Source organism: Heteronotia binoei, chromosome 8 (assembly GCF_032191835.1).
Source record: "Heteronotia binoei isolate CCM8104 ecotype False Entrance Well chromosome 8, APGP_CSIRO_Hbin_v1, whole genome shotgun sequence".
NCBI lineage: Eukaryota > Metazoa > Chordata > Lepidosauria > Squamata > Gekkonidae > Heteronotia > Heteronotia binoei.
In genome coordinates, this window is record NC_083230.1 from 80,283,954 (window position 1) to 80,402,249 (window position 118,296).

Consider the following 118,296-nt stretch of genomic DNA (forward strand, 5'->3'; position numbering starts at 1 on the left):
AGCAACGAGATAACAGCAATGCCGAGTTCTGGCAGTTGGTTACATTTTATGCCATCAGTAAAGTACAATAAAGCTATCATTCACACGGGTTACAGACAAGTGTCTCTATTCCCAGGCTTCGTTATCAGAAGGGAGGATGCTTCCCTGTGGTGAAGGCCAAACGGCCTGTCTTCAAAAGGGCACCTGTGGATGTTGAACAGAGACTATCTGTCGCCCGTCTTGCTGCCCTAAATATTTGGAATAGCTACGAGGGCAGGGTTAATTGCTCAGGCCAGGGATTCTGTGTTAGTGTTAAGTTACAGCATGGAGTCGGTTTGGCCAAGGCAGACAGAGGAAAAGTTACAAGTTCTGACATACTGCCCCCCCTTAGCTCTTCGCCTTGGGCTTGTGTGGGTACAGTAGGTGAAACCTTTTAAGCAGCTGCGGAGCGGATACATCGCTAGCCTTTACCCATTCATCACAGCTCGGGGGGAAGTATTTCCACCTGATGAGGTAGTACAACACACCCCGTTGGATTTTGGAATCCAGAATCTCCTGCACCTCATGGTGACTCTGACCCTTCACTAGCGTCGGAGGCGGTTCCGGAGGGCGAGGGTGAAAGGACGTAGCTCCAGGATCTTTGTGAAGCAGGCTGCAATGAAAAACAGGGTGGATCTTACTCAACGATTTGGGTAGCTCGAGCTCTACGGTTACTTTATTGATAACCTTCTTTATTTTAAAGGGCCCCAGATACTTTAGAGCGAGCTTGCGACACCCCTGCGGGAGGGGCAAATTCTTTGTGGATAGAAAGACCGTCTCTCCCTCCTTCAGTTCCCATTGGGGGCGTGTTTTCTGTCAAAATGGCGTTTATACTCCTCTTTCGCCTCCTCTAGGTTCTCTTGGATCACTTTCCACCCCTCCCGTATTCCCTCCCACCATTGCTGGCATGAGGTGGGTTCCGGGGATCCGGACGGTAAAGGGAGGTTGGGGAAGGGTTTCCCTTCATAGCCATTTACTATTTGGAAGGGGGAGGTTTTAGTTGAGCTGTGGAGGCTGTTGTTGTACCCATATTCTGCGAACGGGAGCAATTCCACCCAGTTTGTCTGTTGGTAATTAATGTAGCATCTCAAGTATTGCTCGAGAAGCCTGTTCACCCTCTCCGTCTGTCCGTCCGTTTGTGGATGGTAAGCAGAGCTAAGCCCCTGCTCAATCCCTGCCAATTTGCAAAACTCCCGCCAGAAGTTGGCAACGAACTGCGGCCCGCGGTCACTAATGACCTTGTCGGGGAACGAGTGAAGGCGGACCACGTGATTAAAGAACAGCTGGGCTAGCTTTTTGGCAGTGGGAAGTTTTTGGCATGGGATGAAGTGAGCCTGTTTGGAAAATGTATCTACCACCACCAATATCACAGTTTTCCCTTGGGAAGGAGGGAGCTCTACAATGAAGTCCATTGAAACCACTGCCCAGGGGCGGCTCGCCGTGGGGAGGGGGACCAAGTGGCCCGGTGGCTTCCCCCCTCTGCGCTTGGACATGATGCATGTGGGGCAGGCAAGCACGAATTCAGAAACATCCCTCTTTAGTTTGGGCCACCAAAACTATCGGGTAATTAAATTGAGAGTCTTTACGTACCCGAAGTGACCAGCAAGGCGGCTGGAATGGCTCCGCTCAAGGACTTCTTTTCTTAGAGATTTGGGCACATAAATTTTCCCTTTGTGTAGCCAGAGCCCCCCTTCCCCCTTTTTGAGCCCATCGGGTCGCTCTGGTCCCTCCAGCTCAGCTTCTGTCGCGAAGCGTTCTTTCTGCTGCGGGTCGGGGCCCCCGGTTTGCTTTCCTGAACGGGTGGTCACCCCCCCCCCGCGATGGCAGAGGGGGGAATGAGGGAGTCGATTACTTCCTCCCTCTGGCTCTCGTGCTGGGGCATGCGCGATAGCGCGTCGGCCAAAAAGTTTTTGGTGCCGGGGATGTGCTTTAGCACAAAGTCAAATTTGGTGAAGAATCCCGCCCACCTGATTTGTTTTGCGGTCAGTTTGCGGCGGCCGGTGAGGGCCTCCAGGTTCTTGTGATCGGTCCAAATTTCAAAAGGGACTCGAGCCCCCTCTAGCCAGGATCTCCATGTTTTGAGAGCAAACATGACCGCAAAAGCCTCTTTGTCCCACACTGACCAGTTCCTTTGTTCATTGGAGAATTTGTGGGAGATATAGGCGCAAGGACGAAGTTCCCCCCCGTCATTTCTCTGCATTAATATGGCTCCTACGGCGATGTCGGAGGCGTCACATTGCACCACAAAGGGCTTCAATTCGTTAGGGTGAGCTAGTATCGGTTCGGAGGTGAAAAGCTGCTTGAGCTCCTTGAAAGCTTGGTGGCACTCCGGCGTCCACGTTAGGCGCGCGCCGGGCCTTTTTGCCTCGTCACCTTTTCCCTTTGTTTTGACGAGCTCCGTGAGGGGGAGCATTACCCGGGCGAACCCCTTAATGAACCCGCGGTAAAAATTTGCGAACCCGAGAAATGATTGGAGCTGCCGTCGGGTTCGAGGGGGTTCCCAGTCTAGAACCGCTTGAATTTTCGCGGGGTCCATCGCTAGTCCCTCCCCGGACACCCGGAACCCCAGGTAGTCTAGTTCCGTCTTGTGGAACTCACATTTAGACAATTTAGCATACAATTTGTTTCGGCATAGGGTTGCTAACACTTTTCTCACCAATGGTACATGTGATTCAAGGTCTTTTGAGTAAATAATAATGTCATCCAGGTACACCACCACCCCCTTGTACAGAAATTCCCTCAGCACTTCATTGATAAAATTCATGAACACCCCCGGCGCCCCCTGAAGCCCAAAGGCAGACAGAGGAAAAGTTACAAGTTCTGACAACAATATGAAATATGGTTCAAAATCAAGTGCTGCTTCCATAAAAAGATGGAATTTGATACCCTATTAATCCTCACTTTTATTTATTATTTGTTTAGTAAAATTTTCTGCTGCCTCTCCAGGGAACTGACCAAACTGCAAACTTCCAGCTACAGGCTTCATTCCTTTCACTTATATTAACAGTGTTTTCTCTTTCAGCTGTATTTTGATTTATGTAAATATTGTTCCCCACTTTTTTTCGTTGAAAGACAGAACTACATATACAACACAGAGTCTGTCATATGTAATGCAGCATAATTTGTCTCCATTAGATCACATATTACAATTAATATACATTTCTCAGTAAGTTTTCTTGGCTGCCCAAAAATCAGATCCTGCTTCCCATTCAATCTATGAATGACTGGAAACAACTGCTATCTCCTATACCTTATGGAAAACAACACTATGGTTCACAGACTGGAAATGCACAATCTACATTCAAATTTGTCAAAAAGGAGATACCAAAGATTGCAGCAACTATCACACCAGTGTGTTAACTTCTCAAACATGCAAAGTGATGCTCAAAATTTGAACAAAGACTTTTATCATATATGGAGAGAGAACTGCAGATGTGCAGTGGTTATTGGAGAATGTCAGAAGAAAATCAATTTGTGTTTTATAGATTATAGGAAAGGTTTTTACTATGCAGACCAAGAAAAGCTAAGAATGGTTTTAAAAGAAATGGGTATGCCACAACATCTGATTGTTTTGATGCTCTACTCAGGACAAGAGGCTACTTTTAGGACAACACGTGAAGAAACAGAATGGATTCCAGTTGGCAAAGATATCATCTCCCTGTTTGTTCAGTTTATGTGCAGAACATACCATAAGGAAAACTGGACTAGATTTAATAGATGTGGAGTGAAATTTGGTGGAAGGAACATTAACAATCTGAGATAAGCAAATGACACCACATACTGGCAGAAAATAGTAAAGACCAGTAATGACTACTGATGAAGATTAAAGAACAAAGTGCAAGAACAATTACAGTTGAACATCAAGAAGACAACAGTAATGACTATGAAGGAGTTACACAGTTTAACAGCAACAATGAAGGAACTGTTAAAGATTTTCTATTCCTTGGCTCAATCATCAACCAAAAGGGAGACTGCAATCAAGAAGTCAGATTGAGTCTGGAAGGGCAGCCATGAAGGAACTGGAAAAAATCCTTTAGCATAAGGAAGGGTTTACTGGAGACCAAGATCAAGATAATATTATTATATTCTCCATTATTATGAATGGATGCAAAAATTGGACAGTGAAGAAAGCTGTCAAAGAAAATGGATTTATTTCAAATGTGGTGATAGAGGAGAGTTTTACGGATACCCTGGACCACTTACAAGACAAATAAATGGGTTCCAGATCAAATCAAGCCTGAATTATCCCTAGAAGCTAAAATGACTAAATTGAGGCTATTGTATTTTTGTCACATCATGAAAAGATGAGATTCACTGGGGGATGTTAAGAAATATTGAAGTCAATAGGAAGAGACAAAGATCCCAAATGAGATAGACTGAACTGACCCAATAAAGGAAGCCATGGCCCTCATTTTGAAAGATCTGAGCAAGGCAGTTAATGATAGGACGTTTTGGAGATCATTAATTCATAGGGTTGCTAAATCAGCAAGAAACACACATGCCTTAGCATAGCTAGTACAACATCAGATTTACATTTTCCATCAAGTGGACCACAATTTTCCAATATCTCTTGCACTGTCATGAATTTGCTTTTTTCTCCTTTGCTTCCTCCACCTTGAACAAGTGCAGGGTGCTACCTCTTTCCATCAGAGCCTGTTTGAAAAGTTTTATCTGTAAGACTTCTGATTCAGTCTCTTAATCCTGTCACCTCTAAGTTTTAATTTGTGTAATTGCACATCCCTATATTCATTACTTATGGTTCTTGTTTCTCTCTCCCTCCCCCATTACCCCACTCTCTCCTTTAGACTGTACAATTCTTGATAGCAGAGTCAAGTCTGTTCTGCCTGTAAGATGCCCTGTATGTTGATAGCACTGTACATCCACTGAATATTTGAAAGTGATCATGTTCTTATGAATACATAACTGCTACATCATAGATTACTCATACTATGAGATAGGGTACGTGTTAGATTGCATTACAGCATACCTGGGTTGGCAGGTGGCATAATATTACTCATGTCTCAGCCACCTTTTTGCAATAAGAAGAGGGAAAGAGCTTATAGTAACATTTAAAGGTCAGTTTGAGGGCATAAGCAATTGAACAGGGAAACTACCAAAAAAAAAGCCACAGTCCCTAAAATTAGATTGCTTTTGTGTCCTCCACAGGTAGTCTTCAACAATTTGTTCCACCATCAGTCTCTTCCACAGTCTCCAGAAGATCTATCACAAGGCAACTCGGAACCCTAGCAGTCCTGTATAAGGGATATTGCCCCTCCCAATGCTTGCTACTGGCATTCCAGTGTGCAGAAGGGTTTCTTTGGATCACTCAGCTGTAACTCATGCAAATTTCTTCATAGCCACATCTTGGCTGTAGACTCCTCAACTGTAAACAGAGGGGTTAGTAGAGAAACTATCCCAGCATAAAATCTGGAGTTCAGGGCAATAAGATCAGTGTCATTTCCCCCTCCTAGCTAATGTCATTTCCCCCTCCTAGCTCTCTCTCTCTCTGTGAGAGAGAAAGAAAGTAAGAAGTGCTGTCAAGCTGCAGCCAGTTTATGACTTCCGCTTATCATTTTCAAGGCAAACGATTAAGCAGAGGTGGTTTGCAAAGTCTTGATTGGTGGTCTTCTATTTAAGTACCAATCCTGCTTAGCTTCCAAGATCCACAAGGTCGGGCTATACTGTATCATATATACACCCCTGCTATATCAATACATGGCATTAAAAAATGCTCTGAGAGCAGGAGTTGTCCTGACCATACTCAAAGAGGCAGTGATTAGACCTGAAGAAAGAAAGAAAGAAAGAAAGAAAGAAAGAAAGAAAGAAAGAAAGAAAGAAAGAAAGAAAGAAAGAAAGAAAGAAAGAAAGAAAGAAAGAAAGAAAGAAAGAAAGAAAGAAAGAAAGAAAGAAAGAAAGAAAGAAAACCTGTCCTGCAATCCCACTATGTCAGAAAGTTTCCAGACAGTTTTCAGTTCTTTATTCTGGGGCAAGATGCTAGAGTGGGTTGTTGCCTCTAATCTCTTGGAAAAGAATGACTTTCTGGAATCTGCTATGGTTGATGACCTTTATCAATAACTAGACAGTTCTGCTGGATCTCTCATCAGCCTTTGATATTATACTTTGACCATAGTATCCTACTGAGCAGCCTTTCAACACTGGAACTATACTATGTTGGGTTCACATTCTATCTGGGGGTCTCTCTCAGAAGATAGTGTTGGGGGATTCCTGTTCTTGAACTGTGGGGTGCTATAGGATTTAATCCCATGCTATTTAATATCTATACGAAGCTATTGGGAGAGGTCATCAGGAGGTATGGGCTGCAGTTACACTAATAGGTAGATGATACCCAGCTCTACCTTCTTTTCTACCTAATTCCAAGGATGCTGTTAATGTTCTGAGCTTGTGCTTGGAGTCAGTAAAGGGCTGAATGAGGGTGAACAAGCTGAAATTTAAGCCTTTCAAGACAGAGGTCTCTCTGGGTTAGTAGAAAGGCATACCAGGAACTTAAGATCTCCCCCTGTCTTGGATGGGATTATACTCCCCTTGAAAATCCAGGTTCACAGCTTTGGCGTGACACAGCAGAAAACCAGATGACTGCTGCGGCTTATTTGCTCAGTTACAGCTGGTGCATCAACTGCGTCTATTCCTAGGTCAGTCAGATCTAGCCACAGTGATCCACACTTGATTACCTCAAGACTGGACTGTTGCAAAGCACTTTACTTGGGGCTATCCTTGAAGATTGTTCAGAAGGTGCAGCTAGTACAGAATACTGTGCTGGACTGCAGCTTAGAGCAAACAATCAGGAGCAGATGACCCCGGTAATATAACAATTACACTGGCTACCAATAGGCTCCTGAGCACAATTCAGGGTGTTGGCTTTGTTCCTGAAAACCCTCAAGAGTCCTTAAAATGCGACTTAGGGTTGGAAAATGATGCGCTGAGTTGCTTTCCCTAACGGGGGCAGGCTGGCACTTCTGTTCAGGGTAGTAAAAGGCAAATTAATGCCTTCTGCCTACATTTCTCAGCTAGAGAATTGTCCAAGATATGCACAGATACTTTGAGGAGACTTACCTAGGCTGAAAGGGAGTCCTGGGGGGAAGGGGCTCCTTTGAGGGATCTCCGAAGAGAAGCTGCATATTCATCATCTGCAGAAGTTTCCAGAGTCATCAATTTGGCATAAGCTCGGCAGGATACAAACCTTCTTTTTCAATTTTAAACATCTAATCTGCAAAGGACTGGTGTTGATTTGGATAAACTACGGAAAAAAGATACTATTTGCTATCTCTTCATTCCAGGACTAATTAAAGTTAAACAAAAGTAAAACGTGGGAGTTGGAAATACTGAAAGCCTGAAAGGAGAAGATGATAAGGGGCTAAATTTGAACTTCGTAAACTTAAAAGACAGTGTTAAAAGAAGAAAGGAATTTATTGTTTAGTCTATCTGTGGTTGAGGAAGCAGCACCATTGTCACAGACCTGCAGTTCTCACAGTCAACACAGGAAATATGTCGGATATCGTGAGATTTCTCTACCAGGGAAACAAGATTTGAAGGCAAGAAAAGCAGGAAGTATTGGAGGAAGAAGAAGGAAGTCAACGAAGCAAACAGCCTACTCTAGGATTATAATACCAGAGAGAAACATCGGTGGCCATTGTTATTGGGAGGACTAAGTTTTAATATTGTTTTTAAAGTGATTGGGACATTAAAATAGGTGGAGTTAACAGATTTGGCAATTAAAAAATTACTACTGTTGGATAGTAGATAAGAAGATTTGAACTGGTAAAAGGGAAAAAAGGAAAAATTTTTAAACTGAAGCAAAAGTTGTGACTGCCATTTTGGGGAAAATAAAAACTTTAAACATTAATATCTGAGCCTGGGAGCTCAGAGAACAGCGAGATTGGGTGCATTAGAAAGGGCAAGCTTCACTTTATCAAACCTGATGGTTCAAATTTAATTTGGTGAGATTAAAATTTTTGATTTCTTTTATATGTCAGACCCAAAACAAACTCGTGCTAGGTCTGCTTCAATAGAGAAAATGCAAACCCAATTAGATGCAATGGAAGCTAGGATAATGAAGGGGGTGAAAGAAATGATAACTGCCTCTAAAAAAGAAATAAGAAAGGATATTGAGGACTCAAAGAAAGAATTAAAAAAAGAAATAGAGAATCTCAGAAATGACACTGTGGTAATAACAAAGAAAGTATAAGAAGTTGAAGAGAGAGTGAAAACACATGACTCCACCTTGTTAAAATTACAAGAAAAAGTGACAATTCATGACTGCAAACTGATGGAAACTCAGATCCGTCTGAAAGGTGTACCTGAAGATAAAGAATCAGACTTGAAAGAATACATAATAAAAATAATTGCAGAATTTTTGGAGGAAGATCCTGAAGGGAATAGAAATATATATGACTATATGTATAGAGTAAATTCACTCTATGCAAAAAAGAATAATCTGCCAAGAGATATGGTCATAAAATTTATGACAAAAGAAATGGTGGGAAAAATCATGAAAGAACTGCCAAGACAAGTGCTAACTGACAGAAAGGCATATAAAAAATTGACAGAAAAACTACGTGACAATGGAATGAGGTATAGATGGATAATACCTGAAGGTTTGAGTTTGAACTTGTAATGTAATGTAATGTAAAATTTTATTTATATCCCGCCCTCCCCCGCCAGAGCAGGCTCAGGGCGGCTTACAACATTTAAAATGAACAATACAATAATAAAACATTAAGAACACATTAAAACCAATCAGTGATTAAAACATTCCTAGACTAACAGTGGCGGTAAGCATTATTAATTTAGCAGTAAACATTGATACCATCATTAGTGAACGCCTGTTTGAAGAGGGCGGTCTTGCAGGCCCTGCGGAACTGATCTAAGTTCCGCAGGGCCCGCACCTCCTCTGGGAGCTGGTTCCAGAGTTGTGGGGCTGCGGCGGAAAAGGCCCGAGTGCGGGTGCTTTGCAGTTTTACTTCTTTTGGCCCAGGGATATTCAGTTTGTTTTTACTTACTGACCTCAGTGCTCTCTGGGGCTCATGTGGGGAGAGACGGTCCCTCAGGTAGGTCGGTCCTTGGCCATATAGGGCTTTAAAGGTTATGACCAGCACTTTGTACCGGATCCGGTATACAATCGGCAGCCAGTGCAGTCCGCGCAGCCCAGGCCGTATATGCCTCCATCTTGGAAGACCAAGTAGCAGCCTGGCTGCCGCATTCTGCACTAGCTGTAGCTCCCGGGTCTGGTATAGAGGCAGCCCCATGTAGAGAGCGTTACAGTAGTCCAGTCTTGAGGTGACCGTCGCATGGATCACCATCGCTAGGTCCTGCCGCTCTAGGAAAGGGGCCAACTGCCTCGCCCGCCTCAGATGAAAGAATGCTGACTTGGCAGCGGCTGTTATCTGGGCCTCCATTGATAATGAAGGCTCCAGTAAAACACCCAGGCTCTTTACCCGTTGCGCCGTCTTCAGTGGCGCCCCGTCAAAGGCCGGGAGAGATATTTCCTTCCCCAGAGTGCCACGACCCACCTGGAGAACCTCTGTCTTTGCTGGATTCAACTTCAGCCCGCTCAGTCTGAGCCACGTTGCAACAGCCTGCAAAGCCCGGTCCAGGTTCCCCGGGGCGGAGGCGGGCCGGCCATCCATTAGTAGATAGAGCTGGGTGTCATCTGCATATTGATGGCAACCCAGCCCGAATCTCCGGGCAATCTGGGCGAGGGGGCGCATATAGGAAAAGTATTACAAACTTCAAAGGAAAAGGATTACAATCACAAATACACAGGAACTGCGTAGATTTTATGAAGAAAATAAAGAATTTGTACCATGATGGATTATAAATTGATATCTTGGAATGTAAATGGACTAAATTCACCACAAAAAAGAAAGGCAACGTTTCATTGGATAAAAAAACAAAATTGTAATATAGTATGTTTGCAAAAAGTGCATATTAGACAAAAGGATTATAATTTTTTATGGAATAAACAATTGGGACTAGAATTTTTTACATTGGCTGAACAGAATTAGAGAGGAGTAGTCTTTTATATTAAACAAGAATTTGACCTGAAATTGGTATTTAAAGATAAGGATGAAAGATATATATAGCGGTAGAAATTACTTTGAATGCCAAAAAAACTTTGTTGTTGTGACTTTATCCTCCAAATGGTGCTAAAGACATTTTCTTTAAAAATATTACACAACATCTTGATGAAGTGACCTATGAGCAAATTTTATTGATGGGGGACTTTAATGGAACAATTCAGAATATGATAGATAGATCTGGGAAGAAAAAATGATAAAGAAGGGGAATTGCCAAAGTCTTTTTTTGAATTGGTCAAACAGGAGAGTTTGGAAAATATATGGAGGAAGTTCAATCCTGAAGTACGGGACTATACCTTTTTTTCAGCTAGACATAGCTCTTTCTCTAGAATTGACATGTTGTGGGGTGCTAAAGATTTGGGGCTTATAACAAAGAAAATAGAGATATTACCTAAAATAGGAGCTGATCATAACCCAATAATGTGGATTGCAAGACTGTCGAAAAAGTCAAGAAAATGGAGATTAAATGAAGATTTACTACAAAATAAAGAAATAATGACATCTCTAGAAAATGAAGCCAAAGCATACTTCCAAGTAAATGACAGAGAGGATATAGAATTTCAGATGGTATGGGATGCCTACAAGGCAGTAATGAGAGGATTACTAATAACATTGAATAATAAAGACAAGAGAGCAAAAGATAAACAGATGTTGGACATTCAAAATGAAATTAAGAAAAAAGAAGGTGAATTAAGGAAAAGGCCAGGAAAAAAGAAAATTATAAGGGAGATTACAATATTGTAAGCACAAATGAGACATCTGTTAAATAAAGAACTGGAATGGAATTGAAAAAATTAAAACAAATCTTTCGAGGGAGTGAATAAACCTGGAAAACATGTGGCCTGGCAATTGAAGAAAAAGAGAGAAAGTAAAATTATTAATAAAATTGTGGCTGATGGAAGAGAGATGGTAGATCAAGAAGGAATAAAGAGAGAATGTGTTAAATATTATGCTAAACTATTTAAAGGTGTTAAAGTAAAGAAGGAAAAGATGGAAGCGTATTTGCAGAAGATTAAAATAGCACCCTTAACTGATTATATGGAAAAAGTTTTGAATGATCCAATTGAAAAAACAGAAATTGAAGTAGCGATTAATGCAATGAAAATTGAAAAGGCTCCTGGACCAGATGGATTTACGGCAAAAAATTTTAAAACGTTTAAAGACGAATTAATATTGAAACTTCAAAAATTAATGAATGTGATAAGAATAAATGGGGAAATACCAAATACATGGAAGAAAGCAGTAATTTCGTTGATTCCAAAGGAAGATATAGATGTCACTAATGTAAAGAACTATAGACCAATCACATTATTAAACAATGATTATAAGATATACACAAGAATCTTAGCAGAACGGCTTAAACAATATCTAATAAATTTTATAAAGGAAGACCAAGCGGGTTTTCTCCCTAAAAGGCAAATAAGAGACAATATTAGAACTGTTGTAAATATTTTAGAATACTATGAAAGACATCCAGAGAAGGAAGTTACATTATTCTTTGTGGATGCAGAGAAAGCTTTTGATAATTTGAATTCGGACTTTATGTTTGCAGTAATGGAGAAAATAAAGTTGGGGAAAAACTTTATAAGAATGATAAAAGCAATTTATACTGAACAACGTGCAAGGTTATGTATAAATGCAGATCTTACAGAAGAAATGATAATCAGCAAAGGTACAAGGCAAGGTTATCCGCTTTCACCATTGTTGTTTATAATGACTCTTGAAATCTTATTGAAGCAAATACAAGATGATGAAGAAATTGAAGGAACGAGAATTAAAAGATTTTTCTATAAATATAGCGCATTTGCAGATGATATAATGTTTATAAATGAAAATTCTATGCAAGTAACACCTTTGTTGTTAGCCAAAATACAAGATTTTGGAAAATTGGCGGGACTTTATGTTAATAAAGAAAAGCCAAAAATTGTGTAAAAATATGCAAGTAAACAAAAGGAATTGCAAAGATTAACAGGATGTAAAGTTACCCCTAAAGTAAAATATTTGGGCGTGGAAATAACAATGAAGAATATTGATTTGTTTAAAAACAATTATGAAAAGTTATGGCGTAAAATGGACGAAGAGATGATAAAATGGAACAAGCTTAATTTGTCACTGCTTGGTGGAATAGCTGCAATTAAGATGAACATTTTGCCGAGAATAATGTATTTGTTTCAAACTATTCTGATTGTGAAAGACAGTAAACAATTTAATGAATGGCCAAGAAAGATTTCAGAATTTGTATGGGCTGGGAAAAAACCAAGAATTAAAATGAAAGTTTTAACAGATGCTAAAGAAATAAGAGGATCTCAACTACCAGATTTAAGATTACATCATGAAGCAGTTTGTCTAGTGTGGATAAAAGATTGGGTTACGCTGTTGAATAAAATACTTTTAACGTTGGAAGGTCATGGAAATAAATTCGGCTGGCACGCTTATATGTACTATGGAAAGAAAAAGTTGGATGGTTTTTTTCTCACCATTATATAAGAAATAATCTACTAAATGTTCGGATGAAGTATAAGAAATATGGCGATGAGAGAAAACCACTATGGATAGTGCCAACAGAAGTAATAAGAATAACAGCTGAGACAGGAGAGGAAAAAGGGATGTCATATAGTCAATTATTAAAAATACAAAGAGGTAAAATAGAATTGAAAACTGCTGAAGAGTTGACTAATAAGTATGATTGGTTTCAAATACAACAAATAAAAAGTTTGGTGGAAAGCGATGTTAAAACTGAGGGAATAAGACGAGAACAAACAAATGGAAAAAGTTCTGCTTTGAGATAATGAAAAATTAATTTCGAAAATCTATAAGTTACTTTTTTATAACTAATAATTGTTATTATTTTAAATAACTCAATACAGCTAAATCAAAATCTTTGATATACAAATAAGCTAGGCATTATCATTTTACATCAAGATATAAATTAAATAGTATAAATTATAAATAAAATGAATTCTTTACAATCGCTCACACACCTGAAAGTCGATATAAGAACAGTTTACATAACAGATGAAAACTCAAAATAAAACACAAAAATAGATGAGTATATAATAATAATAATAATAAAAATTATTTATATCCCTCCCTCCCCGCCAAGGCAGGCTCAGGGTGGCTAACAATATGTCCATACAGTAATTATACAAACTTTAAAATCAACATTAATCTTAAAACTATTCTAATTTACAGTTAACATAAATTGGCAATAACATTAGGTATTTCTGGTGCTATTCTGTCGGTTAGCATGATGGCGAGAGTCACTTAGGTGAAAGTCACCAATCCTTCAATCAGCAATCCTCAAAGGCCATCCTGAAAAGGGTGGTCTTGCAGGCCCTGCGGAATTGGTCGAGGCTCCGCAGGGCCCGCACCTCTTCTGGGAGCTGGTTCCATAGGTGTGGAGCTACAATAGAGAAAGCCTGTGTGTGGGTGTTCTGCAGTTTCGCCTCCTTTGGCCCAGGGATAGCCAGCTTGTTCTTCCCCGCTGACCTCAGTGCTCTCTGAGGCTCGTATGGGGAAAGATGGTCCCTCAGGTAAGCAGGTCCTCGGCCATATAGGGCTTTAAAGGTAATAACCAGCACTTTGTAGCGAACCCGGTATGTAACTGGCAGCCAGTGCAGTCCGCGCAGCCCTGGCTGTATGTGCTCCCACTTCGAGAGCCCCAATAACAGCCTAGCCGCCGCGTTCTGCACTAGCTGCAGCTTTCGGGTTCGGCACAGAGGCAGTCCCATGTAGAGGGCATTACAGTAGTCCAATCTTGAGGTGACGGTCGCATGGATCACTGTTGCTAGGTCCCGATGCTCTAGGAAAGGGGCCAACTGCCTTGCCCGCTTCAGATGAAAAAACGCCGACTTGGCAGTGGCTGCTATCTGGGCCTCCATTGATAATGAAGGCTCCAGTAGAACTCCCAGGCTCTTGACCTGGTGCGCCGCTTCCAGCGGCACACCGTCAAAAACCAGGAGAGGTATTTCCCTCTCCAGAGCGCCGCAGCCCACGCAAAGGACCTTTGTCTTCATCGGGTTCAACTTCAACCCACTCGGCCTAAGCCAAGTTGCCACGGCTTGCGATACCTGGATGCAGTCAGGCCGGCCATCCATTAGCAGATAGAGCTGGGTGTCATCTGCATATTGATAACACCCGAGCCCATACCTCCAGGCAATCTGGGCAAGGGGGCGCATGTAGATATTGAATAATATCGGAGAAAGAACTGCTCCCTGAAGCACCCCACAGTCTAGTGTGCGCCTCTGGGACAGCTCACCCCCGATTGCCACTCTTTGTCCCCGTCCCTTGAGGATGGAGGAAAGCCATTATAAGGCCAACCCCCTGACCCCTATGTCAGCAAGGCGGCAGGTCAGTAGCTGATGGTCGACGGTATCGAACGCCGCCGACAGATCTAACAACATCAGCATCGCCACACCACCTCGATCCAGATGCCGCTGGAGGTCATCTACCAAGGCGACCAGCACTGTCTCCGTCCCATGGCCCGGACGGAAGCCAGACTGGCAAGGGTCTAGGATGGAAGCGTCATCCAGAAAACCCTGCCGCTGCAACGCCACTGCCCTCTCAATAGTTTTACCTAAAAACGGTAAATTGGAGACCCGTCGGTAGTTTGCCAATTCGGCCGGGTCTGCTGTACATTTTTTCAGGAGGGGACGGAGCAGAGCCTCTTTCAAGGGTGTTGGAAAGCGCCCCTCCAAGAGGGATCTATTTATGATGTCCTGTAAAGGGCATCTGAGCTCCCTCTGGCAAGGTTTAATCAGCCAGGAGGGGCAAGGGTCCAAATCACAAGTTGTTGGGCATGCAGCAGAGAGAATTCCATTAACTTCCTCCAGGCTGAGTGGGTCAAAGTGACCCAGAACTAAACCAGAAGACAGGCACGGAGCCTCAAGTTCCTGTACTGTATCCAATGTGATAGGTAGGACTTGGCGGAGCAACGAGATTTTATCTGCAAAATATTTCGCAAAAGCCTCACAGCCTATCTCTAATTCTCTCACATTTGGTCTGCCTTGAGGCAGTGTAGTAAGATTTCCAATTATTCTAAACAATTATGCCAGGCGCAAATTTGCAGATGCAATCTTGGCCGCAAAGTAGTCTTTCTTTGCGGCCTTGACTGCCATCTCATAAGACCTCATAAATGTTCTATAGGATGTTCTCGTCGCTTCATCCCGAGTATGCCGCCACTGCCTCTCTAGTCGTCTGAGCCCTTGTTTCAGCTGACATAGCTCAAAGGTGTACCATGGAGCCAGCCGCACACGAGGGCGCAGAGGACATCGAGGTGCGATCTCATTGATAGCCCTGGATAGCCGGTTTTGCCAGGCCTCTACCAGGTCATCAAGAGAATCGCCAGGGGGCCAGGGATCCCTCAGAGCCATTTGGAACTGTTCCGGGTCCATCAGGCTCCGTGGGCGAGCCAAAATAGGCTCTCCGCCCATACAGGGTTGAGGTGGCATCTCCATACGGGCCTTGAGGGCTAGGTGATCCGACCATAGTACCGCTTCTACCGCGATATCGTTCACCAAAATCCCGGATGCAAAGATCAGATCTAACATGCCCTACCTGGTGCATGGGGGTCGTAACAAATTGAGAGAGTCCTAGTGTCGCCATGGAAGACACCAGACCCATCACCTGAGTGGAAGCCGTGTCATCGGCATGGACGTTGAAATCGCCCAGGACCATAAGCCCTGGGCACTCCAACGCCCAGCCCGCCACCGCCTCCAACAGGGATGGTAAGGCGCTAGCTGGTGCGTTAGGCGGACGGTACACCAGCCAGATCGCCAACCCCTCTCCGACATCCCACGCCAGACCGGCACATTCGATACCGTCGATCATTGGCGCCGGGAGAGCCCGGAAGGAGTAACCCTCCCTTATGAATAGCGCCACCCCTCCCCCCCGCCCGTTAGTCCGCAATTGGTGAAAGACCGAGTAACCCGGGGGGGTCATCTGAGAGAGAGCCACTGTCTCCCCATCTCGCACCCAGGTCTCGGTCACGCAAGCCAGGTCCACATCCTGCCGAAGCAGGAACTCCCTAAGGATCGAGGTCTTATTATTTACGGGCCTGGCGTTGCATAACACCAATGACGGAGACGGGCATTTCCTCTTAGCCCCACTACCTGTCACCATTGGGATGGGAAGTAGACTGGAAGGGGGCCGAGCGCCATTTTGTCTCCTTCCCCTTCCCTTACACTTCTGTCTATTCCCCTCCCCAGGATCACTGGAATCCCCTGGCCAAGCATCCACACCTATGCCCGGAGTGGTCTTGCCGATATTAGGATGGCCTCACCCTAGATTATCTCAGTTTATAGCTTAGATTCACATCCCACCAATGAAATCCAGATACTTTTTTGGAGTAGGTAGGCTTGATGAGGGTTTCTCATTAATAGAAGAAAGAAAGGAAAACCACTTCTCAACAAAGTTATCAGCTGGCCTTGGATTTTCATATCTTAATATGCTTGTAGACAATTTATCTTGGATCATCAAATCCATATTTTATAATACTATTGGCGAATAGTTGGACATCTATCTGATTTCCAACATTGTGCTATATTGATTTTGGCTGCTAATAATAAAATTGAAAGAAATTCCATTTTTGTTTTAGAGCATGGTTTGTTATACCAAATATTTAGGAGGACAGACTCTGGCAAGAAAGGAATGTCAAAATCTATTATTTCCCCTGCAATTTTAATCACTGATTTCCAAAAAACCTGCACTTGTGGACACTCCCACCAACAATGTTTCAACGTGCCCGTTCCCCCACACTTTTTCCAACACCCTGGAGTTGAAATCAAGTTGCCACGAAACAATTTAATTGCCGTGAAGTACCACCGGGACCACAATTTAAAATTCTGTATCTTAATGTACGTAGATCTAGATTTAAATAAGGAACTTTTCCAAAAGGTTTTCCATTGCTCTTCTGAAAAAGTTTTCCCGCAGTCCTTGTGCCATTGGTTCTGCTGTGAGGCAACCTGGCCCCACTCCCTTCCGTTCAGCACTCGATAAATGCAAGAGATTACCCTTCTAACCAAGGAGGAACCAGCCTTTAGTCGAGACTCAAAGGAATTTGGTGTTCTGTTAGCACAAGTGAGCGGAATTACCTTGTGCAAAGCATTAAACGGTTGATAATATTGCATCCACGGTATTGTCATTTTAAATTTTGTTTCCAATTGTATTTTTGTACTTATTTTGCCATTTGTTGTAATGTCAATCAGCCTAAAAATGTTTTTAATCTCTCCAAATTTTGAAATCACGTATTGCTTAGCCTGGTGAAAACCAGGGCTGTCCAAGAAAAGACATGAACGGTGATGTTGCTGGGTTAGAGTTTCTCTATATTGATCCCAAATTTTCAGTGTGTGTTCCAAAAATGGGTTGTCCAAAATTAATCTTGGTCTGTCAAACCTTCCAAGCCAAATGCACTCATGTAATAGAGTATCTTTCAAAGCTGTCTTCTCAATACTAAGCCAAGGGGTGTCACATTCTGATAGCGCATATATGAGAATATGTCTCAATTGGAATGCTAAGTAATACTTTCCAGGAGCGGAACTCCCAAGCCTCCAAGCTCTGATGACTTAGAGATTAGAGATATTGAAATTCTATGTTGCTTGGAGCGCCATAAAAAATCTAAAAATGTTTTTTGCCATCTCTTTAACTCCAATTTGCTTACTGAGATAGGTAAATTTTGAAATAAATAGAGCAGTTTAGGAAGCAAAAAGACTTCAAAAGATCCACTTTTTCAAAAATTGAAAAATTACATTTTGACCATTGTTCTAATGTTTTTTTGATTGAAAGAATAGTTGGGGTGTAATTTGCCTGAAATAAATCTTTAAGGTTCACTGGAAAGTTAATCCCCAAATATCTCCAAGATTTTTCTATGTTACTTTTAAAATGGTCTACGGAAGATGAAGTAGTGAAATCTCAAATGATTAAGTGGGCAATTAATGTAAATAAAGAAATACAGATGAACACATGGGAATATTTGTGGAAGAACTCTATGAAACTCTCAACATGTCAGAGTATTAAAGAAAACTATTTTAAGATGATGTACAGATAGTATATGACTCCTAAAAAGTTGGCAAAGATGAACAATAAGATGCCAGATAGATGTTGGAAATGTAAAAAACATGAAGGTTCTTTCTACCATATGTGGTGGACTGGTGAAAGAGCCAAAAAGTACTGGCAGATGATTCGACAAGAGATTTCTAAGATCTTGGGATACAAATTTAACAAAGTTGCAGAGACTTTTCTGTTGGGATTACAAATGAAAAACTTTCCAAAAGAAGATAGAACTTTAATTTGGTACTTGCTCTCAGCTGCTAGGACATTGTATGCGCAGTTGTGGAAGCAAGAAAAAATCCCAGAGAAATGGGATTGGATTGTAAAAGTTATGACATGGAGTGAAATGGACAAGTTAACAAGGACCTTAAAAGACTATGATTTAGAAGTATTTAAGATGGAGTGGGAAAAGTTCAGAAGATACGTAGAAAAAGAGTGGAAAATAAAAGGACATTGGACAATTTTTGATAATGACTAAGTACAAGAGGGAAGAGGATATTAATTTTGGTTCTTATCAATTAAGGGTACCTTTAATATTAAGATTTTAAGTATATAACACCGGCGGAGGTCAAGGGGGAGGGGTGGGTAGAAAGTAATATATGGGATAGATTTAAAAAAATGTAATTATTAATGAAGTAAGAAATTGAAATTTATTACCATATGTTACTAATAAAATTGTTTGAAACAAAAAGAGTCCTTAAAATGCATAGACTCTTATCTGGGAGAACTAGGTTTGATTTCCCACTCCTCATGCACTTCTGGAATGACCTTGGGTCAGTCATAAATGTCTCAGAGTTGTTCTGCTCAAGAGCAGTTCTCTCAAAACTCTCTTAGCCTCACCTACCTCATAGGATATCTTTGTGGGGAGGGGAAGGGAAAGGATATTGTAAGCTGCTCTGAGACTCTGAGTGAAGGTGGGGTATAAATCCAATCTCCTCCTCCTATATGATCCAATACTTGGCTTTTGGACCTTACTGAATTTTGGCCCTCTCTGCTATTGAAGTCTGACGGACACAACAGGAAAACTTCATTTATGATAGTGCTTGCTGTGATGTGTATGCCTCTCGATAATCAATTAAAACAAATCAATTAAAGAGGAGAAGCTTAATCTTTTCTTTGCCACCAGTTTTCCACCTCCAGATCATCCCCTCTCCAAACTGCTTTTGGTCCATGGAGGAAGATAAATCGGTACTTGTTCCCCCTCCCCCATCCCCTGTGTCAGAAGCATTTGGAGAGACTTTATTTGGACAACTGGCAAAAAGTTGGACAACTAGCAGGAAGGAAAGGGTTTAAATGGCCCCCCCTTCCCATATATGCTCTATTCCCCAGTTGGAGATTGAGTGGCAGCTCTATGTGTGCATGGGTGGGGGAAGAATATGGACAATTGATGTCATATGTCCATAGAGTCTTAATTTGAACCTAACCAACCATGACCTCATCTGAACTCTATTTATTTTAACAAATGTATCAGTTATGGTGGACAGCTTCCGGTGACGTGACACCACCCCAGCAAGCGAGGGGCTTGATTCCAAGGCTGGGGTGGGGTCCCTTTTTGCTCTTTCTGAGCTGTCCCTTCTTTCTTTGTGTATCTTATGTACCGTCCCATTTCTTTTCTACTCACAGGGCTCTGGAACATCTTTTAGTCACCCATCTCTTTCTTTTAATGCCCCACAGGGTTCTCTTCATCCTCATCTCTCTGTCATTCCCTCTTCTCCTTTCAGATTTGTTCAGATCCTGCTAGCTCTTTTATCTCTGGGTCCTTGATTTGGGTAACCACACACAAGGGTTTCTTCTCCCAGCACCCCATACACTGAGGGAGTCTCAAGCTGGGGTCAGGGAAGCCACAGAGCTGACTGACTGGAAAAACTGATATCAGCTCCACTGGATAGGCTTCTGAACTCTAAGAAGATGAGCAAGATTCTCCCTTCGTTATCCTCAACAGGCCTGTGGCCACAGATAGTTAGTGAGAGCATCATAATTGACTCCAGGTTTATACATTACAGAGGCCTGGCCTATGAAAAGAATAATGTAAAGCGGTAAGCAAGCATAATGTGCTGGAAACAAGCAAGAATAATTTGGTATAATAGATTGTAACATCATAACTACTAATGGAGGTCAAGAAATAATAGGATTTCTGTAAAGTATAAATTAAATTGAACTTTTGTGTAACTTTTTTGGATTTTAGGACCTGTGGTTTCTCTTGTAGCATTCTACCCCTAGTTATGTTGCCTGTGTATGTGTGTAGAATGAATAATATTGGATATTTTATCCAGCAGAGGGCAGTTAGGTGTCCAAGCAGAAAACAATCCTTCCCCATATCCCAATTAAAGGGGATGCTGGACAAACCAGATTGTACATGTGGGGCTTCCACATACTCCATATTTCATTTACACTGGCCCTTCAGCTCCTATGCATCCAATGTTAGCAGGGTGCTTCTTTGCACCAAAAATGTCTGGCATGCTAATCCTGGCAAGGCAATTTGATTTCCTTTAAACAAGATATTGGGAGCTCCACAGAGGGAAGATCTTGTTCACCCAGCATCGTATGGGGCCCAGTTCACCAAGTGATTTGTTTTTCTTTTTGGCACAGCAGAAGTTGGCTTATTTGGTTAACTTCTAGACTGTAATGACATCCATTGTGCCCAACTCCAGGCATATGGTGTTGCTCATAGCAGGGTTTGATATACAAAGTAGCAGTACAGTAATTAGGCACAGCAGGTGCTTTCTCCCACACAACAAAATGCACAAAGATTGACTCTACAGATTTGCTGGACCAGCGATGAGTAAGGTTACCATAGGATCTTTTAATTAGGCTTCCTCTGGAATCAGATATTTTGACTGCCAAACAGATTAAATAGGGCAGTGTGTTAAGTCTCAGTGCACCCTTATGGTTTGCTTAGATTTGGCAGCCTGTCAGCTTCAGTTCCTTTATAGTTATAGCACTAGTCATGGGTAGGAGGTGAGAGAATACATAGGAAGATGAGGGCAGTAATTGCTTCACAATGAAACTTGTGATGGGATATTGCATTTTATGCCAGACAGGAAGAAGTTCCACTCTGATGAAACCATTGGAGCTGTATGAAGACACATGGGTCTAGGGAGAGTATGAAACTATGGGATGGAACGGTCCATGTATGTCATTAGGGCTAGAAAGGAATCCATAGAAACTTAGACTGGTGTAACTGATTTGTAATGTGCTTCTACTTTTTTCCAGTTCCTCCAGAAACATTGATTACATTTGGGTATATAAGCTTTCCAGTGGACTACGTTCACAAAGCTAAGTAGCATCAATGTTCAGTAAGGGAGGAAGGCTGTTTGGCTATAAGACAGCAAAGGCTCTCTGCAAAAGTGTTGCCATGGCATCATAATCCACGAAGCTGGTTTCGGAGCAGCCAAAATAAACCACATCCAACAGACTAAATCACTGTTCTCAAAGATCCTCTTGATTTTTTCTTTCTGTATGATTCCCCATACACATAATCTTCTCATTGGTTCTGTCATTCAGATCCAAATGCCAACGTTCTATGGATCCAGTGGTCAGAATATTATTATTTGTTCTGTGACCCCAATATTCATCCCCAGTGTGTGGGTTCAGACTCATGACTCATGTTTCCAATGAGATTTTCACAGTGGTACAAGGCAGCTCAGGGGACAAGACAGCTCTCTTCATTTTAGGTGGGCAGATTATTGCCCCAACATTATTAAAGGACCATGAAGACTAACAATGCAGGATATGTGTGTCTTGATAATGTAAAATATGTAAATTACTGAACCGCATACTTAGCTGAACTTTACGGGCGGGCATTGCCTTCCCACCAACACAGTGACAACTTCCCTGCACTGACTCTTTCTGCAGCAGAAAAGAGCAAGAGTCCAGTAGCACCTTAAAGACTAACAAAATTTGTGGCAGAGTAATGACCTGTTGTGAATCACTGCTCACTTTTTCAGCTCATAATCTGCCACAAATTTTGTTAGTCTTTAAGGTGCTCTTGCTTTTTTCTACTGCTACATACAGACAAATATGGCTACCCATCTTAATCTGGCTTTTTCTGTAACTCATTGTGTTGCAAAAAACCATCAGTCTGGGTAAAATAACCAAGAGCATATAGCTACAATTATACTCCATCTAAGAAGCCCTTAGAAGAACGACTCAACAACTTATCTCAGATGTACCCACAAGCACTACTTCAGGGCATTGGGCCCTGTCCAGCTCAGCAACAGCCATGTGACTGGGAGCAGTTTCCCCAGAAAATAGGCATCAGTGCCTGAATCCATTTTTTTGCAATCAAATTACCTAGTCTGTCTCTGACGGCCTCTTTTCGCTGGTACGATTTCAGCAAATCTAGGGTCCAGCATATTTGCAGGCACTTCAGTGCTCAGAAATTCAAATAACCGAACACAAGCATATGGAAAATGCGTTTTCTAAACTTAATCATAGTTTCAACCCACCATTGTACACTTATGCCATCTTAGCCTGGGAAGTCCCACACTGCAACTATATTATTGTCCCTTCCAAAAAGTCCCTTTCCTCTAATAATAGCAAGACAGAAAAAAGATCCTGCCGCCCCCAACCCAGTTTCATCACCCGCAGGCCGCAATCGTTGCCTCAGCGGCATACATTTCATCTCCTTGAACGACTTGCAACGCTGCGGGGCAGAAGCTGTTGAGTGGCTCTTATGAAGGTATCCCGCCCGGCTCGGACCGCTGACTGTTGCGCTGGTTATTTATCAGAGCAGACCGACGCCCCGTGAGAACCGCCATAATGATTCCCAAGAAGAAATGCTCCAGAATCGGGTAGAGGGAGGGAGGAGGGGGTTTCATCACAACAGCTGTCACGAATCTGACAGGACCGTCTTCCACCCGCGGAAAACACGCACACGCTGCAGCAGCAGAGCCCAGCAGCAACAGAAACCAGCACCCCGAGCAAACGCGCCATCTCTCCTGGCTTTGCTCCGGCAACGGGATAGCCGCAGGTACCCTCCAGGCCTGAGCCTCCAGACAAAAGTACAGACGAAGTGACTCTCTTCCTCATTGTCCCCCTTTCCCTTCTAAGGCTTAGGGAAATACCTTTCAGATTGCCCGTCCAAGGCAATGAATACTCCAGCAAAGACCTCAGGACCTCAGGAAAGTCCATGGCTGCAGAACCTCCAAGCGCGTTGCAATTGGACATCCCGGGGAGGGGGGAGAAATCCTCTTTGCTTCCCCCGAAGAGGGGCCACGTGGATCGGCAGACGTGGGTCGAAGCGCCAAAAACTGTTTTTCCCTAGAAATCACAAGAGTAACTGAGCAAGAGATGCCCAGAGCTGTAGAGCTTAACCAGGAGCGCTCGGCAGGGAAAAGTGGAGAAGAGTCTGAAAGGAAGCCAGCCAATCAGAGACAGCTCTTGGCCACGCCCCTCCCCTCCGGCCGGCCAATCAGCCCAAACCCCACCGAGCTGTTTGGAGAACTTTGTAAGGTTCTGTTTCATGCGAGGAAGCTGCGGGCAATGGGGCCTTACCTAACTTCATAAATGAAGTGGCCCTAAGAATAGCCTTCGATCCAAGCAAAAGGACAGGCAGGTAACTAATATGGATTCTGATGGACGGCAGATTATGATCAATAGCGCCAGCACACGTTCTTATGAGATCCTACCGGATAGGATCCTACAACCGGAGTCATTACACCCTGCCAATTTTCTGCTGCATGAAGGCGGAATGGCTTTGCAGATTACTGGCCATTTTATGGAAAGGAGTTCGGCATTTGGTAAGGGCACCTTAGCTTATTGGGTGGAATGTAAAAAAAAATCCATTTTCCATTTTCTTGGAAGCACAGAAACTTCATGCAGTATCCACGATTCTCCAGGTTATCTGACTAAGGGGAAAATGCTGTTCAAGCAAATTAGAAAGATTATCTGACTCCAATGGTAACAAGGAAAAGGAATTTTACTTACAAAAACAGAAGTACATCTTACTTGACATCTTCGTGTAGGGACATTTAACTTATTATGAACATATTAACTTCAAAGAGGTTACCCTGCTACAGCTCCAAGCCCAGGTAAGAGGTCCCATAAAAATGAGAAACAGAAGGCTAGAAAGGTGAAAGAGGCTCAGCATTTAACAATGAGCAGATGGGGCCAACTGCCAAGCTTACTGAATGAGAGAATTCTCTAAACCCTTTGCCTCCCAGATCCTCTTGCATGCAGTTATACTCAACGACCCTTCTTAATGTTGCATGCAAGAATGCTCAAGATTCAGGGTTATCTTGTAGTTTTTCAAATCTGTTTCTTGATAGAAGTTTGGTCAGGATGTCGGCCACCGTCTCTATTATGCCCTTCCCAGTTAGGTCATGCACTAAGTAAAACTTCACACCAATGTGCTTAGGGCATGCAGCCTTTTTTTCTGATTGAGAAATCTTAATGCAGCTCTGGTTATCTCCTTTACATTTAATCGGCTTTTGTTCATCAACTCTGAAGTCCTTTAGTAACTGGTCTAGCCAAAACAGTTGTCTGCATGCTTCAAAATATGCTATATATTCAGACTCTGTGGAAGACAAACATATTGTATTTTGCTTTCTACTGGTCCAGGAGATTGGTCCACCTCCATACAGAAACTGGATTTATTGTCTGTCTCCTGTCCAATCTGTATCCATGTAACTAACTACTCGTTTTGGATTACTTTGGATTTGGATGGCAATTTTTGTTTCAAATCTAAAGTTCCTTTAAGATATCTAGCCACCCTTTTTACTGCAACCCACTTTTCTTGCTAGGTGTACTTTCCTTTCTTCTAAGGATCCTGGCACTGGTTGTAATATCAGATCTGCTAGTGGTGCAGTATAGTTTTCCTATGGCATTTCCGTATTGATTGTCTTTAGGTAAAGGTTCACTTATTTCAGTGTTCTTAAGAATGTCAGTTTCCACAGGATTTTGCCACTGTGTTGGCATTTTCTAGACCTAATGTCTGTAAGAGTTCAATTATTTTCTGTCTCTGTTTAGAAGAAATTAACCCTCTTCATTCCTTTCCGTTTATATGCCCAGGTAGTAAGAAACATCTCTTAGCTCCTTAATTTCTACTTCTCTGTTTAAGCACTCTACTACACTATTATAGTCAATTTGCCTGTCATAACCCAGAATCAAGTCATCAACACATGTGAGAATAAAAGTACAATATCCATCTTTGTGTTTACTATTCAGATATGAATCTGCTTCTCCTTGCTTGAAGCCTTGTGCTATGAGCATCATGTAATTTTTCACTCCTGGCACTTGCTGTCTGCTTTAGTCCACTTTGCAGACTAAATTTGGTTGTTTGGGGTCTATAAAACCTGACTGCTCCATGTACAGATCTTCTTGGATCTCCCCATGAAGAAATACTGTTTGGTGTTTGACCTGTATCTTCCTAGACACCGCTATCCTCAAAAGTAATCTGATTGTGCTATGTTTCATCAAAGTTCTGATCACATTCTTGTGAGAAGCCTTAACTAATCTTGCTTTGTTTGATCTTAAATATCCACTTGTATCCAATAAGTTTCTTTCCTGGTGGTAGCTTCATCAAGGTCTAAGTTTTATTTTTGGGTAGTGCATCAGTCTCTTGTTGTGCTTTCTTCCACCTACTGGTGGAACTTTGGCTTTTGTGGTCTTAGTTTTTGCTAAGTGCCATGTGTTTCATATGCCTGGGGAAAGGATTATTGAAACCTTTTAAGAACCCTTTATTCCTGCTTATCTGTTGCTTGTGGATTTTACTACTTTTTGCATTTCTTCAAACTGCCCTGTTCAAAGATGTGGCAAACAGAATAAATATACCTCTTGAAATTGAAGTGCAATTTGTTCAAAATAATTCTTGCCACTTTAGCAAAGCTTCTACTCTGTATAAACCCTTCTTTCAGAAAACAGTCATGTTAATAAAACTAATTATATAGACAGAAAGGGGGAGATTACCTACACAGCTCCTGAGCTCCTTGGAGACAAAGCAGAATAAAGTGTATTGTATAGCTATATTTTACTGCCATTGGTAGTAAATTAGATACTGTGCTCTAATTTATCCTAAAGTTAAGACAAGTAGGTTGACTTCTGATTAATGTTGTATATTGTTATCACAAGTAATGCAAGTTGAATTGATTTTGTATTATCTTGCAAAATGTATTTTTCACAACTTATATTTATATTGTAATTTATATAATGTACTTTTTGTATAATTTATGTAATGTAATGTAATTTGTGAATAATTTATGTAATGTAATTTATATTGAATTACAGCATATAGAGGTATTTTGCTTTTATTTCTGTAATAGAGTTTACTTATACAAATTCACTTTTTCTTGTTTGTGGCAAAAACACAGGTTATATTCATTTATGTGAAAGGTAAAAAACAAAGATCAAGCAAGAAAATATAAATACATGTATTTCAATGTGACATAAGAGTTGTTGCAGAATCTATACCATACAAAATTAATCAGGCATCCTGGAACAACCTGTTCTAGGTGCCAATGTTTATAACTAATCCAATTTAATTCTGTATCATAAGAAAGCTGATTAAATTCTATGGACCAAATTGATGTGCCCTAGTTGTCAAAGAGCTATCTGAAAGAAGATTAATTCTGTTAGTGAGAATCGCTCTTTCTCTAGATCAGGGGTGGGGAACAGTGGCTCTCCAGATGTTTTTGCCTACAACTCCCATCAGCCCCAGCCAGCATGGCCAGTGGCTGGGGCTGATGGGAGTTGTAGGCAAAAACATCTGGAGAGCCACTGTTCCCCACCCCTGCTCTAGATCAATAAAAGTGCCATCCTAAACAGAATGGCATCCTTCTAAATCAATGGATCTGGCAGGAAATAACTCTGGGATTGCATAGTTAATCACTCTGTTCACGCTAGAAAATTTATCAGCAGCAATTTCTCTTCAGTTGTTAAGTGCTGACTGGATGAAAAGGTATCAGGTAAAGTGCTTTGCATGACACCTGCCATAATGAAGAACAGAATCTTTATGCCCAGAGGTAGAATATACTTTAACATAGAAAGCAGTGTCACATTTGTTCAACTTTACATGAAGTAAACTGTGACTCACTTATGATGACATACATTTTGTAAGTTTCTGAGGTACCACTAGACTCCATTACTATGTCATGTGAACTGTGCGTTCACTAACTTAATTGATCCACTAAAAAATCTAGAACCCAAGTGCTGTCTGAAAAGACAATAAAAATGGTATCATCCATAACACATGAAATACTAATTAAATGGATTGATAAAGAAATTCAACATAATCTTACATTCTAACTCCTTCATATATAAATTTGCATTTTGGTACCACCAGATTACTCATAGCTGCATCTATTAATCCAGCAACAAAATTGGTACCTAAATGGAAATTTTTCTGTGCAATATAATGCCTAACAAATCCAAAAATAAATTAATGAGCAGATCAAGAGAAACTCAATTGTCAAAAATGCTAAATGGTTAATCTAGTCTCATTATGAGGAATAAATGTACAAAGACATAACTTTTAGAGTTATGAAACAATAACCTTCAGTCCACTGAATGAATTTTTAGGATCATAGATACAGCTTGGATATCAATGGCTAAAGAAATATGATACTCTAAAGTGGGTGGCCAACGGTAGCTCTCCAGATGTTTTTTGCCTACAGTTCCCATCATCCCCAGCCATTGGCCATGCTGGCTGGGAATGATGGGAGTTGTAGGCAAAAAAAAAAAAATCTGGAGAGCTACCGTTAGCCACCCCTGCTCTAAAGGATCCACACAGATCCAGAATAGACTGCAACAGACCTGCAGCAGGAAAACCTGTGTTATGAACAGGACTTTTTCGTAGAAAAATCCTGGCAAGAACTCATTTGCATATTAAGCCACACACTCCTGGTGTCAAGCCAGCCAGAACTGTGTTCCTGTGCATTCCTGCTCAAAAAAGGTCTAGGTTACAAAAGTTCTCTCCAATGCATGCTGTTCTTTATGTCCTCCTTTTTCGCTTATGCCTATACAAGTGCAAATTATTTAACATTGTTGTAAGCTTGTGACTAAAGCCCAATCAAGACTGAGAAACAGCCAAACATTGAACGAAGGGAGAGGGAAAAGGTTGGAGGTATAATACTGCTTAATAGCTATGTTAAATCTTACAGATGTTTGGCAAGTATAGAAAGAGATTAAACATGTGAAACTGTATCTAAGAGGAGGTGTTTGATAGCGCCAGAATTTTAGGAAGGTTTGGTAGACCAGTGATAAAATGCAGTGCCTTGGAAAGCACAAAGAACCTCAGCATATGCTGCTTAACAAACATGTCCATGTGAGCAAGGACAGATTTGAGCAATGTACAAAACCTCACACAAGTATTAAATAACGATCCCAAGTGATACGATTGCATAGCTGTATTACAGAGCATCACAAACTGTACCCATTCCCTCATCTGAAGAAGTATGCATGCCTACGAAAGCTTACATTCTGGTTAAACTTTGTTGGTCTGAAAGGTGCACCTTGACTCCTACTTTGTTCTACTGCTTCAGACCAACATGACTGCCCACCTGGATCTATGTTCTGTCACATAGCAAAAATTAGATTCTGCCTTCTTCCAAGCCATATGTAAAGATACACGCACAACATTTCTATGCTAAAGAAATTACAAATTTAGGTATCAGAGCTATATGAAACATTCCCATGTGACTTTTTCAGATTCCGGAGTGACTTATATTATAAAAGTAGCCTATGGTCCACTAGCTGGAACTCTGTATTACCACATATCAGGGTTTCAGACAATCTGACCTTCAACAGGATTCTAATCCATGCTAGGTAATCCTGGGCCAGTCACATACTCTCACCTACCTCACAGGGTTGTTGTGAAAATAAAATGGAGGATAGGAAAACTATGAAAGCCACTTTTGGTCCCCACTGAAGGGAAAGGCAGGATATAAACAAAGTAAATAAATCATCACATCATAGGAATATAAAAAAAGTGTTTGCAAAAGTTTGCCAACTGATTACTTTGGGCCTTTTTACAAACAAGTTTTTAACCCTCCCAAGGAATCAGGGTATTTTTTATCCAGGAATCATGGAAAAAATATTGGTTTACCCATTTAAAGCTTTCTACAGCCTCATGGAAAAGTTCAAATTGAATCACACTTCACTTTTGGAAATGGGGTCATTCCTTGCAAGACAAGCCAGGACATGTTTGAAGGCATCCTCTGAACCTCACATTTTCCAACTTGAAGGAGCCATGAAGCCTGGAACTCTAGATGACCCCTGGCCATCTGTTTTCCTTTTGCCCTTCAAATTATGCAAACCTCAAAGTAATCTCAATTTTACATATCTGGGGGGAGTAAGTACTCTCAGGGGTCTCCAACCTCCAGGCCACAGACCAGTACTGGTCCATGGCCTGTTAGCAACCAGGCCACACAGGAGGTGAGCTGTAGGGTTGGCCCTTTAGAAAATTTTGCATTATATCTGAAGTGAGCTACCCAGTGATGTACATGTGCCAAGGAGTTCATAGTTTACCGGATATCATAGAGTGAGTATAAATATTATAACATGATCTTGAAAGACTGGGGAGATTTGAAGGACAAAGGGAACCAATCATCTCAGTGAACAGGAGGCGAGCAAGCACCTAGTTGCAGGAAAACAAGCTCAGGGCTCCCACTGATTCTACATTATAGTGAGTTGTATAATTATTTAATTATATATCACAATATAATAATAGAAATAAAGTGCACAATTGTATCATCCCAAACCATTGCCCCTCCCCCTGGTCCATGGAAAAATGGTCTTCCACAAAACCGGTCCCTGGTGCCAAAAAGGTTGGGGACTGCTGCTCTAGATAACCCCAGCCACCTGTCCACTGAGATGATTGGTTCCCCTTGTTCTTCAAATTTTCCAGACCTCTGATTTGATCATCTCAACTTTACAGGGGGAAGTTAGTCTAGATGACTCACTGTTCACCTTCAAATTTCCGAAACCGCCAGATCACCTTTTCAGCTTTACATATTGTGTGTGTAAGGTTGCAATGATTGCTTTCTTTAAAATAAACAGTTTATAGATTCCCAACTGTGTCTTCTGCTTTAAAAATGGTGGGGTCAATTCAACATAAAAAAACCTAAGATCATGGCATCCGGCCCCATCACACCCTGGCAAATAGAAGGGGAAGACATGGAAGTAGTGACAGACTTCACATTTCTGGGATCCAAGATCACTGCAGATGGTGACTGCAGCCATGAAATTAAAAGACGTTTGCTCCTTGGGAGGACAGCTATGGTGAACCTAGGCAGTATAATAAAAAGCAGAGACATCATCCTGCCAACAAAAGTCCGAATAGTCAAAGCGATGGTATTCCCAGTAGTAATGTATGGCTGTGAGAGTTGGACTATAAGGAAGGCTGAGCGCAGAATAGATGCTTTTGAGCTGCGGTGCTGGAGAAGAATCTTGAGAGTCCCTTGGACTGCAAGAAGATCAAATCAGTCAGCCCTAAGGGAAATCTACCCTGACTGTTCCCTGGAAGGTCAGATGCTGAAGCTGAAGCTCAAATACTTTGGCCACCAAATGAGAAGGGAGCACTCACTGGAGAAGACCCTGATGCTGGGAAAGAGAGAAGGAAAAAGAAGGGGACAGCAAAAGATGAGATGGCTGGAAAGCATTACTGATGTAACTAACACGAATTTGAGCAGACTTCGGAGGATGGTAGAAGACAGGAGGGTCTGGTGTGACTTTGTCCATGGGGCCGCAGAGTCAAATTCAACTGTGTGACTGAACAACAACAACATTTTTGTGGGTTTTTGATGTTTTCAATGAGGGTAATTTTAACCTCAATTCCAAATTTGTCTCTCCTTTGTCCTGCATTTCTAAAGAAAATTATTCTTGAGGCCTGATTTTTTTTTCCTAGTAGCTAAGTAGCTGTGACTGATAGAGCTATCAGGTTTCCATTGCTTTTTGCTGTAATGTGGGATCACTTTGACCTAGCCTTCGCAATCCCCAGGTCCCAGCAGGGGATCTCCCAGTTTTGCAGGCTTCTTCCCACCTCCAGTCAGCTGGCTGGCGGGGGAAGCCCCATCCCAATGGCCACCATGTGCCTTTCCACTTTGGAAGGCTAGAAGAAGTTTGGAAACTGCTTGCTTTTTGGAAGGTGTGTGTACCTTTAAATCTGTAGGAGCCAGGTTGAATAGGGGGGGGGGGGGTTAGCCAGCAGAACAACCTGGCTGCTCCCAGTGAACTGCTAAAAAGGAAGGGAAACCAGCACAATGAATGGAGGGTTTGTTTTACATTCCTTTCAAAAGTCGTTTGCACAGTAAAATAGAGAGTAAAGAGTAAACTATAACCTTTGGTTTCCCTGTGTTAGTCTGAAGAACTTGGCTGAATATACAGCAGGTGGTTACATTCAACAACTCTGTGAATAAATTGCCCCAGTGAGATCACAAAAGTGTGGGATTGCAAACTGTTTGTTTTGGCTGCTTTGTGTGTGTGTGAGAGAGAGGGGGGGGATGTGCAGTTGCTGGGAAATGAGGAAATTAAGACTGTATTCAGGGGAACTGCACTGCTGTATGTTTATTTCTTTATTTTAGGGAATGTGAAAATCTCCTGGCTCCACCCCCAAAGTCCCCAGATATTTTCTGAGTTAGACTTGGTAACCCTACTTTGACTCCTTTGTCAGCATAATATAGCTGGCTTTTTTTTTTTAACTTTGGGAGGGTTAACAACAGCCTCAGTGTAAGATATGGCACTTTTTCAGCATATGAAGATGCCGATCAGTTGTTTTATATCCTCAGACTAACAGCATGCCTAGAGATGCAGGCTGTGTTTCATTCAGCATTTAATCAGACTTGTGTGGCCCACAACAAATTTGCAGCAGTGAGTCTGCAAGGCTCAGCCCTGTTTCAAACCGAGGCATCTTTCAAGCAGCAGTCCCTTCCCCCAGTCATGCTGCATTCATAACCAAGTCACCCAGAAGCAATGCTAACAAGCCTTGGCATTTCCCTTGGCACTCTTGACACAAACCCTATTACACAAATGGTATGCAGCTGAGAGGCCTTACCTGTAGGTTCTCGGCTCTGTGTAAGTAAGCCAATTGGCTGCCTGCTCCCTCCTTGCAAAGGTAAAAGGAGAGAAAAACTACTTTCACGCTTGTGGGCATGCCAAACCTGGTGTTAAAGCTGAAGACAGGTATCTACTCTGGAGAACAGGCTGAACCTTCTAAGGCTCACGTGGCGGCTATATTTGCTACAGTTTAGCTGGCACATGTCCATCCCTTGTGAGCAGCTATACATCTAAAATAAAGGAAAGATTCCTCCTTGGAGACACTGACCGTTTTCCAGGAAAGCCTTTCCCCCCCTGAGAAGCCCATTTTCCCACTCTGGAACTGCCCATGTGTAGCAAAATATTTACTCAAATTGGGGAGATCTTAGGACATACAAGCTTGGAACTCCAGGCTGGACACACAAAGCTCTGGGAAAAGAAAGTCTGTTAATTAACCACAACACAGAGACATTGTAAAGATGTACATGGATAAGCAATAGCAGCAGGAAATTCACAAAGAACACAACAAACTTATACAGATCAGTTACACTGGAACAAACTGTGAATTGAATGTCTACTTAATGGCACCTGACTTACACACCACCGTACATCTAAGTACCTTGGCATTACCCTGGACAGGATCTTGAGCTAAAAACACCACCTTACCAATGTAGCAGCGAAAATATGCACATGAAACAACTTTCTCCTTTTTTGTTGTATTTTGTGTGTGCGCACATGTGTGCACGTATGTCTGAAAGTCATGATTAACTACTGGCAACCCCTAGTGGGGCTCAGACTTCAGACAGGTGACTTGCTATTGTCTGCCTCTGTGTCCCAGTCCTAGTATTCGCTGGAAGTGTGCCATCCAAGTACTTGTCAGAATCAGCCCTGCTTAGCTTCTGAGATCTGACGAGATCAGGTTTGCCTAGGCACAAAACATTCTCCCAAAATCATGAGGTATAGCTTGGTGCTTTGTGGGTGGGGCAACAGTGGGAGGGCTTCTAGTGTCCTGCCCCCCCAGTGGACCTCCTGATGGCACCTGGTTTTTTTCTGGCCACTGTGTGACAGAGTGTTGGACTGGATGGGCCATTGGCCTGATCCAACATGGCTTCTTTTATGTTCTTACGTGTGTCTGCTGCAACAATTAGTTGCTCAGCTTTGGGGTTGGTGTATAGTGCTGTGAAATATGGTGCTTCAGTGTGGCTCAACAGCCCTCATGTCCACAAACCTGATGTTCAGCTCAGTACAACGAGAGCCATCAGTGGATGTATTAAACCCATTCTGACATCTTGCCTCCCCCTATTGTGACTCATCGCTCCTCCATATCTCCAAAGACAAGATGCTCTTCTTCATGAATATAGAAAGATAATTAAAAACAGAGAGTTGCCTATCCACCAAGACATGGCTGATGCGAGCCTATTCAAACAAAGATCCCAACACCTAGCAGTGAGATCAGCACAAATCATACAATCACAAAATTTTGATCTGGGGAATGAATGGTTGCAATATAGACACAATCAGTTCCACCCAATATCCATAACCCGATAAAAACCAATGAGAAGCTCGCAGGATTTGTCTTGCCACATAAAGTATGGAAGATGGCTTTGACAATTGTGCAGATCTGTTGTTTAAATGGGGCAAAATACCAGGACCTGAATGTGATTGTGGAGTAGACCACCAAACTGTTTTCCATCTGTCACAGGATGTGAGAATCATGCTTTCCAGGAAGATGTGATGGAGTTCTTTGAACTCTCCCCAGCTGCAATTGAGTGGGTTGAAAATTCAGATATTGATATTTAGGGGGATTGCCCAATTGTTCTGCATGCCAGTTGTATCAACTTGGTTATAGAGTTTATATTATTATATGCTTTCTGAGTAACTCTGCCATATGATAAATACACTGGAGCTAATGTTCAGGGCCAGGAGTCTGTTTTCAAATAAAGGCTCAAGTCTGTTCAAAATATTCCCCCCCTCTTTTTTTTATAACCTCTGGCCTGATTATCAATTACGGGGAACTCAAAACCTTGTATATTGTAATGTGTCCTTGGGATGGTCCTAATAAAGGAATTATATGGATTATATTTTTGTTTTTCTAATCCTGGAACATTCAAAAGAATATTAGTGTGCCTTTAAGCATGTACAGACTGCATTTCTTCACTACTGAGTAAATACACAGCAATTCCCACATTTCAGGTTAGGGTGCAGACTAGAGTTCCAGTGCTGCTAACCTAAACAAACAAACAAACAAGCATTTATAGCCCTCTGTTGTATATAAAATGCTTCATAATTATTTTTTTATTGAACAACTTTTCCCAGAGAGGATAAACTGAAAAAATGTCATTGCTGAAAGCAAGCTCCATACATTTCATGGCAATTTCATCCTGGCTCTCCTAACATTTCATCCATCCAAAACCAATACATTCCTTGGCTGTCTTACCAGACTTTCTTCAAGCTGTCTTGGACTGGACACATTTCACATTATACACCAATAGAAGAAGAAGATATTGGATTTATATCCCGCCCTCCACTCCGAAGAGTCTCAGAGAAGCTCACAATCTCCTTTATCTTCCTCCCCCACAACAGACACCCTGTGAGGTGGGTGGGGCTGGAGAGGGCTCTCACAGCAGCTGCCCTTTCAAGGACAACCTCTGTCAGAGCTATGGCTGACCCAAGGCCATGCTAGCAGGTGCAAGTGGAGGAGTGGGGAATCAAACCCGGTTCTCCCAGATAAGAGTCCGTACACTTAACCACTACACCAAACTAGCTCAAATGCAGCTGTTTGGGATGGAAGGGAAGAGAATAAAAGCTAAAAAAAAAATCGCATTTTTGCTCATCCCCAAATTAATACCAGACCATCACAACAAGGAGACGTGAAACATGATTGTTTTGAAATATACAAAGCAGAAGACGTGAGAGGAAGAACATTCAGATGGCAACCAGGTGGCTGAATCTCATCTGGGTAGATATAAGACAGAGTAACTAATACCAGTTACTCCACAAATTATGCTAATGAGCAGAGGCTAGGAAGCAGCAATATGGCAAGCTGAGTAACACATAGCTCCTTAATGCACATGGATAGGGTTTAAAACACAGAGTTAAAAACAGCAAGCTACTCACTGCAGAATGTATAACAAAAAAACAAATAAAAATCTGAGATCATTTTCAAAAGGACCCAGCATGGCTGCAGTCTGAAGTCATTACAAAAATGACTCCATACCCTTTGCCATCAGCTTTTTGATTTATATTCCACTCCATCCTTTATGCTCTACAAAAATGGCTTACATGCATAGATTTTTCTATGTCTCCAATGCCCCTACAGCCTAGTCTTGAGAGATTGCAGCTGGTAGTTGTTCTGCATGCTCCTGCCAGGAGGGAAAGGACAGCCTCTCATAGTCCTTGATCCTCTGGACAGTCGATGGGGCCACATTGTCCTTCCCTTCCCCTTTAGCAATCCACCAGGCCATTGAAAGACAAGCAGAGCTGACTCCAAAAGGCAGGGGGTGAAATCCTCAAGCACCCCTTTTTTTTTAGCAGGAATGTACAGGAATGCAGTTTCGACTGGCTTGGCATTAGGGGTGTGTGGCCTAATATGCAAACGAGTTCCTGCTGGGCTTTTTCTACAAAAAAAGCCCTGCCAAGGATCAAGACCTGATGGTACTTAAACTGGCATCCAAAGCCACAGTTTTGGGTGCTGTGTAGAATGTGGCTGCAGGAATGTTACACCTGCCCATTCAAAGGTGATTATGTTATCCAAAGTGAGGACCAAGAGCTGCTTCTTATGCCCCACCACTGTTCAGTTGCCTTTTTCTTGGAAGTTCTGAGCAGCTGTGTACTCCCCCCCCACCCCTTCCGTTTGCTTGCAAGTGGCTTCTACGCTCACCCAGCACTTTGTTTTCCAAAAGGCCTTTCTGTGACCCTGTACACAGGTGTACCTCTTCAGTTTCCTCACTGGCTGCACGCTTATCTGCTGTGTGATGCTAGAACACTCAGCCAGGTCTGTTTAGAACGCAGGGCTGTGTACAACAACATAAGGCTAGCTCTGGCAGCCAGGCTACCAGTTCCCTGGCAACAAAGCTCCTCATCCTCCATTACATGGGGACAGGAGATCATATGGCCAGCACTTGATCAGGGCTAGTGTGAGTTGAGTGTTAAAAAGAAAATCCCACTTTTAATCACCTGGAAAGGCCTCCAAGTCCTTAGCCATTAGCTTTGCAAAACAGCAAGCACATGAAAACAAGGAACGTGATTTACAAATGAAAATGTAATACAGTGAAGTGCTGCCTGTCAGTTCCTTTGCATATGTTGTCAGAAAAAAAAACCCAATCGACAGATTATTTACTAAGCAATTGTGTAGAATAGTACCTGTCCCTATTTCTTGGGGACATTGAGTAAAAATGACTGAGGACTTTTTACTAAATTTTAAAACTTGGGGGCAGGAGCCCTGCAGTGTTCCCAAAGGGCCAGGCTTCCTGAAACCTGTGACCATAGCCTGGCCCCTAAACTGAAATCATTTATTGCATTTTCAATTTTCACTTCCCCCTCTTCAGTTCACATACATTGCTGTTCTTTATAAGCTTTTCTTGCTTTAAATGTCACCAGTGTCCTGCTTCCTTCAGCGAATGCAAGCAAAAACACCCCCACAGCTACTTATCCCAGATGCTGGCCTATATTGCTGTGCAGCAAGACTCAAGATGCAATCCATCTTCTGATGGCCCTCACTGTTTTGTTTTGCAGGAGCAGAGTGATGGCATACAGAGAGGCATGTAACAGTTTGGTATCTTAAGACTTGGGAGGCATTCCAGTGGGTGGAGAGTCTGTTTATGCTGGGAGACAGGGAGGGAGATAGGAGGTTCACCTGCTGTCTGATCCTTACCCAAGGCAGGACTCATTCCCCCTTCACCTTTGACATGGTTTAATGCCTGATCTGTAACAAACAAGATTGCAGAGCCCCATGTTGCATTAATGGAAGGGCATATAGACCTGGCATCTTTGAATGAAACCCTGATGGACTTTTCTAGTAAGCTGGTATTCTATCAGGTAAAATAAAGTCTCACAGGAAATGTACCAAGCTTCCCTTGAGACTGTTAGTTTAGCTAAAGGGGGTGAAGGAAATGGCCACACAGCCAAAGATGCCCATTGTCACATCCTTTTTTAAAAAAACTACATTGTCCTCTCCCCATTTTTCTTCATTATGGTGTGTTAGGTCTTAGATTGTTTTTGTTGTCTTAGACAGCATTTTTGTTTGCATTGTTTTCCATCTTGGTATTCCTAGTTCTACTACATTGTTTATTGGAGGCCTTTGCTGCCTGATTGAATTGTTTTCCATATTCTGTAATCTGCCTTGGAGTTTCAGTAAGAAAAGAAAAGAATACACAGGAAAATAATAATAATGAACAGAGAAGGAATCAAGTATTTGAGCCCTGCTTGTTGTTTAATGAACATATGAAATGCAATGAAATTTAGGCCAATGTCTGTTAATGAACATATGAAGCTGCCTTATACTGAATCAGACCCTCGGTCCATCAAAGTTAGTATTGTCTTCTCAGACTGGCAGCGGCTCTCCAGGGTCTCAGGCTGAGGTTTTTCACACCTATTTGCCTGGACCCTTTTTTGGAGATGCCAGGGATTGAACCTGGGACCTTCTGCTTCCCAAGCAGATGCTCTACCTCTGAGCCACCGTCCCTCCCCAAGAAAGAAAGATTTCCATTCAGAGAGAAGATAAAAGCCATTGCTGAACATGCATGTGAAGAAAAAGGAGTAGATAGAAAATATCACTGCAGTTTGACTAGCATGTATGAAAACAGCATGCCTGAACATTCTTTAATAGAGTTCCTATAAAATGCATTTTCAGCTTGGCATTTTTAACAGAAGCAGGAAAACTGTACTGAGTTTCAAGACTATTATCCTTAACTATATATTAAAAAGTAAAGGCAGTCCTGTAGGATATGACTAATAGTTGTGGATATTCTTATTGGTACTTACATACCTAGATTCATTATTTTGGATGATGTCCTTATGCAGAAGTTTCCAAGGCTGAAGAGCTAGTTAAGTAAGTATACTAAGCTGTAAAGTCCAGGAGTACTTTCGCTACAGGTATGGTTTGATAACTGAGTCATATGAATAAACTCTAAACATGATTACCTCAAGCATTGTTGATTTATGCTTACATTCTGTAATAAGAACAGATAACAAAACATACTGCAAGCTACTTACACTGCATGGCCTGTACCCCTTAGAACAGGAGGTATTTACATGCTAGTGATGTCCACAGCACATATGGACAGCATCTCCTTTCTCTCCTTTACACACTATATGCATGCATGCATACAATTTATACCACATAATCGGATGCAGTTCCAGTAGGCTTTCCTATTGTCACTTACTTTCTCACTCCCAATGTACACATTAAACACTATCTGACTTGAATACATCACACATGTGGACTTCCAGCTTCATTTTTTTCAAAGCATGATCCTCATATTAGTTACTATACATCTACTGTTTCCACATAGTCTTGTGTCAGTGGCAAGATGCAGTTTTCAAAGGAATGACATAACCAAAATAATTCTAGTGCATGGAAGTAGAAACAATCAAAAGCCGTTTGATCAGGAGCAATGAATGAATGCATGTACAAGCTGCAAGAACAGCAACACCACAGCAATTGTATGGCTGAGATCCAGTGTAGCAAAATGTTTAATTGGAAGTTCTATCCACTTTTGAGCCGGTTTAATCCCCTTTGCTTGCACTCCGTAGCAGTCATCTTGAGCTATCAAAATTATATGTGTGAAGGACACAAGATCCACTGTACATGATATAGATACACAAATCACATGGAGAGGGTTTAAAGTGCACACTTTTATTTTCTATTACAAAGGCTAAAAGAAGCAAATCTGTTTCATTAAGAACAAGAAAGTTGTTAGAACATCTACATTATTATCTTGGATTCTAGACCTTGTGAAGGTACTATTAAATTCTTTGTAATAGTAAAGCGTGGTATTCTTAAAATATATTAATACAAAGACATTTTTGAAGGACTCTCCAACTTATTACAAGTTCAGCTTAGAAATAGAGCATCCCTCGTTGCTGGTTTTTCTCTGTATATTTCTGTCACCACATTCTTAAGGATGGCCTGGCTAACCAGCATCTAATTTGTATATTCCTGAACTCTAAAGGCCTGGGAAAGGAGTCTGGCTTGCTTCTTTCCAGCATCTTATATATGATGGCTGAATTCATAACTTTCTTTCATGTAAAGAAAGGGACATTGTCAAGATTGGTTTGTGTGTGTATGTTTGTTTAAACATAGCTGTAGCACTAAAAAAAAGAACAGTGACCCAATGTTGTTATTATTCTCAGATGTGTGTGATTTCTGAAAACCTTTTCTTTATTGGTTTCATTCAATTGCTCTGAAGTACTGGGGTTTTCTCAGCAATTACTACAGAAGTGATAGTACCATGGATACAGTAAGATCGAATGGCAAAATCAAATAAGCATATATATTCTATAGCGACCGGGGTTGGAAGGAGATCAGGAAGACAAAAGGTAGCTTCCTGAGCTTAGCAATGCCTCTCCCCCCCAATAAATTAAATATAAGACTCTATCAAACACTTTATTAATTATACTTTACCTATGGATTTAGACTGACAGGCCTTTAGAAAGAGTAAATTCACTATTCTGATCAGAATAATGATTGCCTCTCAACAATGATTTTAAATATTCTTCCCTTCCCAACATCTGCATTATATCAATGAGAGATGCTACATTCCCCAGCTAGAGTCCTTTTCCTTAACCCTCAACAAAAGATGCCTTCAATACCACATACATATATAATATTATATAGAGTGATATATTTAATACCTGTGTATATATGCTTTATGGAAGAGTTACATATATACACACTAGAACAAGTCTGGTGACAAAATACTGCAACACCACATATCAGGTTATCATATCAGGAAAAAACCCAAAAGTTGATTCTCATTGCAATGCCCAAGAATACGTGCTCCCCACCCTCTGCTCTGCCGCCATTAAACCACATCCATTTCTCCCTGCATCAAATAGTATTGACCAGGGTAAGAAGGGCCATAAAGCAGTTTTATTTTTGAATTAAAGAGGAAAGGAAACACTGCCCACCCCATAATCTAAAATAAATTTACATATCATAAAGTAATGGCAGAGCATATAGTTACATATCTAGATACAGATAGTTTAAGAATTTTAAACATCCATTTCTTATATGTGTTTTCCCACTATCTGCCACAAACAGCTAACAGCTCAACCCCAGAAGCTAACGTCAGTTGCTCTTGTTGGTACTTTTCAAAGTAAGACCAACAGGTTGAAGGCATAATGGTTAAAGCAGGCAACAGGCAACTACTCGAAATGTCTGGTATATAGGGAAGGGGATACTTTGGCTCATTTCATTGCAGTTGGATTCCTGTGGCTTTGCTTATTCTAGTGTCATATTAATTAAGACTATTAAAATAGCAAGACAGGAGACAAGTACACACTCCCTTTTTATCAAAGCAAGGACAATGGAAAGCACCTAACATGATCTAAAAGGTCTTATTTCAAATTCCAGAACAATCAACTCAACAGGATGGATATATGGTGCCTGATTACATCAACACAGCTCCCAGAAGAATATGTGTGGATTCCATTGAATAGCAATATTTAAGGTATATTCAGTGGCATATTAAAAAAACAAAAATTATTTCCCTCTCCTCTTCCTTTCCTTAGAAGATTGTAAAAGAAGCAGAGAAATGCAACTTTTAATATCACAGAAATAAACCAAAGTAGCCATGTTTACACAGGGAACCTCAGGCTGATTTTATGATCTACAAAAGTTACAGTGCAAAGGTCAGGCATTTCCTGACACAAGCAGGACAGCGACAGGGCATCTGATCATCAGTGTAAAGCAGACAGGATGCAATACAAAATGGAACTTTCAGAGAGTCTTGACCCACTGACTTCACTTTCCCCTACTCATTCCATTCCCTATCTTTACCACAATTATTTGGGCCTCTCCATATGCAAGAGTGCCCCTAGCTTTTTTTATACTTTCACATTAACTCATCAGTGGAAAAGGGATACAAAGAACTGAAATATCAAAACATCTCAGTTGGAAAGATATGAAAAATTAATAGTATCTACCCAATCCTGCAGATCCCTGAAAGATCTCAGAATGAAATCTCACCACTTAAATCCTACAGTGCCACATACTTCAGCTTGCAGAACATAAATTGTATCTCAGCTGTTCTGTGGATCAAGCATTCACACTATACATAAATGCATTCCTCCTAGATCCAAAGGAGGATCACACTAGCTCAGCTAATCATAATGCTTAACAGAAAAGTTCAGCCTTTTAGCTTGCAAAAACATCTTCATTTAGAATGCACTTCTTTTGGATCATCTGCTCCCTTATCCACACTACACGCTATCACCACTCAAACCGCCATGATGCTAGAATGACAAGGTTTTTCCCACTACCATCCCCCACAGAATGATCATTCCACCAAAGGTTCCTATCACTTTGATTTCTGCGGACTTTACAGCCCAGTCCTGAACAACTGGAAGTCCCATTGAGCTCAAGGGGAGATTTCATTCCTTGTAAGGATGCTTCTCATTACAGCTTCTGAAAGTTCAAAGGCATATTAAATAATACTGATACATAAGAGGTCTTATTGTTTTCCAGTCTGAAAAGGGGGACAGAAAGCTGATGTTTTTGTTAGTGGCTATTTTTAGGTAATAGGTTGTTAGTTTTGCAAACACCACAGTTAGTCATCTTTCTTCCCTTCCTTTAAACTTCTATTAAATCATATTAATTTTTAAAAGTTATTTTTCTGGAAACACTGTTTTTGTTGATTTGTTTTTGCTCCCTATTCATTTCTACTTTTTATTTCAAATGAAGTTACATTTCTCATAATCTGGTACCAGGTTATTATATGGCAAAATAATGTTCCAGGCCTCAATACGCTTAAGTGATGTCACTGGATTTATCAAATGCTGTTTTCTCAGGGGCAAATTTTGTAACCTAAACTATTGCATGGTAATTTTAAATCCTTTAAAATGATTCCTGCCCCTTTCCACTATCAACATGTTTGGGCTTGGGCACACAACTTCTGCATCCAAGTACACAAGTACATGCTTTTATGCACAGAGGGTGTCATTGAATGTGAAAGACACACAGGCCTTCCATAATGACTGAACAGGCTCCCCCAAGGTTCCAAGCCCTTATTATTCACTTTTCTTAAGCTGAGTTTGTGCACCCTAGCATAAGGGTAAGAGCATCTTGATTTTAAGTGGTTTCTTCTCTGTGTCTGTGTTTTGGGGAGAGATATTCAGAGCTATGCTTAAACCACACAATAACCAGCTTTAATTCAACAAACCATTTGATTTACTTTTCGCATAATATACAGTATGTAATGGGGGAGGAGGAGGGGAGATCAACCACTGCCTCTGCCAAAGACAACATACTAGCTACACAAAGGCCAGGATAGAAATCCAATATCCTCCCTCACTTAATAGGGAACGGACAACATTGATGCTAGAAGAGAAAGATAATTTCTTTCACTGTAATCTACAGACTACCAGAGTCATTTTCAAAGTCTGAAAACCACACTGATTTCATAAGACCTCATTGGTATTTTTCTTTTCTTTTCAGAGACTATCTACACAGCGGATTGGGTGCCTGTGAAGACAAGGCACACAAGAATCTGTAAGGATGCTGCCCCCCTCCCTAAATAAAATCCAACTTCCTCTTCACCTGTACATTGTTTTTTTCTATACTTGTTTTCAAGACACTACAACATCCCAACAAAACCAGGCAGTCCAAAGTAAGGATTCAAGATGGAGAGATTTAGAATGAAAAATTTTCTCATACACAAGTATATCATCACTCCAAACAGCATTTTTAAGGAGGGGAAAAGTAAAGAGACTAGTGGTGGTAGACTGAAAAAAAGAAAATAAAGCAAAATATGTAGGGAAAAAAATCTAAGAGCATGATGTTCATTGGCTATAGATGAATCAACTTATAATTCATGGAACCCCACTAAATTGTCTTGATTATTTTACAACAGAAAGTAGGGTTCTTGTGGAACAGTTATTAGCCTCTATGTCACTGCCCTGCTCCCTCCATTCTCAGCTCTGCAAATTTGCCTGTTTTTCCTCCCCCAGTGATTATATGCTGTCCCGCAACAGAAAGTTGTATTTGCCAAAGTCGTCATCTCTGGGGCACAGCAGCATATCCTTGCGGGCTTTGGCCAGCTTCTGCTTCATTACTTCCCTCCGATCCAGCCACTCTGTCAACTCATCCTGGCCATGAGCGAAGTGACATTTCTCCCCTTCAGGGCAGGATTTTGTCTTCTGGAATCTGCCAGGAGGACAACACATGGCTTAAAAGGACTACGGATTAAACAACCTGTTTCTCTCTGTTCAAATTTTGCTGCATTTGAAGACTAGAAATTAATCTCAGACTGCTTAGGGATTTTTCACTACATGCCATGACAAGGGGCAAAACAGATTTCTTTTTTAGTAAAACAACCCAGGCTGTTTATCAGTATATAATAGCTCCAAGTATGGAACAGCAATATACAGCCAGTGAAGCAACGGATTCTAAACAAATAATCAATCCAAATGTTTAATTTAAGTTTTAAAAGTCACAAAAACAGGTTGCTTACCTGTAACTGATGATCTTCGAGTGGTCATCTGTGCAGTCACACACATGGGTCTTGCCGCAGGCAACGGATCCATACCTCGGAGCTCCAATAGCTCGCCTATAGCGTCTTTTGGCGCGCTTTCCTCCCGCCCTGGGGAGCAGGCAGCGACTGCGCATGCCTGGAGCGGGGGGAGAGCGCCCATTCCACTCAGTTTCTTCCAGCCGCCGTTGGCACTAACAGTATACAAGGTTAAGCAACAATTACAAGAGGCCAGCAGCGGGGAAGGCTGGGTGGGCGTGTGTGACTGCACAGATGACCACTCGAAGATCATCAGTTACAGGTAAGCAACCTGTTTATCTTCTTCGTGGTCTCTGTGCAGTCCCACACATGGGTGACTAGCCAGCTAAATGTCCTGGAGGAGGGTGCTGGTAAAGAAGAAAGTTAGTCACGTAATCCAATCACATCATATGCAACCACATCATATTATGCAACATAGAGATGGAAGCGGATGCACTCACCCCTGGCTTCAGTGGAAGATGGATCTGAGGACCGCTTGACCGAAGGAGGCGTCCCGTCTCGCACGAACGTCTAAAGCATAATGGGAGACGAACGTGGATGGAGAGGACCACGATGCAGCCGCACAAATGTCCTCTAGGGAGACGCCTTGCAGAAAAGCCGAAGACGTCGAGACCGCTCTAGTAGAGTGGGCCTTAAGACCTTCGGGCAGAGGCTGTAAGGCCCTTCTAACGTCCAAAGAATGCAGGGCTCGTTGTCCCTGGTCGGATGGGTTGGAGAAAAACGTTGGTAGAGAAGTTGAAGTTGATAAGTGGAACTGGGAGACAACCTTAGGAAGGAACGCAGGGTCCGGTCGCAGAACAACTTTGTCCCTGTGAAAAATAGTGTAGGGAGGATCGTGACGGAAGGCGCATAAGTCACTTGCCCGTTTACCTGAGGTAAGGGCTACCAGCAATGCTGTCTTCCAGGAAAGAAGGTTGAGGTCTATGGTAGCCATAGGTTCAAAGGGAACTTTCATCAGGCAGGAAAGGACTAACGATAAACTCCAAGTCGGGACGAAGGGCTTAACAGGTGGATTGAGGTGCAACATGCCCTTAAGAAAAGACTTAGACAAAGGATGGGAGAACACTGTTTTGCCATCAACCGGGTTGTGGAAAGCAGAAACTGCAGAAAGGTGAACCTTTAAGGAGGAATAACAGAGTCCTGATTTTTGTAGAGAAAGTAGATAATCAAGGATCAGGTTAAGGGGTGCTGATTCTGGCTGCAGATGATTAGATGTCGCAAAGGAACAGAAGCGCTTCCATTTACGTTGATACGAAAGTCTAGTGGAAGGCTTCCTTGCGTTGAGGATTATGTTGGCTACCTCTGTAGAGAGGCAGGCGGATGTATTCTCCAGGCTGCCAGGGCCAGGACTCGAGGGTTGTGATGTAGAACCTGACCGCTGGCCTGAGAGAGAAGGTCGCCCACAGGAGGAAGCCGGTGGTAAGTGTGGCGGGACATTTGAAGAAGCCTCGTGAACCATGGTTGCCGAGGCCACCATGGCGCAATGAGGATGCAGTCCGCGCCATCCCGTGCTATCTTCACCAACACCCGTGTCAGAAGGGGGGTTGGTGGGAAGAAGTAGTGAAGAGGACCTGTCCAGTTGTGTAGGAAGGCGTCGTTGCCCCTCCTGGAATAAAATCGAGGACATTTGGCATTGTCCCTGGAAGCAAAGACGTCCACCTTGGGTGTTCCGAAGCATCGGAAGATACGCCGAAGGTAGGTCGGATTGATGGACCATTCGTGGTCGTCTATGCGAACCCTGCTGAGGGAGTCGGCCAGAGTATTCTCCACACCCGGGAGATGAATAGCAGTCATGTATATGTTGTGCTTGACACACCATTCCCAGAGCAGTACGGCTATATGGCACAGACGGAGGGATCTGGTGCCCCCCTGCTTGTTTATGTAGTAAACTGTTGCCATATTGTCCGTGGAGATCTGAACGTGCCGACCCCTTATCAGTGGGAGAAAGGATTGAAGAGCTCTGTGCACCGCAATCAGTTCTAAGCAGTTTATGTGCATGGCTCTCTCGGAGGTAGTCCAAAGTCCTCTGACGGTTTTGTCCTCTAAGTGGGCTCCCCATCCCCACTTGGAGGCATCTGTTGTTACTATGGCCATCGGGGGAGTCGGTAGAAACGGCTTGCCCGCGAGGAGATTGTTGGGTACAGTCCACCACGTGAGAGATAGAAGCGCTCTCTGCGGAACAGTAAGCAAAAGGCTTTGCGGTTGTGCCTGAGGGTGGTAGGCTCATACAAACCAGAGCTGTAGTTGTCGCATCCATAGCCTGGCAAGTGAAGGACAGATGTTGTGGCGGCCATGAGGCCCAGCAGGCGTTGGATTGTGAACGCAGACTGACAAGGTTGTTGTTGAACTGACTTGGCCAGGGCAATGATAGTTAGTGCCCGATCCTCGGGGAGAAAAACACGATGGAGAGAAGTGCGTAGAAGGGCCCCTATGAACTTGAGGTCCTGGGTAGGTGTGAGGTGTGATTTTGATGCATTCACCCGAAGGCCCAGGGAACTCAGGAGGGTGAGAGCTGTGTTGAGGTTGTGCTGCAGTTGCTGTTGGGTCGGAGCTACAAAAAGCCAGTCGTCGATGTATGGGAAGACTGGGATGTTCCGCAGCTGCCACCACTGCCATGCACTTGGTGAAAACGCGGGGTGCAGTGGAGAGGCCGAATGGTAGAGACACATATTGGAAGTGGTCCTGGCCCATGGCAAACCGCAGATACTTCCGATGTTGAGGTCGGATGGTCACATGGAAGTAAGCGTCTTGAAGATCTAGAGAAGCCATCCTGGAATTCTTGGGGATGAGGGGCAAGATGGACTGCAGGGAGATCATTCTGAACTTCCTGTATTCAATGTGCTTGTTGAGCTTCCTCAGATCTAGAATGGGACGCTTGCCTCCATCCCTCTTGGGGACCAGGAAATATCTTGAATAGAAGCCTGTCCCTCGATGTAGCGGAGGGACAGGCTCTATGGCGTTTTTCTGGAGCAAGTCCAGGATCTCCTGATGGAGGAGTGAAGACGGGGGGGTAGCTATGAAGTAGTGGTGGCGAGGTGGAGAAATGAACTCGATTGCGTAACCTAGGCGCACGATGGTCAGCACCCAGGAGTCGGTTGTGATCGAGTTCCAAGTGGGAAGGAATGGTGATAGACGTGTGCGGAAAGCAGGTTGGGTTTGAGGAAAGTCAAAGAGACTGTTTGGAAGGAAGGGAGGACTTTTTGAGCTGTTGTGACCGAGGTCTTTGTTGAAACTGAGGCTTCTGCTGCACACTCTTCCTCTTCCAGAAGTCATTCCGCTTGGGTGACCGTTGACGCTTCTGGAATGATGGTCTCCAGGGTTTTGTACGGTTGAACTGTTGGGAGAACGGTTGGGAAACTCCCAAGCGCTTCGCACGCTTGCGTCCATCATCTACTGAGGTGAGAACCTCGTCGGTAGAAGCATGGAAGAGGCCCAGACCATCAAAAGGGAGGTCTTCAATCTTTTGCTTAATGTCCGGTTGTAAGTTGGTGGACCTTAGCCAGGCGTGGCGACGCAGGGCAACAGATGACGCAAAGACCCTGGAAGAGCAGGAAACAGCGTGGCGTATGGTGTTTATCTGTTGTTTCGACACTCTAGACAGTTTGGATACCAAGCTAGAGGCCGTCCTTTGAGAAGGTTCGGGAAGGGAAGGGATGAGAGGCGTAAATTGGTTGGCCAAGTTGAAGATGTAAGCCGAAAAGTAGTCTAGATAGTTGTTCAGCTTGGAATTTGTGGAAGCAAGGTGGAACATTTTCCTGGCCAAAGTGTCCAATTTCCTGCCCTCTCGGTCTGGAGGTGTCGGATGTCTGGAGGGCTTAGCCTTAGTGGCTGAATGCACAATAATAAAATTAGGTGCTGGATGAGAAGCAAGAAATTTAGCCTCAGGAGCGTGAACTCTGTAGAGAGAGTCAAAGCGTTTAGAGGTGGGTGGGACTGAAGCCGGCTTGTCCCAGGTCTCGCGGAGGCCTTCGAGGTGCACAGGTAGCATTGGAAGCAGTGAACCCGGTGGGAAGTCCGCTTGTACGAGGTCATGTACGATGTCAGAGACCTTTGGTGAGTCCGACGGAAGAGTAATGTTTAAGGCTTCGGCCATGGTGGTGATCAGATGGAGATAGGCCTTGGACGCATCCGATGGGGAAAGTCGGGGCTGTGGCACCGAGTCCGAGACTACCGAGTCTGGATGGTCCTCAGAGTCTGATGATGCTGACGAGTCGGCTTCGGAGTGGAAGTCCTCACCTGAAGGAGGATGTGGAGGCGGGATCGGGTCCGAAGTGACGGTCTTAGGCTTAACGATCTGATCACGCTGGTCCATAGGAGTGGAGACCGGGGGAGCAATCGAAGCTGAGGCTGATGGAGTGCGCGGCCTAGCAACATCACGGTGATGATAGTGGTCCCGGGCTCGAAGCGGCTCCAGATTGGAGTGGTATTCATGCTCCCGAACCCGACGGTGGTCAGGGAGTCGAGGGGAATAGCGAGAGTAGTCAGGTTCTCGGGTCCGATCTTGATCACGGGGCCGTGGATAATATCGATCACGGGGTCGAGGAGAATCTGGAAACCGATCGAGATCACGGAGTCGTGGGGAATCACGAAGCCGATCACGCCCACGGGGTCCAGGGGAGTCTTCGTACCGGATTGCTGAGTATGGGGAGTAACGCGATCCCTCCACAGATGGGGACCGAGAGGAATGGTGGTAAGGCCGGCGTCTAGGCGAAGGAGACAGAGAGTAATGGCGGTCGTACCTTGCAGAGGCATAGTAGTCCTGATGGTAACCCGAAGAGCCGGAATCTCGGTGCCTACGTGGAGATCTGGAGCGGCCTTGGAGAGTCGGCGACCGGGATTGGATTCGATGGGTGGGTGAACGAGAACGGATTCGATGAGTAGGCGAACGAGAACGACCTTGATTAGCTGGAGCCTGAGTTGCGGAGTCCCTGTACAGGGGAGAAATCCCGATATCTCGGAAGGATCCGATCCGAAGAGGAGGTTTAAGGTATGCCTGAGTCGAATCGGTAGTCAGATCGGGCTGTAGAAAGTCCGCAGGAACCACGCTGTGCACCGAAGGTGAACGGGATTGAATTGGTATGACCTCCACTGCTGTGGATGAGTGAGGCGTCAGTTGCGGCATGTCGGTGATGACGTCCGACGGGGCCGACAATTCAAGCGGAAGTGACGGCTGCGCTGGGGCCGTGGGATCCATGAATGTCGAAGTCGAGGTAGGTGCCCGAGGCTTCTTAGGAGCCGAATGAGACTGGTGGAGTTTCCTCGGAGCCGAATCAGCCGATTCGGAATGACGAGCTTTTTTGGGCGCCAAATCCGTGGATTCAAGATGGCGCGATTTCTTCGAAGCCTTATGGCCGGTATCGGCGTGCTTCGATGATTTCTTCTCGGACTTGTGCTTCTGTTTAGAGAGAGACACGTCCGTAGAGGCCGAATCTCCCGCTTGTTGTTGGGGAGGCGGCGAGTCCGACGTGGGCATAGCCCTCAGGGACAACTCAATCAGGAAACTCCGGAGCCTGGCTGCACGGTTCTTACGGGCCTGCTTGCCGAAGTTCGCACAGTGAGGGCAGGAGTCGACTCGGTGGGCTTCCCCCAGGCAAAATAGGCAGTGGCTGTGGCCGTCTGAGGAGGGGATTTTGGTCCCACAGCGCGTGCACTTTTTAAAGGTAACTTTCCCTTCCATGCGCTCCGGACAAGGGAGGGAGAAGAGGGGAAAGATAGCGCAGAGACGGGCCTTTTTTTTTTTTTTTAAATTTTTCCGGGACGAAAAGGGAATATAAGAAGAAGAGGAATACGATACCAGTGAAGACGAAGAGAAGGAAACACAAAGGATGAGGTAATAGACGAGCTAAGGAGGAACGCAGCGAGGAGGTGTTGTCCTGGCGGCGGTAGGGAAGAAACTGAGTGGAATGGGCGCTCTCCCCCCACTCCAGGCATGTGCAGTCGCTGCCTGCTCCCCAGGGCGGGAGGAAAGCGCGCCAAAAGACGCTATAGGCGAGCTATTGGAGCTCCGAGGTATGGATCCGTTGCCTGCGGCAAGACCCATGTGTGGGACTGCACAGAGACCACGAAGAAGATCATAGAGTTTATCAGAACTCTTCTTCAAGCTTGATGTTCAAACAAACAAGCAGTGCAAGGGAAAGAAAGAGATGGAAAAGCCTCAAGCAGTGCAATCCTAAGCAGAGTTACGCCTTTCTAAGTCCACTAAAATCAATGGGCAGTTCACAGAAGAGAGCACCTCTGCTCAGGACTACACTGGCACTCTACGAGTTTGTAACAGTCTTTAAATAGACTGGAGGAGGCTTACACTGATCCTGGTGCAAAAAGATCTCAGGCAGCAGCAAAGAGGCACTGGCTACTCTTCCTTGAAAAATATTAGCATTTGCAAATAACTGTTGTTGTTTAGGTTTTTTCTCTAATAGACCAACATGGTATGCTTCATTTTTTAATTTCAGTAACACTACCTGAAGGTTTTGAGGCCTGTAAAAATGTTGGCCCTTAATGAAAGCACTATAGTATCTTAAAGGGGATACAAGTGATAAAAGACTTCTGTCCTTTCCATAACAGATCTCTCTGAAGAGTAATGCCTTTCAAAAGCACTCTGTTCTTTTTCATATACAGTTTAGTTTTCCCTCTTACTTCCCATATAGGGATGCTTCTAGACACTGCCTCTAGCAGAGAGAGGAAAAACACCTCCTCAAATGACAAACTAAGTAGCATATGGATTGCTGGTGCCAAACATACCAACCTGCTAAAAATCAGCATTGAGGGTGGGATCACCATACATCAATTGTCTAGTGCTTTGATTCTGCAGAAATTAGTGTGGGGAAGGAAACACCACACGTGAACTGCCTAGTGCCTTAATTCAGCACATCTAACATCTGCAAAACCCTTTTGCCAGGTAGCCCCTTAAGATCACCTAAAGAGATCCTGCTTTTGGTTTGTACTTTCACCTTTATTATTTTAGTGACATGACAGATTTAATCAAGAATTTTGTCAGCGATTACACAAATAATTGCCTTTCACTCCAGATATCCACATTAAATCATGTAACCAATGTAATAATGGTAATATGAACAATATGTATGGAATATTGTAATGTATGGATTACAGCATGGTCTATAACTGAGGAGGGGTGTCGCTGTATCTGACAGGAATGACAGTTAATAGCACATGCTGTAGAAGTGAAAGTAGATCAGAAGACTAGATGATCTACATGACAGCAGGTGGCTGGCTGCCAGAGGTATTGCATCAGCCAGCAGAGTCAGCATGACACAGCAAGTTGCTGATTGGCTGTCCAATGTATAAATGTACAGAGTAACTATGGTGTGTGTGGGTTAATGGAGTTGGAGTGCAGCGGAGCATATTGTCAGTAAGAAGAGTGGTTGGTGTAAATAAATGTATATAGTGGTTTTACAGCTACTGTGTACAGACTTCATTCTTGCGTCGCTAAGAATCACCCTCTTGGACTCTAAGCGCATCGACACTCACATACTCCCTTCTCTTCGATAACCATCACACGATAAAGGGAGAGCTTTGTCTGCTGTACCTTTCACACAGCCGGAACTCGCCCATGGGGAAACGGTAGTTCCAGCAGCTGGAGTCACTGTCAGACGTGAAGACTTTCTCCTTATGCTTTTCTGACTGGATGTGCTGCTGCCATTGCTTCTTGCTGTTGCTGTTCTTTCCACAAAGCCAGCAGTGGTAACCCATCTGGCAGTTAGAGAACAACATGTGGCCAATTCTGTTACTTCACCTGGCTCCACTCTCCAACTTCTCTTAAAGATAAATTAGAATTTTTTCCTCCTAATGTTTAACTAAAAAAAATTACTGAAATGCCCTATTTGTTTTTATTCATGTTTATAACTATCATCCTGTATGCTTCCATTTTCCAAAGTGAGTTTGGTTCTTTGGGAAGGGTCTAAGGGATAAGGCTGAACTAAAAAAGGAGGTATCCTTGCTTGAAGTCCATTTGCACCCAACTCTTCAAGACAGCACACTTTACCATTCCCTCACAGAGCAACACATTCAGGATCTATTTTCTTACTTCATAATCAGAGTCACACGGTTTCTAACAGCATGGTTTCTAACAGCAACATGACTCTCAAACACTACTCCACACAACTCAGCTCAATTCTTGTGCAAGAAGAGCTGAAATAAATGTAGAACAACCCAGTTGCATGTGAGCATCTCAGGAGGTAACAGAAGAAAATATGACCTTGGAGGGAAAAGGGTCATTTGAATGGGAGGAAGGCCCCATGCATCCTGAACTGATCTGGCCTAGCCTCATAATATGTCTTCAACACCATTTCATATCTACAGGGAAATCACTTTGCATAAGAAAGAACATATTCATAATGTGAGCTGTCTTAGTGCAGTGGGTCTGGGATTAGAATGGAGATATCCAGGTTCAAATCTTTGCTCAGTCATATACTTCACTGGTTACCTTGGGTCTATTATTATCTAGTCTCACAGGGATGAAAGAACCATATAAGATGCCCTGAATGCCTTAGATTAGAGGAAGAATATGAAAGATAGCTAAGACATGTATGTATTTCATTACACATGCATAGGACTTCTCAGCAAAATATATGAAGTGATACCCCCATCTCATTCCAAAGAGAGTGTTATAGGTTTCCTGAAAGACCAAAGATGAGAAAATAGGAAAGAGGAAGAAGAATCAGGAAAGAGAGATGATACCATGTCAGCATAGTCAGTGGGCATCTGAATTTGCTTCTCTCCTTCCCTTGATGTCAGTGGTGTTCCCTCGTCTGGTTTCCCAGGGTTGTGTTTTTTCAGCCACATGTCATAGGTCTGCTGCATATCCAAAACTGCAAGAAATAATAAGTTTGATTAATCAGAGAGTCTTCTTCTCATCATTCCAAAACTGCTATCCCTCTAAAGAAGAAAGCTTTGCAGAAACTCTGCTCCCAGTGAAAAACAAAAGTGTTTAGCAGTCCTGGAATATGTGCAGGTTTGCCTAACAGGAGAATACATTTCTCCTCCGTCCCCATCAGGTTTTTGTTTCAGACAGGCTTTTAAAAACATCTGTTTGAGTGCCCAGCACATTCACTCAGTCAAATGTTTGTTTTTGAAAAGAAAAAAAAACTCCTGAAACAATGCTCTGAGCAATAAGGATAGTATTTTCATGACTGCCAATAAGCATTAGACTGGAAACAGGAACAAAAGTTGTTCCCAAGCTCAACTCTGCTTGGAAGTTTGTACATCTGGCCAACAGGAGTTGAATGCAGATCCACAGAAGGCTCACCATCAGATATGTGCATGTCTGTATGCAGCTTTTGCTAGGCTTGTGGTGGTCTATTTCCCATCAAGTGCACTCGTATTCAAACAGCCAGAGGATAACTCAGAGTTCTGAATGACAAATACAGGCATTTTCACCCAACCATGAAGAAAAGCCAGACAGGCACGTTAGGAGAGACTATCAGCCTGTTCCTTTCAGGTCCCAATGTCTGATGCCACTGATCACACTTTGACTGCTCAGTCTCCTTACTTTTGGCAACGAATAAAACGGGTGTTTGCCTTTCTAAACCAAGCTGGTAATTCAAGAGGAACTGAATTTTAAAGAACTGCCCAACAACATTTCAGTCATGCACATGGTCATGTGATGCTCAGCACAGATTATCAGGATGATACAATAGCAGGTCTATGTTTGATGCCTAGGACTGGAACAACTGGATTAGATCACATGGAAGTCAGGTTTGAGACACAAATGAAGCCCAGGCCCAGCACAGGGAGCAAGGTGGTTTTTTCACTGGCAGAAAGACAGAGATTTATTTATTTATTTATCTGGGATTTATATCCCGCCCTTCCCACCGAGTGGCTCAGGGCGGCTTACAACATATATAAAACTAACATAAAAATATAAAATTACACTTTAAAATTAACATTTCATAATATATAAGTAAAATCAAACATTTGTTATAAATGTACATCATTAAAACAGACAGCGGTCGTGGAGCTACACTCTATTCAGATTCAGATACAAATTCAGTATACAGTATTCAGTAGTCGGTATACAGGGCCATTAGTTGTGGGCCAGCCGGAAGAGGACTGTCTTACAGGCCCTGCGGAATTGAGTGAGATCCCGCAGGGCCCTTACCTCCTCCGGCAGCTGGTTCCACCAAAATGGAGCCATTACAGAGAAGGCCCAGTCCCTTGTGATCTTCAAGCGGGCTTCCTTTGGCCCGGGGACAACCAAAAGATTTCGAGATCCCGATCTCAGTGCTCTCTGGGGAACATGCGGGGAGAGACGGTCCCTCAGGTAGGCAGGTCCTAGACCATATAGGGCTTTAAAGGTAATAACCAGCACCTTGTACCGAACTCGGTAGGATATTGGCAGCCAGTGCAGAGCCCGAAGTCCCGGCTGAATGTGCTCCCACCTTGGGAGCCCCAATAACAACCGGGCGGCGGCGTTCTGCACCAGCTGCAATTTCCGGGTTCGACACAGGGGCAGCCCCATGTAGAGGGCATTGCAGTAGTCCAGCCTCGAGGTGACCGTAGCATGGATCACCGTTGCTAGATCGTTGCGTTCCAGGAAGGGAGCCAGCTGTCTAGCCCGCCTAAGATGGAAGAATGCGGACTTGGCAGTGGCTGCTATCTGGGCCTCCATAGTTAAGGAAGGCTCCAGAAGTAGCCCCAGGCTCCTGACCCTGTGCGCCGCCATCAGCGGCGCACTGTCAAAAACCGGAAGGGGTATTTCCCCCCCCCCCCCCGGGCCACGACGGCCCAAGCAAAGGACCTCTGTCTTCGCTGGGTTGAGCCTCAGCCCGCTCTGTTTGAGCCACCCAGCCACAGCCTGTAACGCCTGTAACAGCCTGCATGTCTGTGTAAGATATGACAACACTGCTGCAGCCCACGGTAGCTCCACATCACAGCTGGTTTCCTAGAAACCCCCACTGGTAAATTTGATGGGAGCCTCATAAACTATATTCTTCTACTAACTCTTTGTCCCCTGCGTGATTTCCACCCCCCCTTCCCAGCATTAACCATGATCTCACATTACGCAGGCACTGACGCAAACCATAACTAATGCAGACCAGGCTCCTTTGGAATCCTAATACAACTCACAGTTTTTTCTCTCTGACTGAAGAGCGATATATCCCCGGCATGCAGTGGTTCACATGTGAAAGAGACTTTTGAAGGGGAGGAGAAACTGATCCAGCATACACTTTGCAAACTGACTCTCAGTTTACAATCTGTGGTATGCAGGGAGCTACCATTATGTCTGCAATGGGTTTCCTCCAGTTCCCATGCGCTTCTCACTCACTTTTATTTTCTTTCATGAAGGTCCACATGTCTCTCTCCTCAGGACTGTGAGCAAAGGAGCAGTTTCCAACATACTGGCACTTCCTGCCATTTTGGGCATGGATACATAACTGTGAAGAGACAGAAAGGACATCACATACTTCACCTCCCCACCACCACCTCTGTGCTAGTGAGGAAAAGGGGAAGGAAGCAACCAGCAAAAAGGCCAGAATAAATTAATTCAAATTTTTAATTAGGAACAAACAGAAGAACACTTCAACAGCTGCAGCTTCCAGATTTATTTCTTCCTTTCTTCTGCCTCCAAACACCTCCCATACAAGCCCTTCCATGTTCTCTCAGATGAGACACTGATCTGAACACATTGTTTATCCACTGTTATATTTACATACCTCAGTTAAATCCTGCCTTTCTCTCCAATGGGACCCATACATGGGTCTCCTCTCCTCCATTTTACCATCACAATGACCCTGTTGTCGCCCTGAGTCCGCTTGCGGAGAGGGCGAGATATAAGTTGAACATAATAAATAAATAAATAAATAATGTGTGTGACTGGCCCAAGGTCCCCCCAGCAAGCTTACATAGCAGAGTGGGAATTCAAACCTGGATCTCCTATGCTAAAACCAGTAACCACTATGAAATAAAGAGCAGAGCATTTTCAACAGTGGACCCCCCAGCATGGAATTTTCTCCCCAAAAAGCTCAACAGGGTATATCTATGTTTAACTTGAAGAAACAATCAGGGATTAAAGTTGATATTTAGTAAGAGCATATTTATTCAGTGCTGACATGCTGTGTCTAATGTTTTAAACATTTTGATTTTATTTTTAAGGTGTTTAATGCGATATTTATTGTTGTAAGCCATTTTAAGGGTTCTTTGGAGCCATATGACAAAATATAAATCCCAAAGCCAAATTGAGTAACAATACACCGGAAGCTCACAAAGCTTATTTAGCTGCCACTGCAGTTGCCAAGAAGGCCTCTAACATGGACTGCTGTGAAATTATGCCTGTAGTTTCTACCAGATTCTCAGCCTTCTTGAGATTGGTGGCTGTGGCATTTCCAGGTAAAGGCTTTTTGGACACCAGGTACATGGAATCCATGCAAGGCACACAGGAAGAACTGTGCCAGATGGCTGTGCAGGTTCTAGAAGGACCAGTGGGAATGGCGTAGTCCTGGGATGGCCAAACTGCAGCTCGTGAGCCTTTCACACATATTGTGTGACTCTCAAAGCCCCCACTGCCCTGTCAGTCAGCTTGGAGAAGGCATTTGTCTCTTTAAATCACTTCTCCAAGCCAAGTCAGCCAGCAGCTTTCTTTCCACTTCTCCATCCCTCCTTCCTTCCTCCCCTTTCTATTTGCCTCCATGCCTTCCTTCTTCCCTCCCTCCCCTCCGGCTCTCAAACATCTGACATTTATTCTATGTGGCTCTTACGTTAAGCAAGTTTGGCCACCCCTGGCATAGTCAAAAAAAGCAGCCATTATACAGAACTCTATATAAATTGCTGCCTGTGTTTCTCAACTCATTCTTTCCTTCATCTTCAGTTTAACACTACAGCACTAAACCAGACATTTAAACATGATTTTCAAGTATTGCAATCCTTCCCCCTCTCAGGAATTGCAGAGAATTCCAGCATGTAGAGCTCATTCACATTTTAACCCATCCATTTTCCAAGGACAACATTCACAGTTCCTTCATTTTATTTCCACAACAACCCTGAGAGGCAGAGACAGTGACCTTTGTTGACGAGTGGGGTTTTGAACCTGAATGTCCCCCATCCAAGGCTAATACTGTGACCACTACTCCTCTGTCTCTCTGGTTACATCAAGATCTATTCTAAAAAGAATAGCTGGCTCAGTAAACGGAGAATGGCTCACATGGCTTCAGTCTGCTGCTTTTCACACAAAAGAGAAAAACAGGTCACGGACTAAGACCCACCTGTTGACCTAGCTGCCTTCTGCCTCAGAGGGAAATTATTTTGAGACAGATCCCTTCTCCCATGCTGGAAATGGACGGAGACCAACCCATGTCCAGTTCCTCCCATTTTATAAGTGGCTTAGATTTTGCAAAGCCAGCTTTGGCTTAGCTGATGGCTTGAATCCAGCCTCACACAGCAATGACCCCAGTTTACTACCACAGGAGAGGTGGGGCCTCCAGCTTCATTGCAACTTCAAGCTAGCTCCCATGGGGTATTGGCACATACCCTCAAGATCCCAAGACCAAGCAGTTTTTCTATGCATGTACTGCCCCAAGTCTCCACAAGAGGACATCCAAAGAAGGTATTTCTATGAATGACCAAAAGGATGTCAGGCTACAAAAAAAAAATTACCTAAGCTGCTTATCATTTTGATAGTGGGAAGAAAATAATATTGTATATAGCACTCAGGAAAATACTGCAAAAGGCCAGACCTGGTAAAAGGCTTCAAGATTCAAACTTTGTAACATGGGCACTCCTAACACATTAATGAACTCCCTTAATTATCTCCCATAATTAGGACATAAAGGACAGCATTTGGGAGGCAGACATTAATAGGTATATATGGGAAGAATTAAAGAGACACTTCTCTTGCCAATACATAATGTTGCCCCTTTTACAGTCCCTCTTCTACCATCCTTGCATTCTAGAATCTTAGAATCTAAGAACTGAAGAGGCCTTGTTTTTAAAGACCACACCCTGAGGCTGCATTTCAATTGCCCATCTACAGCTGAAATAATTCATGTGTAATAGGAGAAGGCTCTCCAAAGCAACTCCCTATCCTTACTCACTCACACATGCAAACAGAAGATGTTGCCTTTGGGCTCAAAGGAAACAGGCAGACATTCAGATTAGAAACAGATTTAATGAATGCTTCCCCAAAAACAGCCCATTCTCTTACTAGTGAACAAAAAGACACAGCAGGGAAATACTCCACCTCCTTGTAGCAACAGTGGGTGAAAAACTATATTTGCCTTTACTGCAGCACATGAAATCTGCTCTTTCTAAAACATGCTGCATTAAATCTTCTCCAAAATAAGCCTTTGGCCCATAGGGAATGTAGGAAACCAGAAGAATGAATGAGTATAGATGTGTGTGAAAATGCATGTGCACAAACACGTCACTTGCTTTTCATTTATCAAAGATGTTCATGTCCTCTCCTCTTCCCTCAGGAAATGAGAAAACAAAAAAGGGGGTACTGTTATTTTTCTTCTTTGAATGAAAAGATGTTCCAAATACATCCCTCAATTTTTTTCTAAAACTGGAAGCAACAGAAACTTGAAGCCTCATTATACTGAATCAGACCATCAGTCCATCAAGATCAATCAGTATTATCTACTCAGATGGGTAGTGGCCCTCTAGGGTCTCAGGCACAGGTCTTTCACATCACCTACTACCTGGTCAGGGCCAGCCCTAGGGCGTGGCATACCCCAGGCAGGCTTGCCACCTTCCCACCCCCCCTCCCCTGCCCCACAGACTGCACACCAGCCAGGCACCCACCTGCCCTCTGATGATCAGAGTCATTAGAAAGTAGGTGGGGAGGGCGCCTGGCCGGCACATAGTTTCTGTAGCGCTCTCCGAGCATCTTCCACCCAAAAGCAGAGGACGCTCAAGAGAACGCTACAGAGACTGCACACTAGCCAGGAGCCCTCCCTGCCCACTCTCTGATGATCGATGTCATCAGAGAGTGGGCAGGGAGGGCATCAGGCCAGCATGGGCAGCAAAATTTGAGCATTTGCCTATGGTGCTGGGCTGCGAGGGCCCAATTTGGCACCCTCCCCAGCCTGGTGCCCTAGGCAAATGTCTAATTTGCCTAGTGGGAGGGACGGCCCTGTGCCTGGTTCTTTTAACTGGAGATGCCAGGGATTGAACCAGGGAGCTCCTATATGCAGGGCAGATACTCTTCCACTGAGTCACATCCCTTCAGATTCACAGGCCTGCTGCATCTCTTCTGGTAGTAAATAAAGTCTGGAGAATCACAAGCTTATCTCTACCTCTGGCCCAAATTATATGAGGGACTGATTGAGGTGAAATGTTACAGCTGATTCCCATCTTCACAGCCAGCAAGTTTTTCACACAACTGAGACAGATGCTAATTAAAGACCAATCTGCAGGAGCAATTTCAGTATGCAACAAATCATCTAAATATTGTGCAATTAACTAATCTTGGTTTACAGCCAATTTCTGTTTTCTCTCTTCAAAAACCTAGTTTATTTAATTAATTAATTTATATTCTGCCTTTCTTCCCAAAGTAGCTTACATTATTCTCCTCCTGTCCATTTTATCACTATGCTGTTGACAGATTATCACCTACTTCATCTTCTGGTTTTCCCTTCTTGCTGCTCAGGTGTAAAAGGCAAGGTCAGTGCAATAAACTACCTACATCATACTGCTGAGGGAAATTGCGGATAGAAGGCAGTGGTCGGACAGACACCCACTTCTTCTTTGCTTTGGACATCACTAGCAGGACGCGGCGTTCCTTGGTCCAACTGTGTGATGGGGTGGAAACATATAATAAAGAACAGATGGGGAAGACATGATGAAAAGAGTCTGTTAATAACAAAGAAGCACTTATAGCCAGTTAACCAATAAGAGTCCAGCTTTCACAACTACTAACAAGAGTTTTGAGTCAGGGAAAAGTTCTGTGCTGTAAAGGAAAAATACTACTACCATCAGCATAAGATATACAAAGTTGCAGAAGTATCCAAGGAAAAAAACCTTATTCAGGCAGACCAATTATCTGTCTAGCCCTGAATCTTCTACAGCAGCCAGGTCAATATATATTATTACAATAATCCCCAAATAGTACGCATATTATACCAGCTTGCCATAAAAAGGACTGATGAGCACCTTGGAAAAGAAAGGTTTAGGATGGATGCACTCCTCCCATCTGTGGTCCTCAGAGCAAAGAGGTCCTGTGCTACTCTGATCCCTGCCTCTACCAATATATGAACAGTGACATTTCATTGAAGAGGGAGGGAGGAAGGGAAGAAGGATGCAGCAGGATTCCCTAATGAAATCCGTATTCCACTGGCAAGCATGGAGGAATTCCCAAGGCATCATCATTGCTCAGAAAGCACAGCACACTTAGTGGGCAAAGGAGAGGTCAGGATCTGGAGTGACAACAATAGCTGAGCTGCCTTCTCATTGCTCTGGAAACTGCTCATGAGAGGGGGGGAACTATATAATCTTTTGGAATGTAAACAGGGCTGCAATTTTAATCCAGAGAAGAAAAAAGGGAACCTTTGCCCCAGTAACAGAAGTCTGTGGAACACTGCATAAGAAGCATGTTGAGAAGGAGACTGGCATAGCCTCTGTTGGTCATCTGTAGATTCCCTCACTCTCATCTTTTCACCCAGGCTCCTCCTTTTGCACATGGCACCACCTCCATCAAGAGTAACCAATATTGGTACAGTACACTAAAAATGGAATTCCCAGCAGTTATTTCAATACAAGGCAGTACGTAATATGCAACAAGAGAGATTTCTACATTGTGGTTAAAGGAGATAGTAAAATAAATAAGGGTGCCTACCAGTGGCGTGCTTTGGCACTACAGTACTTGAGATCCTTGTCTGGTTCTACCACCTGCCCATTCCTCCAACACTGGCCACAAACAAATTTCATCTGGAGGTCAAATGTGTTCGATGTGGGAGTCCTGGTAGAGGTCTGACATTTGGAAGAGTAGAGAAACAAAGACACTGAGAGTGAATTGAGAATGCATGCCAAGATCTGGAGAGCTAGATTTACTAAGACAATAATACTCCTTCACAGGTACGCTATTTTATGAGGAAAGCAGAATGTGTAACAAAAGCATACAACAGAGTAAAAGTGAAGAGTGAAAATACTTGTTGCCATTTTCCAGACTGACAGTACCATTCTATCCAAGCACAAAGGAACAGGTGATCACATTTACTATAGGTTAAAAAGAAAGCTCCACTATAACATACATGCTACCTATACAGATTCTGCTACACATTAAGCAACTGATGAAATATCTGCTTCCATTTCTGAGTACAATTGGATGCAGTAAACAAGGAAAAGTTGAAATTACAGGACATAAGCAGCAAAGCAAAAACAGTTGTGATTCTACTACTCACAATTGTGTCATTATAAATGATAAAAGGATCTAAATTTCATTTGCTGCTGCTCCAGCAAGACATTTAAGCAACATTTATGTTTCTTGGCATAGCATACTTTGGGTACATTCAATCTTATGCCATAGTACTCAGCACCAAAGTCTTCTAATGAAGACAGAGGGTGCAGTTACGCATGCTAAATAATGCAGTTTCAATTCACTTCAGAAACTATTTGAAAGTGGATTTTGCTATTTCACATGGCAAAATCCAGTTGGAAAGTGCCTTGAAAGTGTATTACTTAGTGTGTGTGACCATTACCAGACAATTTAATACAAAATACCTCTTTTGAGGTTAATGGTCTCTTGGATCCCAGACTTAGACTCCTCTGTACTCACATACAGAGCCACAAGAAAGCACATGAGTATGTGTGAGCAACAAAGTGGATCTGGTAAACAAGTCAGTGACGGTAATGAATGGGTTAACAAGAAAACTAAGGACGCATAGAGCCTGCGACTAGTAGTGAGAAATCCATATTGCACCCACCCCTTGAGTTCCATAGCTGTGAGGTAAAATTTTAAAAGAACTGAGGCAGAAGAGAGGCTGGGGTAGCCATAAGCCGCATACAGAAGCGATCCAGTGAGACCGCGAGGCACGCTGTTATAAGTGGTTGCCAGCGTTGGGATGTTGAAGAAAGACCCAAAAATGTGTCACTAGGACACACAGAAAGTAAAGGGACACTGCAGTAAAGGAATTAAGACAGTTTTTTGAAAAATTCCTGTCAGAAATGGCTCCTCCTAAGAGAACTACCACAGCCACTGGGGATGGGCAGACGCAAGAAGAGATTCCTGAGGAGAATCCTAGTCAGAGCATAGAGGCTATGAAAATACAGTTAGAATTGGCCAGAATAGAAAAAGAAATTCAGATGGCCAAAATTCAAGCAGAGAGAGAACACAGAGAAAGGGAAGCAGAAAGAGAGAGAGGAATACAAAAGGCTAGACTAGAAGCAGAAAGAGAAGACAGAGAACATAGAGAAAGGGAATCAGAGAGAGAACACAGAGAGAGGGAATCAGAGAGAGAACATGAGGAAAAAATGTACAGTTTGAAACTCCAGGAGATTCAGGCGAGGCCAGAGTTTCAACGTGACACTAGAAGTGAAAGGTGCCTCACAGTAGAACAAAAGAAATTCCCCAAGTATCAAAAAGGGGATGATGTAGAAGCTTTTTTGTTTAATTTTGAAAGGACCTGTAAAGATTTAAAAGTTACTGATGAGGACAGAATGATTTATTTGAGACCTCAGATTTGTGGAGAGTTGAGTGAAATATACTCTGAACTGAGGGATGAGGAGACCTCTGATTATCAATTATACAAGGAAAGAGTCAGAGTCCGCTTTGGCTTAACAGCAGAGCAAAGTAGGAAAAAATTCAGAGAAATCAGAAGAAAGCCTGGAGAAACATACTCTCAACTAGGTTGTCGGTTAGACAGAGCCCTGAACAGATGGGTAGAAGGGAGTAAAGTTTCCATCTTAGAAGACTTAAAAAATTTAGTGGGCTTGGAACAGTTTTATAACCAAGTCCCCTCTCAGTATAGGTGGGTTCTGAGAGATAAGAAATTGAAAACAGTAGAAGAAGCAGCTGTGATTCTAGATGAGATTGAATCAGATCTAGGGAGATCAATGTGGACTGCTCCAAATAAAAAACCCCGAGTCTGGAACTCTCCAGAAAAGTCTGGGACGGGTAACAACAACCCTGCAAGGCGGTACAGCCCACCTCCATATAAAAAGACTGAGGCTGCTTGTTTCCAATGCGGAGAAATAGGACATTATGCTAGAGCCTGTCCAAGGAAGGACAAAGGGAAAAAGACACCACCAAATAAGACAGTTAAAGTGGTGCAGTACCTAAAGCAAGAGGCAGATACAAAACCCTCACTTCCAGAGAACACACCACCAGAAAAACCCACTAGTGTTCTGAAGGTATGGAAGGTGCAGGAAGGCTTGAGTGAGGAGTATACTGAGACTGTAAATGACCGGGAGGTCAAGGCTTATAGAGACACAGGGGTGCAGGTTTCCCTGATACAGCCAAGCTTAGTACAAAGTCATCAGTATTTACCAGGGAAATCATACACCATAAAAGGAATTAGAGGACCTGCATTTGAAGTGGCCCTAGCAGCAGTTCCAATCAAGTACAAAGAGTTCCAAGGTGATTGGATAGTAAGAGTCCTAAGTGATATAGGAACTTCGCTTTTAGTAGGCAATGATTTAGCTTCTGAATTAAAGAGACAGCAAGCTAATCCAGTAAACATTGTTACCAGAAGCAAGCCAGAACCAGCAGCTGATGTGTTGGTACAGCAACCAGAAGAAGAGGAAACAGTGTTGCAGACCATCCCTGCTGCAGAATTCCTCAGAGAACAGCAACAGGATGACAGCCTGAAAGAACTATGGCAGAGAGCTGGGGTGAGTGATACTGAGATCACAATTGAACATCCGTGCCAATTTAAAGTGATAGACCAAAAGCTATACCGAGTAGCATTAAAAAGAAAACATAGCATAGTGTGGGAAAGAAAGAAGCAATTAGTCCTGCCAAGAAAGTATAAGATGCAAGTGTTGGATTTGGCTCATGCATCACCCATGGCCTCTCACCTTGGCATCAATAAGACAAGGGACCGAGTGCAAGAACGGTTCTTTTGGCCAAATATGGGCAAGGACATAAGGGCTTTTTGTAAATCGTGTCAGGCCTGCCAATTGGTGGGGAAAGCCCTAAATAAAACCAAAGGTCTATTACAACCAGTCCCTATAGTCACGGAAGCCATTGGGAAGATAGGAGTAGATATCGTTGGTCCTATCTCCAGAGTGACCAGAAGGGGAAACAAGTACATCCTTACCATCGTAGACTATGCCACTAAGTTTCCAGAAACAGTTCCACTTAAGGACATTGAGGCTAAAACCGTGGCGGAAGCCCTGCTGAAGGTGTTTGCAAGATTGGGTTTTCCGAAAGAGATGGTGACTGATTTAGGCACCACATTCATGTCAAATGTGATGCAAGAATTGTTGAGAGCTTGTGGGATCCGGCATGTGACCACAACAGCATACCATCCACAAGCAAATGGACTAAATGAAAGGTTTAATGGCACCCTGAACCGTATGCTGAAAACCTATGCATACAAGCATCCCAATGATTGGGACCAGCGGTTGCAACACCTGCTCTTCGGGTACAGGGTCGCTCCCTCTGCCCTCCGATCCCAGCGCTTGCTGTAAGCATCAGAGCTGAAGCCAGGCAGGCAGGCACGGAGGAAGCACCCTGTCCTCTCCACAGCCGGCGCTCGCAAAGCGCTGGGTTTGCGGAGGGGGCGGGTGCTTCCTCCGTGCCTGCCTGCCTGGCTTCAGCTCTGATGCTTACAGCAAGCGCCGGGATCGGAGGGCAGAGGGAGAGATCCTGGCGCTTGCTGTAAGCGTCAGAGCTGGAGCCAGGCAGGCAGGCACGGAGGAAGCACCAGGATCGGAGGCAGCGGATTGTCCCCCAGGTGGAAGGTGCGTCCTATCGTCCGGAGCGCCTTATGGTGTGAAAAATACGGGTATATCCAATGCCTCGCATAGATGAGTTGGTCAAGACAATTGGAGCTGCCAATTTTATTACCACCTTAGACTTAACAAAAGGTTATTGGCAGGTAGCTATGGATCCTAAAGATCAGCAGAAAACAGCTTTTGTAACCAAAGAAGGACTCTTTGAGTTTACAGTATTACCATTTGGGTTAAGGAACGCTCCCTCCACGTTCCTAAGATTGATTGATAAGATGTTAGTGGGACTTAAGGAATTTGCTCTAGCATATATTGATGATATTGCTGTTTACAGTGCTACATGGAAAGAACATTTGCAGCATGTGGCCATTGTGTTACAACGAATAAAAGATGCGGTCTCACCATCAAAGCATTTAAGTGTCAGCTAGCCATGGCCCAGGTTAAGTATTTAGGGCATGTGCTAGGAGGAGGTAAGATAAAAGCAGATTGGGGAAAGGTGCACGCCATACATGAGTGGCCCAGACCCCAAACAAAGAAACAAATTAGAGCATTTTGGGGCGTAGTAGGATACTACAGAAGATTTATACCTGAGTTTAGCGTGTTAGCAGCACCGCTATGTGAGTGCACAAAGAAGAAGAACCCTGATCCAGTAAACTGGAATGCAGAGTGTCAAAAAGCTTATGAACAACTGAAAGTGGTTCTGACCACTGAACCAGTGTTAAGAACTCCAGATTTTTCCCAGGAGTTTACCCTCTTTACTGATGCATCTAATGTTGGGATAGGTACAACATTAAGTCAACAGGGAGAGGAAGGACAATTCTTTATTTAAGTAGAAAATTGTTAGACCGAGAGCAACACCTTTCAGTGATTGAAAAGGAATGTTTCGCAATCGTATGGGCAATTGGAAAGTTAAAACTATACCTATGGGGAAGGAAGTTTACACTATGTACAGATCACTCTCCCCTGAAATGATTAAACCAGGTGAAGGATACAAACAGTAATCTAATAAGGTGCAGTTTACAGATCCAGGATTACAATTTTGACATACAGCATATCCCTGGAAAGCAAAATGTAATTGCGGATGCACTGTTGAGACGAATGTAAATTCTGAAAAGTTTGTTTGTATTGTAACTTTATTGACGATATTGGTACGTATACATGAAGAAGAATGTATATAGTTAAGAATTTGATGTTATAACATAAGGTGTGAAGTTATAACAGAGTGTAACCCAAGTAAGTGTGCCCATGTACCCATTGCTCAGCAAAAGGCTGAGACCTTTCGCCTTGCGCAATGATTCAGAAGGGAAGGGACATGTGATGGTAATGAACAGGTTAACAAGAAAACTAAGGACGCATAGAGCCTGCGTCAGGTGTGGGGGCCACAGTGCTCGGAACTCTCTGAGGTGATTGACAGCTAACGGCTGAGGGCAGTTAGTGACAGACAGAGTCTGAGGGAGACTGCTGAAGAGAGCAGTTGGTCTGAGAAGGAGTAGAGACAGGAGCTGAGGAGAGTCTTTGAGAGAAGCAAAGCTCACTGTTTACTCTATTTAGACAGCGAAGGGGCTGTGTGTGACTAGAGAAGAGTCACAGTAAAAGACCTGAGAGGTCACAGACACAGAGACACTTCTCTTAAGAGCTAAAGAGGTGGTTGAGGGAAAGATGTGGGTCTAGAAGTCTGAAGGGCTGGGAGATGAGACACCAGTCAACTTAAGGGACTTGGCTCATTATACCCAAGAGGCTAACCTAGAATAGTGTTGGAGAGTGAATCTATATGAACTGTGAATCTGAGAGACCTAAGTGAACTTGATATTATAAAGCCTGAACTACGAAGAAACTGCTAACTGCTTGAGATACAATATAGCCCATGTATATATTTCCCATTCCCCAGTTGAAGATGGTGTGTGTACGTTAATAAATTTCTATGGTTTACTTTAAAGTTCTCTGGTGCCAGTATATTGGGAAAACTATCAAAGCTGCTGTGGTCCCCTACCTACAAACTGAGTTTATATCCATCTGAAAGCAAAACAAAACCCCCAAAGAGACTAGTAGTGAGAAATCCATATTACACCCACCCCTTGAGTTCCATAGCCATGAGGTAAAATTTTAAAAGAAGAACTGAGGCGGAAGAGGGGCTGGGGTAGCCATAAGCCGCATACAGAAGCGATCCAGTGAGACCGCGAGGTGCGCTGTTATAAAGTCAAAAGAAGAAAGTAAGAGAGATCCAAACCTGGAGATCTTCTCTCCCAAACTAATCACTTCAACATGCATTTATTTATACTCCAGTACAGCTTAATTTTACTACTTCATTTGCCATTTGGGGAGATGGAATGCTCTTTGATCTGGGTAGAACGTCACTGCCTTGAGAATGATACTGTTTTTTTGCTTGAAATAACCTATAGTTTGAGCAGATGAAGGAAAAGCACCTAATTATTCCAATACTTCTTGTGTGAATACAGAACTTGTGAAATGGAGAAAACTAAGAGTATGAACTGCATTCAGATACTGGCATTTTTAAGACTACAGCTCTCAGGAACACAAACTTGGAGGGGAAATGAAGATCAGAAAAAGCAAACAATTATGAGCCAAACAGGATGTGATTCTTGGAGTTCCACAAATAGAAGCTTTTTTCCCTTTTAAAGAGCAGGCATAGAGCCCAATTCAAACGGATGGCATGAAACAACACGGGGTGTCTGTGTCATATGACACACCTTTTTCTCAACCTGAAACAGTCCTACAGACCTATTTATTTCCCATGCTGGAACAGCACAGGATTGTTCCAAATCAATAGTAAGGGGGAGGTTTAACCTCCTTGTGGATCATGTTCCCAATTAATTAAGGGCCCATAAACTTGCAATTTAAAGGGGAGGATGCTGGGAATTCTATTCACAGACCTCCCAGTTCGTATCTAGTTTGGCCCTTAGAGAGAGGTCAAGAGAAGTGTTCATCACAGTGCTGAGGGAGCTAAGATCCTCATTTGCACTATTTAAAAGGGTCAGAAACATCTGAAATTGCTCTGAAAGTGTCTCCTGCATTGAAAGCTGCTTTCAAGCAAACAGAACCAACTACACTGTCTTGCACAGGCAAGTCTTCTGAGTACTTCAATCAGGTCACCAGAGCACACCAAGTCTCTTTCACTGACTTATTGTCCTTGCTGGCTGCCACCTTCCGTGCCTTTCACGAACGGATGCCAGAAGCCTGTCATTTTATGCATAACTTTACAGAATTTAGAACAAGAATATTGCAAAGTGACTTGTTATCACGGAAATGGCAGGATACAACTATGCAGTGTTTTGGGGGTGCTTTTACATGGCTTACTTATTACTCTGAAGTTGTACACAAAGCACCCACAAGACAGTCAGAGACAATGGACATTTCCAGGATGGCACCTGCTATACAAACAGTAAAATAGGGTGAGACTGGAAAAGCACACACTCAAAGAGTGATGATTAAAACAAACACGTGCAATGCTAGACACATTCTACTATACTAATTTGCCACAGCAGAAGCTACAGCCTGCCTCAGTGTTAGGATTCATAAGAGATTTTCTTCAGACAAGTAAGTATATACTTAAGATCCAGCAGTAAACGGTATGCATTCCTTAGATATCTGCCTAACTATGTCCTACCTTCACAAAGGGCATGCAAGGAATCATAAAGTTGCCTGAAAGTCCAGCACACGTTACTATTTTAAATGTTAGGTAGGAAGGCAGTTCTGTCAGATAGCCCTCTCTGTGATATGACAAAGATGAAATTGCCTTAGGGACTAGAGGCTGGTCCATAAGAAGATCACACCGATTAGAGCCTGGAAAAGCATCTTTGGCCCGACATCAGCAACTCCAGGTGGCTCGTCTGGGAACATCAGGCAAGCACAAACTGAACAGGTTTTCTAAGGTGAGTTGCCAAAGGCCCTACATATATACATTCCCTTGCCAAATAAATCCATGTTCACAGAGGGGAAAGGAATTGCAGAGAACCGCCAAAAGCACCTACTTACACATGACTGTATTTGCAAGGACAAGACACACATACCTGACAGATTGGTAATAAGTCAACGTTACATGGAAATCAAGAGTTTTCCTTAACATCCAGTGGATTAAGCTAAGCCCAAGAAGCTTCAGGTAACAGCAGCAACCATTGTTTATTGGGCCAACTTTACAAAATAAAGTTGGCAACTAAATCAAACCAGCCCACATGATTAAAAGCCTTGCCACAGCAATGTTGGGATTTGTTATTCCAAATAAGGCAACTGGCAAGCTACATGGAAAAAGGTGGGAGAGCAGGATAAGTCAGATGTGACTTTGATGCAGAAAAGCATTCTTTTCTTGCAAGTTTAGGTGCTTTTAAAGCCAATCTGTAACCACCTGTGCCCCTGTCATTCATTTACTCACTATTTGCAAAAAAAAAAGCAACTGAGCCTAGAACCGCGCCACTAGCTGTTGGACGGAAGACAGACAACTGGAAGAACTGTTCCATATTTATCCAGAAGTGAATATACACAGACATTACAAAATTAACTTTGCATTTAATCGCTGGATGGCAAATATGAGATGACAAGTGGGAGATTAGCAAAGACTTGTGGGGGACATCTCATTTCCCCCTTCCCAATTATTTCCTCTTTCCCTTTGCTGAAAGCCCCCATAGCCTCTCCCCTTTTCCTGCTTCCTTCTCTTCTTCCCACCTGCCAACCAACCTACATTTTTCTGTCCCAGTGCTCAGCATTTCCTCCTTTACTCCCCCCACCAGCATCTGCCAGCCCAGCAGCAGAGCTGGGGAGCTTGCAAGGACAGCATAGAGCATCTCACTTTACCCTGTATCTTCCTCCTCACACTATTTCCTATTTCCTTCCTCCTGGCAATTCCCTTTCCTCACTTCTTCCAACTTCTCTCATTCCTTGCCACCCACAAACCAATCTCTTATCTGCCTCTCATCTTCTGCTATTTTTATTTTTATTTTCTTCATTTCTACCCCACCTTTCTACATAATGGGGACCCAAAGCAGCTTAAATCACTGACATCTCCTCAATTTTTCAACCTTGAGAGGTAGGTTAGGTTAAGAATGTGAAACTGGAGCATCCATGACAGAGTGGGAAATCAAACCTGGGTGTCCCAGTTTTTAGTCTGAAACTCTAACCAGTATACAACACAGCTTTTGAGACTCCTTAGGGCATAAAAACCAACTTTTATTCTTCCAAACATACATAAGAACGAAGGGGCTCTTTCCCATCGCCAGAGCAACCATTCTTCCTCACCTGCTCTAGGGACTGTTGCGAGACTGGCCCTCATCATCCCAGTAACCCTCCTCTCTGCTTCTACCGCTATAAGTTTGCTCCCTTTTCTCTCAGCTAAAGTGCACCAGTGTCTCACCATAGGGCCCACTTCTATATAACTTAGCCAGTCTTAGGTACTTCATCATCTTAAGTGCAACACTGAAACAGAAACATCTTCCCTCATACTTCTTTCAGACAGCCTGCCAAGCCCTAAAGGCAATTCCTTCATATGAATTTACTTTTCATATGGGACCTGCTACCTTCCTTCCCACATTTCTGGCTCCCAGTTCGTTCCTTCCTAATTCCAAATTTCAGGATTCAGATGTCCCTGTAGCCAAATACCAGAAGTCTGCACAGGCACATGAAGCTCCCTTATACTGAATCAAACCATCAAGGTCAGTGCTGTCTCCTCAGACTGGCAGCAGCATTCCAGGGTTTCAGGCAGAGGTGATCACTGCCACCTGATCTTTTTAATTGGAGATTGTAGGGATTGAAACTGGGACCTTTTGCATGCCAAGCAGATGCTCTACCACTATGCCAGGGCCCCACCCCCCATGAAGCAAAAATACAGCAAGGAGAAAGTTACTCTGCCCTTGCTTCCCTACACTTCTAATCAGTAAGCCAGGGCACAATAAAAAGTCCATTTCCCACATGCAGACTGGATGTAACAAACAAATTATTTTAAATGCAATGGGGATAAACAGTCATGTGTGGCCAACCAAAGAGCTGTTGACATTCACATGTAGTCACAGATGTATTAATATATTCATTCACTTCTTCCTCAGCAGTTTCTTGGTCCTTCCTTGAATCTCTACATGTCAAGCCTTCTAGCCATGTTCTTTCTCAGGTAGCAACATCAAGTCTGTTGCCCAAAAGCTATCTGAAGCAAGTGCAACGTTTAAATGTCTCTCCCTTTGTTATGACAGCATCAAAGCACATTCTATCCGTAATATGTATCCGTTTATACACAACATGTCTTCCTAGGCTGCAAAGGGCTGACAGAAAGAAACAAAGACACCTAGTGACAGAAAGTGGAATTTAATTTTCTTATCCATAACATCCAAACTCATAGAAATATGGGAGGAAGTAAGGCCCTCCCTTCCATTTTTCTCCTCTTCTTGTCAAGCCACACCTTTCAAAAGTAATTAAAGGGCAAAGAACTTTGTGTTCTTGTCCAAGAGCTGTTTTAATCTGATTCCAGGGTTGGGTTCTTTTTGTTACTCATAAGCTAGGCACTTCCTCAGTGTTCCAAAATGCCACCCAAGAGGAGAGCAACAGGTTATAATCAACAGTTTTCAAAAATCTACCACTCAGTCTTCAAACAGCTACATATCAATAGCACTCTCCCCAGCCCAGATCTTCCAATAATCAATTTTAGCCTCTACCCCAGCCATTTAAAGCCTGTCCCTCCCTAGTCACTTTGCTGGAAAACTTTCTATACCATGCAGCCTATGGACTTCTGGCAGCTTTAATTTTGTTTACGTAAATTCTATGCTGTTTTCTTTTTTTAGGTTTACAGGAAATGAAGCATGGTCAGAACCTACAACTGCATGTCCAGAACCTACAACTGCATGTAAGAAATCGTTTACAATTTGCAAACATGACCAGAAAAGACAATACAGCTGAATGGTCAATATCACATTGCTCTGTTTTTGCCTTTTTTCCTGCTGACTTTTTGTTCCTATTAAAGAACATTATTTACATAGTAAATTTGGTGCTTCAATTTTTCTAGAGCTAAGTCTAGAAAGTTTTACATCAGAGTTTTGCTGAATCTTTGTAAAGAAGAAAACAGGAGCCATTTTAATGTAGAATTAGATATGTAGTTCAAGTTGTCCATTCTTCAAAGATATACTTTGAACTTTGCACATGTTAAAAAAGAAAAATAAAGTCTATATCCACTATGTAACAAGACATGTGGTTATAAATTTACAAATGGTCTAACCCAAAATAACAAAGCGTAGAGCTTCACATTAAGGGTTTCTGATGATTCTTGCAAGGTTTTCTTTATGTGACTCTTGTGTTATGTGTGCCACCCAAAGATTCATCTTGTCTTCTGAGGCTTCTTTCTGAATTTCAGAGGCTAATGGAAAATTCAGTGCACCAAGTAGACACATCCTTGTTCTAGTTTTCTTACTTGGAGAGGAGCTCCCCTGGGATTTTTATAGCAGTCATGTCAGTAGCTGATCTTAGTTGCGAGTTGTCTGTTATAGGTTTCATCAACTGTCTCCTCTTTAAAGTCTCTGGAGCAGTATCCTGAAATACCTGTATGGTTTTGAAAAAGAAAAGATCCTCTTGATTCTGGTTCTTTGAGAATTGTTTAATTTGTACTACAATGAAGGAAATGGCAATTATGCTCCTGAATGATGGTATTACTTTGGATATGTCAATCCTCCATGTTCTTTCTACAGTTAAGAGAAACGTCATCTTCTAGCTGCATTAGTTGTCACAGCCACCTGGCCCAAAAGATTAGGTTCATCACATCTTTGGGAATTCTTTGAGTACAACCTGTGTTTCTACCTTCTGGATCTGTTTTCCAGATCCACTTTCAAATCAGCTTCGGATATCTGAAGTTTATTTCTTCCTGCAGTGACAGACTTAATTCCGTAGCTGCTTCAAAAATGGCTGTCTCTTGAAGAATAATATTCATGATCTAGGCAGTCAGTGGTTCAATAAATGATTTCAAGAAGAAAGCTGGTCTTGATTTACCTTGATTTCTGCTGCCAAACCCTTGCACATCCTCTTTGGTGGCTATGTTTGGAGGCTGTATATAGAGATTTGTGCAGTCATGTCCTCCTTTTTTCCTTTCCTATACTTACCTGACAGCTTTAACATGATGTTATCATACATTTCTTTTGAGGGGGAAAGCCTTCAAGTTGCCTTGTGGTACTGGGGGTTCTTCAATGTGATTTTCCCTTTTTCTACTTGGTTCATGGTTTACTTTTTTTTGTTATTTATTCAAAATAAGGAACTTGGGAGTTAGTAATCCACCATGAACAGGTGACATCGCTTCCCATCTTTTACTGTTTTGTTGAACAACAAGAAGTAGAGCTTTGCATCTAATAGTTTCATACCAGATACCAAAACGCATGATAAAAAGGGGCAGGGCAAAAAAGCTTTAAATCAGTGAAACCAGAACACAGTGAATTCTGAAACTGTTAACAGTCAATCATAAAATAAAGTGCTTCTGACAGTGTACCAAATAACCTCTAGTCAAGAAAGCAGACTCCTGAGATACCCCCAGAACTGCCATCGGAGTACAAAGGCATATTTGTGAATGTATCCCATAAAAATCTTCCTTCAAAATTACTTCAAGGATGACCAGTTCCATTCCAGATCTCATCTTGTACATTTAGACACAGAAGAAACAACCTTCAGCCATCTTCATGCAAATGGTTGCTTTCTTTAACAAATATTAACCCTCATATGAGACAGAAGTTAAAATAAGAAAGCTGGAGGATTACATACTCCATTTTTTAAGAGTAGGATCTTTTCCAGCTGTTCCTAACATTGGCTATCTTTGACCAATAAGGATATGTATTCATGTGAACACAAGCCCAAGAGTCATGAAGCATGGCTCTTACCACTGGACTCTAACTTTGTTCCTTACCACATTATTGTTAACCTTGATGGCATGTGCTTCCATCTGCTGCCAATACTTTTTAGATTCTTGCACAATATCTTCATGAGTCATTCCTGGAATGACAGAAGGCACATATTAAGAACTCCCATTCTCTGGAATTTTAAGAGATTTTTAAAAATTTGATTTAGTGTTACAGTAAAGTCAACCAGCTGTAAGAATTGGAAATTCAGGTTGGTTACAGGTCCTGCCTCAATATGGCACATGATATCCCTTTTCAATAGAGTCATACCAAAACATCTTGTGTCTTTGTCCAGGCTGCCAGCAACAGAGACAGACATTTTTGAGGATGCCTCCTAGAACCAAGACCCATCAACCTTTTCCACACCAAAAATCCATCAAATAATACAGGATTCTGGATGATGTACACATGTACCAAAGCTTTCTTGGTGGTGTGGGGGGGAAATAAGTTTTCCTCTTTGGAAATAAGTTTTCCTCTTTATTAAATTAGTTAGTGAATGTTGTTGGGTTTTTGCTTCCTTTACAGTGGGAGTGAGGATGGCAGGAGAAATCTAATTCCAGCTGTTGGGAGCTGAGTCTGGAAGGTGGCTACAAGATGCTCATGAAGACATTTATACTGCTTCTTTTCTGAATGGGGCATAGTATAATTCAGGGGTAGCCAAACTTGCTTAATGTAAGAGCCACATAGAATAAATGTCAGATGTTTGAGAGCCACAAGACATGACCATCAGACGTTTGAGAGCTGCAAGACATAAACGCCAGATGTTTGAGGGAGGGAGGAAGATGGAGGAGAGAGGATGAAAGAAAGCAACTTTAACTTTAAATGCTGGCTTGGCTTGGAGAAGTGATTTAAAGAGACAAATACCTTCTCCAAGCTGGCCAATGGGACATTGAGGGCGGCTGCACAATATGTGTGAAAGAGCCACATGTGGCTCCCATGCTGCAATTTGGCCACCCCTGGTATAACAGAACAGTTCATATACAGTTTTTATGAAGGAAACAGTACTGCTGTCTATTCCACTGATTATTGTATGCAGTGCTTTTTTCTGTGTTTTTTTTTTAAATGCCTATACAAGGTTGCACCAATTGCCACCAATCCCCCCTGCCCTGCAGATTCCACTAGGCTGTTCCTGAGAGTCCACTCTCTTTCTCTGGCTAAGCTGTAAGACCAGTTTATGAGGATCCAGACTCAAAAGACTCCCTAAAAAAGGTGCCACAGAATACTATCACAACCCCCCCCCATTTTTCTTTGTATATATCTTATATTATTCTTACTGCAATATTTTTTACTTTTGTAATTCCATTTTTATGCATTATCTATGACATATCATGTTTGATACTTTTTTCTGCATTGTTTCCTATTGCATTGTGAACCTAGTCCTATTGCATTATTTATTCAATAGCTCAGGCTATTTATTGTACTGTTTTACAATGTGTAACCTGCCTCAAGACTTAGCAAGAAAGGTGGACTTCCACGTAATACAGCAAGCATTAACTGCCCTTACTCAGTGAAGCGGATCCCCACTGACAGTTCCATGATTCAGAGACTACGAGGAAGCCTGAAAAAACTTTCTGCCATCCTTGGTTCCTTCTCCCTCTTGCCCACACAACAAACTAGACAGAACACTCACCAGAGTACTGTTGTAGCAGCCAGACTTTAAGCTCTATGAAGCTGTGAGCAAAGTGGCAGCTATCTTCACGTAAGCAGCCATAGCGCACTTCATGCCGGCACACGTCAAACTGAAAGTGCTCCTGGAACTGGCGGATCTTAGAGTATTTCAGGGAGGTGGAACGAACAATATGAACCAAACACCTACAGCAAGGAGAGGAATGTTTACAAATAAATATCACTTGTGAAATATCAGCACTACAGTACTCATATTTATTGTGCTTTTCCCAAGTGTTCTGATTGTTTTTCATATCTATATTTTCTCGGACTCTGTTCTCACATTATTTTAGAGCAATGGCAGATACCTAAAATCAAAAACACATGGGAAAGAGTTTGACTGAAGCGGCATCCACACAGTTGTACTGATTTTAATCAGATCCAGACTAAATTTTCCACTCACGCAAGACAATTCTAGGAGCAAAATGATGAAAGAATTAAAGATAGCAGCTAGACGAAATAATGTCATAATAGGTGATTTTAACTACCCACACATTAATTGGGTCAATATTTGTTCAAGTTGGGAGAAAGAGATTGAGTTTCTAGACATTCTCAATGAAAGTGCTATGGAGCAGATGGTCACATAACCTACCATGGGAGAGGCAATCCTGGACTTGGTCCTAAGTAATGCCCAAGATCTCCTGAGAGATGTAAAAGTGATTGCACCACTTGGGGAAAGTGATCATAATGTTATTGAGTTCAACATTCGTATAAATAAGGAGTTGCCCAAAAAGACTAACACAACCACTTCTCACTTTAACTTCTTTGAGATGAGGGGGCATGTGAAGAGGAAACTGAAAGGAAAGATAAAAAGGGTCAAAACCCTTAGGAAAGCTTGGAGACTACTTAAAACTACAATCCTAGAAGCTCAGATAAAATATATACCGCAGGCTAGGAAAGGCAAAAATAGGTTTAGAAAAAGGCCTGCATGATTAACAAACAAAGTAATGCAAACTTTAAAAGGTAAGAAGAATTCCTTTAAGTGGTGGAAAGCTAGTCTCAATGAAGTTAATAAAAGGGAACACAGGCTGCAGAAACTAAAATGCAAGTCTGCAATCAGACAGGCAAAAAGGGACCAGGAGGAAAATATTGCAAAAAAGATAAAGACCAACTATAAAAATTTCTTCAGATAGAAGCAGGAAACCAGCCAGGAAGGCAGTAGGGCCCTTGGATGACCAGGGGGTAAAAGGATTACTGAAGGATGATAGGGAAAAAGCTGAGAAGCTGAATGCAGTTTTTGCCTCTGACTTCACTGTGGAAGATGAGAAGTGCTTGCCCACTCCAGAACCGCTGATCTCGGGAGGGGTGTTGAAAGACCATAGTCAAATTGAAGTGATGAGAGAGAAGATCCTATGATTGATAGACAATTTAAAAACTGATAAATTATCAGGTCCAAATGGCATACATCCAAGAGTTCTGAAAGAACTCAAATGTGAACTTGTGGATCTCCTGACAAAAATATGTAATCTTTCATTAAAATCTGCCTCCATTCCTAAGGACTGGAAGGTAGCTAATATCACCCCCAACTATTAAAACGGTTTCAGAGGAGATCTGGAAAATTACAGGCCAGTCATTCTGATGTCAATACCAGGTAAGCTGGTGAAAACTTATTAAAGAGATAATTCATAGGCACACTGATGAACATGAGTTATTGAGGAAGACTCAGAATGGGCTCTGTAAGGGAAGATCTTGTCTCACTAACCTGTTAGTGTTCTCTGAGGGGGTGAACAAACATGTGGACAAGGGGGAACCCAACAGATGTTGTTTACCTTGACTTTCAGAAAGTGTTTGATAAAGTTCCTCATCAAAGGCTCCTAAGTAAGCTCAATGGTCATGGGGGTAAAAGGACAAGGCCTCTCATGGATCAAATACTGGCTAATTAAGAGGAAACAGAGAATGAATATAAATGGGTGATTTTCACAGTGGGGGGTGGTAAGCAGTGGAGTACTGCAGGGCTCAGTACTGGGTCCAATGCTTTTTAACTTGTTCATTAATGATTTGGAGTTGGGAATAAGCAGTGAAGTGGCTAAGTTTGTGGATGACACTAAATTGTTCAGGGTGGTGAGAACCAGGAAGGATTGTGAGGCTCTCCAAAGGGATCTGTCGAGGCTGGGCAAGTGGGCACCAACATGGCAAATGAGGCTCAATGTGACTAAGCGCAAAGTAATGCACATTGCAGCCATAAATCCTAACCATAAATACACGTTGATGGGGTCCGAACTGGCAGAAACTGACCAAGAGAGGGATCTTGGAGTTATGGTAGATAACTCACTGAAAATGTTGAGACAGTGTGCCACTGCAATAAAAAAGGCCAACGCTATGCTGAGGATTATTAGGAAGGGAATTGAAAACAAATCAGCCAGTATCATAATGCCCCTGTATAAATCCAAGGTGTGGCTTTATTTGGAATACTACATACAATTCTGGTCACACCTCAAAAAAGATATTATAGCATTGGAAAAAGTGCAGAAAAAGGCAACTAAAATGATTAAAGAGTTGGAACACTTTCCCTATGAGAAAGGCTAAAGCACGTGAGGCTCTTTAAGCTTGGAGGAACGGTGATTGAGGGGGTGACATGATAGAGGTTTACAAGATTATGCAGGGGATAGAGAAGACAGAGAAAGAAATACTTTTCTCCCTTTCTCACAATACAAGAACTTGTGGGCACTCAATGAAATTGCTGAGCAGTCGAGTTAGAACGGATAAAAGGAAGTACTTCTTCACCCAAAGGGTGATTAACACATGGAATTCACTGCCACAGGAGGTGGTGGAAGCTACATGCATAGATAGGTTCAAGAGCGGATTGGATAAACATGGAGCAGAGGTCCATCAGTGGCTATTAGCCACAAGGTATAGATGGAACTCTCTGTCTGGGGCAAGGGATGCTCAGTATTCTTGGTGCTTGCGGCAGGGGATGCAACAGTGGGAGGGCTTCTAGTGTCCTGGCCCCACTGGTGGACCTCCTGATGGGACCTGTTTTTTTGGTCACTGTGTGACAGAGTGTTGGACTGGATGCGTCATTGACCTGATCCAATATGGCTTCTCTTATGTTCTTAACACAACATTTTCTGCTTCCTACCTCTTGTTCCAGCCCCGATCTTCCCAAAACATTGTCCCTGGAGGAACAGGTTGAATGAGGGGCAACTCTAGGGTCTAAAGCAGGTAGGGAGAATTGGCAAAAATTAATACATCCCCTTCTCTTAGCAGAATATTTAATCTGGATGCAGCCTACTGACTGGTGTGGTTAACCATGATCCAGCCATACAGCCATTACTTCCTGAAAGCTTCATCAGTTATTACTCTGCTCCAATAGCATATGAATCTGAAATCAATAGAACTTTATAACAACCCTGTAAGATGTTATTAATGGAGAAGAATCTTGAGAGTCCCTTGGACTGCAAGAAGATCAAATCACTCAGTCCTAAAGGAAATCAACCCAGACAGTTCCCTGGAAGGTCAGATGCTGAAGCTCAAATACTTTGGCCACCAAATGAGAAGGGAGCACTCACTGGAGAAGATTCTGATGCTGGGAAAGACAGAAGGCAAAAGAAGAAGGGGAGGGCAGAAGATGAGATGGCTGGACAGTGTTACTAATGTAACAAACACGAATTTGAGCAGACTTCGGAGGATGGTGGAAGACAAGAGGGTCTAGCGTGACTTTGTCCATGGGGTTGCAAAGAGTCAGACTCAACTGTAAACAACAACAACAACAAGATGTTACTTCATATTACAGATCATGACACAGGAGATGGTCAAGAAATCCTCTTTTAATGCCACCCAGTGAGTTTGTGGCTCAGCTGACATTTGAACTAGGGACACTCTGTACAGAGCACATTTAAATTATTAGTGCTTTTAATCCCAAAAACTCCAGGTCAGTAATGATGCATAAACAAGGGACTACATAAGCAGCAGCCTTGCACTGAGCTAAACCTTGTCAATGAACACCGAAAGGCAAAAGCTTCTCATCACCCTGCTATTAGAGAACCTTTTAGCTGATAATGCCAGGGAGTGCATCTGCTCTACAGCTAAGATCCACTGTCCTTACAAAAGAGTGATCATTTCTTTACTGTAGGCCAATAAAAACAAACACAGACCATGAAGGATAATATAAAGCAACCCTGGCTCACTTGTTATCATAAAAACTATGTTTTGCAGCAAGATTGGAACACACTGCTGGGGAGTCCTTGGTCCCTTTGCTGATTATCCGGGGTTTGCTGTCAAAGCAGATCTACAAAACACAAATGGAAAAGATGATCAGTTCTTTAACACCTCTACAGATGATTATTTTTAATAATTCCTAGAGCGCTTTCAGCATGTTACACTCAACAGGTCTATGAGAATTTAAGCACATAACAAGAGCCATACTACATCAGAACAAAGGCCCACATAGTCCAGCATTCTGATCACACAGTGGCCAACCAGTTACCTTTAGGAAGGCCATAAACAGGAGCTCAGGTGTCCCAGGATAATGCACAATACCACTAGTGGTTCTCAATATAGTCTCTTAGAGAGACTAGGATTTTTCTCCTCAACTGCAAATCCATTAGACTGATCTATATACAATAGAAATGGGGATATATAAATTGGCCTGACAGATTTACATCCAAATGCATCTGAAGAAGGGAGCTTGGACTCATGAAAGATTATGCTGGAACAGATTTTGTTAGTCTTTAAAATGCCACTGGATTCCTGTTTTACTGTGCTGCCAGACTACAGCTACCTGTCTGGAATTGTGCACAGGTGAGAGCTGGGAATGGCTTTCCTTTATGTTCCTCAACACTACAGACTGCTTATGAAGACTGAACAGGGGCAGCCAGGAAATGTGCAGCAATTGTAGTAGACTGCAATTCCAGAGGGTTGCCATTAAAAAAACCTGCAATCAATGAAGAGTGTATCTTTTTGATCTTTTACTTCAAGTCCAATAACGTCTAAGGCAAGCACTGCACTGGATTCTAGGTGAGACAGACCAGAATCTTAAGTACACAGTTGAAATGGACAAGTAAAGGAATGCAGTGGAAAGACATCTTATGCCCCTTCTGCGTACCTCGCAGAGAAAAGTGAATATGCCCTGATGTTCCTTCAAGATCTTGGCAATGGTCAGACTGCCCCGCTTGACCCCACCCAGGGGGTCAAAGAGGAGATCGCGATTGAGGGTTCCCTTCCGTTCCTCTGTCCACACGTCGATCTCCTCCTGGTGGTACGCGAAGGTGCAGTTATCCCCGTACTTACAGTCCTGCTTGTTAAGCATATCTACAAAGCAACAAACATCACACCACCACACACGGAGTGGAGGCTGGGATCAGAAACAAAGCTCTCTTGCTATCCCTCATTCTGTTTCCTTCTCTCTCCCACCACCCTGAACTTCAAAGGCAATTAAAAAGCTCTTCATCTTGACTTAGCGCCTGGTTTAGCAATTCATCTTTTACCCATGGCCAGTTTAGTCAGATTTGGCTAGCTAAGCAAAGCTGGATCCAATCAAAGGTAAAAACTTAGGTATATTTAATTTGTTGACAGCCATTTGACCATAACTGGTCCCAAAAACAGAGCAATATAATATCAGAGATCATTTAGGATCCTAAAGGTGAAAAACAGCACCTTCAATTGGGCCTGGAAACAAACTGGGTAAGTGTAGGTGGTGCAATGCTGGTTTAAAATACCACAGCAGCACATCCCAGTAAGGACCCTAGCTGCTGTATTTTGTACAAACTATGGTTTCTGAACACTCTACAAGGGCAGTCCCAGGTAATGTTGTGGTAGTCAACCTTCAATGCTACAAAGGTCGTTCCCCCCACCCACCCGCCAGAAGGGGCACAGCTGATGAAGCCTCCACTGGTAAAAGGAATTTAGGTATCTTTTCACAACTGCATATCCAACAACCATGTTGAGTTCAAAAGTACTTCTGAGTGCATACCCAGTCTTTCAGAGAAAATGAGAACTATTTATGTATTATTAAATTTAATAATTTAAAATTTTAAAACTAATTTATGTATTTCATAATAAATAAAATATCTAAAATGACCTGGACTTCTGGGATCAGCCTTTGTCCTTACTCACAGCACTTTCATCTTGTCCAGATAAAAATTTAATTTATTAAATCCTAATCCAGCCAGACACCGGTTTAATGCTTCTACCATCTCCCTGAATTATGATGAAAAGGAGAGATACAGTTATGCATCAGCAGCATATTGACAACTTACTCTAGTTCTCTGATTTTTCTCAGTTTGTTGTTGTTTGGTTGCACAGTCAAGTCTGACTCTTTGTGACCCCAAGGACCAAATCACGCCAGGTCCTCGTTAAAGAGTATCAGGGACATGACTGAACCCTGTGGCATCTCATACATTAATAACCTTGGGGCTAAATAATTGTTCTTGTGTACCACCGTTACCTACTTTACAGGAAGGCATGGAACTAATGAAGCTCAGTGCCTCCCAGACCTTCCCTTTCAGGCAGTCCAGAAGGACACTCTTGCTCCTCAAAAGCCACTGAGAGTTCCAGAAGGATTAGCAGTGATACACTCATCCTGCTGGTTAACTGACATAGATCCTCTAACAGGGCAACAACCCAGAAAATGCAGCTGGTTCAGCATGCAACAACCCAATTATTGTCAGGGACTAGCTAATGGGAACATATTTCTCATAAATTAAAATAGCTACACTGGCTGCCAGTTTGTTTCCAAGCTCAGTTCAAGGTACTTGTTATGACCTTCCAAGCCCTTTATGGTTTTTGTCTGTGTCCTCCCGTATGTCCTTGTGCCCCAGATACTTAGGCCACCACTTACCCACTGTTCCCCCACGTAAGATAATCCACCTGCTATCAGTCAGAACCCATGCCTTTTTGACTGTAATTCCCACAGCTCATACTTTGCAGAACAGGCTCACTGAGGAGGTGAAGGGAATGCCACCCAGAAATCTTCAGGAGATTCTGCAAGGGCATTTATTTTCCAGTGTGTTTAATGGAACTTAAATGGCAGGCATCTTTTGGGGGGGCGAGGGTTTGGGTTTTTAAAAATTTGATTGGTTTTTAATTGTAAATTGTAAGTCACCTTGAACCATGAGTGACGGGGGGATATAAATACTTTAATGACTAAATAATAACTAATAAAATAGGGATATTTAGGTCTATGGAAAGAGGACTGCATGTTTGTTTAATTTTATGTTTTTACACCGCCTTTCTACCCATAACGGGTCCCCTAGGTGGCAGAACATCAAACATTAAAACATTTCAACATTAAAACATTTAAAATAAAAAAGACAATTTAATAAAAACCTACAAATATACATAAATACATATAATTGATTTTCCTGTGCTCCAAAATTGTAACATACCAGTTCTTTTTACTTAAACTGAAGTACAAGTAAAAGTTTTGGGACTCAAAGGGAACAGGTACTGTGGATTAGTCACATTTGCCAGTTAATACAGCTTACTCCGATGGCTGCAAAATTCTTCTTCGTACATAAAGAAACCATCTTTAGACCCGGCCCAATTGGCACACTATCGGCCGGTCTCAAATTTGCCCTTTTTGGGCAAACTTATTGAGAGGGCAGTGGCGATGCAGCTGCAGACTTTCCTGGAGGATGCTTCCATCCTTGACCCATTTCAGTCCGGCTTTCGCCCGGGACATGGGACGGAGACGGTGCTGGTCGCCCTAGTGGATGACCTTCAACGGCATCTGGATCGGGGCGGCTCGGCGGTGCTGATGCTGTTAGACCTGTCGGCTGCGTTCGACACGGTCGACCATCGGCTACTGAAGGGTCGCCTCGCCGACGCAGGGATTCAGGGGTTGGCTTTACAGTGGCTTTCCTCTTTCCTTGAAGGTCGGGGACAAAGGGTCGCAGTTGGGGGGGAGCTGTCCCGGAGGTGCACACTTGACTGTGGTGTGCCCCAAGGGGCGGTTCTCTCCCCAATGTTATTTAACATCTATATGCGACCTCTTGCCCAGATTGCCCGAAGGTACGGGCTAGGGTGTCATCAGTATGCTGATGACACCCAGCTCTATCTACTGATGGACGGCCAGCCGACCTGCGTCCCGGAAAATCTAGATCGGGCACTATATGCCGTGGCTGAATGGCTCAGACTGAGCGGGCTGAAGCTTAACCCTGCGAAGACAGAGGTCCTTTGCTTGGGTCGCCGCGGTCCGGAAAGGGGAATCCCCCTACCAGCCTTTGACGGTGCGCCGCTGATAGCGGCGGACAGGGTCAGGAGCTTGGGGGTGCTGTTGGAGCCTTCCTTAAAGATGGAGGCTCAGATAGCAGCTGCTGCCAAGTCCGCGTTTTTTCATCTTAGGCGGGCAAGGCAGTTGTCCCCCTTTTTGGAGCGCGACGACCTAGCAACAGTGATCCATGCCACGGTCACCTCGAGGTTAGACTACTGTAATGCCCTCTACATGGGGCTGCCCCTGTCCCGAACTCAGAAATTGCAGCTGGTGCAGAATGCCGCGGCCCGGCTGTTATTGGGTCTCCCAAAGTGGGAACACATTCAGCCGGGTCTTCAGACCCTGCACTGGCTTCCAGTAATATACCGAGTCCGGTACAAGGTGCTGGTTATCACCTTTAAAGCCCTATATGGCTTGGGACCTGTCTACCTGAAGGACCGTCTTTCCCCGCACGTTCCCCAGAGAGTACTGAGGTCGGGAACACAAAATCTCCTTACTATCCCTGGGCCGAAGGAAGCCCGTTTGAAATCCACCAGAGAAAGGGCTTTCTCTGTTATGGCCCCTACATGGTGGAATCAGCTGCCGGAGGAGGTGAGGGCCCTGCGGGACCTGTAAGACGACCCTCTTCCGGCTAGCCTATACCTAGCTTGAGAATTTTAATGTAACTTGCCGGACTTCTTTTATATATAGTTGAAATATTTATTAATATTTATTGATAACCATGGTTTTATCTGTTTTTATCTGTTTTAAATGCTGATCCCTTTATATGTTTAAATACTGTAATTTTGTTGGATCTATCACTGGAAGCCGCCCTGAGCCACTTGTGGGAAGGGCGGGATATAAATCCCAAATAAATAAATAAATAAATAAATAAAAATAATGTAGACAATTAAAACAGTGGCCTCAGAACAGACAGAAGAGGGGGGACTGGCAATCACCCTGAGTCCTCCCCAACATTACATGATAGAAGCAGCCCCCTTAAAATGGCAGGGAAACAATGGTTTTGTTTTGTCTGGTGAGCAGCATTCATAGCTCATATAAGGCTAGGTCAGCTGCCCCCTGAAACAGTCCCACTGCACTCTACAGTGTCCTAAAGGGTGCCAGGTTTACATCATGCAGCACTGACAAAAGTATCAGTTCACTGTGCACCCTCAGCAGGAACTTTGGCATGAAGTGAAGGAGTGGATCACTAGCAGTGAGTCAGACAGGCCATCCTCTCCCCAGTGACTAGTCAGTTCAGGGATGGATCTTCTGACCACAGACATAGTGTTGGCTGCAAGTTTACAAACTGGACTTACACAGAAAGGTGATGACAGTTACTCAAGTTTTCTCGATAACAAAAGTGATCCGTAAATACCCACAGAAAATAAAAACAAACTTTTATATTTTTATACCTCAGAACTATTTTAAAGGGGAAATTCCTGTCAGAAATGGCACCACCACAAAAGGCGGGAAAACAAAGGGAGATGACAGCCAGCCTGATGAGGGAACTGGCTACACTTAAATTGGAAACAGATGATAAATTAGAGTTGGAACGATTAGAGGCAGAACAAGAAAAAGCCAGAATGGCAGTTGAGGAAGTAGAGGCTGAGTGGGCAGAGATAGTGGAGCGGAGAAAAATGGACAGACAGGAGAGAGAAAGAGGGAAGGTCTCACAAATGCCAGAGACTGTGGAAGTTGTGAAAGACCCAGAGCCTGAAGCCCCTACACCCACAGAAAATAGTAAGCAAGAGAAACTAGAAAGGGTGCAGAAGGATTTGTGTCTGGAGGACATTGAGGCTGTAAATGGAAATGGCAGACCAGTGGAGACATGTGGAGACATGGAAGCACAAGTCTCTTTGTTAGGGTTTGAATTAGATCAACGTCGTCAGTGCCGGCCGGAACAGACTGACGCATTGGGGGGCATAGATGAACCTGTTGTTAAGGTGACGGCAGCAGAGGTTCCAGTTGTCCACAAGGACTTTCAGGGTATGCGGAAGTTGGAAGTTACAGAGGACACTGATGTTCCAATTTTGTTGGCATCCCAGGCAGAAAAGGGGAAACCACAGTCAGTGTCAGGATTGGCAGCACAGAGGCACAGCAGCTTATATTAACTGAACAGTCACCAAAGCAAGCAACTTCTGACTGCAGAGAGACATTGTTGCCCAGCGTTCCTACAGCTGAGTGCCTGGCTGAGCAGGGAGAAAACTCCAGTCTGCCAGGAGTTTTGAAAGCCGGTAGCACCAGCCATGAGATCCACGCACACAAACATCCCAGCGCCAGAGGCCAGTGTGTGCAACGTCTGCTGCTTGGGTACAGGGAGGTACCCCAGGAGAAGTCTGGTTCCAGTCCGATCGAGCTTCCATATGGTCAACAAGCCAGAGGACCACTCAACATCTTAAAGGAGGCTTGGTCAGGGCGAGAGAGCATCCAGGAGACAGATGTCGTCACTTGCCTGCCAGAGTTCCAGAACCAGGAGCAAGGGTCCAAAGAGGAGACAACATGAGAAGACCACAGCAGCACTGGAAGAAGTGGTATGAATCCTAGGCTGGGGATCCTGTGTTAGCGGCAAAGCCCAGGAGGAAAAATGAACTGGACACTGCTGGGAAAGAACCTTGTGTTATGGCCCATAAGGCCCTTAGCGTAACCCATAGAGTGTTAAAGGCTAAAGGTGGGGGGAACCCCAGTTTGAAAATGTCTGGTTGGGGGAGAGTCACCCAAGGTAGAGTGTTCCGGTGGAGAAAAGAAAAAGGTTTGACCGTAAAAGCGTCAAAGTGTCAGCTAGCCATGACCCAGGTGAAATATTTAGGGCATGTGCTGGGTGGTGGGAGAATAAAGGCAGATTGGGGCAAGGTGCAAACCATCCAAGAGTGGCCCAGATCCACCACCAAGAAACAGATAAGGTCATTCATAGGAGTGGTGGGCTATTACCGAAGGTTTATATCTGCATTCAGTGCCATAGCAGCCCCACTATGTGAGTGCACAAAGAAAAAGAACCCTGATCCAGTAAACTGGAATGCAGAGTGTCAGAAAGCTTTTGATCATCTGAAAGTGGTTCTGACTACTGAACCAGTGTTGAGGGCACCTAACTTTACCAAAGCATTTATTTTGTACATCGATGCATCAAACATTGGTATAGGTGCAATGCTGAGTCAGTGTGGGGAGGATGGTCATCAACATCCCATCCTATATATAAGTAGAAAACTGATAGAGAGGGAACCACCTCTCTGTGATTGAAAAAGTGCTTGGCAATTGTGTGGGCCATAGGTAAATTAAAACTGTACCTATGGGGAAGGAAGTTCACACTGCACAGATCATTCACCACTCAGATGGCTGAATCAGGTAAAGAGCACAAACAGCAAGCTAGTGAGGTGGAGTTTGCAACTCCAGGATTACAACTTTGATATACCGTACATCCAAGGTCTCTCTCTCTCTCTCGGCTTGGCTTCGCGAACGAAGATTTAAGAAGGGTGCAATAGTCCACGTTTGCTGCAGGCTCGCTGGTGGCTGACAAGACCAATGTGGGACAGGCAGGTCCGGCCACAGCGGCTGCAGGGAAAAGTCTGATTTAGGGTTGGTCCTGTAGCAGTGCGATTCTTCCTCAATCTCCTTTTGTCCTCAAGACCAGCTATGCGTGTGTTCTCAAAGGAAGAGACAGCCTGGTGGATGGTGTGCCTCCATGCTTTGCGATCTGAGGCTAGGTCAGACCACTGGTGATGGTTGATGTGACAGGTGCTAAGGGATTTCTTCAAGGAGTCCTTGTACCTCTTCTTTGGTGCCCCTCTATTTCGATGGCCGGTGGAGAGTTCGCCATACAGGGCAATCTTGGGAAGGCGGTGGTTTTCCATCCTAGAAATATGCCCTGCCCAGCGCAGCTGCGTCTTCAGCAGCAGTGCCTCGATGCTGGTAACCTCTGCCCGCTTGAGGACTTCAGTGTTGGTCACAAAGTCACTCCAGTGGATGTTGAGGATGGTGCGAAGGCAAGGTAAAGAGAACGTAATAGCTGATGCATTATCCAGAATGCAAAAGTAACCATATGCTTGTATGACAAAGAAAACCTGAAAACTTTGTATATAGTATTTGGTAAGTCTGTTTTTTATAAGGTTGTAATGCAATGTGTTTATATGGTGTTATGGATATTTTTTGTGTGTTTGAAATCCTGCAACAAGAGTTTGGTTTATTGTTTTGCATGTGCCCATTATTCTGGGAAAAGTCAGATAACTTTACCCATGCACAATGTTCTTAAAGGGAGGGACATGTGACAAACTCAGGCCCTTTAGCCTGAGTAGCTGAGAAACAGGCTTGCAGCTATTGACTGGAACGTTGCCCAGGCAATGGAAAAGTATCCTTTTGAGGTTTGCTCAGCAGAAAATCACCTCAGGATTTTTAGTCTGAGCCAGGGGGTCTTCGAGAGAAGTCTTCAGTATACTAGTCTGAAGTGAAGACAGTGGGTTTAGGTCAGGGAGTTGTAAAACCAATTGGACGACGGGCTGAGAGCGGCCAGAGTGGCTGAGCTCCTTGTGGGAGACAGAGCTGAGTGGACTCTGTCTGGAAGAGGGAGTTTTCAGACGGTTTAAAACTCTGAGGGAGATTTTGCCAGTGCATCAGGCAATCTCCAAGTACAAACAAGATCACACAAATACACACTGAGGTGAGAACTGGATTCTGGTGGTCAGCAGAGTTGCCCAAAACTCAGACCAGAAGACTAGCTGTGGGGCTGAGACACATCAGAATTGAGGAGTGCAAGTCCTGGAAGATAGCTAATATGAAAGGGTCTGTGAGGGAGAATACTGACAACAGTCAGGAGTTCTCTATGTGTGTGTGGAAGAGTGATTGAAGTTATTTATATGATCTGTCACTGCCTAGGTTAGGGTAAAACATCTGAAGAAACTGCATTCTGAGTGCCCAGAAGGCACAGACAGCCTGTGTGTAGAGTCTAGTGGGACTCTTAAACTGACCTGGTTTATTGTTTATTTTAAGGATCTTCTGCCAAAGTCTTGTTATATTTTTACCTCAGCCTGAAAAAGTCTCTACCCTCTGTAATCATTTTATTCTGCCAACCAGCTGCCAACTGATTTGCCTTTTAATACTGAACAGTTATAATCAATATTATTTCATCCCCCTCCTTGCCTTTTGTTACTTAATAAATATTTTGTGGTTGTTAATATTAAAACCATCTGGTGCCAATTATTACTAGTTCTGACAGGATTTCTGTGAATCTGATTGAGGGACTGAGGGAAGGTGACCAAGGAGAAATTTAAAGTGGTCGCCCTCCTGAGTAAAGCCTCTGACGGGGTTCCTCACAAGAAGGCAAGGAATACTTGCTTAGCTCTGACAATACCTTTAGTATGAGATTTCTAAGGTATCCTTACACCCATGTTTGACAGGGATTAAATCTGTTGCTTAAACCTGGAGCCATCCAGTATTCAAGCTTTCTTCTATGAATGCAACTGAACAAAACAGATTTAACTGAAATTGATACAATTCCAGGTGAAAAACTATTTAAGGGACATACACTAACCTTGTTCAAGAGTACAAAGGCTTGTAGGAGCTGATTCTATCAAGGTTATTTATTAATACTCTGAGAGATCCTCTAGCAGTTCTCAGGAAAAGAACTCTGGTGTTATGCTCTGAAACCCTGGTATCTTGTCAGAAACCTGTCGGTCTCTCAGAAGATCTAACTAATTGAGAGAAACCCAATGTTAATTTTGAGTCCAAACATTGCCTTAAATTTACTAAGGATGCTAATTTGATACAGACAGAAAAGCAATTACCAGTAATACAATGAAGGAGACAGGACCTCTTTTTCACAATCATTCAAAAAATGCAGATGTATGTGGATGTTTCAAGTCAAACACAAATCTATCACAAGTATTTCCATGCCTTTTAAGGGTGCTTCTGTTCTTCTCAAAGAATTCTCTATCTCTTAACAGTTATTTTCAAACTTTCTAGATTCCCCTTCATATCTGTGACAATTGTGTGTAAGAACATAAGAGAAGCCATGTTGGATCAGGCCAATGGCCCATCCAGTCCAACACTCTGTGCCACTCAGTGACCAAAATTTATACACACACACACACACATATATATACACACACTGTGGCTATTAGCCACTGATGGACCTCTGCTCCATATTTTTATCTAACCCCCCCCCCCCCTTGAAGCTGGCTATGCTTGTAGCCGCCGCCACCTCCTGTGGCAGTGAATTCCACATGTTAATCACCCTTTGGGTGAAGAAGTACCTCCTTTTATCTCTTCTAACCCGACTGCTCAGCAATTTCATTGAATGCCCACGAGTTCTTGTATTGTGAGAAAGGGAGAAAAATGCTTCTTTCTCTACCTTCTCCATCCTATGCATAATCTTGTAAACCTCTATCATGTCACCCCGCAGTCGACGTTTCTCCAAGCTAAAGAGCCCTAAGCGTTTTAACCTTTCTTCATAAGGAAAGTGTTCCAAACCTTTAATCATTCTAGTTGCCCTTTTCTGCACTTTTTCCAATGCTATAATATCCTTTTTGAGGTGCGGTGGCCAGAATTGCACACAGTATTCCAAATGAGACTGCACCATCGATTTATACAGGGGCATTATGATACTGGCTGATTTGTTTTTAATTCCCTTCCTAATAATTCCCAGCATGGCGTTGGCCTTTTTTATTGCAATCGCACCCTGTCTTGACATTTTCAGTGAGTTATCTAACATGACCCAAGATCTCTGGGTCAGTCTGTCAGTTCACACCCCATCAACTTGTATTTGTAGCTGGGATTCTTGTGTGTGTGTGGGGGGGGGGGGTTTAGCAAATAAACAATCCACACAAGGTTTAGGTAGCCCTACTGGGCCTCACCATGGCCCCTCATGGGCCAAGAGAGTGACATACAACACAGCCAATGATCTTCTGAAGATCATTATGGAGGGGCGTGGGAAATCATCTGTAAAGGAAGCTTGCTCACTGTTATTAAAATTCAAATTGAGAAAACTTTCATAGTTTCTGAGGAATCCAGACTTTCTTAGAGTACAGTCTGACACCACAGGAGAATCCTGATACATATTGTTGCAGGTGCTTTCTGCCCCCTGACATCTGGAGGTTTTTTCCTTGAAGGAGAGTGTACACAGGGAAAAAAGGGTGTTAAAAGAAAACAAGCCATTGCTTCTCCCTTCTCATTGCCTCCTCACTAGCACAGACTGCATGGAACTCTTTTCCTACTTGAAATGGTCCCCATTCCATTGTGTCTTTCTCCTTACCTTTGCACAAATAATAAGATCCCACAAAATTGGTCTTAGTTGGGCGTGCCCGAATTCTCTTCCAGGTTTTATCTTCTGAGTTACGGCGTCTGCCCAGCAGTATATCCCGCTTGCACTTGTGTTCCAGACCCTCTCGATAGGTATAATCACCAGCCTTGGGTCCTACAAAGGGAGGACAAAATTAACAACAGCCCAAATTTGCCAGTAAAATTATGGCCAAGTCACCATGAGCAGATAACCTGTTTTAGGATAGCAGAACTGACAGGCTTGTTTAAAGATGTGAGTGGATGCCAGTGGGTTCTTCACAAGCAGAGCTGTGTTTGACATCACCGATTCAGACTGAGACATAAGCAACTCTACCACTTTGGGTACTGTTGTGTGACTTGGCCCACTGTGGTTGGCCTGAGGAGAAAACAAAAATAAGTCCATTTTAAACCTCACAGACTTCTAGACAAGCACTAGATTCTTTCGTTCCCCACCTAACAGGACAGCTGCCAACTGGAAGCAAGCGGCTTAAGAAATTACCACTGTTTCATTTTCAATGAGCAGACAGTAAAGGCTGTCCTGCATTCCATATATTCAACAGGATAAAAACCTCTCCACTTATAGCAAATTTATCTTTTTACTTCTGTTGTATTCACAAATGTATTCATACAGTGAGCTGTAGACCTAATAGTTCTAAATAAAGTCACTACTCAAAAAGTTGAATAGACATCTGAGAAAGATCAAAAGAAAACTCAAGAAGTCAGTCCACGTTTTAGAAAAATAACTAAAACCCTCTGAAGACACATAGAAGACTGGCAGAACTTCTACAAGGAGAAATCTCAAAGGTCTGGGAACAACTTGAAATCAGTTGAAAATACAATCCACCATGTGCTCCAACTAACTCTAAACCAGAAGCAGAGAAGAGTTGGCTAAATGCTGTCTTTATTGTGCGACCAGAATAGGTTGGATGATACCTAGATACCCACCTATGGGCACCACAACATACTAACTGAAGAACCTTCTCTCAAATCACATAGAGTCAATTAACTCACCACAACTGGTAGCTTCTGGATACTAGCAGGCTGCCGTGGCTCTTGGGTGCTGCTTTCCTCTAAGCAGAGAGAGAAAATACATGAAGAAAAACTAAGGTAATTTTCTGATACAAAACCCTAGTGCCAGCAGTAGGAGCATTATCATACACAAAAATGTACAGAAGCTCTCACAAACCTGTCTTCTCTTCAGCATCCACAGCAAGTACTTAAAAAAACACCAAATAAATATTTATCAAAAATAAAAATATCACCATGGCAGTTTTAACAGGGCCCATTAATGTCAATGCAGAATTTTTCAGTATACTGCACCCATGGTTTAAAATAATTACTCCAAAAATGCGATTTCATTAATTGGGGTAGGGCATGGGGGGGATGATTATCTAGACCACTAGGTCCCATTGTTAGAGGAAGATTTACTGACACTGAGCTCCCTAAATCATCCTGAAACCTCTTCAGTTCCTTCAGTGCTAATGTTCTTAGTCCAGTCCTATTACTCATTCACTGTAATGTTCATCTCTAATTTACAATCTTTCATCCAAGGACCATGAATGAAATAACCTACTAAAACAACAACAGTGTAACCACTAACTCACACTGCACATTTACAAACTAAAACAGGTTTACAAACTAAAACAGGTTTGGGAACGAGACCAGGGACTAATACATGTGCAGTGAAGGAAAGGAAGAGAGTCAGATGGCAGTGAACCTCCTAGAGCCAAACATTAAATTTTAGTGTGGTGTTAGTCTTCCTGCATCCCAGAGGAATAGGATTCCCATTGTACACCTACCAACAGCAAAGGAATCCAACGCATCCAGTGAACCCCTGCTAGTTCCAAAAGCATCCAGGACATCAAGCCGAGACTCAGTATATGGAAGAAGGTCTAGTGAATCCAGTGAGTCCAATGGGGAGCTGCCATCACAACCCACTGCGGGTTCAAATGCATCCAGAACAGATGAGGAGGAGAGCTGTTTTGTGGCATCCATCACCAAGCCAAAGGAGGCAGGAGGGAGTGGTGTGGAGACTGGAATGTTTGCTGTCACCACAGGGGGAAGCAGTGGAGTACCACCTGGAAAGACTGGGATTAGCTGTGGCATCTCACTAGGCAGGTTGGCAGGGATGGCACCTTGGACCAGAGACTTTAACATGAGAAATAAAAAAAATGTTCCAATTAGAGCAGATAAATAAAATATGGCAGACACCCATTAAAAAGGCACTGATTGGGGGGGCGGAGCGTCGCTGGAACATGGCGGACGTGTTCTGAAGTAGCTCCTGAACCACCCCCTGTAAATCAGACGTTTAAACTCACCAGACTTCGTCGCTAAAACCCTTCTGATGGGACTGCAAACTAAAAGCAAAAAGAAATCGACCTCTAAAGGAAGAAAATGTGTTGCCGACTTCTTCAGGCCAGAAACTGCAGAAACAGTGAGTCCCCCTCTAACCAGATCGGTATCTAATATGGCCGCCAGCAACCCTCCTTCCCCGGGACTGGGGCAGGAACTTGAAGATCAAGAAGCCCCTTTATGTAAAAGGGACATAGATGTCTTGAAATCCGATATACATCGGTTTTTCACAGAGGCTATGGAAAACTTTTTGAAACCCATACGATCCCGGGTGCAAGAGCTCTCTGAAGAATTATCAGTCACCGCCAAACTAGCGGAGCAAGCAGCAGAGGGAGCGTTGGGGCTAAAGGAGGACGTCAATGCAATGAAAAAGCATGAGCTACAGCTCGAGAACAGGATTGCTCTACTTGAAAATCGTCTCCGAGCTGCGAACCTCAAATTTAGAGGGATAGAAGAGGGGGAGGAAAGAGACTTAGACCTATCTATTTTCATGACTAAATGGCTGACCAAATCTCTAAAAATGGAGGAGGGATCTCCAATCGCGATTGCAAAGGCACAAAGACTTGGTGCAATGGCGGCAGCAAAGCGCGGCAGGCCAAGAGATATCCTAGTAAGCTTCGTCTTCCCAAAAACAAGGGACATGATATTAAGGGAGGTGAGGCTACACGGGACACTTTCCTATAAAGGAAAATCAATCTTGGCTCTTCTGGACCTACCTCCCGAAGCCCTGACAAAACGAAGGAATCTCAAGCCCTTCGTTTCAAAACTCCATGAAGCAAATATTAGATTCCGGTGGAGCCCATCGTCAGACATTTTAGTTTTCAAAAATGGCGCCCTATTAAAGGCTTACAACATCGAAACCGGGAAGGTCCTACTGAACTCCTTAGCAATCAAGCTATCTCCGGCCGAAGAAAAAGCCCTGGAAAAGGGAAATGCTGCTGAAGAAAATATGCCATCTGGATCTTGAACGGTTTTGTCCCTGTTTGTTTTCTTCTAAAGCAGTTTGCAGAGTTCGTTCGTCTTTGGCGCCAAATCTGCTAACGTTCCCGCTGGAGAAGACGGCTCAAGGGCGCCATTGAGAGATTGTTTAGTGCCCACAGCGGTCTGCTATTGTTACTATACCTATAACCATGACTGTCTTGAAGTTTATTACTTGAAGTTCGTTATTAGTTCATAAGCAACGGGTATGAGAGACGAAGGGAGGGCGTGAGGAGTGAGGTATTGAGGTAGATGTTGGCGGGAAGTTTGAAAGTGAGTACGGGTGAAAGGGTGATTGTGGAGTGGCGGGATGGTGTGGATGTGTGTGCTTTCTAGTCTTCTATCCTTCCTTTTTATGTAACAGTATGAATGAGATATGCATGGCATGGGAAAGTTGGAGAAGATTGTGAATTAGTTATAATGCTAAGTGACTCACTTTAAGACAGAGGGAGTGAGGGGGAAACTGATTGTACTTTATTTCGCTGTGTGGTGTTAATAGCTCTTTGTTACTAGTTACATGCCCTTACATTTAAAGCTATGCATTTATCTGTTCTGCATCTATGAAAGGGTAGAGGAGTTTTGAGTGTATGTATTTCCCTGATAGAACTAAATGGTAGTTACGTCATAATGTTTGCTGTTCTGGATCATACTTGTTAACTGAAGAAGCCTGGACTGATGTTCTAATATGTGACCACAGGGGGGCGGTGACGGTGTTTCATCCCAACCTGTTTGTTTTACATCAATAATATTTATTGCTCCCTTAGTTAAGCTAAGTAGTTTCACCTTGAGGGGGTACTTTGTGTATTTCTCCCTTGTGCTCCCTGTACCAGGGGTGGTGGAACCTTTCCCCTTTAGTGGGGTAGTTGAGTTTGTTAATATTATTAATTTGCTAAAAAAAGCTGGGCAGAGACCCTAGTAGTTAATTCATTTGTTGGTTGACCCTACGTTTAGGGGTCGGAGTGTTGGAATTCAGTAAAGGGGGAGGGAACTTTTCTAGAGACCTTTTCATTTGTGGTATACAATACACCCCCCCAGAATTGAGAGAGGAGATAGGTTAAGTTAAAAGTTGTAGTTATTTATTAATGGTTATTTAAGTTTAGGGCAGTTGTTCCCTGTGAATAGTAATAGAAGTGCATGGCCGATCACATCAAAATAGCTACATGGAATTGTAGAGGATTTCATAACCCCATAAAACGCAAACATATATCCAATTATTTGGAAAAGAAAAAACTCAATATTGTATGCTTGCAGGAAACCCACATCAAGGAGAAGCACATCAACGTCCTCAAATCATGGTGGTTTGTCCAATCATTCCAGGCTCCTGGTACTTCCAAGGCAAGAGGGGTAGCTATCTTAATTTCCAAAAACACTCCTTTCGTTTGCTCTCAAACAAAACTTGACCCCCAGGGCAGATTCATTTTTATCAAGGGCACACTGGACGGGAAGCCTACTACAATAGCCTCAATTTATGCCCCTAATTCTGGCCAGAATGACTTCCTTAATAAAACGTTCTCCGAGCTGCATACATTTCAGGAAGGCAATGTATTAATTGGAGGTGACCTTAATCAGGTGATTGACCCTCTTTTAGACAAATCAAACCAACATAAAGCTATACGGAATCAGACCTCTCCACCTTCTAATATGGGTACGATTCTCAATAACTTCAACCTAATAAGACACATGGCGAAATTTACACCCCAAAACCAGAGATTACTCTTTCTTCTCTCCTGTGCATAACTCCTATTCAAGGATAGACTATATACTTGTCTCCCAATCACTAATCAATAGCATATCAAACGCTGAATTTGACATTAGAAACATCTCCGACCATTCGCTATTGCAGTGTGATTGGTCAGCTCAAGACACGGATGGAAAGGGTCCTAACTGGTCTCTAAATAGGCTTCTACTGTCCAGGGAGGACATACGTCTGAAGATAGAACAACAAATTCAGACGTACTTTGAGTTCAACACCAATTGCGGGGCCCCTCAAACGATCATCTGGGACGCCTTCAAAGCAGTCATGCGAGGAAACCTTATTTCTATCGCATCCGCTTGTAATAAGGCTCGTAGAAAAACCATAACAGATCTAACTGCCCGCATTGCAGAACTCCAAAATAGACATCAAAAATTTGGGGGAAACAAAACCCTAAGAAAATTAGACCAAACTAGGAAGCAACTGGAACTACTCGAATCTTCCTCCATACAGAAGTCTTCCCTCTACCTCAAACATAGGTATCTAACAAAAACTTCGAAATCAACTCGATACTTGAAATTCCGTATTGCCCAACAAAATCCCTCTAAATCCATCCATGCCATAAGAGATTCTAGGGGAACCCTACATTCATCCTCTAAGGAAATATCAAGAGTCTTTCTTGACTATTACAAGACGCTCTATGAATCAGGGAAACCCAATGGTCAGAACATTGAGAACTATCTTAAATCAATTAATTTCGATGCAACCCTCTCTATAGAACACGCAGACTTTCTTGATAGACCATTCGATTTGACGGAGCTAACTGCGGCTCTCTCCAAAAGCAAGAATAACAAAGCTACTGGTAGAGATGGATTCCCTTCGGAGTTTTATAAACTATACAAAACCTCCTTATTAACCCCCCTTCTAGAGACTTGTAATACGGTCCTTAAGGATGGTCAACTACCCCCTAGCTGGCGGGAGTCACGAACAATATTAATTCCCAAATTAGGCAAAGACAAGTGTAATCCTGCCTCATATCGCCCTATATCAGTGTTGAACCACGACTTTAAAATTTTTTCTACTATGCTGGCGGATAGGCTAAATAAAATCATTACTAGTTATATCCATCCTGACCAAGCAGGCTTCATGCCTGGCCGTTCCATCACGGATAACATCCGTAAATCTTTAAATCTGATCCATTTGGCAAAAAAGTCTTCGGCCCCCTCTCTGATTCTATCACTAGACGCAGAGAAGGCCTTTGACAAAGTGGAGGTTGTCTACCTAAAGACCCTACTCCAATTCATGAATTTTGGCCCAAACTTCCGTACAGCCATTTCGGCAATATATAGTGCCCCATCAACCCAAATTCTTACGAACTCTTTTAGGTCAGAGGAACTCTATTTACATAGAGGTACCAGGCAGGGCTGCCCCCTTTCCCCATTATTGTTTGCTCTCTCAGTAGAGCCTTTCGCACATGCTACTAGAACTTCACCTGGAATATCAGGCATTCAAGTGGGTGAATCTGAATTTAAAATAAGTCTATTCGCAGACGACATGGTGTTCTATCTAACCAATCCTCTCTCTTCGTTGACCCATCTTAAAGCAAACCTAGAAGAATTCGGCAAACACTCTGGCTTCACCATAAACCTTACTAAGTCGGAAATTTACCCTATTAAGATTCCAGAAAGCTTACAGCTACTTATAAAATCATCCCAACCGTTTAAGTGGGTTTCTAAATCATGGAGGCATCTTGGAATACAGATTCCATTAAGACTCGAGGACTTATTCCAAGCCAACTACGGTCCCTTAGCTAGCTCCATGACTTCTTCTATATCGGCTTGGTCCAAACTTAACTTTTCTCTACTAGAAAAAATTGACCTTCTCAAATCTTTCCTGCTACCACGCCTGCTATTTCTATTTCAAAATCTACCAATTAATGTCCCCAAAAAAGAGCTTGCTCGCTGGCAGTCACTGTGGTCATCTTTTCTATGGAACCATCGCAAACCTAGAATAGCCCTTTCCGTACTAACCAGACCATGTAATATGGGAGGCCTGGCCGCCCCGTTAGTGGACAAATATTTTATAGCAGCACAACTGAGAGTCATTGTTTATTATGCTTCACCATACGCCCTACCTGCATGGGTCCAAATTGAAAAAGCAGACTTGCCCAGTGTACTCCTACACGAATTTATTTGGTCCTCGAGAGCAGACAGAAAGGAGCTTAAAATCTCAAACCCATTCTTAAAATTTACCCTCCAACTCTGGGATCAATGGAGGAACACTATTACTCCGGCTTCTTCTCCAGTTATGGCCTTCCTTGGGCAATCTTGGTTCCCCCCGGGAAGAGACAAAACTCAATTTAGAGTCTGGAGGGAGAATAATATTTTTAAGTTAACTGATATTACGTTGAATGGTAAATTGTGTTCACACTCCCAATTAGAAAGTAAATTTAAAATTACCATTCCATGGTTCCAGTATCTACAAGTTCACCATGCATTACAGCATATAATACCCATTGTAATGCATAACAGGCCATTAAATCCGGTCGAGAAATTAATTAAGACAGGTAACTGCACCATAAAAGGAGTTATCTCTATGATTTATATTCTCTTAAATCAAAATACATGGAAATCCCCCTCCACTCATCTAAATAATTGGCAGAAGGATTGTGCAATCTCAATTAATGAGGACCAATGGAGCCAGCTCTGGACATCACCTTTATTCAAATCCAAATCCCTTTATTTTCGTCTTCAAAATTATAAGTTATTTGCAAGATGGTATATGACTCCTCTTAATCTCTTTAAGGCAAAGGCGAAGGCTGACCCCCGGTGCTGGAAAGGGTGTGGGCTTCCAGGTTCATTTTTCCACTGTTGGTGGGACTGTCCCAAAGTAACTGATTACTGGAAGTCTATTCTAGAAATGATATCAAAAATAGTAGGGGTAGATATCCCTTGTACCCCTGCAGTGGTCCTATTAAATCTATGGCCCGATCAATCACTGTCTACTTTGAAACAGGAATTGGTTTCTTTACTTTTGCTCGCTGCTAAAATTACCTTGGCATCTCACTGGAAACACCCAGATACCCCTCCACTACAGAAGTGGTGCACGAAAGTGTGGGACGTCCTGATACAGGACAAGCTAACTACTGTTATATCGATCCTGGATAACATCAAAACAAGAGACTGGTTTTTAAAAAAATGGTTTAGCTTCCTTGAATATGTAAACAGTTCCGACACTATATTTGGGAAACTGCCAGCAAAATATCTGAATATTATGATTTATTAGCTTTGAATTGATTTAACCTATAGTTTTGTGGACTATCGACTGGTATGTATCTCTTGTGAGATAATTTCATTTTTGTTAAAATCTGCTGATAATATCAAATGTGACGGTACATTTAAGGTAATGTCGTAGACCCCATGTTGGGGCGTGTTATTGGTTGTTGTAAGGTTATTTAAATATTTTCAATAAAAATTTAAATTTGAAAAAAAAAAGGCACTGATTAAAAAAGCTAGAATCTAAAGAACAGATTACACAGTTTCCCTATGTTTATATATTTATGTTGTTCATACTTTGCCTTTCTCACTTACTCAATGTAGAATTACATGGAGTAAGTCAATACAATCAATGGACAGCAATACCAACTTGCAAATGGATGCATGCATGCGAAAACATGCACACACAGCTTGCCATACATTCTGGAGCACAGAAACTTCCTCTCATTGTTACAAGATTACACTGACAATAATGGCTAAACATGGTTATGTTTAACCAAGTATTGGGGCAAGTCAGGACACAGGTAGCATAATTGTCTAGGGACAAAACAGGCAGGGGGACAGGCAAAGCGAACCAATGTGTTACAGAAGAGGGTTCAGGGAGACCAAGGCAGAGCAAGACAAATCAAAGACACTGAGCTGCTAACCTGCCACCTGCTTATTTTTATAGGAATTGTTAAGATGCCAGAGCAGGGAAGAAAATGTGAGTCTACATTACAGGCAAGGAAGGGTTTAGGAAGAGTATGAACATATTAAGTCACTTACTATCAGCTCAAGACTAGCATTGTCCATTCACTTGGTCTAATAGCAGAAGCCTCTCTATTTAACCAAGAATCTCCAGTGAAGGTGCCATGGCTGAATCTAGGTTTTTTCTGTCACTCAGCTATGAAGATCCCAATTCCTAATATGAGGATCCCTCTCAACTGGGATTTGAAACATAAGGAATCTTGCTCAGCTTTAACCACATTGGTGCCTATGTAACATGCTTAAACCTGGTGGAGTGCAATTTGTACTCTGGAAGGCAGGATCTGGGAGAATGACGCTTATGATCCTGTAGCCTGTTTCCACATACTTAACTATGCTTAGAAAACTTTGAGAATTACATCTACACAAGCCTTTCATTTATTAAAAAAAAATTATGCCCCTACTTTCTGCCTTCATTGGAGCTACCAAGTCGGCTAACAGATCAAAAATATCCACAATAAAAACCTTTACAACCAACAAAAACACATAATTCAAACAATTAAAACAAGGTTAATATACAAATACAATACAGTACACATACACGAAAACAGCATTTGAGGAAATAAAAGTGCCATGAGGCACTGCATATTCCTTTAACTCTTTAGTTCATGAGTTAACATAGTTCCTTTCTGAGATTTATGAATCCAAAGCTGAAATGAAAAACGATATCTACCTGGAACCCTCTTTTGCCCAAAAGGTTTAAAAGAAGAGCCTAGAGCAGCAACTGAGAGCAGAGAACAGACAGATCTAGGAAATTTACTCTTACCAGTGGGTACTGCGACCCCTCTGCAATAGAATCCAGGATTGAGTCCAATTCATCCCCAAGAACTTCTCCTTCAGTGAAGTCATCCACACTGTCAGAGCCTGGCATAGACACAGTGTCTGTAGAAGGGAGCAGGGTAGCAGCGGGCAGTGAAGTTGAGGGGCCTTTTGTTTCCATATCTGAAGATGAGAAAGCAGAGCCCTCGCTCACAGAGACACATGCAGCAATCGGAGTGCTGACATACTGAAGGCCCAAAGAGCAGTCTACAAAGTGAAGAAATGAATCACAGCTCAGTGAGCACACAGGCACAATCCAATCAAGTAACAAAATACATAGTAATTCAGAGAACCATAGTCTTCAAAGTGTCTCTATCAGCTTAAAAATACAACTCTTTGTTTTTTACTGAATGGTAAACTGCCAGCAGCTTACATTCCAAACCTACATTTCTAACAGCTCCTTCTTGATGCGTAGCTCACTCATAACTCCCACATTTTATTTGTGTATCTGGTGAACAAATGTGTTCATGTAGTGTTCCATTACCACAGTATATGTGCAAAAGCTTCATCCTGCACTGGTTCTTCTTTCTGCCCATCCACACAAAAGAAGGACCAGTGGCATCCTGAAGCTGGAACAAAAGACGTTCTGGAATAAAAGGAACTCCCCACACCTTTGCTCAGGACTATTGCTTGCCACTGCAACTATGCAGTTTAGTGACACACTAAGTGCGTAACCAGCTTTCCCGTCATTATGTCTCTTAGTTTTCCCAAGGTCAAAGTCATCAAGTGGAACAAAAATGGCAACAAAACCTAAAACTGTCACCTGTTTCAATGTCATCTACAGAACCCAAGCCACTGGAAACATTCTGTAGGGAGGAAGAAAAGATTATAGTCAATTATATTTTGAAAAGATCTGGCACCCCCTAATGTTCCACTTGCTTCTATGATTTTCTCAAAACGTTAATTCAGTTGCTATGTGTTAAATGGAACAGGGCTCTCACTTCTTCAACAGCTTGAAATGTTGGCATCACCATGACTAATGCGCTTACTGAAGTTCTTCCCTCTTCCCATCTATTGAAGGAGTTCGCCTCTATCCTGTCTTCAACCACCAAATCCTACTAATGGCCTATCTTCAAAGAAAAATAACTATCTGAAGCACACACAGAAGTAATGTTAGAATTACATGAGAACAAAAATGATTTTTCAAGTAATTGTTTTTCACCAAAAGCAAAGGATTTTTAAAAAACTGTCACAATTTATTTTAAAACTAAAGCATAAGTGCAAAGAAACAGAAGGCCTGGTGAACATTAAACTATAGAAATGTTTATTTCCCTCTTAACCAAAATAAGAACACTGAACAGAGATGTGAAAGCCCTGAAATCTGCCCCCAGCCTTTTTTCCAAACAGAAAAACTGGATATTTTGGAAGAGGAAAAAAATCCTGTGAAATATTTTCTCTTTGGGGATGAGAAAAATGCTCCATAAAATGTGGTGTGACTTACTCAAAATGCATCATACACAGTTTTTTATGTACAGCAATCTACAGCATTAGATGATGACAAGTGGGGGACCCAAAAGACACACAGGGAAGAGGGGAATCCATCTCGCTTGCTTGCCTGATGAGACAGCCACTTGCTGGGCAGCCTGCTCATTTGCAGCACAACACCACTATGAGTGCCTGCACCTGACAGATGCATACAGTGGCTCCCGTTGCTCCTCCTCCTTGTATGCCTGTCATGGCAGCAGTGGAGGGGGGACAGCAGAAAGGCACCCAGCATAGTCCAGCCCTATCTGGCTGGCTCATGTGATGAAGAGGGGAAGCAGGGAGTAGTGAGCAGCTGCCATGCCTTTGCAGCTGTTCATCCTTTCTTTAAAATGGTGTCTCACAACATATAACAAAACAGTCATATAATGAAACATTTTATTTTAATTTGTTTCCAAATTCTTCTGCAAACTTCCCCCAGGTCTATAGCAAAGTGCCTGATGTGTATTCCTGGCTCCATTAGGTTTTGCTATGAAGTCTGAATACAATCAATTAATTCCCTCTCTTCCTAGCATCAGAATTCACGTAAAAAATCATGAATGGACCCTATAAATTGGTGCAGACAAGTCCCAAAGTAGCTAAAAGAGGTGTAATTGAATGGTTCTCAACTTTGGCTGCTAGTCTGAACAGGATTCAGGCATGACTAACAATCTGCACTAAGGCCTTGTTCTTTGGGGACTGGTATCTCACAATGGTAAGAAAAGTGCATGGTGTTAATCAAGCTTTATGATTCCAGGCATACTCCATATATAACAGGAATTCTCTTGCCCAAGACATATCATCAGAGCTAATGGTGTGGATCCTATGCAGCATATGCAGACTGCATGAACAGGGATTCCCTTAATATTCTTTTATATTCCTGTTTCCTGCAATGAGAATTTTTAAGAGATGAAAAGGTTATTAAGAAAATAAAGTTTTAATGTTTTAAAATATGTATATATATTTTTAGTATTTTGGTATTTTTTTCTGTGTGTAAGTACCTGGAAGTGCAGTCCTAAACAGAATTACACCATTCTAAATCCACCAAAGTGAAGGGTGTCATTTCAACGATTAGAAGAATATGACTGTGCACTGGAAACAGCCCATTCCCAGTTCATTGTGTATCTTCACCCCAGCTTCTGTTGCATTTATATTTATTTTTAAAATTATATTCTGCCTCTCCACACTTTGCAGATAGCTAACAGCACCGTACAGAACAGCTTACACTTAAGGATTCTTAACAAATTTTTGCTCAAAGTTCTTTACCAGTTCTATTGTATTTTTTATTCTATTTCTGAATTGTGCTTACCAGAAGTGTATTTAATAGTTCTTACAGTTGCTATTTTAAAAGTATATTATAGTTGTTAACTTTTGGAGGTTATGGTGACCTCTGGTGACTGACCCCTACTGGGGGCATGGAAGATATTCAGAGAGGTGGCTGAATAAAGGCTGCCCCTGCCCTCCTGGTATTCGAGGGAGGTCTCCCATCCAAGTACTTGCCAGTGTCAACCCTGCTTAGCTTCCAAGATCTGACGAGATCAGGTTTGCCTGGGCTATCCAGGTTAGGGCTCATTTCAAAAGCTGCATTAATGGACATTTGTTATACATTAAGGCTAATACTCCTCTGTGCATACTCATTTCATGTGGTACTTTGCTTGCATCAGATTATATGGTACTAGAAATTCAGCTTCATTTTAAAACCAGAACGGTTTCAATGCATTAATTTTCCTACATACAATATATAGGCTTCAAGCCAAGTTCTATAGCAGGGGTGGCCAACGGTAGCTCTCTAGATGTTTTTTGCCTACAACTTCCATTAACTCCAGCCAGCATGGCCAATGGCTGGGGCTGATTGGAGTTGTAGGCAAAAAAACATCTGGAGAGCTACCCTTGGCCACCCTGTTCTATAGAGTAATTCTAGCATACACAAACACTGATCACTAGTGTTCTCATTTTTAAACTACCACATCAGAAATTACATCAGAAGGTTTTTACTTTAGCTTTAATAATGTGCTATACCACTAATGTACACTTTTACATTTATTATTAAAAGGACACAAAGTACACTTTCAAAACTCTGTCTCAAATGTTATGTCAGTCTTCTAAGACTTAAGAGGGAACTGAAGAGAACAGGAGAGAAAAATCCATCACATATGGCAACGGAATGTAGGGAAACAATATTTAGGCTACTCAGATGCTTGGACTGAGCAATGCTGGGAAGGCCGGTCCCTAGGTGACTTCTAAAAGAAAAACAGCTTAGAACAGCTTGTCCAAAAATCCAACAATGACACATTAAAACACTAATTTAAGCTCAACTGCACAGTAAATCACATTCTTTTTTAAAAGTAGAGGAAGAAATAATTAAGGAGGTTTCAGCTTCTAAAAAGTAGTTATTTGCATTCCCAGCTATTGTCTATCTAGATACATGCCTACCTGGTTTGGTAATGTGGAGGACACACCGTTACTGAGTAGAGAGAATGTTTCCAATTCCTGCTGCAAGGAAGAGAGACAAAGTAGCAGACACTTAACAGAACAGTGAGCTGTGAGAAAATTCCCAAACACAGTCACTTCCTTGTAAGAAACAGCAGACAACATAAAAAATAGTCCTGTTTCTGGTGGCCACGAGGGACATGGCAATCCTACATTACACACATAGTCTAGGAACTGCAGCCATCACTAGCTTCTCAGTGTTATATATGTAGCACAAGATATGCTCATACAAGAGTCAAACATGACAGTCTAATTAGGAATTTCACAATTTCTGAAGTAATTTGTCCATCACTAATAAGAGCTTGTTATCTGAATTCAGTTATTAGTAAATACAGTATCTTCACCCCACTCCCACCTCACTTTATGAATATCTAATAATCAACACAGAATAAACGTATCAACATCAAAGAGTTTAGTGCAGTACAAAATATTACCAAAATTTAAAATGAAAAATGCTTACATACAGACCAATAGCCATGTATGGTGCGCCATCAAGAGCCCAATGAACTTCCTGGTTTTGGTGCCTATCTAGGACTGCAAAAACAGCCTGGATTATCAAGCATTTGGCAGGACCACATGGCTAGCAAGCTATTTCAGGTTAGTGGATCATGTGTTATATAAAGCCCTTGGATGGTGAAACCCAAAGTTCAAATCCCAGTTCAACCATGAAATTCACCAGGGGGCCTTGGACAAGCTGTTTACTTCTCAGTCTAACCTATTTTACAGGAATGTTGCAAAGATAAATGTCCTAACCCTGTGTAGGCTTCCCCTGAGCTAACCAGAAGTACAAATGCCATACCTGAGGCCTCTTGTATGCTTTCCGGACCCTTAATCCCAGTTTCTGTGCAAGTTCCTGGCCAAGCTGTGCCACACTTTCATCCTTTAAAAGGAGAACACTATTAATGATGTTTTCCTCTGCAAAGATAGTATTTCATTTGATTCTTTACATATAGCATAGTTTCAGTTACAGTGGTATGCCTCTCTTATTCTTGACTGGCAATGGGGGAAAAACCAGATGTCTTTGTGACGAAAATATTAGGGAAGCAAATCAAACCTTTTGAGACACAGCATCCTAGTTTCTCTAATCACACAAGTAACATGCTTGAAATCTTTGGTGAACGCTGACTGTAGATTGCCTAGCACACTTCAAAATGGCCACTGACATCTCACAACACCGTCTCATGAGATCTTGCACACTTCTCTTAAAGCAGATAATGTCTCCACAATTTTGTGTTTTTTCTAGCAATCAGTGTAATTTTTGTTTGCTTGTTTACTTTTCATATTCTCATGCAAACCTGGGGCTTTCTGCTGGCTCACAGAAAAATCTACTTTGTCCAACCCTGGCTGCATCATGTAGAAGTTTGGATCAATGCTTTAACGCCATGTTCGGAATCAGATATATGTAATTCCAAATCAGACCACAAAGTGTGGATTAACAGATCTGCAAAATGAACCTATGGACAAATACAGGGCATTTCTCTACAATCCTGAAGGAAGTCCCAAGTTTGGAGAAAAATCAGAAATCTAAAACAATAATCAGAAGATCACTGAATAAAATAACTGAAACAACACCTACAGATTTAAGAAAAGAATGGCCACTGAGCTCTTAGTTGCTATGTTGGAGATTGGTAGGCAACCACATGCATTTCCTGGGTAGACCCTGCATAGGGGAAGGAAGAAGGGAAACCTGGAGAGAGGGGAGCAGATAAAGGTATGTTAGCTGGTGGGTTGGAAGGAGAGATAGAAACAGGGTATGTTAGCTGGTGGGTTGGAAGGAGAGATAGAAGCAGGGAAAGAGGAGAGACTCTGGAGGTTGCCAGGGAAGGGAAAGAATTAATAGTAGGAAGGAATATGAAAGAAAAATGAAATGGCCCTCAGCCCCCTAGGGGCTTGAGGCTCTCTTTAGACTGACCATGTTCCCATAACCCTGTCCTAAAACAATTATTATTCTAATTGTCTACAAGATAATACTTCCTTCTGTCTACTGCGTGAAGTGAAGGGTGTAACTTCAACAAGAATTAGAAGGATATGACTGCTTAAGACTGCACTGCAAATAGCCCATTCCCAGTTCATTGGTTACCTTCATTCCTAGCTTCTGTTGCATTTATATTCATTTTTAAAATTACATTATGCCTCTCCACGTTTTGGGGATAGCTAACAGCACCGTCCAGAACAGCATATACCTTAAGGATTCTTTGTAAATTTTCACTCAAAGTACTTTACCATGGTCAGAGATTCAACAGTTCTATAGCATTTTTATAGCTAAATTGTTCTTACCAGAAGTGTATTTATAGTTTTTAAAAGTTTATTATAGTTATTAACAACTTTGTACCACTTTAAAGTTGTATACAGTAAATATTTTAAATAGAGAATATGAAGCTTGAATCTCAAGCAGTTGCCAGAGGCAACCTGGCAAAGAAATTATGAAAAACAATATAACAATACTAATTGATAGGCAAGGAAAACAACTTTTGTTGTATTGTTTTTAGCATAGCACTAAGCCAAAAAAAATCCCACTTCCACGTGCAGCTTTCACAGTCTGCATTTTTCTTTGGAAATCGAAAACTTGTTCCTTGTAAAGGAGTTATTGCATAGGTCCACAAGCTCAATAGCAAATCAGGCAGCACACACTGCTGGAAGTCTTCAAATGCAATTGCTCAAGAACTGGTTTCAATCCTTCTTCAGCTTAATGGCTTCACAGTCCAAAGTTCTGTAGTAGTATTCTTGGAAGCATCAGTTGACCACCATTCTGAAACGCACAAGGCTGGTATAGCTTCTCTCAGTATCTTTTGGATTTGTTTAATGCTTGCTGTACATTATGTGGAATCATTCTTTATATATTGTGAATAAGTATCTGAAATAGAAATTGTTGGTTTCTGTGCCACATGGCTCTTTATTGTTGATAAATTGATGGTTGAACTGTGGGTTCTTGCATTGTTAACAATTATATTGCCATATATTTGACAGTTTTTGTCACCAATAATATTTTATGCTAGGAACTGGAATCTGTATTTACAGTTGGAGCAAGATTTGTGGTCACTAATAATAGTTGTATCTTCTGCTAGATTTAATAACAAAAAAACTCATTCTTCTGAGGTGTGAATATACATGTGATTCCAAACTAAATGTGAAAGGGGGTTCAAGGGCTAAGAGCTTCACTTAAAAAGAAACAACAAAAGCTAATGAACAGGTGAGGATGCTGCGATGGATGTAAACTGCTGAAAGCAATGGAGTACAGTGACGTAAAGCAAGGGAGTTTAGCTCACCTTGCCCACACACGCACATGCAAACAGGAGGACACATTAATAAATATATGCAGATATTCCTTGTCAAACCTAGTTTAAACCTAAACTACAACTTACATGCGGGAGTGAGAGCAAACAACAGCTGTTACATTCATATGCTTCCTTGTGCCTCCCTAGCTCATTCAAGCAGCGGGCTTTCCGGAACAGTGCACGGATATTCTCCTTGTTAAATCCCAAAGCCTTGTCACAGTCTTCCAAAGCCTTCTCATACAGGCCCTTTAAGGGGGAAAAAGAGACCATTATAATAAATAATCCTGCATGAAAGATCTTTTCCAAATAATATGACACAGTTCTTCAGAATGGGGGAGAAAAGGGGAGACAGAAATATAGATTATAACAGACATAGCCAAGCTGGAGATGAGATAGTTCTTAGCGATTCTAAATCTCCTTCAGGACCATAAAGCATGTACAAATGCTGAGTAGCAACAGCAGCATTATAACACTTCCAAAAGTTTAAAGTGCTTCATGCATATTATCTCTTCAACGTGCCTGTAACATAGGTATTATCATCTCCGCATCGTGGCCGCACCGCTGAGACTGAGTGTGCACGATGTATTGAGATCAATTAGTATGTTCAGGGAAAATATAAGATTTGTAGTTCTACTGCTCAGCCATTACTCTGTGCACGTAACAGCCAACACCTGGTTTCCAGTGGCAAAAGCAAAACACATCAAAGGCTACAGGAATTCACCCCAGCAACCCATTTGCAGGCTGACATATCCTCATGTCAGCAGGGACTGGGAGGATAGAAGACAGCTTTGTGAGTAGTTTGGGAAACAGGCAATTCTGTTCCCTCTCCCATGAGACAGCTAACATTGTGTCAAGTGTGGTAGATATGTACACTTGGCAGTCACACTTGATCAGGCATGCTCAGGCCACACTTTGAACAGAAGTGGGCAGACCCTTCTCAGCATCGATCTTGCTTTTTCATGTACAGCCGATTACACATGGACCTGGCTGTTTCTCGGCTACCTGACCACTATTTCTGGCATCTGCTCACCTGTAGGGAAAAATAATTGTTTTAAATGCTTACACAAGATCCTGGAGTAAGAATATTTATTTTTAGTATCTGGGATTTATTATTCCTTGGGAAGGACAGCCTCACATTCTGAGAAGCCAATTACAGCAGTTCAGAATTCCAATTAAAAAATAAGTCCAAAATCCAGAGCTGTGCCCCTTTTCATAACAATTCACCCTCTCCTATTAACTTCTCGAAAAGCATGCCTTCTTTCTTATTCTTTTCCTGGCATGGTATACTTTTAGATTGCTCTGTAGAAAGATTAAGGGCTGTTTCACAAATGCAAGACCACCACAAAATAACTGCTATGTCAAGTAATGACTTACATGTTCACATGAATCATTATAGATCTAACACCACTGAAGTTTCACATCACTCAACAGCACCTCTGTCCAATTCTTTTGCATGGAGCCCATCCACACATTCAACCACAAGTCATCAAGTGAGTAATCAAAATGCATGTACTCACCATGGCGAAATAGCAGGCAGCCCGATTGACATGCAGTTTGCATAAGAGATCCACTGGAATAGTCACCTCGTCTGAAGCTGCATATTCAGCCACATTTAGACCTTCCACATACTGCACCAGTGCCAGTTTGAAATCTTTTTCTCTGAATAAGTCGTTGCCCTCAACAAATAGGTTCCGCACCAGCTTTTGCAAAAAGGCCTGTCACAAGGATACAAACAAAACCAAGACACAAAACTTATGGGTGACTGAAGTTTCTGCATGTCCCCCACTTTTGCCATTCCATTGTATCCCTGCTGTAGAAGAGCTCTAGAAGCATCACCCTGTTTCCTACACGTTAAAACTAGGAGAATACAAACAGTATGAGTAATTAACTACCTATACATTTTGTGACCCCAAAATTGAAAGAAATAGGCATTAACAAGAAGGCCACATTCTGTCAGCTGTTTCTCCCCTGGCTCACTGAATGCTGCCATTATTAGTTTATTTATGTATTTAAAATATTTTAATGCCATTTCAAGGCAGCTTACAATTAAAAAACCACAGTATTAAAAAGCCATTAAATACTTCCCATAAAACAAAAGCAGACTATTAAAAACTAATGATAAAAACCCTATTTAAAGTACTGTAAAAAGATGTGTTTTAGCCTGGCACCTAGAAGAAAGTAAAATAGAGAGGCTTGCCAATCCCCAGATTCCAGCGGGGAATCCCCCAGTTTTGCAAACTCCTTCCTGCCCCCAGCCAGCTGGCCGGCAGGGGGAAGCCCCACTCCAACAACCGCCATGTGCCCTTCCACCTTGAAAGGCTTAGAAAACTCTTGGGAACAGCTTGCTTTTTCAAAGATGTGTATGCTTTTAAATGGGGGAAGAGCAAGCCTGCAGAATATGGCTGTTGTGAGAAAGGGAAGGGAAGCAGTCCAGTCCCTGCATTTGTTTTACAGTCCCTTCAGAAGTTGTTTGCACAGTAAAATCAAGCATTCAATAGCTCCCATGGTGAGTGAATTGCCCCAGTGAGACCACAAACAGTGTGCTTTCAAAATGTGTTTATTTTCACTGTTCTATGTGGGGGAGGGGGAGTAGAAGTGCTGCCAGCTGCTGGGGGATGAGGAAATGAAGACTGTATTCAGTAGAACTGCACTGCTGTATTTTATTTATTTCAGGGAATGGGGAAGTCTCCTGGCTCCATCCCAAAGTCTCCCAGCCCCACTCCCAAAGTCCCCAGCTATTTTGGCAACCCTAAAAATAGATGCCAGTTGAGTCTCAAGAGTTCCAAAGCCAAGGTGCCACCATGGAAAATGCTCTCTCTCTAATCATCACCTGCCTCACCTCTGAAGGCAAAGGCGCAGTGAGCAGGGCTTCAGAAGAGACTTGAAAGTATTGAAGGAGATGGTCCATCAGGTACCCTGGCCCCAAGCAATTTACAGCTTTAAAGGTACGAAGCAGCACTTTGTATTGTGCCTGGAAACAGACAGGTAATCAGTGCAGATCTTTCAGCACAGGGTTATATGATCTCTGTAACCAACCTCTGATAGTAGCCTAGCTGCTGCATTTTGGACCAACTGAAATTTCCAAATCATTCTCAAAGGCAGCCCCATGTAGAGTGGAATGGAGTGATCTAATATGGAAGCGATCAGATCATGGATCACTGTGGCCAGATGTTATATCATATCATAATGCTATATTTTGCTGTAGCCCTACTCATGGAACTGTGTGCTGATCTCAAAACACTTGCAGACAAGATTAGACAAGGAAAATTAGACAAGCCCAATTATATATTGGACTTATAGATAAGGTATTCCTTAAACTTATGGTTAAAGGTTGGAGAGCAGCCACTAGCAAAGAGTTTTAGAGCAAACTGTTGTGGATACTCTCAATTGCTGGACTCCAATGAGGACTCCTAAGAGCAAGATACTGGCTCACTGCATGAGCTGGATCAAGGTGATTTAAATCCCTGATCATGTTTCCCATACATAACAAATGTGCTGGTGGAATGAGTTTCCAGAGGAGGTTAGGGCCCTGCGAGAGCTTCCACAGTTCTGCAGGGCCTGCAAAACAGTGCTCTTCCACCAGATATTTATTAATTAAGATCTATGACAACAGACAACAACAGATACTGAACCATCTGACCCATAACAACAGACACTATCTGGCAAACCTCAAATGCACAATCGTGACCTCAGGACCTTTCTCTCAAGAGGACATCCAGTAGTAACAGCCAAATAACAACACTTAACATGGGCTGAATTGGCAGCTAGCCACCATTACCAACAAATTAATATATTCTATTTTAAGATCATAATAGCACCTGATATTGTTTTATGTTTTCATTCATGATGTATTTTTATATTTTTATGTCTATGGTTTATATCGATACTGGTTTTTATGACTCTGCAAATGTAAGCTGCCCTGAGCCTGCTTCGGCGGGGAGGACGGGATATAAGCTGAATAAATAAATAAATACATTTACTTTGGACACTGAAAACTGATTCCTAGAACAAGCAAAAGGTCTGCAGCTAAATAAAGACTTATTCATTTTGACCAGACACAATTAGGCTAATGCTGAGAATGCAGGTTGTTGAAACTATACCGGTCTAGACATGACAGGAAATTATTCCCTTTTCCACCCAAGCACCAATCAATATAAACTGTATAGCCAAAAAGACAGCACATACTGACAATACAATGTCATTTAGTTCTTTCAAAGAACAAATCTTACATTACCTCGTAATCTTCCTGGCTGAGGGGTAATGTGGATCTAGAAAAAGATGAAGAGTTTTGAGAAAAACAGAATTATGCAGTTACATGTGTCTCAGTCTAAGTGTGTACACTGCTGGATGCATAATATATGCAAGGGTGCAACTCCAAATTGCTTAATATAATCTTAAAACTTCCCTTAGAGCAGGGGTGTCAAACATGCAGTTCAGGGGCCGAATCAGGCCCCAGAGGGCTCCTATCAGGCCCCTGAGCAAGCAGCTCTTGTCTGCTTCCTTCTCCCTATTGCTTTCTTCTGCTTAACAGCTTGCTTTGTAAGGCTTGCTCAACTGAACAGGAGCTACAGAACAAATCCTATATTTTCTCCATTAGCTGAGGCTCCTCCCTTGGGGAGGAATAGCTTGCTTTGCCAGGCTCTCTGGATTACACAGCAGAGATACTGAGCCAAGCATCTTCCTTCTATTAACTGAGGCTCCCCCCCCAAGTCCCTGGGGAAGGAAGGAAAGAGCCAGAGCTTCCTTTGCCCAGTTCCCTGGCTCCCATGGGAGAAATACAAAGAAAGCACCTTTAAAACCAATGAGTGCTAATGTTTTAAGCATGTTTTAATTTTTTAAATATATATATATGTGTTTGTCTGTGTTCTTTATAAAAATTTATATCTCTGCTACCTAATCTTAAATAGGTACACAGATGGCCCAGCCTGACATTGATCGACCCAACAAAGTCTCTTTTATATCAGATCTGGCCCTCATAACAATGAGTTCGACACCCCTGCCTTAGAGCTTGCTGGACTGCTACTACACAGTGTCCAGATGCTTACTTCTAAAAATGAGCTTCCAAAAAGTATTTAAGCAGCTTTATTCATTACCTTGGTGTAGTATATTGTGCTGCCTCTTTGATTACTTGCTATTGCTCTGGATTATACAGGTATACCAGTGATGACACAAATACTAAGCTAAAACTTATACACACACCAGAATAATACTTTTCTATAAAAATTCACATTATATTATTATATATTATTTGTTTACATTTCTTTTAACTTCCAAGACAGTGATTACAGCCTGATTTCAGCCACAGGATAGTAAAAGTCCTCTTTCTAGCCACTGAGCTATGATACAACTAGTTACAGGTTACTGAACATATCATTCCCATGCCAACCAAGTGATTACAACTTAAACTAAAAGAAAAAATAATGAATCAGAATGCCTGAACTCCTCTGTCACCACCAAAACAATAAAGATCAGGTGTCTGGATAACAATGATCAGAGAATACCCCTCATGAAGAGAGGTCAGTATCACATAATAGATGCATATCTATATACAGCCAATGGAGAGTTAATTTTCTCAAGAATATGCTTGATTTCATGCATTAATGAAAACAGAAACATCCATTCTCAAAACAAGTTCACTTACTGGATAAACTGAAGCCCCTTCTCTATTTCCTCTTTCCTTTTTTGCCTCTCCATTACAGTCACTGCAGCGGGAGAAAGAATATATTAACTCTTTACAATCTGGTGAGTTTGTAATCGGTTTGTAACTATTCCAGACCAACCTTTTGGATGTAGGATCCACCTTTACCAGCAACACGTGATTTTTTTTTCAGTGTCCATCTTTCTCCATTTCACTCTCCCTCCTCTTAAAGATGCCAACAAATTTTTTAAAAAGCAAATAAAAACCATTTATGATACAGTCAGTGCAAACCTCCTTAGGTTAGGATGTGATTTTATTTTTACTATTTTATTTTCATCACAACCTTCCTCCAAGGAATGGGGATATGGCTCCTCACCCCCATCTGGAACTCTATGCAGTAGGTCAGACTGAGAAAAAATGGCTAGTCCAAGAGCACCTAAAGAGCTTCAGTGGCCAGTTAAGATCTAATTTGAGTTAAGGTCTAATTTAGACAATATATGGGAAATCATGATTTTTAACGTTAAAAAGCAGTTGGGGAGGCTGACTGGATTACAATCACAATGTACATTCATGTTGTTCTTGTTCTTTCACCCCACAATCAGAAGCAATAGAAAATGTGTCATCACCCAGCCTCTTGGACATATCTTTCTCAAAGGGTGATGTATATTTCCAAAGGAGAACCAGAACTGCTACCAGGAGGTGCAAGTACCTCCCCCACACTTAATGTTTGTATGTTGTTTTCACTGATGCAACAGGCAGAATGCTAACCTACCCCCTTAACTAATCAGTCGTGCCTGTTATGAGCCAAACACATCAGACTAGGTCATTTTTACAATGGTAAAGCACAAGAAGCAATATTTTTCCAGTTCATGCAGGGAAACTCAATGTACCTCAAGGATCTTTTAAATATTTTCAATGTGACTTTTCAGAAATGGTGTATAAATGGTGCTATAAAAATCAAAAACAAAACTGCAAACATAAATGAAACCATATTCCAGTATCACTTTCTGTACTACAAATGCAGACTCTTGGAACTGTGATCACAAAGTCAACAAGGAAAATAGCTTGTCCATCTTTCTAGAGACTTGTAAGAGACAGACATGCATCTCCAGCCATATTTACATGTCAGGTCCTGGTGAATGCATAAATTGCAGCTGTAGGTGAAGTTCCTCACCTCCATAAAATCCCACCTGTCATGCCTTAACCTATTCCACTTATAACCTCAGTCCTCAGGTGAAGTTAAATGGAAACTTACATGTACCTCATCAATACAGGTGGAGCCTCCAACAGGGAAATAGCAGCTCCCAGGGCTTCTACTAAAAGCTAATCTCCATTCCTGGAAAGACAGCACTCAGAGCATTTCTCTTATCAGAAGAATTTAAATCTCTCACTCTCATTTTTGGGAGGAAATACTTTTTACTCCACCTGCCATTTGGGATTTAACTGGAAGGATTTTGTATCACTGTATTTTTTAAATCTTTTTATTAGGAAGTGTTATATAATGTTACTAAAATAAATATTTTATTCTACATAAATTATTTTGGGGACTTTTGTGTGTAAAAGCAAGAAAAATATGCTAAAGATCAGAATGGGTCTGAGATGCCCTATATAGGGGGAAAGTTGTTTTTTATCCTCATTGATACCGTCTACAGTGCACAAAAGGAATTTTCTTCAACAGATGTTTATCCATTTCCGAAATCAGCCTAACAACTGAAATTATAATATATAGCTACTGGACAGCTCCTATTCACTCTAGTTAAAGTTCACTTCCCAAGTAAGTGATTGTGTGAAATGTTCCTGCAAGTCTCAGAAAGCTAGGAAAGCAAAACCTCTTATGTATACCTTGATTGCATTTTTCAAATCCACACCAGCCTAGACTTTATTTCTAGCTACTATATGACATGACACATTTTTGCCAATAGGTAACAGGTGGAGCCGTGAGATTCTTATTCTATATTTTTTAAAAAATTTGAAATGATCATATTAATTGTGAAAAGCCTGAGACAAACTCTGAAAAACCTTACCTCCTTGTTTATAATACTTTAGCAGTTTTGTGATTATCTTGTCAAACGCTTCAAACCTTCATGACTAAAAACTTAATTTTTTTATGAGAAGAGGTTTTCAAGATTTTAATAAGAACCCCTAGGCTGTAAAAAAATTGCTTCTGTAAGTCACACGTTATCTGTTCTCTCCACTAGAACCTACCATATTTACAAACATTAAATGCTTTACACAACTTTGACAAAAAACAGTTAAAAGCCTCACATTAGTGGAAAATGAATTATACTACACCATCATTCTCTTGTTTCTGAAAACATAACACTGGCCCACTAGCCAGCATTACCTACATCTGGCAACTGCACTAATATAGGATCCACCCAATACAGATCTTCCTAACTGCCATCACCATCTTCTGCCTTTTTCTGCTCTACTTTGTGTACAACCAACCACTTCTTCTACAGTACCTCTCCCCACAAGCCTTCTTGTTATGCAATTCTTCCTTTTCTGCACGTTAAGTCTACCCGCATAATCTTCAACCCTCTATATCTACAGAATCTTTTCCTTTACCAAAATCACACCAGCCAATATCAGGAACAAATGCTGCAAACTTGAAACTCATCATGAATTCAATTCACCAAAAGGATACCCAAGCCATAGGAAGGCAACGTCATCTTGACAGGCTACAAAAATTCTAAGAATCTTAGGTTATGTTTAAAAGGAACACTGCAGAATAAAAGCTTGATACTGCAATGGTGAAGAATTCTATGCTCTTAGAATACACAGAGAACACCTCCACAAAAAAAGGCACCTGTATTATTACTGATTTAAATATCATAAGATGTATACCTATCTCAAATTCTGAACATCTGGGGTTAGTAATATAAATGGGATTAGTACAATAAATCACCTGGTTGGAAGCCAGCAGTGGCTATGAAAAAAGCAGACTCTCTTTCCAGACATTTTACAGATAGAGAACAAAAACACAACATTGTTGTGGTAATTTGCTTTACATAAATATTAACCTACAAGTTAGCCATGGCCATCTAGTTCAGTAGCGATACCTAGAGCTGCAAACCCTAATTTGAGATTAGTTTTAATGACACTCGCTTCTCCAAATATTTACAAGCATTGTTTAGACCCTGCAAGATGCAGTGAAAAGGGAACAGATGAGCTTGGTCCAGCAGCAACAGCTTAACGAGTTTCCATTTCCCTGCTCTTCGTTCAGACTAATGGTTTTAGCTGTCAAATTAACACAACAAGCACACAACATGGATTATTGTAGCCCGTTTGGGTGCGTCGGTAGCTATTTTCCTTTTTTCTTACGTTTGCATTTCCTGCCCTCTTCTATTCTAAGGTTTCTCTTACCTTGCCCCCATTAACGCCCTAATAGAAACAACTTCTGTTTTAATTTCACTTAAGCAAAATCGACCTTTCCCCACCACCAGCTCAAGGCCTCCAATCCCCGGCCTCGCTTAGCAGAGGCCACCAGCATCAGAAGTACATCAATGGCGGAAACAGACAGGAAAGCGCCGTCTGCCTCTGGAAGCCACAATTTCCGTACGTACACCGAGTTATACCACATAAACTGTCTAGGGTGCTTCCAGGCAGAAAAAAAAATCCCACAAAAGCTCCCCCTCCCCCCTTTTTACCATATTCGTACCAAATCTTTTTACCAAGTCTGATTATAAAACTACAGCAAAAAAAAAAGAAACACTTTCCTTAGCAACCCCTCTCTCATGTGAGACAAGTGTTTATTTAAAGACTTTTTATGGCAACTGCATATAGCAAAAAAAAAGGAGGGGGGGTCAAAACCAGAGACGCTACATAAAAAATAGCGGCAAGTTCTCTTCACTCAGATGAGCACCTGGGATCGCCATTAACTGCCAAATTACTGCCACATACCTCCCCACCGCCCACACCACCGAAGGGGGCCCGAGAGGGAAGGATAATCTTGACGAATTCATTACAAACTACACCGACAACATTTCTGGGACTTGTATACCATATTTATTGCGGGCTGGCGTGAATAACTGCGCTTAGTAAATATATCCTGTACTCCTCTGCAAACCCATGCAGCATTTCTTCTGAGATAGTTTGACAAATCTCCATCCACCCTTTTACAGAAAAATAACAAAATTATAACCAACTCACCTCAGATTAGGTATTCTCCCTATACTATAATCAATTCTCCTTGATAAATGGTATGATATTACTAGCGATATTATTACAGTATTATTACTATTAGTAATAATACTAATAATTGTTATTTAATTACAGAAGGTAGCATTCTGTTGCTAGAGCTGCAGCCCTTGCAGCTCCCTCCATGTGCCTTCTGGTCTTTTTTTACTTTCATTTCCAGGTCTCTGTGGCTCAGCTTCACCAGTCAGGCAATAGCTTCCTTGTGATCCTTCCAGGTCCTAAAGCCCATTTGGTTATGCCCATCACCCCAGTATGACAAATATATAGAGGGCATATTCCCTTCCCAGTTCAGTTGGCATAGCATTTACTTCCAGAGCCACCAAATCCAGATTTAATTTGTAGAGTCTTGTGCTGTAATCCCTTACAGTTACTTGAGAATAAAACCCACTGAATTTAGTGGGATTTACTTCTGCAACTAGTTGCTGTGCTGTGTATAGGATAAGACCAACAGTGTGTTTTCTTAGCAAATACACATACAAAAAGTTTATCCCTCCTTCGCCATTTGTTTCCCTAATTATTATTACAAGCAAGGGACCCAAAAGGATCTGTAGAGGATGTCTCATTCCCCCACTTCCCACTATTTCTTCTTTCCCTTTCCTAAATGCATCTATAGCTTCTCCCCCTTCCATTTCTTCTTCCCACTCACCAGTGAGCTTATCTTTACATACCCCTGTCTTCAGTTTTTCCGTCCTTCCCAGCTCCTGGCTGCCTCTACCTGGGAAAACTATGGTCTAGCTCAGCACACAATGTTC

General features: G+C 42.4%; 1 protein-coding gene across 3 annotated transcripts; it reads right to left on the minus strand.

Moving 5' to 3' along the window:
• Nucleotides 1–42,493: 42,493 nt before the first annotated feature.
• Nucleotides 42,494–117,709, minus strand: ZC3H7B (zinc finger CCCH-type containing 7B). 3 transcript variants are annotated; one of them, XM_060245368.1, is made up of 23 exons: nucleotides 117,497–117,708; nucleotides 113,348–113,408; nucleotides 111,941–111,974; nucleotides 109,224–109,421; nucleotides 107,794–107,952; nucleotides 105,231–105,311; nucleotides 104,375–104,431; nucleotides 101,244–101,286; nucleotides 100,428–100,687; nucleotides 92,419–92,767; nucleotides 91,631–91,689; nucleotides 90,833–90,995; nucleotides 90,594–90,755; nucleotides 80,267–80,472; nucleotides 79,350–79,450; nucleotides 75,188–75,369; nucleotides 73,566–73,651; nucleotides 60,639–60,772; nucleotides 59,490–59,595; nucleotides 55,137–55,245; nucleotides 52,550–52,680; nucleotides 51,399–51,562; nucleotides 42,494–43,491 (listed from the first exon to the last, which is right to left on the minus strand). In XM_060245368.1, the coding sequence occupies exons 2-23, from the start codon at nucleotides 113,398–113,400 to the stop codon at nucleotides 43,299–43,301; spliced, it is 3,030 nt and encodes a 1,009-aa protein (XP_060101351.1). In that variant the 5' UTR covers nucleotides 113,401–113,408; nucleotides 117,497–117,708; the 3' UTR covers nucleotides 42,494–43,298. The 3 variants fall into 3 exon arrangements, with proteins under 3 accessions (XP_060101351.1, XP_060101350.1, XP_060101352.1); XM_060245367.1 differs by having other exon boundaries at nucleotides 104,375–104,434; XM_060245369.1 differs by lacking the exon at nucleotides 51,399–51,562 and having other exon boundaries at nucleotides 104,375–104,434; nucleotides 117,497–117,709.
• Between the last annotated feature and the right edge of the window lie 587 nt (nucleotides 117,710–118,296).

Coding starts and splice junctions, on each gene's coding strand:
- ZC3H7B (XM_060245367.1), bottom strand. CDS start 113,400: ATGGAGAGGCAAAAAAGGAAAGAGGAAATAGAGAAGGGGCTTCAGTTT. Junction 91,690..92,418: donor GTTGGATTCCTTTGCTGTTG/GTAGGTGTACAA, acceptor CTCTCTGCTTAG/AGGAAAGCAGCACCCAAGAG. Junction 75,370..79,349: donor CATAGTTTTTATGATAACAA/GTGAGCCAGGGT, acceptor TCCTTGCTGTAG/GTGTTTGGTTCATATTGTTC.